Below are 144,179 nucleotides of genomic sequence, written 5' to 3'. Positions count from 1 at the left end.
ATTATATGCTATTCTGATGGTATTAATGATTTTTTTTTGAACCTCTCAACATAGTTACTGACTCTCAGTATGCTGAAAGAATGGTCTTACATATTGAGACAGCAAAATTTATCCCTGAGTCAGAATTAACTTTGTTATTTATTCAGTTACAAGATATAATAAGGAATAAAAATCATTGCTTTTTTATAACTAACATCTGGTTACATACAGGTCTGCCAGGACTTCTAGCACAAGGCAATGATGAGATTGAGAAACTATTGAACAGAAATGTGCTGGAGGCCTCAGAATTGCATTAAAAACATCATGTCAATAGTAAGGGTTTAAAAAGGTTTTTTCCATAACCTGGGAAGAAGCCAAGGAAATTATAAGGAAATTTCCTACTTGTTCTTTTTTACAATCAAACTCCACTACCAGCAGGATGTCACTCAAAGGGCACTCAGTAGAAGGAAATATGGCTGACAGATTGTTTAATTTTGTAGAATTTGGAAAACTGAAATATGTACACCACACCATTGAGATCTATTCAGGTTTCAATGGGCAACTGCTCTGAGTTATGAAAAAGCTGATTCTATAATCATACATTTGCTAGAAGTTATAGCCATCATGGGTATATCTGTACAAATTATAACTGACAATGCTCCAGCTTTTGTCTCTGGTAAAATGCAACACTATTTTGCTTATTACAATATAAAGCATATTACAGTCATCCTTGTTCCACCTCTAGTATCCTCCTATGAGTGAGTACATACCATATTTGTCTTTCTGAGTCTGGGTTACCTCACTCAGGATGATTTTTTCTTGATCCATCCATTTGCCTGCAAACCTCATGATGTCATTGTTTTTCTCTGCTGAGTAGTATTCCATTGTGTATATGTGCCACAATTTATTTATCCATTCTTCAGTTGAAGGGCATCTAGGTTGTTTCCAGGTTTTGGCTATTACAAACAATGCTGATATGAACATAGCTGAGCAAGTGCTCTTGTGGTATGATAGAGCATTTCTTGGGTATATGCCCAAGAGTGGTGTAGCTGGATCTTGGGGGAGATTGATTCCCAATTTTCTAAGAAAGCTCCATATTGATTTCCAAAGTGGTTGTACAAGCTTGCATTCCCACCAGCAGTGGAGGAGAGTTCCCCTAGTTCCACATTCTCTCCAGCATAAAGTGTCTTCAGTGTTTTTGATCTTAGCCATTCTGACAGGCGTAAGGTGGTATCTCAGAGTTGTTTTGATCCACTGCTAGGCCCCGGGTAGAGCTCCGGGAGTCTAATTAGCGAGAAAGAGGAGGGTTTATATGAGCGAAAATTGTTGAAACCAAGATTGGATAAAGCACAGGGACAAATAGCCAAACAAATGAAAACACATGAACTATGAACCAAAGGCTGAGGGGCCCCCAACTGGATCAGGCCCTCTGAATAGGTGAGACAGTTGATTGGATTGATCTGTTTGGGAGGCATCCAGGCAGTGGTACCGGGTCCTGTGCTCATTGCATGAGTTGGCTGTTTTAAACCTGGGGCCTATGCAGGGATGCTTGGCTCAGTCTGGAAGGAGAGGACTGGACCTGCCTGGACTGCATCTACCAGGTCGATCTCAGTCCTCGGGGGAGGCTTTGCCCTGGAGGAGGTAGGAATGGGGGGTGGGCTTGGGGGAAGGGGAGGGGGGCAGGAGGAGAGAGAACAAGGGAATCAGTGGCTGATATGTAGAACTGAATGGTACTGTAAAATAAAATAAAAGGGAAAAAATAAATAAAGCATATTACGGGCATACCACATAATCCTACAGGCCAAGCAGTCATAGAAAGATCAAATCAAACTCTAAAGGATATGCTAAATAAACAGAAAGAGGTAACAAAACCCCTGAGAAATAGATTACATAATGCTCTATTAACTTTGAATTTCCTCAGTGCTAAAGCTCTGGAGAGACATTGGATAATAGAACAAACTACAGAATTAAATCACCCTATATACTTTAAAGATTTCTTTACTTCATTCTTTCTAAAATATCTACATTTGAATCAGCTAGTAAAATATCATCCATGTAATGATAAATTATAGATTTAGCAAATTGTTTACATATTACTTCCAATGGCTGGCATACAAAATATTGGCACAGAGTTAGGCTATTTAACATTCCTTGTGGGAGAACCCTCCATTGATATCTCTTAACTAGTTGAGAATTACTATAAGTAGGCACCATGAAGGCAAATATACCTCAAAATGGAAATCAGAATATGTGTTATATTGGGGACAAGGTTTTGCTTTTGTTTCTACAGGAGACGAAAAGCTATAGATACCATCAAAATTGATAAAGATTCGACTTGAACAAGAGAGACCTCTTGGTTAGAAGAGGTGATAGTTCATTGACCAGAATGACCATTCGTTTTAAATTAACTTTTACCACTAACAAGTGCTTTCATTTAATCAGATATAACTTGCCAAAAGGGAACCTCACCAAAGTTAGGGTGGGGGAAGGTTTTTTGTTTTTGTGTTTCAGGAGCATGAAGGCTAAGGAATCTGAAGAACACTGGACAAGTGACACATCTGAAAAAAAAAAAAACAGGACAAATCATCCAGAAAAAAAATGTCCCAAGAAATAGAGTAAATTGGCCTATCGGTATATCACATATAAAATTTCATAAGTCTTCCTAAATGTTTGTTTCTGCTGTTCTCTACAGACACATAACACAAATTGTCTTTATGTAGTCTCAGTTCAATTAAAAATTAAAGCTTGCTTTGGAGTTGGAGCATGGCTCTCTCCTTCTCTAAACCCAAGTATGCTTGTTAAGGAGAAAATGCAAAATCTCTGTATCATGTCAGAAGATTTATCTGATACAGGACTGAAGAAAACCAATATTAAGGGATTATTCTATTTACACTAATCTCATAATTCTTTGGTCATATAGAGTACTAACTAATTCTAGAAAAAAAAAGCTTCATCTAGCTGCCTGTACATTATTTTGTGTTTGAGTCTCTATCAGTTTTCTGCAGGGAACCATGATTGTACCTAACAGCAAATTTGAAATCTCAAAAATGATGATGCCGTCAACTCTATCAGGACAATGATAATACCAGTAAGCTGACAAACAGCACCCAGAGATTGGCTTTGTACTACAAATTGCTCAGGACAATTTTGAGATGGTATCTGATGTTACGTAACCTCATAGATTACTGGTGCAAAGACTTGAAGCAAGCCCTGCATTTTTGCATTATACACAGACTAGACAACAAATGATACAGCTATCTCTCCCAGGACTTGACAATTAACCCAAAAAATTTCTTTTCAGGATCCCCTAAAGATGCCTTTGCCCCCAGAGAAGAGCAAATAATTTTAAGAACATGACACCCACATTCCCAAGAGGTGGGGTGGGTGGTTTTTGATCTTCCAATGGGTTACAGATATTGTCATGGTTTAGAATGGTTGGTTATAAGTTGTTAATTGTTAATGGTTAGGAAATAAGTTAAACAAAGGAAATTAGATACAGTATTTTTGTTTTTAAAAAGAGGATATAGATAAGAGGGAGATTATTGAATTTATTTTGGAAAAAAAGATACAGAAATGATAGAATAAAGGGCAGATTATTGAATCTACTCTGAAAAGATAAAAGAGAGAATATGGATATGATAAGACAAAAAAGGTAGATTATTGAATCTACTTATAAAAGGCAACTACTAGTTTTAAACATTTTATATTGGATTTAATTTTTACATATTGTATATGAATTATGTATATTGCTATAAATTTGAGATTGATTTATATAAATATAAGATAAAAAGTAGGTTATTGAATCTACTTTTAGAAGGCAACTACTAATTTTAAATATTTTACATTGGATTGGATTTTTGTATATTGTATGTAAATTAAATACATTGATACCAATTTGTGATTGATTTTGTTAGAAAATACTGTATATATATTTCTAATCTTGTTCAAGCTCTTGTACCTATACAATTCATTTAACAATGTAATGAAATTTGCTAATCTTTGAAAATTATCATTACCAACTATTTAGGATATAATGAAATGTAAGTTAGTAATTAGTCATTATAGTCAAATTTGTAGTCATATTAGGTATGTTTTCAAGGTCACACAAATATATTTTAGATAGACAGATCATCTTCAAACACTTCAGAGATCTGCAGAATATAGCATTTAAGATGTTTTAATAACAGATTTTCTTTCTATTTTTTTAATGACTATGAGACATGTCTGCTCCTGGCAGCACCAATCTACTTCAGAGAAGATGGTGGGCATTGAAGAAACTCTATATGGAGTTTTCTTTCACTGTGGCAAAAGTTAGCCACTGGGCAAGAAAATGCTCTTGCACCAACTGCTGACAGTATGCTGTCCAAAATGAACAAGCAGGACACAAAAGAAAGAACTGCCAATCCCTGACAAGACAAAGTAGGAAGGCTCTTTAGAAAATCCTGCTTCACAGATGAGTCTGTCAGATATGTCAAAGATGATGCCCCAACATTGCAGAGGAACCTTGAGTAACTGTCCAGGCAGCTAACTGTTTCTGTCATTTCTCGATTTTTTGAGAAGTCTCTTGTTGGCACTTCTTGTTTAACTATGTAAAATTATTTCCTTCTCGGGTCTCTGAGGGAGTTGAAGATTAAATAGTTTTCATTGTTAGCAATTTCAGAAAAGAAACCCACTAATGAGGTGTAAAGTGTATAAGTTTGAAAGACATTAAAAGATAATTTTGGTAACACAAATTAAGATAGAAGGTAAATTAGATACAATCCTTTGGATTCACCAAGATAGAATAAATAATGGGATATTTTCTCTGAATTTGTCAAATGCAAATGGACTAGACATCATTGATATATTTATTGCCTGTATATATTGTATATAGCTATTGTACTTATTCTATATAGTTTTTCTTATATTAGTTATAATTTTTTTATTTTAGACAAAAAAAAATGGGGGATGTAATATTTTATTTGTGCTCTAATAAATAAAGCCTGCATGGAGATCAGAGGAAAAAGCCAGCCACTATATTAAACATAGAAGTCAGGCAATGGTAGCACATGCCTTTAATCCTAGCATTTGGGAGGCAGAAATTCATCCAGATCTCTGTGAGTTCAAGGCCACACTGGAAACACAGCCAGGCATGGTGGCACATGCCTTTAATCCCAGCACTAGTTAACCATGGAGGTCTGGAGGTCTATACAGACAGACAGGAAGTGACAGAGCTGGGCAAAAAGAGGAAGTGATGTAGCTGGGCAGAGAGAGGAAGAGAGATGGCAGGGCACAGAAAGGATATAGGCGTGAGTACACAGGAAGTAGCTCTCCCGTGTGCTGAGGATTTCTGAGTGGTGAGAATGTGATTGACTTCTTCCTATTTCTCTGTGTTCACCCCAATATCTGGCTCCAGGTTTTTCATTAATAAGACCATTTAGCAATTCATCTTACAACAAGGTCTCACTGCTTCTTAATATGTACAGCATTAGTTAAATTTGAACAGTACATCTTGATGCTTGATCATATCTTTCCTCTCCATTTTTTCTTTAGTAATTTTACCAGAAGTATGCCAAAGCTGTTTCATAATTTATGAGAAACTATTTTGACTCCATTCATTTCTATATAATTTGGGTTATTGTCTACTTAATACATCTTTTATTTTTATTATTTAAAATCCCTTTTGTATTTATCTCAGATGACAAGTGTCTAGAAAGTTATTGAGAAAGAATAGGTACCTCTATGCTTTTATTTACATTATTAATGATATTTCATCATTTGAGTACAGACAACTGCTATAAGAGCAATTCAAACAAAAAAATCTGAAATACATTACCATGTCTTTATGACTGATGGAAATTAGCAAAGAAAGGATTTCTGCATGTTATCTATTTGCATATCTTAGTTGTGCAGAAACATATTCCGTGACATTAATTTCCAAAATAATGTAGGAAACTGAATTGAATTGCAGCTTGTATAATTCTAATGGAATTGGTTAGAAAATCACTTTGTGTTGGTTTGTGCTTCCTTTTACAGTCCAACTTATGGTACATCAATGCAGGCTATTAAAAAGGGCTGTTCTGGAGAGGTAGCCATAATATTGTGGCATCAAGCCTTTTTCACACAAATCTCATTTGGTATTGGTTAAAATATAAGGCAACTCCATGTAGTTAAAAGGGAGGTTTATTTTGTGGGGTAACTTACAAGTGAAGGGATAGGTTGCAGGGTCTGGGAAAGGTGTAGTGCAGTCCAGGGGTGTTCTCTGAAGAACTTTGCTCAGTCTACCTCCACTGTCCAGGGTCCAAGCACTAAGAGAGCCCCCCCTATCTGAATTTCGGGTCTTCAGGGTCCTCTCTCGGCCCTGCCTTGTAGGCATGACAGTTACCGAAGCCTCAATGGAGGTTGGAACTTCCAGCTCAAAGCTGGAATGGCTACCCACTACAATTTGGCGTTTTTAGTCAATGAAAGTAACGTTGAGATAAAAACATCATGAGCTGGATTCTCAGTCCATTAAAGAAAAAGTAAACGTGACAAATAATTTAAAAGCGTATGTGTTAAGGGAGAAAAGAAATTGTCAAGACCTTTGTTATGATTATGTGTAGAAATAATTGGCTAGAAGCCCACTAATTACTTTAGGAACTGTATTTCCAAGAACTATAAGCTACATATTTGCTTTAAGTTTTTAATTTCTCTTTGTTTAAAAGCAAACTCTTGTGGCTCCTAAATTTTTCCATCATGATGTGGCCTGAACAAACTACATTGTCTCTAAGAAGAATATAATTTCTCATGCTTTGATCATAAAAATTAGGACAAGGAAAACCTCCCAATAAAAAAGTTATCTTGTAAGTTAATTCAAAAACTTCAGTCAGTCACAAAACAAAGAGTTTTCATCACTTTTGTACAGTTTAATTTGATGATTGTCAGAAAGCAGCATCCTCTCTAACTTCTCATTTTTCTTTCCAAAGAAGTTATCTGTACATGTGAACCATTCTCATTCCAACACTTTGTGTTGGAGTAGGGGAGGACAATCCACTTCCTTTGGTGGTGAAGCATCTTCAATATGATGGGCTCCACTGTGAGAACTGCACATCAGCAAAGGACTATTTTCCATGAAAGTCACTCCTACAACAAAGAAAACACCCATCCTACATCAAGTCAGTGTTTACATCCATGTGTAGTGCTCTCTTGCGTTGTGGTTAGTGTATCAAAGAAGAAATGTGCACTTTCAGGGAAGAATTGGGGAGGAGACTGCAGCCTATACTGTTAGTTTCCAATTAGAGTCTACTATTCTACTAGAGAGGCACACAGCTGCCCCAGAGGCCATGTTTACCCTCCCCCCATACTTCACATCTAGATGTGATAATGCCAGCCTCTGGCATATCAGTCAAAATGATCATAACTTGTCAGTTGGGCTTTTGTGGTACCACACTATTTTGTCTATGACTGGCTCAATGTACACCCCTTAGCAAGAGCTGATGAAAAGTTAGAAAGATGGACAGGTATGTAATGAGCATTATTTCCAACAGGAAATAAACATCCTTGTCACTAATACAATACAGTCACCACATCAGCTCTGGACCATTTAATTAGACTTCCATATAAAAGAGATAGGAACTTGAATTTTGTTCTTCATTATGAGAAATGACCTAGAGATCCTCATCAGTAAACTGTCAATGACTGGTGGCAGTGTCTTTGTGTCTGAAGATGAAATGTTTCCATTGTCCTTTCACATGTCCAACATCTTATCATTTGAATTTTGAAGAACAATTGAAACTCTTCCTGAAGATCAGCCCTTCATCCTCTTGATTCAAACCAAATACAATATAAAATGCAAACATTTTATTATTATATGGCAATATAATATGCAAACATATTATTATATGATTGTTCCTTTTAGTAACTGATATGTCTGTCTACTGTATTTCTGTCTCTGCCATTTATAGCTCCCTTACGTTGTCAGAGTCTCTTCTCCCACCATTATTTTAGTTAGTATTTTCAGCCTTATCGCCTTCCATCTAGTGAAATCTCTACCCTCCTCAGAGTACTGAATATGATCAACCACACTTTACTCAGGCTGTCCGGAAACAAACCACTGGCATTTAAGATAATAAATTCCACAGCAAAGACCTTCTCTCATATACCACTAATCTTTCTGCCTTCCTCAGTCTATGACTAGTTGGAAATAACATCACTTTGCCGTGGAAATTGCAGAGGATACAGAAATTCATACTGTGTGATAGTTGATAAAAAATGAATTTTATCATGGAACTGAGAAAATGTCTTCCTATAATGATCTTTAGATAGCTGCATAAAGAGATTCTGGATATTTAGCTGTTAGATTATTACCAAGATTGCTAAACTCTTTCAGTAGAGCAAACTTTCTTCCAATCTGGATTTCATATTACATGTAGAGTTTCAAAACCATTGACCTCAAATAACCTCCTTCATGAATCTTAACATGCAATAATTTTATGTGGCTTGTTCGCTGCTTCAAGAACACTCCACTATTTAAGTAAATGAAAAAAGTAAACTGAGTTATGAGGCATATAAAGTTCATATTTTTAGTCACTAGTTGAACTTGGAATAAATTTTTTTTATCTCTTTCCTAAACTAGTTTAATTCAATGTTCTTTACTCTACATGTACCTGAAAAATTTCAATACTATGTTCAAAATATCTTTTATCACAACTATCTGACTTTTACAGTTTCCTTACCCTCTTTTTAGTGGGCTCACTTTGAGTCATTCTGGCCTTTCAGCTCCCTGTTTCTTTCTCCTAGGTTGTCTGTGTACCTTATTCATCTGATCATATCTGGGGCACATATTCATAGTGGGTCCAAACCCAGGTAATTAGTTGACAATGTCACTGTGACTTGCTACAAGAGAGAAAGGACATAAGAGACTCACAATGGTAATGACAAATCTAAATGTGTCTTTTACAGGTGTGTCCTTTGTGGAGGATACATAACAATTTAAAAGGATTGTTTTTGTGTGATAAATTAAATGTGTTAAATTAAAGTGAACTCTTCAGAGTCCATTTATCTAAGGTGAAATTAACTTTGAGCCAATCATCTTACTGTAGGTTGGATATTATTAATGTACCAGTTCTGTTTTCTAGCAAGGAATCTTCATTATCACACTTTTCCAGAATCAGGCTCTTCTGAAGAAGGGGCATGACAATGGGATGTCTTATTCTTTCCTCAATTTATACTCCTTTCTACTTCGAAAAAAGGCAGGGTGTACTTTCCTCCAGCTCTTTCCCTTCAATGTTAATGAAAGATATTAGTTCTTACAGTCAAACCAATAAGGGAAGAGTTTGCTAATGATCAATAGATCAATCTATCAGTCTATACCATTCCAACTTTATGATAAACTAATCACTTACAGTAATAGTAATTATTATTACAGAAATGTACAAAAAATAAATATGATGAATACCCATGTGAATGTATCTATACATTTCTTATCTCTCATCTTCATTTTCACTTAACAGTCCCACTTATTATGATTTTCTAAAATTCCTTTCCCTCCTTTAGTGAAGTACCCTATTTTTATAAGACTCCCTGTCATTGTCTGTCTGTCTCTCTTTCTCTCCTTCCCTCAGTCCCTGCCTCCTTCCACCTTCCCTCCATCCCTGTGTGTTTGTGTGTTGTTTCGTTTTATTGAAATTTTATTTGACTCCACAAAGTACGAATCTATGGAAGCAGCCCATAGATCTTAAAGGATTTGCCCCTCCCTTTTCTCATCTTCTGAAGATAACTAATAGATCCTAAAGGTGCTTACTTCTCTTTCTCATCAAAACTTCCCTTTCACCCTCCTGTTTCAGCAACTTTAGCTTGTATTCTCAATGCCAACTTGTTCTTTTTAACTCTTTCTCCACATTTTCTAAGAGATACCGACGCGATTTCCAAATGGCGATTTATCATCGCTACCCCCTTTCATTGAACATTACCATTCATCTCCTCCACCATTGGATCTCAGCCTGCCTTCTCAGCTCCACACTCACCACTCTCAGCTACTGGGGCTTCATTCTGCTGGTTTTTGTACATCTAACATGCTTTCTTCCCTTTGTGGAGGTCTGCCAGGGAGTCTATTAAATAGAGCAGGGAGCCAATTAGACTATGTTGATTTCAGAATTTTCCATCCATCAATGCTTACTGTGAAGAAAATAAAGGGGAAAATGCCCAACTTCTGAGTACTTCTGCTACCATAAACTTAAGCATTGCCTCATCGAGATCAATTGTAATGGACACTACGAACAATTCCCAAGTGGATAATCATCCTGTCTTATAATTTTGGCTCAGCATTTTTTTCAAATTAAGTTTTACAGCAAATGCTGACCATCACAGATAACCACAACTGGACACAATGCAGAGAGCAACAAATTGTGGGGAGTTATGGTGGTCTGAATGAGAACGGCTGTCACACGATCATATATTTGAGTGCCTGCTCTCCAGCTGGTGGAATTGTATGCGAAGGAACAGGAGGTCTGGTCTTTTTGAGGAGGTGTTTCACAGGAGGAGGGACTTTGAGGCTTCAAAAGCCATGTCATTCTTAATTAGATCCCCTGTCTCCTACTTGTAGATAAGGAGGGAAGTTCTCAGCTACTGCTCCAGAGCCAGGTCTAGGCCCATGCCTGCCTGTCTGCTGTCATGGGCTCCCCCTCTGAAACTGTAAGCTCCAAAGGAACTCTTACTTCTATAAATTGCCTTGGTCATGGTGTCTTATCACAGCCATAAAAAGTAACTACAACAGGAGACCAACCCCAACTCATATGTGTTTCTGGACACATTACAGAGGAGGGGGCGGGAAGATTGTAAGAACCAGAATTCCAGGAAGTCTGCTGTAAAGGTGTCCTTCTTAGGAGCGGCTGCTTAAACAGGACCAGAAAAAATGGCAACAGCAATGGACATGTTAATGTGGAAAGGAGACAATTTCACAGGGAACCAACCCCCAGACAACGAACTACAGGCAACTAATGATTGCTGGGAGAAGGAGAATTAGCCTCTCCTAGGGATGAACACTTTTATTTGCTGGTCAATGCAGAGTGATCATCTCTGAAGCCATATACACACAAATGACCCAGAAAATACTAATTTACATATAGTTGTGCATACATATATGTACACACACACACATATATATGTAAGTATGTATGTATGTATGTATGTATGTACAATTAAAATAAAAGAAAAAGAGACTATCAACTTGAGAATATGGGAACATGGGGGTGTTTGAGGATGGTAGCTGGGAAGGACTGGAAAGAGAAAAAGGAGGGAAAAGGTGATTTTAATTCTATTTCAATTAAAAACATACTTAAAAACATTAAATTTAAAATTCCAAGATAATAACCGATACTAGATAGGGTATCATTGGAGGCAAAACATGTACACACACACACACACACACACACACACACACACACACACACACACATCTCTTATCAATGATTTGTTTTCTCAATTATTTCTCAAATTATTCACCTGCAGCTACTTTAGATAACATAATTAACTTGAAGCGACCTCATTCAGCATAAGGGCTGTAAGTACAGTATTAAACAGTGTTTGTTTGTTTCCTGTATTTCTCTAGGATTTGCCCTTAGCTGTAGCATTAGAAAAACTGGGTTTGGTGGCCCAGAGAGATGATTCAGTGGTTAAGAGCATGTACTTCTCCAGCAAAGAATCTGAGTTCAGCTCCTAGCATGCACATCATGCAGCTCACAACTGCCTGTAACTTAATATCCAGGGAATCCACTATGACACCCTCTTCTGCTCTCTGCAAGCACCTGCACTCAGATGCATATACATCTATATAGGCACACACACACACACACACACACACACACACACACACACACACAAAACTTACAATAAATAATTTTTAAAGTCTTGGGCTTGGGGATTTTTTTAATAAATATATGATACTTTGTTAATATTAATGTATAAAATGTATTTTAATAATGTTCACTCCCCAATACCTTCTCTTACCCCGCTTGCCACTACTGACACCCTTTTCCATCCCAACTAGTCCCCCTTCCAAATGTTAATTTAAAAAACCTACATTTCATATTAACCTTTGCTACTGTGGCTCCTAGCACAATGCCACAGAGAAAGAGGTACCAACTTGTCATTTCTAAAAGAGAATTGCTTTAAATATGAAATATAGATAGAGTCAAACAAATGTACCAGCATCCCATTCATTGTGTATATGAAAATAGTAAGAAGGGAAGAACACAACATTGACAACTAGCCACCAAGATCTGTGTGGTTTAAGGAAGAATGAACTTATGTGTGCAGAAAAAAATAAATAGCAATTGTCCATGGAAATGATGCAGGTGTCTACACATGGGCAATATGACAATGACAGAAATGTAAAAGAGGATGATTAGTATTTACTGAGCATTTACTCTATGCAAAAAATATGAAATGGTGCTAAATTCTTTCAGGCAGTCTGTCTCTGACTATAGCATGATTGAGTCTGTAAGCGTCACTGTAGCCAAAGCTCATTGAGCTACCCTCCTCCAATGGGGGGAGACACAACTGGTTTTCAGAATTCATAATTTCATAATATTCTGAAACAGAATTGTTGCTACATTCCTAAGATGCTGGAGTCCAATGATGAATAGAATTCAATGTCTTCACTATAAAATAACAGTTTAAAATGTCTATTTTTTAAGTGGGGGCACAATTAAGACATGATTTCCTTGTGTCCTCATCTCAAAGGGGGAGGGAAAATTTTCTAGGAATTAGTGTTCACCCTTGGTCGGAACTAGTGTTAGCAAAATACTTCCATAACATTATTCAGTCTTGACTTAATATGCCATAAGCAGTATAAATACTAATGAATATAGTATGGTATTTGCTTGAGATTTCAAGTTTTGGGACCACATAGTAGTTAATTCAAGATGATAAATAAAACCTGATGCTCCTTAATAGCTCAAAAGTTACCATATTATATTCTGAAACAGCATATGCTTACACGATCATACACTGAATCCATAGCAAATATGGAAACAGGTGCTTACATAAAAATCGACTTTGATAATTGAAATCCATTTTGAATAAACAGCAGACAATATATCTTAAGTTGTCATTACTGTGGTATTCAGATGTAAGGAGATCCGTAAACGATTATGTAAATTTCAAGAAACACATTCAAAATTCAGTCTAAAAGCAGTACATAAAACATAAAAAGATGTCTATTTCTTGTTTTCTTAGCTAAGTTAATGTACTCGCATTTCAAAATCTAATATTTAAGAGAGAAGAAAGTGGTAATTTAGTTGTCATTGGCACAGATATAACTATGGAAAATTTCTATAAATATTTTTAGCCAATTACTCTTGGTCAGGAAATTCATGATACAAACAGAAGAATTCATAGGGAAAAGGATAAAAAGAATGAATATTTAAACCTTGAATGTATATATATAAATTAACATAACAAAAGTACTTAGGACATAATGTTTATGTTTTATTAGTGCTATCTATCCTCTGTGAAATATGTAACAATTGACATGGCTTTGGAAATGTATGGGAATATTAATACTAGTAGCCCAATTCATTGCCTAACTGTTACTGTGACCAGTGCTCAAAGAAGACATTAAAGTGAACTATGGGTGTTTTAAGAGAGCTTGGATTAAGAATAGGCAAGAGAAGAATGGACAGGTCAAAAACACCAAAGACCAATACATAAATGAAGAACATTTGAGCTGGGATCAGAACAAACTAGGTAAGATAACTGTGTGAAGGAGCCAATAACCAGATACTTTAATGGTATGAAATACAGAGTTTACAGGCTGTTGAGAATGTTACATGGAATGGAGTCACACCAACAATGATTTCTCACATTCATATAGCATTATCTATACATGGTGACAATAACCATGCAAAAGCTTCATCCCATTGCTTCTTATAGCAACACTCAGTAGGATTCATTATGTTCCCTTTTTAAGGATGAAAACATATAGGCAGAATAACTTTAGGAGTAACACAGATTATGTTGCTGATCTATGTCAAAACTAGTGAGGGCCTAAGCTAATCCAGAGATTTCATGAACTAGACATTTGGCAGCAACTATCTGAATCCTAGATCTAATTAATCTTATCAATAAAAGCCAGAAGTCAGATAACAGGGTAAAAACCTAAAAGATAAGAGAAACAGGGAAGCAGCCACCAGTGACTTCCTACCTCTTCTGTTCCTTTATTCAAAAGGGCCGAGATCCTGCCTCAGCCCCACCTTACCACTTCCTGTCCCTCTTTCTACAGTCCTCCAAATGTCTATGGTTAACTAGTGGCCCTTTGAGTTCAAGCAAGCATTATTTATCAGAACACAAACAAAATACCACACAGCATTCCCCCCTTTTTGTCTCAATAAAAAGTGAGGATTTTTAACTAACATAGAAAAACTATATACAATAAATACAATAACCATATGCAAATATATGGAGGCAATAATACATTAACAATATCTAGTCCATTAGCATTTGACAAATTCAGAGAAAATACTCCATCATCTCTCCTTTCTTGGTGGGTTCCAAGTGTTGTACCTAATTCACTTTCTATCCTAACTTGCATTACCAACCCAAAACTATCTCTTTGTATCTCTCAACCTTATACACTTTACACCTATTTTGTGAGTTTCTTTTATGAATTTGTTAACAAGGAAAACTATAACTATAACTATCTAGTCTTCAACTCCATCAGAAATGTGAGAAGGATATTATTACCTGAGTAAACAGGAAGTGCAGAGCAAGAAAATTTCAAAATTAAAAAATGACAGAAACAGTTGGCTGCCTGGGCAGTCACCCAAGGTTCCTCTGTAAACCTTGGGGATTCCATCTTTGACCTGCAGACCTAGCATATCTGACAAAATTTTCTGTGAAGAGGGATTTTTGAGGGACTATCCCACCTTGTTTTGGCAAAGTTTGGCAGTCACATTTTTTGTTTCCTACTTGTCCAATTTGTACAGCATACTGTCATCAGTCAAGGCAAGGTCAGTTTCTTGACCAGTGGCTAACTTTTGCCACAAAGAAAGTTTCTATGCCCATCTTCTTTTTTGAAGTAGATTGATGCTGTCAGGAGCAGACATATCTCGTTATAAAAAAAAGAAACTTATGTTGTTAAAATATAAGGTAGGTCTCTGAAGTGTTTGAAAAACACCTGTCTATCTAAAATATATGTTTGACCTTGGACACATACTTAACATGTCTACAAGTTTGTAATAGGTGACTAACTACTAACCTGCATTTCTTTATTATCCTAAATAGTTTGTAATAGTAACATTCAAGGACCAGAAATTTACATTACACTGTTAAATGAGCTGTGTAGGTAAAATACTTTGAACAAGAGTAGAAACACGTACAGTATGTTCTAACAAAAATAACCTTAAATTTGTATTAATATACAAAAATATCTTTAACAAGAGTAGAAACATATATAGTATTTTTAAAAACCCTCAAATCTGTATCAATATACAAAAATCTATACCAATGTAAAATGTTTAAGACTAGTAGTTGCCTTTTTGGTTTAAAAGTAGATTCAATAATCTACCCTCTTAGCCTATCATATCTATGTCCCCCCTTTTTCTTTTCAGAACAAGATCTTTGAATCAAATCTCCTTTATTCAGCTTTTTTTCTTGACCATTACCAATAATAACTTGCAGCCAACCTCTCCAAATGATGATAAATACCCATAACCTACTGAATGACCAAAAACTACCCATACTACCTCTTGAGAATGTGGGTGTAGTGTTCTTAAAATTACTTCCTGTTGTCTGGAGGATGACAGTATCTTTAGGGGATCCTGAAAAATGATTGGGAAAATTGTCAAGTCCTGGGTGAGTTAGTTGTATCATTTGTTGTCCATTTGTTGTCTCTGTGCAATGGAGAACTGTAGGGCTTATGTCAAGTCCTGGCTAGAGTTGTCTGTGAGGCTGGATCATCTCAGTTAGCCACCTCGAAATTGTCCTGAACAGTGTGTAGTCCAAAGCTGATCTTTATGTGGTGTTTGCCAGCTTAGTGGCATTAACCATAGTCCAGGTGGAATCATCATTGTGGGTCTCCTTTTGGAGACTTCAAAGGTCACTGTTAAGCATGGCCATGGTTCACTGCAGAAAACTTAAACATTTTAAGTGTCATTAGCAGCAGATCTCAAAGACATTAAAGGACCATAATTTGTTATGTACATCCAGAGGACAAAAACTTAATTCCTAGTTACCTGATAGAGACTCAAACCCAAAATCATATACAGATGAAGCCCTTTTTTAGAATTAGTTAGTACTTTATATGTCAGTGGGTTGGAATAAGGACCAGGAAAGGGAAGAGACAACTTATTCAGGAAAGGTAGCTTTAACACAATGAGGGCTTGTGGGCCATAGGTCTGGAACTAGGTTTGTGGGTTTGGACTTGTTTATTTTTACATAAAGAATTAAGTTGTTTGAACATCTGAGACTGTAAGATACAAAGCTTCTTCAACATTTTTCAGAGTAAATTTATAGTTTTATTTTACAGTTATTAACACAGAAAATACCATTTTGTATAAGCCTGTAAAACAAAGTGACAAACGTTTTTCTGAGGCCATTTAAGAAATTGTAGGAAATTCTGTCCCAATCTCAAGCCAAAATGACTTCTTTCTTGAACAAAATTAAGTGAGCAACTGAAACAATAATTTAAAAAATAAGACATTCTAGTACAATACTGGTAAAGATATACTACTTTGAAACATGTGACAGAATGATGGTAGAAAATATTGCCTTTATAGTCTGTAATTAAACCATTATTTTTCTATAAGAGAAGAACATTTTGTATAGATAGCAAAAATTGTTGCTCTGCAGCTTCAGGGGGTAGCTTTATACAAGCAAGCAGTTTAACAGAAGCTAAGATAAGCTGTTAGCTGGGAGGTTTGTACCAGCAGCCAGTTTAACAGAAGTTCAGATAAGTTTAGCTGAGGCATCTTGACCTTGGGTTCCTAGAACAGGGTTGGATAATTTCCATGGGGCTTTCCATCAAAGAGATCAAATTCCCATTAAACATAAAGAGACTCAACAAGAATAGAAGATGGGAAAACTCTGCACTCTTTGCCTTGTCATGTTATATTATCCTTAATTTACTTTATATCTAATTATACCTGATGGAAAAAATTTTGAGGTTTCTGAATATGTCTCCAGATATGACAGTATGTGTATCAGGGACCTATATATAGTGACCTATTTTGAATATTATAATAGTGAATGGTGTTTCTTGGCCTTTATAAAACCACTGCTTTTGGAGTGGGGTATAGCTCAGTGAAAGAGCTATGCAAAGTCCTGGGTTCAATTCTCACTACCATACAAACCTACACAAAATATTACTGGAAGAAAATATATTGGTTTATAAATTGCATATAAAAACTAGAATAGATGCAATAATTTAACTGCTTAAAAGAATAGTTTGTAGTAAGAATTTCTTCCTCCTTTCATCCTCTTTCTAAACTAGAAAACCTGGTATCTCTCTCTCTCTCATTTATATTTTAATAAATCAGTGTGGGCATCTCTATTTGAAGAAAAAGTACTCTTTGGTGAAACAACAGTCTGAACTGTAGTACAGTCGGGTTTTGTTGCATGTTAGACATAGTGTTGGGTCTATTTATACTTACAGAGAACTTGGTATTGAAAATGACATCTGCATTACAGAAAGCAGGGTCAAATGAAAGACCTTCACTATTCTGCCAATGTAGGTTTGATTTATAATAAACTAATGTGTTTTTTTTTTCTTTACCAACAACAAATGTGCTTGGAAACATTGGCAGGAGAATGTGACATATTGAAACATGCTTATTTAACAGACGAAGACCAAGGAAGAGGTGGAGTAGTTAAGTAAGGTAATATGTTTAGTTAGAGATTCCAAGTAGGCTCTGACATACTCATTCTAGTTAATAGTCCTGTATAAACTTCATAGTTTTCTTCCAATGGGCTCCAGGTTTCCTCCACTTGGAAATGTATAAAATATGATTTGGGATTGGGTTTTCATTCACAGGCAAGAGCAAAGGCAGGATTCTAGTCAAATTCCCAATGCACACTTCCAAAATACTAGAGGCTGCTATATGCCACCAAATAAAATAATTGTAATAAGAAGGAGATGATTGTGGGCCAAAAAAATGACCTTTGCACAGGTGGAAACAGAGCAATGCTGAGTGTACTGTAAGATGGAGGAGCAAATGAATTATATATAAAGATGGCTCACATTGCTTATGGCATCAAGAGACGAGCCAAGGACATTTGCTGGCGATCTTACTAAAATATTTCTCTATTCTTTCTGAAGAAAATATTCCAAATCTTTGCCCTGCAAAGCAAATGTATCCAGGTAATTGGAGAGCACCCACACCATCAGAGCGCTATGCCAATGTTACTGAAAAAGCCATCTGATTTTAAAGTGGGAAACCTGGTGAATACACTAAATGAGGCTGGTGTGACATTACCGTGAACTAGAGGCAAACACAGATGATGAGAGGTGGGATAGATTGCAGTTTGAAAACCTTCATAACGAATTATTCTTCAAGCTCCATGCCTATGAAAAGAGGAACAGGCAACGCCAAGCCCAGGAAAAATTTCTAGCAGAATGTGCAAGAGAAGCTGAGATTAACTTCTATGTTTTTAATTCAGAACTGCAGGGAATGGGATACCATTGTGAATAAAATGTCATGCTATTTTAGGAGGTGGTCTCAAGAGAGAAAACTAGTCATGAGGTGGAGGGTTGTATTCATAAGAATTGGGGAAAAAAGCAACTGTATTAAGCTATATTGATGGGGAAAGCCTTGAAATCAACTCCAAAGACCACCTGATACATATAGCTTTCATCTCTTCCCAAAGAAAAGAGACCAACCAACACCAGCGGTATGAAATAATGTGAGGGTGATCAAAAGTAGTGCAGCCAGCCCCTGACCTCCTGTGAAGCTGCTTGCTGAAGTAAAATTTCTCAGAGAAGTCCCTTAGAATCCTTGACCTGAAGTCATCTGTGACCTCCAAGCTCACTTGTTTTGTGTTTATGACATCGCCAGCCAAGTCATAATGTAACAACCGAGTGAGAGGAAGCAGGTGAAAAGTACATACCACCTGTGATGACAGATGAGCAAAGAAATCACCAAGGCAACTGAAAGGAGACACATTTGCAAGTCCTAAAAGAAGCCAAGAATGAAAGGGCTTTACTCTCCCCCCCAGGAAGTGCACAGACAGTTTCTTTCTACCACACCAAATGTTCAGTGTTTGGCAAATGGCAATAGCTACACTTTGGAAAAACCAAAAACCTCGTCCTTGGCTCCATAAGTAACCATGGCAGGAGGAGTCACATTAACAAAACCCTTGGTGGAGAGCGAGAGGTGAGGTTTACCAGATAGAGCTAGCTCAGTGAAACAGTCTGTTCTTTTCCACGAAGGCACACGAAGCTTTGGAGACTACACAGGGCATTCTGTGTCCAACAATATTTAGATCAGGATAGCTGTTATGTCAAAATAGATATAAAACTCTGACTCCAAGCTTAGAAAATGGGTTTGATGGCTGGAGTACGGTTTTTGGGTTGATTTTTACCTAGCACAGAGGCTTCCAAATATGAAGGCAAAGACAAACATTGATTGTTTTCTTCATTTATAAGGTACCCAACATATTTATTACATGTAAGTTTTTGCTTTATAATCATTCATTAATAATGGGCCAAGTTTTCGCTCAAAATAAAGTAGGTCTGTTGTTTCCTTTGATTGATAGGTGGTAAAAAATAATCCAAATATTTTAAGTAATTTTGTTAATTAACTGTTGGTCTGTTTGTTTGCTTTGAGGCACACTGGTTACATACTGTAATGTCTATGATATAATTCCCATGGATTTGGACATGAATGGACAATTTTGAAGTAAATCTTCTGATGAGCTTCTTCTCTTTTTATGAATGACCATGTCCCTCCAGAGGGGAAGGAAAGCTGGGTGACAGTTTGGTTCAGTGCCACTTGAACAAACCAAAGGACAGAAAGCAGAATCTGTCATTCTTTCATGACAGGAATTTATAGAGACAGCACTGAAACCAGTAAGTAGAAACCAAAAAAAAAAAAAAAAAAAAAAAAACCACTTGGTGTTGAGTACTATGGAAAAATCATCAGGGTTTGGAGGAAGGGTCAACAAATTAATACCTTTCATCCTTCTCTAAAATGGAAAGCTAATTGAAAGGTGAGATCCAGAAATATATACTTTTATTATGAGCTGTCAAAGATAAACATTTCAAGAGTCTGAGTGGGTGGGGCATAATAAATCAGGAAGCTAAGGAGTGCAGCATTTCCGGGCCTGGCAAAGGGTCTGCGGGATGCAGAGCCATTTACAAGGTCGAGAAGATTCAAAGCATAAGAAATATTTACCGTTGCCCTAACTGAATCATTCCTGTGGAAAGTCCCTGGTTAGAGGCTAGCTGGTGATGGTTAAATACAAATTCCCTCTTACGGTTTTCACTGAGTTGGGGTGTCTCCTGTTTCCAAAGGGTAACAGGGTACTAGAGCCACCTCCACCTAATGATTCCCCAGTTATTATTATTTAATAGGATTAAACATACAATGGAAGACAAGTGTTCTGGGGAAGCCCAAGGGCCTTACTATTTTAGTTCCTGAATTAGACAGACTTATCTCACTTTTGAGTCTGACCCAGGATGGTGTGTGACAGCCTACAGATAACTCCACAGAGCTGGACCTCCTGCTTTAGTTACCTCCCCAAACTCACTCATCACTTTCTTAATAGAGAGATGTGTTGGGGCTAGTTGATCATGCTATGCTTCATTTACAAAGAAACAAACGTATGAAATATAAGGTTTTCAACAACATGAAAGGCAGGAATAAAGAAAATTGATAGAGACTATTCTGGCAGAATTCATCCCTCTCAAAATATAGACAAATATTTAGTTATTTATTGTGCAAAGCAATGGTGATAGGGAAAAGGGCCGGTACAACACATCTCAATGAATAATCCTCATGCCCTCCTTCTGAAAATGGCTGGGGCATGGCTTCAATCAACAGTGACTATTTAAAATTCCAGGACATACTGTGGGATATAAGAAGTTACTCCAGTATCTACAAGGTCTAGAGCATGTGCTCTGTATTACTAACATGTAAACTTATGTTACAAGCAAATTTAATCTTGTACACAGGCAATTATATTGCAATTAATTTTATAATGTGCATGATACCATATTAACTACACCATCAATTATTGTGAATGCCTCCTCATTTCAATAATTTTGAATCAATGAGAGGTGTCAATTGAAAAAACTTTCTAAAGACCCATTTCGTCCTAGTTATTGTTTTGACAACAGAAACAATTTGTTATAAAAGTATATATACTTTTAGATTGTATCTTTCAATTGACTTTGAATATTGAACAGGAGGAAAAAGTATTAACTTGTAGACCCTCCCTCCAAACCTGGAGGATTACTCCATAGCACTCAGTGTGAAGTGGCTTTAGTTCCTATCAAATATAATATGTAGGTAAATAAGTGTGCTGCTGCGTAAGTATAATGAGACAGAAACCATACAAAAGGGCAAAGTGAGGACTTGGATTTGCTTGGCCATCATCAAGGACTTCATTGAGTTCTTGAAAAATGCATGAAAAATAACCAGGTAGATCTGGAATGAGAGAAGGCACTCTAGCGAGCAGAAGCAGCAATCATGAGAACTGGGAGCATTTGTTTGACAATTACAGACAATGTCATTGTGGGAACGTAGAATTCCATTAGAGAACTGACAGGAATTGAAACTCAAGTGAAGGTGGACCAAAGTGCTTAAGAAATTACCATGCTCCATTCCAGATGGGGAAGCAGACCAGTACCATGCTCAGCCATCATCACAGAAGATCTCTACTGCAGCACATAGGAACAAATACAGAGAGCCACAGCCAGACAGTATGCAAAGAGTGGGAGACCTTGGAACACTCAGCCAAATCCCCACCTCTCAGAGACTAGGGAATCCTGTGGAAGAGGGGGTAGAAAGAATGTAAAAGCCAGAGGGGATGGAAGACACCAAGAAAACAAGGCCCTCTAAATCAACATGATCAAAATGCCTATCAATCCACAGAGACTGAGGCATCACGCAACAGGGCCTGCACAGGTTTGCACCAGGCCCTTTACATATACGCTATGGCTCCCAGTTTAGTGTTTTTATGAGGTTCTGGAGTGTGCAAACAGGTAGGTCTCTGTTCTTTGTACCTTCTCCTGAGCTCTTTTCCTCCTGTTTGTTTGTTTTATCCAATTCTGATGTGTTAGTTTTTGTTTTATCTTATGATATTTTATTTAAAAATAATCATTGACAGAAAGTAAAAAAATAAATAAAAATTGCCATGCACCTGAAAACAATGGAAGACAGTAAGAGAAGAAAATAAAGAGGAACAGGGGGTGGGTGGAGGTGGGTGGGTAGAGTACTGTGTACTGTGTCTGTGTTACCAATACATTATTATGGCTTTTGTTTGCTTCGGATTTCCACTTAAGTGATATTTTGCTAAAGATGTATGGGGTCTAGGTTCTCACTCAACATCACCCATGTTTGCCATACTATAAATGGTGAATGAATGTGGAAAGATCAGTCACAGTGTTTCTCAGAGAAAGAAGTGCTCCACTTCTCAAAGGATTTACCACTGGACCTGGTGATTCTACCTCTGTGATATGGTTGGCTTTGGACTCAATATCACTAGCATTTGTCTAGATGACTTACTTCATGAGATCATGCTGTGAAAAACAAGATTTACACGTCTATGGTATGGATCTCCACTTCTACACTTCTAAGGAGGTGAAGACTGAGTCCATTGTTGGGAACTTACCGCACCCTCAGTTATTGTTTCAAAAAACCTGACTCCAGCACTGTTAATGAATGAAGAAGAAAAATAAATTGCCTACTTTAGTGAGTTTTGAACCAAAACTTTGATTCTGGGGATGCTGTAAATGTGTTGTTCTGGTTGAATGATAAATAAAACACTGATTGGTCGGTAGCCAGGCAGAAAGTATTGTGTAGGCAGGATAAGCAGAGAGGAGAATTCTGGGAAGTAGAAGGCTGAGTAAGGAGATGCTGCCAGCTGCCGCCATGAGTAGCAACATGTAAGATACCGGTAAGCCACAAGCCATGTGGCAAGGTGTAGATTTATAGAAATGCGTTAAATTAAGATGCAAGAAGTAGATAGCAAGAAGCCTGAGCCATTAGGCCAAACAGTTTAAATAATATAAGCATCTGTGTGTTTATTTGGGTCCGAGCAGCTGCGGGATTGGTCGGTGAGAGAGATTTGTCCTGACCATGGGCCATGCAGGACCAAGAGATAACTCCAGCTACACTTTGAGGCTACCTTTACTTGAGAATTACATTATTTTCACAGAGAACAAAATGCTCTGCAGAAGAACACATTGCTCTCTCTGTTGTGTTACAAAGATTCACCATTTCATAGCCAATTAGGGTCAAGAGTACTTGCCTAAAATAACTGTCACTGACATCTCATCAGTGTGAATCCAAAGAAATCAAAAGAACTTTAATGCAAAGTCCTCTACTGAGCTTGGTTGGAGTCATCTACTAAGCAAATCATTGGGGGATAGACATCCTTCCCAAGCATGTCTGCCCTTATAGATGCTGACCCTACTCTAGGACAAGACATGTTGGTCTGTTTTCTTAGCTTGGGGCTCAAGTGATCCAACTAGGTTCCTCAGAGCTTCTATACCTCAAAACACTCTATGCAGTGACACAGACTGAGCCTGATGTTTTCTTTACTCACTTAAAGGGCTTCAACTGGAAAAGCCCTGAAGAACAATGGGAAGAAAGTGGGGGATCTTTAGAAAGGTAAACAGGGCACAGGGATTCCAAAATTTTAGAGCAGACTGGGTCAGGCTTCTGTGTACTGATTTCTGTAGAATATAAGTCTGGTACCGTATAATTGCAAAAGCTAGCTGCCTCCTGCAAGCCAGAGGGAGATAGTCTATAATAGAATTAAGAGAATGAGGCATAATGTGCTTTGTACCAGTTCATGCTGGTGGAGGCACTAGGGAGGATCAGCAGGGATGCTGGGCCTGGGAATTAGGCAAGGAGGGAACTGCAAATACTCAGGCCTGGACTAAGCTAAGTGGTCCAGCTTGGGGGAGACAATAAATACTATCAAGATGCCCTCATTAAGCACATCCACACATTACTAACGTATGCTTTATCTTTCAAATTTTGTTTTTCCGGAAACACTTACTGCAGTCTAAGAACCAGAGTTTGACTTGTGGCTCAGTGAATCTCTCCACCGCCCCACCCCCACCCCCACACAGAGGCAATGAGTTAAGCCGCGTTATTCACTTGGCTCAGGGCCTCGTTCTCTAGAGAATATCAGCTACCCTGTTCCTGTCCATACTACCCTGTTCCTGCCCTTAATCCTGTCTGCAGAACCTGAATTTTTTATTTCAAACGAAGTAGAGAGTTCTAGTTCTGTGGAGCATAGGTTGCCACCAAGATAAAGCAGCTGCCTAGAAAAACTAATCAAAGGGTCACACAAAGTAACTCTCCCAACTGCATTCTTTTACAGAGTAACGTGGAGCTGGGGAATGTTAGGGCTGAGGGCACCGTCTGAAGAACTCCTCCAACTTCTTTCATGACCACATGTAGAAGAGCTGGTGGCATGGGCTTTTTTTTTTTTCTCTCTCTCTCTCTCTCTTTGTTTTGTAGCAAAGTATTTTTATTTTTCCCGAGGCAAAGAACGTACTTGTAAGGCATGGCTCATAAGCATTCATTTAAAAGTATAATACTGATTTTAAAAATGAAGCCCTTTACATCATCCATGGCAGTGAGGAGACTTGACAAATGGTTCAGGAATTGTAACTTGAAGTTATCCAGTAACCACATCATAGGTATTTTCATTGCTTCTAAAATTATCTCACATATTTCAAGAAGGAACACACTCTAACCCATTGCTGCCATAGAGATAAAACAACAACAACAACAATGTACCCCGCAGAAACTGTAAAATGCATCCCATGGAAATATATGGACGCGAAGAACAGAACTTCAACATCACAAAGACAAATTGAGTTTTTGTGTAGGTATTAGGCTGGCATTTCTTTAGTGAAGAATCCAATTAGAAGTATTCTGTGGATGAGGGGTGGGGAAGAATGAGTGGAGGAAATTTAGCTTCTCCAGTCCATGCTGTGAGAGCCACATTCTCACCTCCACTAGCTAGAAATCAAGGGTAGAGAGGAATGAAGCGTTTTTGTCTTCCAGCAGCGGGTGGCCCCAGCGCCTTACTCTAGCTGTCTTTTTCTATCAGAGGGGCTGAAGTGGTTGTCACTTGTATAATATCTCATTTGTTCTGTTACTCTAACCGATTTTTCTCAATTTCCTGTGGCGTCTCCCACTAAGAAGATGATCCGGTGCTCCACTTTCTCTGTTCAGACCATGATACAATTTCTTTCTTCAGAAGAAGAAAATGTGGACATAGGATTTTGTGAAGAAACCTAACTTGAAGGCATTATCTTTTCATGAGAGCAGTAAATTACGAGTGATTAGGTGGTTATATTTTATAGATTTATTCTGCAAACCTACAACACAATTCCTCCTTTTCAAAAAAAAATCTATCAGCACTCTCTCTTCATTGATCAATGAGTCATGTGATTATGGAGACACTCTCCAGAGTGATCAATCATTTGGCCATAAACTTCAGTGACATACGCTCTTTCACGGGTGGAGAATCTTTCTACATGGGTCATTTGCTTCATACTTAATGTTTGGCTGCAGCCACTAACTCCTCATCTGGTGGGAAAAGGCATAGAGGAAGTGGTGATGAGGAGAAAAATGGAAGCCCCATGCTTCAAGCTATGGGAAATAATTTTGAGAATTATTTTTAAAATAAGTAATAAATATAGATTGTCCTCTAGGCCCCCCAAGAATGTAATGAATGGGGCTGATGGGGAGTTATAAAAGAAATTTAACAACATATTTTCCCCTGGTGAAGCCTACTGCATTTGGAGGAATGAATTTATTTGACAATATTATAGAGCTCACTTCAATAAGCTAGGGGAAGGAAGGGAAATAATGGTCATTAGTGCTGAGAATTTGGCTCAATGGGAAAGAGCACCAGCTGCCCTTCCTGAGGACTGGAGGTCAATTGCCAGTATCCATGTGATAGCTCACAGTCATCTGTGATTATAGTCCTAGGGGATCTGACGCCCTCTTCTGACTTGCAAGGCACCTGCATGCACATGGTACACAGACATACATGCAGACAACACACTCAAACACAAAAAACAGCAAAATAATTGAAAAGCAAGAGCAGTCTTCCAAGAGCTCCCGCTCTCCTCTCTGTGCCACACATCGTATATTCTTGTCCCCACAGGGTCTACAGGTGTTAGGTTTCAGGCACAAGACTGGTCTAAGCAAAAAGGAAAATTGAGTCTAAAACTAGAGTTTGTGATTATGTGGAAGGAACATCCAGAGTTGGCTCTGGGGAAGAGGTGAGAAGAGCTAGAAAATATGTCTCCTTCTTCTTCTGCCTCTATCTCTGTCTCCTTGTGCTCAGTCCTGACTCCCTATTCCCGGCCCCTCAGCCTCCCACCCCACTTTCAGTGATGCTCAGAAGTGAATGACCCATGTCTGCTTTGTCCCAGTGCTCAGGTTCTGGAGGAGGGAACGAACTGTCTCCACTTGCTTAGCAAGTTAGGGTGACCCTTTAAAGTGTGTTCAGGAAAGGCAACCACATTGTCTGCATTTGTCTGTGCTTGCTGGGACAGGGGCAAACGTTGGTCAGAGCTCAGTGACTGGAGAGCACAGGTGGATCCTGAGTAGTAAGGAAACCTCAAAGAGTGTTTACTATGCCTATTTGAATAATACATCAGAAGAACAAGCTGTAAAATGCCACTTTTTTATCAGAGTCCTACATATATCTCATTTCTCTCCAACATTTTTTAAAAGGAATAACTATGCTATTCTGCAACCACAGAGCATAATGTATGTGTATTTAAGACCAAATTACGCTCACTGCCATGTACAACAGAATATAAAATGCAGTCAACACAAAGTCAGTTTCTTGTCCTTCACTTGACTCCTGTGTTTGGAATATTCTCTGTGTGTGTGTGTGTGTTCACTTCAGTGTTCTGGCAGAGCTGTATTATTGGAGACCATGTGTTGATTTTGTGATATCATATTTCCTATATTTTGAAACTGAACACACTCTATTGTGGACCCAGGCAGTGGGAGCTTCAGTATCCTTCATTTGAATGCCAATGTGGCATTAAATGTGTGTGCAAATGATGTGACTAGATGTTTGATTGTTTGACATAATGAGCACAGATCCCTGCCAGGTCGTTGCTGCCATGGTTAGAGTCTCATGGAGACAGGGTAGATGCTGCATACAAAAGAGAAGCATGTTATGCTTTGGTGTCTTTACTGTAGTATTTTGAGCTCTGTTATGGATTCCATTTTATCTATAGTTTATAACTTGACGACATTTCGGCACTGATTTTCAAGATGACATTCTCCAGTACTTTTTTTTTGGGGGGGGGGACAGCAAAGAATGACTAGGGACAGTATCTGCTTTCGTTGGGCCTCTAAACTGAGCTCTCTCCTTCACCCTAACGGATGTGTGTGCTAAAGTAATGCAGAACACTGAACTCCGTATTTAAAGCAAAAGAAGGTAATTCGCAGAAATGTTTTTTAAAAGGTCTTTTTAAGAGTTTTTATAGAACTTGTTAAAAAAAAAAAAAAAAAACACCCACAACCATATTTCAAGTTACATTCTCTCTTCTGTCTCGTCTCCCCACAAAATGTTCGGACTGCCAATTTAGAGGAAAAGCACAGCCAAGCCAGCTGAAAAGATTCAAAATGAGGAGCAGTTCACAGTGGCTGGCAGAAGAAATGTCCTGGCCACGGCTTTGGTTCCTGCAGAATGAGAGCCTTAAGTCTGTGAGCTGAGTCTTCCAACAGCCTGTCCTCAGACTTCAGGTCACCACCATGTTGACCCACAGTCGTGCCTCTCCCCATTGCCAACCTTCTTTTGGCGTCAGAAGCTTGAGGGTGAAAGAACAGAAGAGGCTGTGGACTCAGAGAGAAAATTAGCAGGATGCCAACAGGAAGGGGTACACCTAATGTCTGGCCTTAGAGATGCTAAGCTGCAATCCAGGTCTTCTCTCTCTCCATGTTGTCCAAACAAAACCACAAAAAGAGGCAAGAGGCAATGTTTTAAGAACGTGGTCACCAAAGGTATTTTCAGCTTCTTTCTTTAGCTCATGGCATGACAGTCCATTGAGCTGTCATAACAAACACAAATGATAGTAAAATTTGTAAAAAATTTTCATTTCAATTCTCTATTTGTCCTTTATGGTACTGAAAATTAGGCTTCCTTTCAGGATCAAGACCATTTCGCACCCATGCTTTTATACTGGTTCCAGTTAAAATTTTTACATCACATCAATGGCTGGTTTCCCCACCTATGAAGTTAGACAATGCTGGTATCTTCTTCACAGGTATTGTTGCAAATACTGAATGAGACTGTGGTTGTATCAGGGTGAGCTGATAACCTGGATTATAGTAAGAGATCAGATGATAGTACTATTTTCATGCTTATAATTGTTGTGAGAGATATGAATCATAAATTCCTTAGAATTCTATTCTTGGGTATTAGATGGACCTTATCACATAAAACACTTCAAAGTCCTTAAGTCCTCCACTTAGCACCCCAGCCTCACTTGACCTAATATGCTAGGTGAACGTTAAGGTCATGTCTGTGTCTAAGATTACTTTATATTTCGATTCCATATCAAGTGTTATCTGCAGCAAAATAGGATGAGATGAAGATCTACCGTCTGTAAATATAGTTCTCTTTTTAGAAATGTGTAGGTCCGAAGTAAGCTTTTCTACTAGGAATTAATTTGATGGTTAGCCTGAATAGTCTTTTTGTGAAATTTCTGGGTTTACATCCGGAAGAACTTAAGTTTCTTACCCTTATGTACTTTTAGGAAAGAATTGGTTGTTGGGCTATGGGGCTGAAAATATGGTTCAGTGGTAGAGTGCTTGCCTAGCATGCATAAGGTCACAAGTTCAATTTTCCTCCCATAAAAAGGATACTGAGTGTGCAGTGCTGTGAGTTCGTGTGTCCTATTCCAGACTTCTTGAAAAGCACGTAGGCTGAGGAAAAGGGAGTTTGGTGTGGAAACAGACATTGATGATACAACAAAGGTAAATTCAGATGTGATTTGGCAATTTAAAAGATCAGGACCCCAGGAGGATACTGATAAAATGTAATAACAAGGGGTGAGTTGGAGGAAAATGTTGTCTGGATATCGAGATAGTGGCTTTTATTTGGGAGCTTCTTGTACAGGGAGCTGATAATCCGATATGAGTGCGTTTTCAGAGTCAGCATAGAAAAAAAGAAAAGTAAAATCTGAGGTTTGGAAATGGAGTATGAGAAGATACTACAGGGGTGAAAACCTGGACCACTCTTAGGACCACATGGCAACAGAATCTGAAAGAACTACAAGGAAAGGCAACTTGAAGAGAACCCCGGCTTCTTAGCCAGTGTTCCATCGCTGTCAAGAGACACCATGACAGCATTATATAATGCTTTCCTTTTCTTATAAAGGAAAGCATTTAACTAGGGCTGGCTTACAGTTTCAGAGGTTTAGTCCATTATCCTCATGGCCGGGGGCATGGCTGCATGCAGGCAGACATGGTAGCTGAGAGTTCTACATCCAGATTCGAAGGTGGCAGGAAGAACCAGACACTGGGGCCTGGCTTGAGCTTCTGAAACCCCAAAGCCCAACACCAGTGACACAGTTCCACCAACTAGGCCTCAGGTTCTCCAAAGCCACACATCCTAATCTCTGTCAAGTATTGCCACTCCCTAATGACCAAGCATTCAAATATATAAGCTTATGATGGCCACTCCTAATTACACCACCACACCTAGCTTCAAAGGGAGGCACTTCAAAGAAGTCTTGTGGAGCACTCTAAACATCATATCTCTTGAGTCATCCAAGCAGGAGGTCTTGGAGAAGCAGATGAACAGGAAGACAGGATGAAGTCTTGCTATGAGTTGGTCAAAATGACAAAATTTGATAATGCCTTTAAAAATTTATCAATATCTGACCTGAATCACAAACCTGTCCTTTTGTTCTGATGTAATCATAAAGCAAACGGACTCGGGTCAAATGGGTTCTCTGTGTTCAATCAACACATCAGACAACCTCAGATGTAACCCAGTCATGGTGGTCATTTCCTCATCACTCGAATGCATTTAGTATCTGAACTACTTAGATAAATTCTGGAGAAGGCTAAACCCCAGTATGAATGAAGACTGATAGAAAAGAAAGAACATGTGGAATTGGAGAAGTAGCTCCAATGTGGTTGTTCACAACCAACCATAACTCCAGTTACAGGGATGGAATACCATTTTTGACTTTTCATAGACACTGGACATTCACATGGAATACAAACATGTATAAAGACAAACCACTTATAAGTATATAATTAAATCTTTTTTTAAGGTAAAGGAAAAAAATCAGCTTGACTTGAGCCAATATGAGAGACAGATGTGATGAGGTATAAGTAAGAACAAAGGACTGACTTGGAAATTGTCTAGATGGTCTGTTTCCAAGTTAGCTTTTTCTTTCATCATTATGGAGGACAACAGACCAGGAATGGTGAATATGCAATTAACCATAGTGTTAAGAATTGGATTTATCAAAAATGCATTACAAATTCTAATTATTATCCAAAGGAAAAATTAAACCTAACCGTATCTAAATAATCAAGGGTAGGCTGCCATACTGTATTGTAATAGATACAAGAGAAAGACATTAACAATAAACAAATATTTGCTTATAGACAGACAAAATATGTGTTCTCTTATTGACTATAAAATATGTTAGAATAAGAGCTAATTATTTCATTTTTGTTAAAAAGGAAGGGAAGAAAGATTAGATAGATGAGATAGATAGATAGATAGATAGATAGATAGATAGATAGATAGATAGATAGATAGATAGATCATAAACTCAGTCCTATAAGAAAGCTATCTACTTACTATGAGCTTCAGGAAAAGAAAAATGTGGGTATAGATGGTAAGAAATTATTGAAGTGATATAGGTACCATTGGTGCCCATCCACTGACCTCAACCTCCAGCATCTGAAAATGGTGCAGAGCCATGCAAAAGTCCCACCACCTGAGGACCATGTGGGGCCACATCTGCCATAGGCCTCCTGATTACACACTCAGCTTCCTGAGACCACTGTGTTCAACTTTAGGATGTTGAGAGCTTGCATGAAACAGGTTAACTAGACTTGGAGAGCCACACAGGATGGCAGAAAAGGAGAGGACCAGCAAGTGGTGTTCTGACCCTGGACAGTGTCTGTTTCTGCAGACATAGCAGACTGGCGAAAGACTGGGGATACAACCCATAGTCCTCAACGCAAATCCCGCAAAACAGAAAAACCAACTCAGCCCTCTTACGACTTAATCTTCTCCTAGACATTCCATGCACCGAAACTGAAAGGGAAATGGTGATTTGAGCAATAAAAAGTTATCATCTTGACCTATTCACAAAGCTTTCACCTTTCGCATCACTCTATTAGATACTCAATTAAACTATTTTATATGAACATACATATAAGTTTACACACACACACACACATATGTATGTATATGAAGCTTATAAAATGGTGGCTTTTCTTGTGGCTTTTTCAAACTTCCTTGGTTAGTTATTGCTCCCACCACCCCCTCCTCTGTTCCAACCTCCCATTCTCCTCCCCATCAAGTCCCCCTTCCAACTGTTCCTCCTTTGCCCTTCGTATCACCTGTCTTCTATTTTCCTTTCTCTTAAGGTATTTCTTCTCCCTCTCTAATGATAGCTCCTTTCTAGCTTCTTGGGTCCTACAAATACTCCAAATTAAACATGCAAATATAAAGATTTGACATTTTCTTTCTGGTCTAGGTTCCCTCACTCTGTATGATTTCTAGATCTATCCACTTCCCCACTTCCCTCATTTCATTTCTATTTGCAGTTCAATAAACTTGTTTTTGCAGCTCAATAAAATCATTTTTGTTCATGGTTCAGTTAGAAATTGTGGCTGGGTAGCACATTTTCATTATCCCCCAAGTGATGGACATCAAGGTTGTTTCCATGTCCTACTTATTGTGACCAGGTCAGCAGTAAAAGCAGGTGAGACTGTATCTCTTGAATTAGGATGTAGAATCCTTTGGTTATATGCACAGAAATACAGTGCTAATTTCCATTGTGGCTATATCAGCTTGCACCTCCACCAACAGTTTGTGAGGGTCTCATTTCCTACATCCTCACCAGCATGTGTTCATTTTCTTAATCTTAGCCTTCCGTGGATATTCTAGTAGATAAGGTGAAATCCCAATAGCTTTAATTTACATTTCCCTGGTTGCTAAGGATGATGAAAACTTTTAAAAATAGTTTTTAGACACTTCTATTTCCTCTTCTGAGAACTCTCAGATATTCCTTTAATAAGAATAATCCACACAGAGTAGTGTGATTCACTTTACATAGACTGTTTATTACTTTCAAAATTCATGGGCTCCAATATCAAAGGCAAGCTCCATGTCAGTTCTAGATTAATTGAAACATTAAATTCAAACACTACATTTTATAGTTTTTATTATTTTACTGTATGTGTCTGGGTGATTTGCCTGCATGCATGTGTGTTCATCATGTATGTGCATCATGTGTGTGCATCATGCCCAGTGCCTGAACCATCCAGAAGATCCCCTGGAACTGGAGTTACAGATGGTTGAGTCACCATGTGTGATGGCCACTCTTGGTTGTGAACTTGATTACATCTGGAATTAACTAAAACCCAAGTTGATCAGTACACCTGTGAGGGACTGTTTTGTTTTGCTTTGCTTTGTTTTTCTCGTATTAAATCAGTTGAAGTGGGAAGACCAACTTTTAATTCAGAACTTTTGAGCTGAGAAGATCCTCCTTTAATCTGGGGCACACCTTCTTCTGGTAATCTATATAAAAATTATAGAAGAAAGGAGATTTCACTCTTTTTTTTCTTACTCTTGATCTTGCTGGCAAGTCCATTGCTTCACTGGCATTAGAGCCTACTTCTTCAGGATTCTGGCATATACTGAAGATCAGCTGAGACATCCAGACTCATGGACTGAACATTCACCTACGTTGGTAGACAGCTGTTTTTGGACTAGCTAGACAACAGCCTGTAAGCTATTCTAACAAATATAAATGTATATAAAATCTATATAAAATGTATATGTTCTATAGGTATATTATATGTATATGAGTATATTATATCTATATGTGTATGTTGTAGAATATTATTTTGAGATGTGTTACATTTATTTATGCTGTGGAATATTTTTTAATAATGCAAAGATGTAATTGCAGTTTTTTATGTTTGTTACATTTGTTTAACTCTGTGAAGCTGTGTTGCTTTGCCTGTCTAGAACACCTGATTGGTCTCATAAAGAACTGAATGGCCAATGGCTTGGCAGAGAAAGGATAGGTGGGGCTGACAGGCAGAGAGAATAAATAGGAAGAGAAATCTGGGAGAAGATAGGGGAGGGAAAGGAGAAGGAGAGGAGGACTCCAGGGGCCACCCAGCTATACAGCCAGCCACAAAGTAAGAAATAAAGAGGGTATATAGAATAGGGAAAGGCAAAAGCCTAGAGGCAAAAGATAGATGGGATAATTTAAGTTAAGAAAAGCTGGCTAGAAACAAGCCAAGCTAAGGTTGGACATTCATAAGAAAGAATAAGCCTCTGTGTGTGTATTTATTTGGGAGCTTGGAGGTGGGCCCCCTGAAAGAGTCAAAAGAGTAAGAGTAAAAAAGCAACCAAATACATGCATGTCCAAATATACATGTATATGTATGTATACTCACATGCACGCACGCACGCACACACGCATGCACACATTTCTCTAGAGAACTCTGACTAACACAATGTAGGTGGTGAGAAACAAATTCAGGTCCTCTGGAATTGTGGCCATTGATCCTTTAGGGACTTGCCACTTTATAATGGGGACTTAATAATGAGTTTTATCCCTGGAACATATGTCAAGGTGAAACTATGCGTGTGGATTTACATGAGGATGGCAAGAGACACAACCAGAACATTCTGTTTAGTGTTGTCAGCACATTGGAATTCCCTGTGAAAATTTTCTACAAAACTCCTAGAAAGGCATAGGTCTCTCCCACTTTAAAGATTTCAAAGGATAAAAGCAAACATCTAAGGTTCGACTTGTGTAATATTTATATCACTCTGAATCATCTCAATGTCATATCACTGTGTGATGCTTCTGCATGAACCCCTTAGTCTCAATATTTTTCATCTACTTTCTTTCTCAGTAATGAGGCAAGTGGAGAACTAATATGGCTAAAGAAGAATCAGCCGAGAGTAGTTGTTTGTAGCCATCAGTTCAGAGCAAAGTTAATACTGCCAGCATTTCAGAATATATATAAAATATTGTCAGCAGCAATGACTTTTAGATGTGTGATAAAGAACTGCACTGGATTCTGGAAATGGATAATTATCACACACCCCACAGCCAGGAGACACAGTAAGATACTGCATTTAAAAGAACCATGCGTTAAGAGAGAATTTTAATTTTTAAAAGTTAATTTCAAATTTAAGAGATTTTTATGACATTTAGTTTGCATCATATTTATGCAATGACAACTCATGTTATTTGGGTCAATAACTCAGTTACTCTCATTCAGAAATTATGTTGTTATACCATCAGAGTCAGAGCCCTTTCAAAATGTTGCATGCAATGATAAATACAGGGATAATTCTTATGTTTGTCTCTCAGTATTCAAAAAAAAGTGTGATCAGAATGTTTTTATACTTAATTTATAATGATTTATATTTGCATTCCAATAAATAATAGGTGGTGACTTACAAGAAAGAACTGAGACCTCTAAACCATGTTATTCCTATTCCACAGTTTAAAAAAAAGTAGCAAATCCTTGAGTAGACCTTCCAGAGGATAAACATAAATTCCCCTGGGAGGGTTACCACACATAATCCCTACAGAGCCCTGATGCAGAAGACATTGATCTGGAAACCTGTAGGAAATGTGCTTAATGTTAAGTGTGCAGAATTAGGCACAGGGGGGACAACACACATTATCAAGGAGCTAGGAGGTCCTGGGAGCAATAGATCGGAGAAGAGAAGGGTGTTCTCAAAAAGAAATATGTGGGTGTCTGACAATTTTTCCTGCATTTTATATTTACTATGCATGCTAAATAGACTTTAGGAAGCAAATAAATATACTTGGAAATTTACATTCAGGAGCATTGATTCTGATTTCATGCATGTAAGACTATCTCAAAAGCACCTTTGTAATTGAGATAACTGCAAGTCAGTGTTTGAGACAGCCTTTGGTGATATGTGGTCATTTTTTCTTCAGATGAAAATCACAATGCACATTTTTATCTTCTTGGTATTTTGACCTATTCACAAAGCCTTCACGTTTACTTTTCCATCAATTGCTGTTATAGTACCAGGTTCTAAATCAAAAGATATGTATCACACCCCATTGTGAAGCCCAATCAATGCCAATAAATTTTAAGAGGCAGTTGCTATGTTACATTATTATTAATTTTTAAACAGAAAAATAATACAGTACAAAACTACAGCCCCTTGGGTCAGTGTTTACAGTATTCACATCATGGTGCTTTAAGAAGAAATCATTATGTTTCCTTAAACGTGAGTTTGTTTTTGCTAGAAATAAATAACACTAACTGTATTTTCTATCAGTCAACAAATGCTTATGCAGGATCCAGTCAACAAATGCTTACTGAACATCATTTCTTTTCCAAACAAAGAAATAGACAGACTACAAGTTCTGGAAGGCATACACAGAGAACATGAAAGAATGAATCCCTTTATAAAGAAAAAACATAAAAAAGTAATTGTGAAAAAGAGATGGTTCCATTCCTAACTGATATGTCTAGACCACAAGCACTTTGCCTACAAAGAGGAAATAAAGATAATAGGTCAGTGTAGCCATGCCTTTGTTCCTATAGGATGGTCAAATTTGGGTTAAAAAAAATGTGGGTAACGTCACTAATGAAGTTGATAGCCCCAATAAGAAATTTTATTCCGTGAATAAAGGCAGGAGTTTATACAGGGAACAAACAAAAGGGAGTTGGGGAACTGGTCTGATTCGATGCAAGGAACATGAACACAAGAAACTAGAAGTAACCTAATAAATACAATTTTAGTAAAGACCTTGGGAGGCCTCCAAGTTCAGACTACCGAGCATGCAATCCTGTTTGGGATTTGCGTTCGGTTGCATGAGAAATCATGGTCATGAATATTGTAACCTCTGTGTGCCTTTTTGCTTCTGCCATCTGTCTCTCCTCTTTAGTCAATTGCTGTAACAGCTATCCCAGCATACACACATACCAAATTTAAGTCAATAAATTAGTAGTTCTATGTAAACTATCCACCATATGGTCTAAGTACCTTGGATTAGGGAATATGTATTTGATTAAGTGTTTAAGAATGGCATCTGGATGAAGTATCAAAAACCCACAGCACAGTGGCAGGGGAGGCTGGGCATGGTTAAGTCTGGTCCAACAGTTTTAAACACTTGAAGAGTAGGTTATTAATTACGGTCTGCCAACAACCAACTTACTTCTTTAAACTTTTATCTCTGATGATTCCAAATTTAGACTGTTATGCATAGTCTCCAGAGTCCAGCCCATATTGCCTTTGTAAAACTCAGAGACTATTCAGGATTTGCCGTAAAAAAACAGTTTTTCTTGCTTCTCTAAAATGGAATCTTATGAACATGACACAATCTTAAACTGACAGAGCTGTGGTTAACTGAACTGGAGTCTACACAAGACTGACCCTGTCACCCATGGTCATGGAGGATGTGGGAGGGCCTCATGGGGCCCTACTCCTTCCTGTTAAACTATTGACTCCTGAAAGATTCTGGGGCTGGAAATCATTGTGTTCAGTTTTTTATCCACTGGAGAGCTCACTAAGGTTCAGTGGGGTATTCTAAACCCAACATCACACAGTCAGTCTTGCGTCACAAAGCAAAAGAATTTATATATGGGAAATGGTCTTGTAGAGTAGTAGAGGATGCAGTTGACAGGTGGGACAGGAGAATAATTAGAACGCATTTTGTACATGTATGAAAATGACAATTAATAAACTTTAAAAATCTGCCTTTGTCTTTTTTAACTTTCTTTTTATTTATTCTTTGTGTCTTTCACATCATTCATCTCGATTCCACTCATTTCCTGTCCCTGTGTATCTGCCCTCTGTCCTTGTAGCCCCTACACCCTAAATTTTGAAGAGAAAAAAGGGGAGGGGGGAAACTTGTCATGGAAGCTGTAGTGTAACATAGTGAGTCATGCAATACACCTTTTTGTTCATATATCTTTACCTGCAAGTGTTCATTGCAGAGAGTCATTGGTGTGGTTCAAGGACTCTGGTTTCTGTTACACTATGGATGCTGGGCCCTCACTGGACTCCTCTTGGTTATCCTGCTGTTGCTTTGTGTTGTGAAAATCCTGCAGCTTTGGGTCTGCAGGACCTGTCCCTTCGTATGCTCCAGCAGATCACAGATGGGGTGATGTTGGGGTGGGCTAACCTCTAACTCTGGATCTGGTCTTGGGTGGTTGCAGGGTTGGTCAGCCCACCAGCTCTCCATTGCCTTAACCACCAGGGTGAGCTCTCCTGTGTTGCTTTGGTGAGTTCACCCTTTGTGGGGATGAGCAAGGGGCAGGGCCAGTTCTCCTGCTTTCCTGTCCTCAGGGTCAGATTCTGCCTTCGTCTTAATTAGAGCACGAACTTACATCAGGAACCGTAATCCTCAAATATCTAGATTCTTTTCCTAACACTCTTTAGAGAACAAAAGGTCAACTAAATGAAAATAGACATATGCTATTTATTTGCTGAAGTATAGCACATTTTTTAGGCTCAGTGCATACTTCATCTTCCTTTGCCTGTCTTATCTATAGAATTAATAATTGGAGTTGAAGTTGAAAATGACTCCAATAGCCTTTACTACTGAGCAGGAAATCCTCAATTCCTCCTTTTTATCATAGAACAGAGGGAGAGTCAGAGTGTCGGAATGGCTTTCAACAACATGGAATTGTTTTGCCTCACATGTCCAATCTCATCACTGTCTCCTGTGCAGATGTTTTCCCCAACATCTTAGATCTGGCTGAATTCCCGAAACCTGTGTCACAAGTCTACCTGATTTCAGTTGCCTCACATGTCCCTCTAATCCTAGAGAATGAAATAAGCCCGTGTACAGTATAGAGAGTATTTAAACTTTACATATTTTCTCAGATAATTTATACCATACCTGCCTTATTTATAATGTACTTATATTCCAATAGTAACACAATGGAAAGGTACCCTAGGTAAAATTCTAAATAGTTACACAAGTAGTTAGTTACGCTACTATTTATTACAGACACAATTTTTCTTTCCATTGTGCATGTCGAGTCTGAAGCTGGTTGACCTGTGAATACAGTGTATGAATTCAAAAGGCTGACTCTATACACATTTTCTAGCTTCATATCTTGATCTCCTTGAATATAAAACTTTTATTTTACTCATACAAAAGAAAAGAAGATTGGAAAACTAAATATTATTATTTATTTTTCCAAGATACTGAATACATATGATTATTATAATAATATGTTAAGAACTTCCTGTTTTCTTTTAAATACAATTGTGATTCATCCCAACTCCATGTCTTCTTAGTAGTCTACTCTTGATTCTGAAAAAAAAATTCAAACTGAAGAAATTTAAGAATATTAAAATTTCTTCAATAAACAATCTAGAAAGTGACATATTGTTATATATCTATATATACACATATATTGGTTATTTTCTCATTGCTGTGACCAAGTACTTAAGGGAGGAATAGCTTATGGTAGGTCATAGTTTAAAGAGACAGACAATCATGATCCAAGCACATTTCAATGGTAGGCATATAAGGCTGTTTGTTTCTGTCTCCATGGATCAGGAAGCAAAGACTGGGCAAGAAATGAGCTAGTCCCTGAACCTCAAGACCTGCTTGCAGTGACCTGCTTCCTCAAGTGATGCTCTAGTTCCTAATGGTTCCAAAGCTTCTCCCAAAACCACCAGGAAGTGGGGACCAAGTGTTAAAACACAGGAGCTTATGGGAGCCTTTCCACATACACTAGCATATATATGTTATGTGAATTACTTTTAATTATGTATTTTACATGTGATTTAAACTCCACCTAGAACTTCATATAAATGTAATGTATATTTTCATATGTCTTGGGATAACAGAATATATAACATTGTTAGCTTTCAAAGCACATTCTCATGCATGATCCTTCATGAGTCTCAAAGCACTCTGTAGATTATCAGGCTGGTTGCTGTCTGTCATAAGTTGAGATAAGTGACTCAGTCAGGTCTCTATAAAGTGACAAGATACCTGTGATTCTTAAGACCTCACTTTTTACCATAAGCCCGAAATAATCTTATGTGTCATTGTTATTTGCTGTGGGATGTTCTCTATGCTGTGAATGTGTTGCTCTGATTGGTTAATAAATAAAGTACTCATTGACCAGTAGCCAGGCAGGAAGTATAGGCGGGACAAAGAGGAGAATTCTGGTAACAGAGTGATTATTTTATAAGTGGGCTGTGGGACTTCAGGGGCTTGGCAGGACCTGGAGAGAAACTCTCCAGCTACAGTTATTATTATTATTATTATTATTATTATTATTATTATTATTATTATATATTAGTTCATCAGAGAGAGTAGGCAAATCTTTAATAGTTAAAAATTACAAACAGTTGTCTGTGGTGTGCAAATGGGTAATTCTTAAAAATTAAACTGAGAATGCGAAGTCTGGCTGGTGGAACACATAGGCTCCTTAGCAAAATGCTTGCTGAGGAATTAACATAATAAAAGAGTTACCATATTTTTACAAGACATGTGTGTTCTTTGATATACCACCTTTTTGAAATGGAAGGCTTTATTCATCCTTTTTCTCATCCCTTTGCTTTCTTTTTAAAAGACCATTAAATCCAATAAAGTATTATGAAAAGTCTTAGAAAATATGCTTTTGATTTTGGACTTATTGCATCATGCCAAACATTGTGGGTACAGTCTAGAAACCAGCAGTGTCAGTGTGGAATTTTCCATGCACTTCTTGGCAGTAAGATGCAGCCCAAGCCAAATTAAAGAAGCTAAAGATGATGGTTGATGATAAGAAGAGACTCAGGGCAAGCTGTTGATGCACTGTTCTCAGACTGCCTAAGAACACCCTCACAGTGTCATATATTATGCACCATTTGCAGTCACTAATGTTTGATAATTACGTGGACATTTAAAGCACTTGCTTTGGTAAGAACTCTCAGCCTTAGGGGTGATGTTCCCTGTTGTATCCTTTAAGAGACTTTGCGATGGAACCATTCACTACAGACTGACAGTGTGTTGATGTCCTAAACCAGTGTTCATGTTCCTCTTATCTAGCAATATGTAGCTTCCCTTTCGATAAATATCATACATATTGCTGTAACTATGGGTTATTTTTGTTGTTTGTTTCATTTTGTTTTTGTTTTTTATAGATATCTGGAAAACAGATTGCAAAAACTCAAAGACTTCCTTATTTGCTGTTTGATCATTGAATCTCAGCAAAATTGTTAGTCTGAGACAACCACACCCACTCCATTCTTTCACATGGCTTTTTACACTTTCACTTAAATCATCTGACGGCAGGACAACAGCCTGCCTGATGATACACAGGGTGCTTTGAGACTCCTGAGGGATTATGCATGGGAATGTGCTTTGAAAGCTACCAAGTGCTTAATTCATGTTATATATTGTTATCTCAAGACAAATAAAAATGTACATTGCATTTATATGAAGTTGTTCTGTGAATTATGGATAAAGTATATTAATGTTGGGATTTATCAAGGCAACTCCACGTAGTTAAAAAGGAGGGGATAAAGGAGGTTTATCCAAAAAAAAAAAAAGGAGGTTTATCCCCTTACAGCCAGTAAAGGGGATAGTTACAGGATCTGGGAGAGGAGAGGTGCAGTCCAGTGGGGTTCTCTGGAGAACCCTGACTCAGTCTGTCTTCCAACATTGAGGATCACAAGGAACCAAGAGCCGCAGTAGGTCCAAATCTCGGGTCTTAAGGGCTCCTTTCCTTGCCATGCCCCAGGGGCAGGTCCTAGGCAGGCATGGCAGTTACCAGCTGTCTCACTGGGGAGGTACTTCAAGGTCAAAGCTGGAACAGCTACCCAGTACAGTATATAATTAAAATTAATTTACATAGCACATACATGCTAGTGTATGTGAAATGGCTCTTGCTCCTGTATTTAAATGAGTTGGGTAGCCAACTCATTACCCTGACCCTAGCTCAAAAATAGGTAATTACTTTCTTTTTTTATTTTACTCTTTCAGGTGTCTAAAAGCATATGTTGGCTTTCAGGTTTGGCACTATTGGATGCTAATAGCCTGTCTTAAAAATGCCTGAGGTTGTTCCTCAAGGTGTTGTTCAATTCAAGAAGTCACTAGATATAGGTAAGACATTTTCATTGGCCATCATGACCTCTATTAGGAATGCATGGCTTTGACAAACACCCCATCAAACACTTGAGTTTGTATCTTGGTCAATAATTTGTGATAAATTTATGTTTGATGCTACAACATCCAGAAATTAACAACAAGAGTTCTTAGTAGAATGTGTTATCAAATAACTATTATCTATCTATCTATCATCTATTGACTTTCTTCCATCTACCTAATGTCTCTAGATCCTTCACAACCATCATTCTTACAATTTAACCTTATATAGAATTCAGAGATAACATGGATTTAAAATTCTTCATCTGAAATTGCTCTTGCTGCCATAATAAAATACTAGCAACAGGATGAGCTACACAACAGAAAGTTGTCTTCTCACAATTCTGGGGGCTGGAAGCATGAGATCACAGTGCCCCTGCATTCTTGTGAGACATCTATTGTTAGCATAGCCCCCTTTGGGATCTCTGACAGTAAGTAGAGGGGCTGTGAGGAGATTCTCTAAGCATCTTTTCTAGGAATAGATTCTGTCATACCAGTTCCTGACCTTATGCCCTTAATTACAGGTCCTTGATTACAATCCTGCCTTCAAACATATTCACAAGCAAGGTTAAATTTTCAATACAGAAATCTAGAGAATACTCTCTTCAGTACATAGCAACCCTGTACCTTTAGATACATGGTTTATATATATTTGGGAAGTACCAATACCCCAAATAGTATAGTAACGGAAATTAAATTTCTTTTCAAAGCTGTGGTCAAAGTTCATCTCACCTTTATACACATGACAATCACATTTATGTTGCATCATCTAAAATGTAATGATTTTATTACAATAAATATGCTTTAAATATAATTTATTACTTGCTCTATCAATATCACCTTATATAAGTCTAAATACATATTATAGATTTCCAAGAGTCATTGAAGACACTAAGATGATACCTATAAAGTCATATTAAAGTCATGCATATGAGAAGGGGCAAGTATGGTATCTTCATTTGATCTGCTGAACTATCTCATGACTTATCTACATTCAAATAAAATGGTTTTACGTGATATATTCCAAAAATTTCCCTAAAACTCTTCAATTTTTCTGGCCACCATAGTGCAGAATTTGGTATAAATATATTACAGCTTAGTGAAATGATTTTGCTGAATGCAACATGATATTTCAAACTGTGTTCACTCCAGTTTCTTAAAAATGCCAATTGGAGAATAAGAGAGATAAAGTTTATTGATTTATAAATTGAAGATGCATGGCCATGATATGATTGTGGGTGACTAACCCTCTCTCCTGGCAGCTATAAGCTGCCATGTCAGTAAGAGTGCCCTAAGGTCCAGTCAAGTAGATTTGAGTATGGCTTCTAGATCTACTCCTTGATTTGACAGGAGACCATGGTTCATCACTTGACTTCTTTTGGCCTCACATCTTCATACATGAGATAGTCAATAATTTTTAAGTTAATTTAAGTGATTGATAGATTAAGCTTTTGAAAATGTATTTAAAGTAACTAATATTATGCCATATATATATATGTATATATATATGTATATATATATATATACACACACACACACAATCTGGTATAAAGGATTTTCAATCATTATAGTGTTCACATGTACAAGCTGAGACTTCTTAATCCTGATCCCGAGTTTGTGACCAAAGATAGGCACAGTTATCCAGAAAATACAGTGTGGTTTGCATTCTGCCAGTGACAGCTTCTCACTCCTTCCCAGATTGTAACAGTATCTAAATATGAGCTTCTGTACTCTGTAACTATTATTACAGGAGAGAAGGTAATGGATAACATAAGAGGAAGAAGTGAAGTAAAAACACTCCTGAGCTTAAGTGCTTGTATCCTGGACTAGAAAATATTGATCTTCTGTCATTTTCATAAATGTAGCTGGGGAGATGTACAATGTGTCTCTGAAGCATTTGTAGAGGATTCAGTCACAGCAGGGCTTAGTCTGGGAGATGTGGATGAGTTTGTAATTCTTTCAGGCCAAATGAAACCTTCCCAGCACCTTACCACGTCTAATCCACACCTTAAGACATAGAGAGAGAAAGGTTATCTAATAAGCTGGATCTTGCACTGCAGTTGAGGATGTGTTAGGTTGAACATTTGAAAATGTACATTTTTGCCTTTGTTGAGCATTTGTGATACAGTAAGCATTGCTCCAAGTACTAGAAATGAAATGCTAAATAAAACAAGTCTGGCCTGCTTTTCTTACAGCTCACCTATTTTGAAGTATTTTCTGAAAATAATCCGAAGTTTTCCTCTCTGTTTGCAATGTCTTCTACTTTCAATCCAAACGTCAGACTCTGACCCCTCAGACCCTTCCAGACAGGTCCTATCCAGCTCACCTCAAACATGTGATTTCCTTCCCACAGAACTCCATCTGAGGAGAGACAGTGCAAAGTCATTCTCTTTTATTTGGCCTCAAACCAAAGCTAACCTCACACATGCTAACAGAAAATTCTTGAAATGATTGTGTACACAAGTTATCCATTAGCCAATTTAAAATCACCTTTAGAAAAAGGATATCACAGAAGATGTTTTCTGAGAACTGGTGTTTTAATTGTATCAAGACAAACATAAAGTCCTCTATGGATACATTTTGTTCTAACTGAACAATATCTTGTTCTAACTGAACTATCATTTCAGAGATCCTCAAGTTAAATGAAATATACCATCAGGATTGAACTATGAGAAAAAAAATGATGAGAAAATCAAATTGTCCTGGTGGGAGGCAACTACAAAACGTGTTACCTCATCCAAATACTCATACTCCAAATACTCTGGTCTTCAGAAGCAGCAGCTCTTAGCGTTAGCCAACCAGAAATTTCTACTTAAGTCACACAATTATTTTGAAGTAATCTCCTAGAGCATAAGCTCCTCTTCCTGTAGCCTTTGAAAGTCATTCTCCTTGGGACACACGGTGCCTGTGAACCTGACCACAGTACTGAAATCCATCACAGAAAGCATGAGAAGGCAGGATTGGGTGAATAATAATGAGTTTATCAAACATTGCCAAAACTATATTAAACATTCACTGCATGTCTCTTGTACATAAAGTCCTTTAACCCATCATGGCACCTCAAGGCAACTACCAGAAGCAACACAGTTTATAAAAGAGGTAAAGAGAATTTAGGAAACTTACAAAAATTCAAACAGTAAGAAGATGCTGAGCATCAAGTGTGACTTTGGACAAACTGACTCCAGTGTCCCAGTCTTAATAAATAAACTACAAAAACGTCTATTAATAACACAAAAATAAGACAAACTCATCGAATACTAATAGGTTTCAAATACTTAGCCCTGGTCACTTGCCTTTAATAAAATACTGTGTTTATTCAAGTATGTGTTGAGTGTCCACATCTATCCACATTTCACACAGAAATATCTAACATTTCAAAGATACAATTGGCAAAGGACTTGAATGCAGATATAAAGAAATTTCAAAAATAACAAGAAACTAACAACTCAATTTTAAAATGGGAAATTTGTTTAAAAAGATTGATCACCAAAGAAGATGTCCATATGCCTAATAAGCACATAATAATATCAGGGATATTCAGGTTAAAGCTACAATGAGATATAACTACCCTGTTGAATGGTTAAAAATAGAAAGATTGGTCGTACCAAATGTTGGTGAGGATGTGGAAGAATTGGAGACACTTATAGATGCTGGTATTTATGTAATACAATGTAACTACTTTGGGAAATAGTTTGTGCTTCTTTAAAAGTTAAGCATTGGGCTATGGAGATTGCTCAGTGGGCTGGTAAAGTGCTTGCATGAATACCTAAATTTAGTGTCTACCATGTAAAGACCCAGGCATGGTAGTGTCCATCTGTAATGTAGACCTAAGGAGGTAGGGATGGCAGGATCTCCAGGTATGCTGGTTAGACAATGTAGCCCAACCAGAGAGCTCCAGATTCAATGCAAAGTGCTGTTTCAAAAAGTAAGATTAACAATGATTGCCTCCCCGAGGGACTAGGAAGAGTTGGGGACTGAATATGATCAAAACCCAATGTGTGAAACTGTCAAAAAAATTAATAATTTTTTTTAGTTTTGAAATTTAAATATATCATATCCCTCCATCCTTTTTCCCCCTTCGAAACACTCCTGTGTACCCCTTGCTATTTCCCAAATTCATGGCCTCCTTTTCTTCAATTAATGCTATAGTTATTTTTTTTTTCTGGAGCTGAGGACCAAATCCAGGGCCTTGTGCTTGCTAGGCAAGTGCTCTACCACTGAATTTTTAAAAGGTGAGCTCTGACCTCTGCACATGCATGTTTGGGTGCACATGCACACATAATTGTATATAATGCACGTGTGCGCACGCCCACACACACACACACATACACACACACATGCACAAACATTAAGTATGAACTTAATATAAAAAGTAGCCATCTCAAATAATTCTTGAGGAGAGAGTAGTGTATATGTCCACATAAATGCAGTTATACAAATGTTCACACCCAATTATTTATAAAAGCCAAACCCAGAAAACCACTGAGTCAGTCAGTAGTATTTGAATGACTCAATGACTTATGGTATACCTGAGCCATGTGCTATAGAGTAATCAGATGTCATGGAATATTGATGTATGTAATAACCCAAACACAAGGAATCTCTCAAAACAAAAACAATACATTAAATAAGCCAGGCACAAATGGTTAGTTAGTTTGTGATTCTAGTTACACAAAGCTTTAGAGCCTGGTAACTAACCTTTAATGGTAGAAAATAAACCAATGGATATTAGAAGGGGTGATAGGGAAGGAGATGAAAAATTACAAGAAGGCTTGAAAGCCTTTGGAGGTAGGAGATCTCACTACCTTAATTGTAGTTATTACTTTCCACGCCTTATCAATAGTGCACTTTATTATATACTGTTTCTCATATGCTATGTATGATACAATAAAGCTGGTAAAATGGAGCTGTGACAACAGAGCCCCCATCGAAAAGCACTGACTTCTTCCTCAAGTTTTTACCATGGTGGATTGTGGAATTAGTGTTTCTTAGATTGTTTTAGTGTGATAGTCTAAGACTATAGAGTACCTCTAGAATTCTAGGACTGGTGTATGACTCTGATTGTGTTGAAGGGTCTAGAGGAAATGCAACTGTTTACCGGGAAGTTACTCCTTGTCTTTCACAGGTACTGAATGGCTCCGTAGCTGATTCTGGTCACAGATTTCAGTAGCCCCCACCACAACTCTGGGAAGTGATGCGAGTTCATGAACATGGTGACACTTGACCAAACTTCTCCAGGAGATGTATAGCTGGATCGGTTCAGGATAGTTATTTAAAACGGCCAATCATTTCACGATACCAGGACATCTATTTTTATGACTGTGATTTTAGTGAAACTCCTCTGCACACCTGTGAGACATCTTGCTGGGCTGAACTTGAGGTGGAATCTGTAGAAATTCTGTTCTTGGTAGTACCTATGGTCAATGTGTAGGCGTGAGTTGACTCTGATGTTAACTTGTAAGAATTCCATGAAAATGTACATTCTGAGGGACTGAAGGGGCAGTTCAGCATTTAAGAAAACTCTCTGCTCTCCCAGAGGACCTGAGTTCACTTCCCAGCACCCAGCTCCAGTTCCAGGGAATCCAATGCCCTCTTCTGACCTCTACAAGTACCCACACGTACCGTATGTTCACACACTACTACTACTACTACTACTACTACTACTACTACATTTAAAAAACATATTTTGAAATCTTGATGAATATTCAATGAAGAAATGATGTATACTGAAGATAGATATCTGGAATCAGTCAATAAGTCAGGACAGTGGGGCAGGAAGACCAGAATTTCAAAGTTCTCTTCAGCTACACAGCAAGTCTAGGGCCATCCCAGTTATAAGAGATCTTGTCTCAAAAAGAAGAGAAAAGAAAAGAAAGGAAGAAAGAAAGAAAGAAAAAACAAAGAAAGAAACAAAGAGAAAGAAAACCACACCAAAAAAAGTTCCAACTACATTATTAAAGATTTTTTTTTTCACATTTAGATCTCAACTATAGCACTTCAATATTTTATTTCTCCGGGAGAATTATATGCAGCAAGAATGAACCTAAGTTTTCACAACCATTTCTATACGCATCATGGTACTATAAAGTGAAGAGTTTTTTTAATAGATTTCACACATTCTTTGATGTACATCAGAGGCTTGTAATATTCAGTGGGAGAAAGAAAATGTTACAAAATAAAATCAATCAAATTGTGTGCTTGTATTGTAGATATATTTGTCTTGAAGCATAACTTTTCACGATCCCCTTTGGGAACTATTTCAATGATGCAAAAATACAGACGTTTTTTCTTGCCATTTTTATGTATTTCTTACAATAAGATACACTTACTATGAAATATTTTAAAAATAAACACACACATTTATTTTTCTATGTACCTACAAACAGGGTTAATGAACATTAAATATTGTGTTTATATTTTTGTCACACCCCAAACTTGTTACAATATAGCATTCTCACTTTTTAGAAGTATAGTAATAATCTAATGGAATTTTGTTTATTATATTTCTTAGGTACAAATCTGTTTCATATTGTACTATATTTCACTTTACAGATTCAGCTTCAGGACATTAATAGATATCTATACTTAACTCGGAGGTTTTGTGAGCTAACAAATCCTGCTCCTCAATACAAAAGTATAAACAGACCTAACGGTCACAGGACATTATTCCTTTGTTGAAAATAAAAATCCCTGCTTGATCTGTAGCTATACATGTGTCTATATTCATTCGCACACAGATCTACCTACGACATCATGTGGATAGACACATGCTCAAGTGTAAAAGGCTAGTAGCTGTAGTGTGCATGTACAGAGTAGGGAGTCATTCAATCTGGAAAAGTTTTGAAATAAAATTACTGATATTTTCAGCAGTGAAGTATGATTTATTTCTTTGAATTTCATGTATTTAAGTGCAACACTTTTTAGAGCACTGCAGAAAATATTTGATAGTATTCAAAGTGTTTGTGGGATTTTAAGTGCTCAACTTTGGATAACTTAGTAATATTGAAGAGTTCATGTACACAGCACATATTTCCTTTGGGCTTCTTTGTTGGATTACCAGTCATCATTAAACAGATCTCCCTTGTTTTATCATCTAGCAAATCATGATTTATGGCTCTCCCCTACTACTCAGTTTCCAAAATGTCATAGAAGACAGTCTCACGCCACTAAGGATACTTGATAAAATTTCATTTACATAGAAAAAAATAGCTGCCTGAACATTTAGAAATAGGTTGACTTTGTATCATTATTGAATATTCAGTAAATAACTATGCAGTTGAGGATGGATGGGGTGGGCCAAACAATTATAAGGACAAAGATAAATATTCTCAGAATGTTTTCATCTTATTTGGTCTTGTCTTTTTATTGTTATTGTTTCTTTGCTTTTGTTTTTGAGACAAAGTCTCACACTGTAAGCCAGGCTTCCCTGACACTCACTATGGCTGGCTTCAAGATTATGGGCAATTCTGCCTCTGTCCCCTGATGCTTGAGTTCCAAGCATGAGCCCCTACAATCCGCCTCTCAGAAGGTAACATGGCCACACCACGTTGGAGCCCCTTCTGCTACACAGCTTTCTTATCAAATAGGCAACATGTGGATGGAAAGCACAGTTTTGTGTACTGTGCAAGATTTTCTGATATTTTCCTTATAAATGAATAATTAATGGTGCTTTATCTATACATTCCAGAGTTCTCGCCCTTTTAAAATATGGATTTGTGATGGTTACCAGTTCAGATTTTTATCACAGTTTACCTTGGAATTCTTTCAGTCTTTTGCATCTGTTTAGCTAGTTATTAATGGCAGTTCAAGAATTTATATCAGAGACTGGGGGGATAGCTCCCTCAGTTAAGCACTTGCCACACAAGCATGTGATGAGGACATGAGCTTGATCTTCAATACAGAAGGCCAAGTGCATTAGCATTGTCGTTCCAGCACCAGGCCAGCAGAGCAGGAAGATTGCTGGAACTCACTGTTCAGATAGTCTTGTCAATTGGTGTGCTCAAGTTTCAGTGAGGGACCCTTCTTAAAAAACAAGACAGAAAAGCATTGAGGAAGACACTCGGTATCAACCTCTGGCCTCCACACGCACACACTCTATCTCACATATTCATATGCACACGCATACATAAAGAATTCAAGGGGGCTGGAGAGATGGCTCAGAGGTTAAGAGCACTGGCTGCACCCAGCAACCACATGGTGGCTCACAAACATCTGGTGCCCTCTTCTGGTCATACATGCTGTATACATAATAAATAATTCTTAAAAAAAAAAGAATTCAATGGAGAGGTAATCCATGTTACAGACTGACAGAGTGATTTTGCTATTCATTATTATCATTTGAAATGAATCGTATATGATATAATTAGGGGTGTTTATAAACTGGAAAAAATCTAAAGATAGTTTGCAGTGCAGATAAATATGTGGTTTCTCTTTAAGGTAATAAAACCATTTTAGAATTAAATAATTCTACAATCTTCCAGCTGCATTGAAGAACAATGAAAGTTGCGAATTTGATAGTATGTGATATACATTAAAATTTTTAGAGTGAAGCTACTGTGAAGATCTAATGTCTGAAGAACATAGTGCTTGCACTGGGTCTCTAGTTCTTCATCATGTTACTTTCATGCTGTGTTGACTGTATTTATTTCAAGTGTGTTCATGATTGGTCATTTGAGACTTTGCAAAGTGGTTGATTTGAAGTCTTTATCAGATAATACCAGCATCTGCATTGCCGCCAGGTGCTGGCATGTGTTCATTTTCTTCTTTGATGTAGCTGAGAATTTCATAATTCTTTCCAGGCCTGAGCACTGAATGTTGCGGTAAGGTCTTGTTTGAGTCCTGTGGAGGAAAGTTGGATTTAGTTCTTACCTCCTAGACTCAATAGTTTCAATATGTTACACCTGTACTGTGTATGCTGTATTTGGATCTGTCCCATATGAATATTATTTAATGATCAGCCTGTGGTGCCTAGTTGCTTAGTTATCACAGTTTGGGGACATTAAATTGGATAGGATCTATGTATGCTTGTATGCGCAGCTCTGAGATAGTCAGAGATCTATGAACAACTTTATGTCTCTTTCCCACTCTCTCCATGGTAGCCAACTTGTTTTTCCAGGTTTCTTTTTGTGGTTGTTCAACCAGTGTCCAGACATTTTATTGTACTGTATCAGAGGTCACTTTCCTTGAGGAGAACTAGGAGGACAACCAGGTTTGAGCATGACTTCTTGGCATGCAGCCTCAGTAAAAGGAAACCTGTTTCCCAGTCTTAAGGTGTCTTTTAAGACTTAATTTCATTAATTTTTAGTTTATATGTGTGTGCATGTGTCTGGGTGGGTGTATGCCCTATGGGGTGTGTGTGTGTGTGTGTGTGTGTGTGTGTGTGTGTGTGTGTGTGTTCATAGGTCACAAAATAGAAGGCGGATCATGAAGGAGAAAAGAAAAGTTAGTGTGATGTGAAGTTGAAGAAATGAAATGCATGAATAGAAGAGCAGGAGTCGGGGTATATTGGGACAAAGAACTGAAAACAAGTGGAAGCAGGGTGGCGTGAAAGGGAGAGGAGTAGGGGACGTGACTGAGGAGAAAGTTTAATGACACATGTATGAAGAGACTCTGATGAAACCCATTCCTTCATGTGTTGGCGTAAAGAATTAATAGAAACAAAGAAATTGACAAACTACACAAACAGGATGTTCTTATCACACACAGAAAAGGCGAACTTTTATGGGGCAGCTGAGATGTGAGATGTGTCTTGCAGAACTATTAGAATACACACTGATGCTCATCGACATAGTACCACACACCTTTAATCCCAGCACACAAGAAGTAGAGGCAATGCAGAGGTACCTCGGCATTTTCTGCCACCCATGACTACCTGGTGAGACCCTGTCTCAGAAAAAGCAGCAGTAAGTAGGAAAATGAAGACATATTGGTAGGAGAAGAAGTGTGAAATAACCCCAAGCGGACAGTACAGAACCAACAAAGTGAAAGGTAGGAAAAGAGGAAAGCAAGTGAGCCAGTTTGCTTGAAATCAACAGTTCGCATGAGGAAGTGGTAATTACAGTTAGAAAAAGAAAGCAATTATGCACTCAAAGCTCAAAAGTATAAAGTCAAGCCTACTGTTCTTTATTAGTCACATTTACCTTGCATTATTTAATTTGTTCAATGAATATAAGCTGTATACTTTCAATTACTCAACTCTCCAGCCATTCTGCCTTTAGTGGGGCAAGAAGGGCCGTTGTTCAGAGCTTCCCTATTCATATAATAAACAGCATTGCCACTCCAGGGACCGTGCCTGCCTGTGCATAACTCTGGCAACAGAGCTAAGGCAGCAGCAGGCCTATTTGTCAGCACAAGAACAGCGAGCTTTATGTAGTAGGCTAGTTTGTGAATAACAACAAGCTAATGCTAGGGCCTGCCAAAGGAATCTTAGACAATCTCCTAGTGAGGATGCAACTACTTAAAGAGAAAAATCATGCCCTCTGATGCATGCATCCTGCCAGTTCTCAGTAGAGGCGTTTTAGTTGTGGAAATAGGGTGTATAGCCAAAGGTTCTTTTGGTTTTGAGTGATCTGGTCCTGGGGTCCCCAAGATCTGAGGTGTCAAGGGTGTATATAAAGCCGCATCCCTGCATGCATGTCTTGAGGTGTATTGTTGACAGATCCCACAGGCTTCTGTCATCATGAACAGGACTTAATCGCTAACATCAAACTCCTGTCCTTCAGTTCTATGCCACAGTTCACCAGTTTGCTTTGTTGTTTGTTTTGTTTTGTTTTGTTTTGTTTGCTTCCTTCCTGCCTCTCTTCCTCTCCCTCATTTTTTCCCCAAGAGCATTAAGACTCTCTGTAATAGCTTCTGACAGAGCAGCCTTTGAGATCTTGTAATAATTTGTACAACCCACTGGAATGTCAGACCAGCAGCGTCTTTAGACATCTCTAGCACCAATACACACATCATGACCTTCAATGATCATACAAGCCATCCATCACACACCTCATCCACACACCTCAAGCTATGTGACTTGTTCTGTAATGATGCTCTGAGATGAGAATAAAATAAATAGAATGAAAGAAATTAGGTGGTTAAAATCTAGGGCAAAGTGCAAAGAAAGGGAACTCACATTGGGACACATGGCAGAAACGAGATCTCTAAACCTCTCTTCTAGGTCAGTGTCTTCCCTATAAAAGCAAGAAGCCAGGTGTTTGCACATTTCCAACTCCCCTGTTAATTAAGTGACAAAACTAGCAAGTTTATCCCCATATGACTCTGTCAGCCTCTACTTGGCGTGTTGCTTCAAAAAAATTCTATAGAGCTTTAAACAATAAGTAACTCACCATGTCTGATAACTTTTAAAGACATGCATTCAGTTTGGATACAACAACATTAGATTAAAACATGGCCTTCCCTTGGCCTCATGAATAGAACCATCTTGATCATCACAATCTTTATTCTGCATCTTCCTCTACTTACTCTCTTCTCTCTTTTGGAGATTATCTAATTTCTAACAAGCCATTAGTTCAATGTGTCTTTTTAGTCAATTAGAACTAACATTGTTTAAATTAAAATTTAGTCATTGCTATTATTATGGACATATGTGTGTTACATTTCTCATTGGCCACCCACCTCTTCAACTTAGTGTGATATCAACATTTCTCACGTATTTTTGTTCTAAATATCCTCATAGCAACTAGAACTTTACTTTATTGATGTTTTTTAACTTGCATTTCCCAGTGGGAACTCCAATCTGGTATTGTAGTCAGTCACAAAGAAAGCACTAATTAGCAGATGAATGCAATTAGTAGTTACCTCCAATGTTTTCAGGTAACTTCTGTTGCTGACACGTACTTACGGTAGATACCAGTATTTTTTTCATTGCATGTGATATAAACTCAACAAAATACAAAAACATTTTAAAGGTTATAGACTTAAACAAACTAGCATTAATTAATATTAGGAGAATATGAACATCAGGCCTTTTCTGTAGCTAACCATGTTAGTTAGAGAATATCTCTGCTCAACCCACATAGTTATTGGCCCCTCTCTGTTCCAGTGGAGGTGGAAGGTCTTTTCTTCCATACAGTTCTATAAACCCATAGCTGCTATTCCATTATACTCTCTCTGACATCCAGTTCCTTCTCATCAGACACCGAAGTGCCCATGAATCCTTCTATCTTTAACAATGTTCTGTTGCACGACTGTTGCTTTTCATGCACTAGGAACTGAGCCTTCTTTAGTGGACTGTAAGCAATTGAAAAGAACAACTGTCGTTTACTCTTGTCTGTTCATCCCTGTGTCTCAAACAGTGCCTTATCGTCTATAGGCTTGTAAGACTGGTTGAGTGAGGATCCTAGTGCTTTAAGCCTCTAACAGTGATAATGATATGAATTGGTGGATGGGAAATAGAATGATGGATGGATAGATGGATAGATGGATGGGTAGGTAGGAAGATGGATCATATACCAAAGAGTCACAGGAAACCCAACATGGATCTGATTAAGAGACCTCATTTTCTGGGCGAGGAAACCAAGATTCCAAAAGGAAAAAAATGGATCATTTCAAGAGGAACATGATCAGTATTCTCACTTTTATTTTGTTTTCCTCATTCAACTAGATATAACGGTTCTTGGATGTTGTGTTTTCATTTTCACTTAGTTTTGCCTCCACTTTCTCTAGGTACCCCATTTTATTTTAATTTCCTCAAGACATGCAGCGAGTGATCGGTAGTTGTAAAAATTGCAGTGCTAGTACATCTTGTCATCCCCTTTATGCCACTAATCTGGGACGACAAAGGGGATTGTCCTTGTGCATTGTCTTTTTCTCCCTGCTGCCTTTGTGGTCACAATGAGGAATGTCATCAGACAGTCCCCTCATTCTGGGACTGTGACTCCCATCACAGATTCCACATATGGCTCAGAGGGCAGAGCTAGGAAAATATAGGCCCAGGAAGAGGTTACAACACTGCCTTCTGGGTGCATATTAAGAGTTAAATCTGGTGTTAGAGACATGGCTCTACAGTTAAGAGCACTTGTTGCTCCTACAGAGGACCAGAGGACCGTAGTCCTTGTTCCCATAGCACACACAACAGTAAGCTCTCACCCTTCCTGACTCAAGGCTGTGCCTTTGTCACTTTAGCGAGCTACTCCTTTGCCTGTTGTCATTGTCGTGGTTATTCACTCACTCCCTTATTTGTCCCCACAAGCTTGTCACATGTCCATTCTCATTTCTGGTTCCATGCCTGCAAAGGCCCAAAATCATAGACACATATGCACTTTTCTTCCCCATTCTATTTGTGAGGGTCTTGCTATCCAGTGGATAAGGCTAAGAGGTGCTTTGACATAAGAAGTAAATTTCTTAATTAAAAAAAAAGATAGAAATTGAAACAAATGTGCCATGTCACTATTAACCAGTACAAGTTAGTAGTGTTTCTTTCATGATTTGCATTTGTACATAGGATAGAGCCAGAGAATACAGCAAAGAAAGCTCTTTCAAATGATAATAACTCAAGCCACTGCAGAGTCTAAAGCATGGGTCTGTACAGGTTGGGGATTTCTAGCCATGCCCACACTCAATAAGGATGCAAGGATGCTAAATCTACTGGGTGAGTTACACATCACCAGGATAAATTAGATGTGCTTGGGGGAGACAGTCATTCTTTTAAGTTGTCAGGACAAAATAACGCTTTGGAACAATTATTTACCAAATGCTAGAGGCCACGAGGAAGTAGCAGCATTCCTAAAGCGCCTGCATTTCATTGACGCTGTACTAGGTGGAAAGTCACCGATCAAGGGTCTTTTGGTCGACTTTATGTACCATACTCACACTGTGAACACAGACTGGAATGCCAGTGGCTTCCACCCTCCATCACTTTGCAGATAAAACATAAAGCAGTGCCTGCTCCTCACAAGGACCAGATCTCTGGGCATATTTGCAGCAGCTCAATCGGCATAGAGGTAAAATATAGATTTCCACACAGAGAGGAAATGAGAACCTCACTTAGGAAATAAGTAAAACACCCAAGCTTTTAAAGCAGAGGTGTAAAAGGAGAGAAGAGGAATTTGATACATATGGATCATATCTGGTTTGGAGTCCAGAGTGGACTGACTCATCAGGGATCAGGTCACAAGAACATAGATGTGAAGGCAGGCTACCAAGCCTGTGGCTCTAAACGAACAACAACACAAGACTGATCTTAAGGAGTTTTCCATTCCTTGGGAGCCACCGCAATAAGGTAGTCTACTGTGTGATTGGAATACGGTTTATCAGTGTTTCTGGATACAGACGCCTTTGGAGTTGTTTATAACATGTAGGTTCAGATTCAACAGGTTAGCAGTGGCTGCAAGTCTCTGCATGTCTAACCACACCAGTGGACACTGATGCTGTTGGCCTGAGGCCACATGTTGAGCAGCCACAGAGGAAATTGTGGAAAGTTGAAGTTGGTGAGAGATGGAGAGTGAATAGGAAAGATCCTGAGAGTTTGAAAAATGAAACTGGACTCTCACAAATTCAAACCAAGAAGATCTGAGTTTTGCAGTTGAGGCAGAACAAGTTGCTGAGCAGAAACTGGATTTCATTCAGTCAATAAATAATTTACAATGGCAGGAGACACCTAACAAAATGCTTGTGATTTGAAAGCTTCCAGATCAGCTTTAGCATAAGGAAAAGCAAAAAAAAACTACAGCATTATCATCTGAATATTTAGTGTCCCCCAAAGGTTCACGAGTTAAAAATTTGGTCTTTAGTCTCTGGCACTACTGGACAGTGGCAGAACCTTTAGAGGTGGGGCCTGCTGTAAGGAATGGGGGCTGTTCTGGGAGAGCCCTCGAATTGGGCATTACCACCCTGGTCCTTTCTGACTTTTATCACTTCCTCATCACAAGGTGAGCAGCCTCCTCTACCACATGTTCTTGATGGTATGTAGTGCTTCACCACAGACATCATCTTACTCAGAGCACAGATTTTTAGGTGCTCTCTGTGGCATCATCTCATTCAGAACAGACTTGAAGGTGTTCTCCATGACCTCATCCCATTCAGAACACAGACTTGAAGATGGATGCTTTCCATGACCTCATCTCATTCAGAACACAGATTTTCAGATGCTCTCTGTGACATCATCTCATTCAGAGCAGACTTTAAGGTGTTCTCCATGACGTCATCTCATTCAGAACACAGACTTTCAGATGCTCTCCATGGCACAATCTTGAAGTTGTTTTGTAAAATATGAGAGAGTGGAATGATAACTCCAGATGGTTATGCCTCATTTCATCATTTCAGAGCATGCAGCAAGCCAATGGTGCTCATTTGGGGCCTGTATTTTACTTGCCTGTTATGGAAGATAAATTCAGGCCAAAGACCTTGTTTCCATTGTTTCCAATACCAAATGACCTGTTTCAGGATGAGAGGAAACAGCGGTCATGTAGACAGTCTTTAACTGTGCAGCAGGTGCTGGCACCTGTAGCCACTTAAATCCAGCCAAGATAATCACTCCTCTCTCACTGCAGCTGGCTCACATCAAGTATTATCCTCCATCACTGGATCTATTTGGAGATATTAAACCACAGCTTTCCCCCAGGTAATGCAGCAAGAGAGGGGATATTTGGATTCCAAGAGGCGATTCTGGTCAAAAATGTGAGAGGATAAAGCCACACCCCCTGGCTCTCCGGCAGCCAAGCATAGTATAGAGCACCTGGGCAGGAAGGTCCAGAGCTGGACAACGCCAGCCTGCCTAGGGCATCACATAACAAGGGCTGCACCTAGAGTTGTCTGGAAGAGTGTTATGGGAATGAAAGAGCCAGTAAAGAATCTTGGGTAGGAAGTCAGTGGCATCACTAGTAATGTCTACTAAATTTAGCTATGCTCAGTTTGGCTCTGTGGTTGGTTCATTCATTATTATTTAATGTTTAAAGTGTATGTGCATGCATGCTCACTTATGCATGCAAGGCTATGTCTTCAAGGTACATGCATGGAAATAAACCCCCACCATTCCAATTCACAGAAGTTCTAAGTTCCTCCAGGTTGTCATCACTGCAAACAGGTCTTGATTGCACTAGAGATTAACGGAAGTTTGCTACGTTTGACTTATCAAACCTGGTACTAAGAGTGCAAAGTGTTAGCTTCACTTGATGACACCACTGTCACCTTGTGCGTCAGAAATGCAGCCCTGATTTTTATTGTAGAATACTTCATTTTGGCCTCCACTATGCAGAAATCTTTATATAGGAGACCAATGCAAGCTTTAAATGGGATACCAAATAGTATGCAAACTTAAGCTTCAAATGGTGTAATTAATTCTTAGAGGTCAGAGAGCTCTACTAGTTTCAGAAAAGAGGGTATCTAAGTAACTTGGGATAGATGGTCAATTTTTCTAAATTATATTGATTGAGAGTAATTTGTTGGGAAGAAGTATTTTAATGGGGGGGGACAAGGTAATGGGGAGTAAAAATGACAGAAATTCAATATATATGTGTGTGTGATTGGCACCCATAAACTCATAGGGAGTGGCACTATTAAGAGGTGTGACTTTGTTGAAATAGGTATGGCCTTGTTAGAGGAAGTGTGTCACTGTGCAGGTGGACTTTAGGTCTCATATATGCTCAAGCCATGCCCAGTGTCTCAGATCACTTCCTGTTGCCTGCTGATCAAGATGTAGGGTTCTCAGAACTAGTACCTTGTCTGCCTGCACATTGCCATGCTTCCCACTATGATGAAAATGGACTAAATCTCTGGAACTGTAAGCCACTCCATTAACTGTTTCCCTTTATAAGGATAGTTGCTGTGGTCATGTGTCTCTCTTCACAGCAATAGAAACCCTAAGACAATATGATTGTCAAAAAGTTAAAAAAAAAAAAAACTTACCAAGTGAAAGAAACTCTGTATTTTTACTTGGTGATCTTTTTCTAATGTTTTAAAACTTTTTTTTAGATGTAAGTATTATTTACCATTGTATTTAACTCATCCATACTGTAGCATATGTCCCCTACATCCAATTTAAATATTCAACTTTGAATCTCCAATTTTGTGATTATGGCATTGTCTAAAAGTATCAAATTTTAAAATATATTAAATGTATCATGTCCTCTATGTTATATATAATTTGATTGTCAGTAAATAGTTAAGGGTAGTTCATGCACGAACAGCTAAATTCTCCATGTCCTTTTTTGAGTATTTTTTTTGTTTGCTCTACTAAAGCATTCATTTTGAAAAATGTCAAAACATTATTTAAAGTCCTCTTTCCTACAACAGCCTTTGCAGGGTTTTGTTTTGTAAATCTCCTGTCCCTCCACACTGTCAGCAGTGTGTCCTGGGAAAGAAGGTGTACTTGGAGACGGCCTCTGGGGACTGGACGGTGAGAAGGGAAGAAACTGCAGCCTGCTAGACGGAGGTGTGCAAATTTCCCTCACTCCCCAGGAAGGGAGCTTCAGAATGCCTCTGAAACATTCAAGGTCTCCTTAAATAACAGGCTATGAATGAAAAATACAGGACTGCAGCAGTCCAGCTTCATCGTGAGTGTTTGAAGGTATCCAGAAAGCCCAATTTGGTCATTGTTTTCCCCAAAGACATAAAAATAGGAAACTAGGAGACAAGGCAAAATAACACATCTACTGTGAAAAGCCTAGGAGGAGCAACGGCCACAGAGCACCCACAGATGTTGCCCACAGATCAATATTTCCAAGGTCCAAGCCCAGCTGACCAGAGCTGACAGTCTCTGGGCTGTTATAATTTGCTAGCGAACTATGGTTTCTTCCTCTGTCCTACCCACACTGGGACACATTTAGTGGAAGTGGCTTTTAAATATCTATCCAGATACCTAAGATCCCAAAGCGACAAATCAATCATAAACATCATTTAGAGCAGGTCCTCATTTTATAGCTGGGCAAGTAAGAGGCACAGAGATATATAAAATGTCGGAATACATCTTGAACTCAGCATCTCTAAGTCCCAAGGGAGGCTAGATTGAGCATCTCAAGCAAAATCAAGTAGTGAGCAATAAGAAGCTGATTTCCAGGAGATTTGAAAGTGAGAAAAGACAAAAAATCATTGTTAAGATTTATTTTTAATTGTGTGTATGTGTGTTTGAGTGTATATGTGTGTATGTTCATGTGAGTATGTGTATTTGTGTGAGTGTGTATATGTGTGAACATACGTTTGTGTGTTCCTGAGTGCAGGTGCATAAGGATGTCAGACAAGGGCATTAGGTATCCTGCAGCCAGAGTAAGAAGCACTTTACGGTCCCCTATTGTAGGTACTGGTAACCAGCTGGAGTGCACTACAAAAGCAGTATATGCTCTTCAGCAGTGAGCTATTTCTTTGTCTCCAGCAAAATCTTATCTTAACCCCCCCCCTTCAAATATTGCAGATGCATATTGTAACTGGAGGAAAGGAGGCTTCAGAACCGAAGTGCTGGATTCAAGGCTGAGAGCTGCCACCCAGTAAGGCAATCGAGCAAGCTTTCCTCGTCTTGCAAAAGAAGGTTTAGATGAGACGGTATAGACAGGCATTTTAGCTGTGTGGAAGCTGTTCTTGACCTTGCTTTCTCGTTTTTGCTTCTCTATGACTGTGGCATGGCAGCATATCCTCTGTAGTCCTTTCTAGATTTGTCAGTGGCTTCCCCTTGTCTTCTGGTTCTCTTCAGCACTGGGCCTCTCCCAAGGTCAGTGTGTGGTCTTTGATTTTCTCAGTTTATGTCAAGGTTTAAGCCGTGCCATCAACTCTCAGGATGGAAACACAGCCCTTACACATCTGGTTCCGTGCTTCCATAGTGATTGGTGACTGCACATTCTCTTAGTTTTCCACTCTGGTTTCTTTATCCTCAAGCCTAAACAATCCCCATTCCAATTTTCTACTCTTTCCCAGTCTTGCTTTCTTCTCACCCACATCTCTATGGCTAGGAAGGTCTTGTTTTAATATGTAACTCAACCATTTCCTGTTTTATAGACCCTAAGTTACAGTACAGACTGGTTTTCCTAATGTCCTTCCATTGACAGGAAAGAGATAATACTTTTTCCAGTTTGGTTTTCTATATTTCCTGCATGCTTTATGTCCACGCCACTCTCAGGGGTTATCTTGTTAAATTTACTGGTGTTTCCTGGAAGTCCTGTCCATAATAAGTGATACTCAATGACCTTTCCAAAGACTGAGATCTCTGACAGGGCATCACTGGTGACATCTGCCCTGTTTACATGTTCAGATCTTCGCATAGCATGTGCCATGTAGTAAGATTGCAAATGTTTGTGGAAGGAGGGAATTTCATAATGGATCAGTGAGATGAGAGACATGTGATGGTGTCATATTGAAGTCTGTGTCCAACACCAAGAATGCAAAAATGCAAATTATCTTTAAAATGTTTGATATTATTTTCATCCAACCTATAAAAATAGTTCTCTGACTTGCTTATCTATGCATTTTCCCATCCTAAAATAAAAGGTTGAAGGCTCTTTAGAAGGACATCAATAGAGCTAAACTGAGTTCTTCCTGTAGACCAGCATTTACAGCTCTCCACATCAGCTATCCCTGATTGTAAATTTGCCTTGGCTCTTAATTATTCAAACACCAAGGGATCCATTTTCCCATTCTCCATTATGGCATGTCCATCCAAGGCTGCTCTCACCCTGCTTGTGCTGATTTTGCAGGTCTTCCTTTTCTGTTTTTTAATTTTTTTATTTTTCCCTTTTCTTAAAAAGTTCTAAACATTTAAAAATAGGTGCAATGCTGTATATTTTCATAGAATTTTCTCTGATTTTAAGGAAATTTTACTTTTCTGAATCATTACTTAACATAGTCTTTTGTCAGCCCTTAATATAGTTCAGTGGACATGAGAGCTGAATATTTGAAGTAAGAAAGCTTACGCCATCTGGTTTGGGTACATAAGGTATCTTAGTAATGAGTTATACTTAACAGTGACTGAGACCAAAAACAGCTGAGTATGATAGACCTGGTGATTCTTCTCAAACTCAGGTCGCATACTTCAGGGAACCATCTAATAGTGACTGATTTCAATTAAACAATTTGTATATGCGTGATAACCCCAAAATATGTAAATCCCCACTCTACCAATGTCTTTGTGAATATTAACACAGAGTTAGAAAATTACCCACACAATTTCTCAGGACATGCTCATACTCTGAAGCAGTTGTTCTGGAAAGTAACTGAGTAGATGGATTCATGCCTAATTAGTTTCTGTAAGTGTTGAGTATCAATAGAGTCATTGACTGAACTTAGATTTATAAGTTTTCACTATCCTGCCCTGAGTCTTGTCTCATATGAGCTGTAAAATTCCTGAGGGGTGAGGCTCTGTTCTCTTCACTGAAGAAAGATTCTTCCTAGGTGGATGTTGTTTAGATGCTACCATGGCAATTTTTCTCATCTTTATTCAGTTTATAGCTTTGAAAACTTTTCTTAAATTTGACAATTTTTTTAATTACTAAGGGTAATAAAGTAATACACCCTCCTCAATCTGTGCCATATGCCTATGATGAAGTTTATGAGTCTTTTATCTTTCTTATTTCTCTTCTTCTTCTAGGCAGTTTCCCTCGCCTTGATGGAAGGAAACCAAATCAACATAATGTCTTGACAATGCCTAGTCAAAGATGCAGAGAAAGGAAAGTCACAAAACAACAAACAGAATTCACCAAGTGTTTGATGAGCAATCGTATGCCTGGCGTATTCACTCACTGCTCCACGCCTGTTGAGCAGGTGCTCCATTCAGTCTCCATTCCACAATTAAGGAGACAGATCAATGTAAGTGAAACATTTTCAGCCTTATTTGAGCCTATTTATCTAATATATAACTGAAGAGAAGTAGCCTGCAAGGCCTTTAATCACTGCCAAGCCCCAGTCCTCCGAAGGGGACTTCAGCCTCTTGGCCAGTGTGACAGTGTTAATAACCTTCAAGTCAACCAGAAGGAAAGGAGAAGAAGTAAGCGCCATCTCCCCTGTGCTCCCTGGCCTTTGCACTGAAATGTCAGTGGACTGTTAACATAGCCTCATTTAGTGATTAGAAAGCCTGATTACCTGTAATTCAGAGGTTAGCAAATCCAGAACTGGGAAGTTTTCCTCTCATAAGGAAAGACCCCTCCCCCTCATTCTGAGGTTTATGAATTCCGCTTTTCTGTCATTGGAGGTTCCAGCCCTTGGAGCCAACAAGGCATGTCCCTTTTAAGATATTCACCATCACACACTGGGGCTGGTTCTGCCTTATGTTTATTATATCCGCATGCCCTGAGGACCAGTAAGAAGACTTGGGGTTTAATAACAAACAATGAAAAGCAGTGTCGTCGAGGCCCCTGAGGTTCCCTACAGCAAGACAATATTGCTCTCGTGGATCATGCAATCTCTTTATGCCATGCTCCTATTAAGGGGGTGACAGTGGCCTTCTAATAAGTGACACTTATTAGATTGTGCCCAAACAGGTCCAGTGCACACTTGTGGCCTTTGTAAAACCCCAGCACAAGCTTGTTCCCTGAACTGGGCCATGGCTTTCCACACCTTAAAGTCACACCCTTGGGGTTTTCAGTCGATGCACGACTAAAACTTGTTCCTCTGCTTCTTCTTCTCTTGTGCACATACAGTTGGAATTTCTGTGAAATTCTATAGTTTCACCTACTTGAGTAATAAATGATACACTGTATTTTATGCTCTAGGAATACTTTGGGCTAGCTGAGAACAGCACAAAATCGGAGCTAGCAGTATACTCTGGCAAGACAAGTGTCGTTTCATTTATATTTTAAGGTTGGTGTTCGTTTTCATTCAAGTATATGCGGGTGCTTGCATTGGGGTGAGTAGATGCCACATGTGTGAGGGTGCCTATGGAGGCTAGAAGAGGCCATTGGGTCCCCTGAAGCTGATGTGACAGGACACTATGCCTGACACGGGTGGAGGGATCTGAACTCGGTCCTCTGGAGGTGCAGGGAGAGCTCTTACCTGCTGAGCCTTCTCTGTAGCCTCTCCCCATTACATCATATTTATATGGCCATGTAATTCAGAGCTAGGTTTTCACTGGTAAACACATCCCTCTAGCATAATGAGTGTGCGTGTGCACAGCTGTCAGGCTAGATCAGTCCCATGAGGATTTGGGACAAGGCTTCTGTTCCTTTTTATTCTTCAAAACAAATAACTGTTGAATAAATAATTATTAATTTCCCTAAGCCTTCATGTAAATGTTTGTAATAATATATGCATTTGGGTCTGTTCCAGTATCCCTTTGGAGAATTAACCTCACTGAATTTTGTTTAATCCAGGTAGTTTAGATAGGTTTCCCCTCCCATTCCTCATCCATTCACCCTCATCCCTCTGTGCACTCAGGACCCACATATTTACTTTCTTCCCCTTTTCTTCTCTTCCTGTCTCTCTCCCAGGAGCTGCTGAATGGTATATCTGAGACCTCAGAGAGAACCCTCTAGAGAGAGAATGATGAGGTAATCCTTTAGGACCTAATACCCAAGTGATGTAACTCATGCTGTGGTGTCATGCTTTTAACCCTGAAATCCTGCCTTGACCAGAACAAGCTGGTGGAGCAATCTGTCACTTAAGCATGCTTGGCTTGGCTCACCTGGGGTGAGGGTTGGTCCTAACTTCCCCACAGTAGGGGGTGAATGAATAGATTTTTGAGGATCAACGGCATGGAACATAATGTTGACATTACATTTTTTTACTCAGAATTTTTAGCAACATAGAACTCTTAGAATAGTAAATTAAGGAAGCAGGAAACAAGTGTGGGTACTATTACTGAAACCACCTGTTCGGTGTTTTTATATAGAAGAGAACTGATAGGAACAACACAAAACCGCAAGCTATTTGAAGGCTTGTTTTCCTGTCTCAGCGATACAATCTTGCAACTTACAACACTGGTCTGTCATCTGGTAGTTACTTAATATTTACGAAATGAATGGGTAAGGACACTTTCTGAGTGGTTGGGTTGTGTTTAGCTCATTTGTATTGCTATATTGTTTGTTTTTCCATTATAATCACTGTAGGAAAATGGAGTGGGACCAAAGCAAGGGGCATTTGTAAGTAAGACAGATTTTTGACTCTTGCATGAACACTGCTGGGCTAACCCCAGAGGCAGGAAAGTGAGGAGAAGTGCATGGCCGTTAGTGTGGCCATTGCCACCACCGTCATCATACAATTTAAGGGGACTGGGCTCAGAGAATGAATGGCTTCAGTAATTCCTAAATTTTATCTCTAAGTTACACCACTTCCTATCTTGGTAGTACACGTGTACCCAAATAAGTTTTTGAATATAACCACTACAAAAAGACTCAGACTCGAATGTGCCATGGCCAGAGATTCTGTAAAATCTAATGAAATAAAACTTCAATCAGTGAGAGAGTGAGCAGCCGCATTCCAGATTCTTTCAGAATTCTTCCAGGCTTGCAGAAGTACAAGGCTTAAATTACTTTTTAAGTTAAGACTATTTTTAAAGGCTGTGTAAAAGCAGCAGGGTCCCTTGAGTAGCATTAGGTTGATATACCATCTCTCCTCTAGTACTTGAGATTATGCCTGTCATAATTGGTAGGAAATGCAATGTGAAGGCCGAGATGTGTCGTCCCAATGTATGAAACTACAGTCTTCCGTGTATCTGAATGCTGATGGATTGTGCTAAGTGATTGGATTTAAAGTGAGCGGATAGAGGTAATCAGCATTTCAATTCCATGTGAGGATGGCCTTTTCATACTTATGTATGTGGAAGTAAATGACAGTAATGGGATCTCTTCATCATTAATTCGTCTAAGTGCTCTTCTCTATCAGCTTCAGATCAAAAAAAGACAAAAGTTTAGTCTCTGTGGATGGGTGCTCTGTGGAATACTTTACCAGCTACAACAAAGGGCAACAGTTACTATGAAGGAGCCCCGTGTTGGCTGTCTACGAGGGTGTGATGTGTGTGTGTGTGTGTGTGTGTGTGTGTGTGTGTGTGTGTGTGTGTGTGTACAACAGGCAGTAGACACACCCAGCCTTTAACATTTTTGTACCCTTATCTACTCTCTAAAATTCTTTGTGCCTACAGTATGGAAACACTGATGATGTCATATGTCTTGGATTAGTCTCTGAGAACTAAGGAAAATTCTTTCTTTCTGGTCTCAAGCTTTCTTTAAAAAAAAAAAAAATTAGTGAGTATTTGCAGAGAGAAAGAAAAAACTGAACTTTAGAGTATAATTTGTGATTTCTCAATAAGAATAGGAACAAACACCACTGGCTGTTTATTTCATCTCTGAAAGGATTCTCAAGGCTCCTTAAGGTTTTTATATTAGTATGTCGGTGTACAACAAAATGAGCCTCTTCAATCTTTCTTCCCTTCTCTCCCCCCACCCTTCCTGCCTTCCTTCTCTTCCCTCCTCTCTGTCTTCCCCATCACCTGAGTTTTCATCCTTCCTTCTTGATTCTGCCCCCCCCCGCCCCTCTTCTCCTACTCCCCTGCCCCCTGCCAGTGCCTCCTTCCCCCTGCTTCCCTGCCTCCGTGCCCCCTGTTCCCCTGTCCTCCCATCCCCTGCTCCCTTGCTCATCCCCCTTCCTCCCTGCCCCTGCTCCCTGTCTTCTTGTCTTCCTGCCCCTGCTCATCAGCACCCAACACTATTCACCTCTTCCAATCCTCCACTCTCTGGCACTAGACTCTTTCTGCTCCTGAGAGATTCCTTTCGATACTTTTCTTTCTTTTCTTCCTTCCTTCCTTCCTTCCTTCCTTCCTTCCTTCCTTCCTTCCTTTCTTTCTTTCTTTCTTTCTTTCTTTCTTTCTTTCTTTCTTTCTTTCTTTCTTTCTTTCTCCCTTTCTTTTCTTAAGATATTTTTCATCTGAAAATATGATGCTGTTTACCTGGAATTATTATCAGGATTAAAATGCATGATGTATTATTTTACATAATAATTCTAAAATGTGAAGTATCACATGAGTGTAATTTTTATTACAGCACAGCCACAGACTCAGAGTTCCAGACCGAGTATATTCTCATCAGCAATCCTTAAAGAACTGAAAGATGACATGCAACAGTAGGAACTGCTTGATGATGTACCAATGTGGACGGGGAAATCTCACAGGGCCTCATCCCTAGGTGAAGAGCTATAGGCAATTAATGACTACTAAGATTGGGAGAATTAGTCTGTCTCAGGGATAAGGTTCATAACTCATAATATCCAATCCTGTGTAATCTGTCCTTAAAACATACATATAAACAACACTAAACAGAGTCAACAGGTTTCATTTATATCTTTATTCATATATACTCACATATATGCATATATGTAATAATGATAAATAAAAAGAGGTCATGAATTTGAGAGGAAGCAGAGGCATGGGTGGATTGAAGAGAGGAGAGAAAACAGTAAATTATCTAATTACATTTTAATTAAAAATAAAATGTATTAATAAAAAAGTGGCACTGTATGGATAGATATACAGATGTGAACAAATATTATTTTAAAATGTTGTCCCAACTTCCACTTCCTTTTTGTTTGGTTTTATTGATAAATTTTGTTCTTTTACAATTTAAAAAAAAAGTCAAATGGTGGATAAATCAAGCTACATGTAGGCTGAATACTCACTGGATTCACCTAAAAGAAATCATTGATGATCTTCAGAGAACTCTATTAAGGATCCAATAAGCACAAAATCCTGTCTAGAATTATTCTTTTAAAAAGGATTGGGGGGAAATAGTTCAGCAGTGATGGGAAGGACCCTTGCGCCCCACCTCTACCCTTTCTCTGGGTCTGGCAATCCCAAAGCCCAGTCTTATGCAATCCCAATGCTGATATCTCCAGTTGCTATACGTGTTTGATCAAGATGACTGTGTCTTTCAGGAAAGATGCCATTATCTTCTGGCTTTTATATACTTTCTACCTATTCTAGAAAATGTTCTCTGAGTCTTAGAAGATAAATGTTTTGGTTAGGGCTAATCACTCAGCTGTCACTTATTTTTGGCACTGGGTACAGCCACGAGCCTGATTTTACCATCATTCACTGGAAAGAGAGGAGTCTCTGAGTAAGGCTGAGAGACACAAGAATAAATACTTAGAATGCAGTTTGATGGTACTGATAGATTCAATGAGTGGGGGAATCATTGTCTTCAGTCATGTACCCACTCCTGACATCACCGGGCTTCAATGATAGATTTAGTTCAATGGTCACACAGATGATCCTTCTTAAACTGAATGACTCAAACAAATAAACAAACAACAAAACCCACCAAACAAAACAAAGCCATGATTCATAAATCTGGGAAAGGTACTGGTGAAGAGGATGCTGGGGGAGGTTAATAGTAATGAGAAGGATGTAAGTGTGTCCACGCTAGACTGCGGAAAAGCAAAAGAACTGGAATAGTGTGACCTGCATTCTAGACAGTGCTGAGAGCTCAGTGGAGGCTGATGGTTTCTGATTGAAAGCAGTTGGCTGCCAGCATGAATAGAGACTGTCTGGGCTCCTTAGGGCTGAGCTTTTACCAGGTAAATGCAAAGAACCTAAAGAAAGCCAGCATCCAACTGCAGGGTATATATGTTAGGGGTGGTAGTGGTGGCATGATTGACAGTTGACCATGGACTTTAAAGAGAAGGGAGAATCTGATGAGACACCAAAGGAGGAAACCTCACATTTCAGGTTCTAGGACCATGGGAGTCAGAGTGTACCGAGAGATGAGTGGGATCTAAGAAATGAGCACTTGTCCAATGCGTGGAGTGACTAAACGTAAGGCTATTGAGGCATTACAGTTAACAACATTGTAGAGATACAGAGTATGGACACAGAACCTTTTCGGAAGACCTCCTCACTAGCCAATTTAAAACTGCGATTTCTCTCATCCTCACACTGTTTCCTCACTCACACTTCCTTGAGGAAGGCCTGGCCACAGTGTGTATCTACTCTTTCCTTTTTATTTCTGTTGGATATCCTCCTCTGGAATTAAAGCTCTGGAAAGAGCAGGATTTGGACGTTTCTAGAACCCAAAGCACCTCTAATGACTAAAAAACCACGTGGCACAGAGTGCTCTTAGTATTTTTTCATGTTCCTGCAATAAGGCAATTTTATAGTTTGAGATGGCAATCGTAAAAAAACTAGTAAGTTCTCTCACTATTACGCCATCTCATGGATAATTGGACAGCTGAGCATGAATTCACAAAGTTATTAATTTAATTGTTTCATGAAAGAAAGTCAAATGAATGAAAAATGTAAATCTGCTCTTCACTCTAATTTGTAATAAATGGAATACTATTTCTTTAACAATTATAAAATGAACAGTAAACTCTTCTGAGGTGAGTAGGGTCGATTTTTGTCTCTGCAACCATTTCCAGGTACATCCGTTTTGTCTCTTTTTCCCTGTCCTCTCTCCTGGTACTAGAACCGATCCTTCTACCTCAGTATCCATTCCAAGCCCACAGTTTGCTGCTTTGATATATTTTTGACTCAATCAAAAATGATTCGTGTGGAGGAAGAGGACTGTAGACAAGAAACAAAGATAGTAGGGCCACCTCTGTAGGCGAGGTGACACTAGTTTTGTGATTGCCACTCTCTACTTCTGGATTTAGCTGGCTGGTAGACAGGTGGAATGGCAGGTTGTGGAGTCCCTGTAATCCTGGTTATGTGCTCTTCTGCTCTCATGTTACCCTTTCTGTTTATGTGGCCAATTGAAGGCAGAGAAAGTTAAACACAACACTACCAATGACATGCATAAGGAGAAGTATTTGAGTTAAAGGCATCAGATCAAAAAAGCACTTAAGACAATGTTCCATTTGAAGACAGGTTCATGAGGCAGAAGATGATGAAGCATTTCCAAAAAAAAAAAAAAAAAAAAAAAAAAAAAAAAAAAAAAAAAAAGTGTATTTGAGGTTTTAAGGATAATGCAAAGGTCTGTGATAAATTGTGAATAACTCACCTGACCTAGATTTAAGTAGCACAAGTGATTCATGCTGACATAGCCATTTGGTTACTTAACAGATGTTCCTGTAGCCTAGAGTATGGCATTTATAGTTTTTGGTTTTTGCTACTGCATTGTATAAGAATCTCATTTCTACACTATACTTTTCAGAAGAAAAAAAAAACATAGCCACTTCAGATTAAGGAAATAAGAGTTATTTTAGTGGTCGATGACATGAACTGCCAGGAGTCACAACCCTATGCTTTCTGCGTCTAGTTTATTCTGCTGTAAAACACTTTCTTCAAGTCTAAATCCCACAGCACATTGCAGCTCCATCAAACACTGAAGAGAAGGTCCACTTTCACCAGTAGAGGGCAGCGTTACCTAGTCAAGCGTTAAGCAGGCGCCCAGACCAGATGGGCAGATGGAGGAGAATTTAGAATGTAGAATGGGTGGCTACCTACTGCTCCTCAGTCTTGAGTCACCAGACCACAAATGCTTCTCCACAAAATAGCAATCTTAAGTAAGCATAGAAACGCTCTCCCCCACCATTACCACTGTTCCCAAAATGGTCACATTACTCATTTCTATTGGAATGGGAACAGGAATTTAAACTTCTACAATCTGTGTTGTTTTCTGAAATTTAAAGTTTGTTCTATGAATACATTCATTTATATAAAATACAGCAGCTTGTCTATACATATTTGAACATTTCAAAATTGCAGTTGAAAGTAGCAGATTTTTTTCTCCTGCAAAAATATTTAAGAAGTATTTATAAAGTTTGATTATGTTTAATATCATGCTGAGAGATGAAAACTTAATTGTACATTTTAATATATAAATAGCCAAAGTCATTGGCTGTCACAGATGATTTTTGAAATTCTAGCTGTATGATGCTTAGTCACAATAATGGATAAAGTCTATAACGTGTTCTGCCTGCCATGTTGGAATACCTCTCACTACAGTGGTCCCCATGTGGGTCACAGAAGCTACCGTAGAAGTAGATTCTCAAACAGAAAGATACATCTCATGGCATAAGATTGATTCACATTAAGAGACAGGAGGATTAAATACTTTAACATGCTGTCTGGAGACTATAAATTATTCATCAGGAGATATGAAAACAGATGTTGAAAAATTGACAAAATACATGATTTAAGAAGCCAGTGTGAAATAGTAATGGAGAAGTTTATGAAGTCTTTCATTTAACAATGGAAAAAGGGAAGGAAAATTAAGCAACACACATGAAAACACATGCAAAGGTCAAAGGCACTGTGCTCAGGAATGGACTTACAATGATCAGCATCCAAACCCTGGTGCTCATGATCACCTTGCATTTGTGCCCTTGGTGACCTTAGCAAGGCAGTGTGGTAGGACTTTTCAACTTCTCTTCTGTCTTTGACCTTTATTAGTAAAGACAGAAGTCTTCCTTGTCTTTTATTCCTATTAATATAATTCTGAAGGCTAAAGTTAATGCAGGGATTATGTAATCACAGGAATGCTAACACAGGAATGACGTAATCCCGCTGGAGTCCAGAGGAGCACCTTGTGTTTGTGCTCTGTAAGCTCAACCAAGACCACAGCCTAGACAGCAGCGACCTGCCTTTGTGTGCTGTGCACCATGGATGCTATTCTTGACTCTGAGAAACTGTTTCCTTGTAGGGGGAGTTAAAAGTTTCTCAGATCAGGAGAAAGCCTGGCTACTGAAGAGAAAATAAAATCATGCTTCTTCCCACCCTCCCCTTCTTTTTCGCCTGTAGCAACTGTAAGTGCAATAATGTGAGAGTGGGAACGAATTGCTATGGCAACAAAGTGTACTCTAATAATGAAGATGGTATCTAACAAGCAGGAGCAGGCAGAACTTTAAGGGAGAGAGAGAGAAAGTGAACCTTGAAGAAGCAGGGAGAAAAAAAATTGCAAAAAGCTTAATGTTTTTCATTGTCTAGCCTACACATATTGGCCCATTTAGAAGAGTTGATTTTGTGTATTAGCTAAATTTCTCCTAGATCCATCTCCACATCACAAGATTGTATAATGCTTCGAGGAGGAGGATAACCTCTACCCGAGTTATCAATGCCTTTAGTCTAAAAACATGGGACATTAATCTAGAAACATAGAACAATGTGCAGTCATTTCAAGACCTATAAAGGTCAGAGTTCCCAGACCTTCTGCTTCCAGGCACATTCGCAGAGCTTCGTTTAGCTTTTCTTGACAAGGTAATTCTGTTCTTCAAGAACGATTTTAGGGCAGATGGCTGCCGTTTGGAAAGAGGCCTGGAAACAGCACATATTCTGTCATGAGTAGAGAAACCATGGAAGCTGAGAGCCCAAAGGGAAACAGCGGGGGATGATAAGAAACAGATGAGGGAGGGAATGTGATAATCTATTAAATGACAACTCTTTGTCTGAGGTGTCATTCGGAATTGACAGGGTTATCATCCAAAGTAACCAGTTACGATATTCCATTGGCTCAAAAAACAAATGCTTATTTCTTATTCATACTGTTAATCACACCTAGGAAGAACACTTACCTGCATGCAGTCTTTTAATTTTACGAGTGATGCTGAATGTTAGCAGTGTTGGGGCACAGTGAAAAAGCATGTCCAAAAGTCTGTGTCAGTTATTGAACATGTTGGTCTGAAAGTGACAACCATCTATATAACACCATGAATAGAGTTGATTCTATCCACTGTCAAGTAGGGGTGATAAATGTTGATTTGGAAGAAGAAAGTGGGCACAGGTACACATGATCATTCTGTTACAGTAGAATATATTAGGACTTTTTGTATGACAAGCATACCAGAGCTTTTACTTAAGACACATTTACAATCTGGCACAGTGGTAGGCCACTGTGTTAACATACAAAGTGTCTTCCTACTCCCTAATAATGTGTATGTATGATGACAAGGATGTGGCTTGAGCATCCTGTGAAGGATAAGTACAGAGGAACAATGGCCATTTGGATGAAGATTTGGGGTAAAGAGTTCAAACTCCAGCTGCTGGCAGGAGCTGTGGGAGGGTGTGGGTGGAGGCCTGGTCATGCATCCAAGAGTAGGAAGATGGATCTGCAGAGGAGAGATTCCTGAGAACACAGAGGTCACCAGAACATCACAACATTTGTTAGTACTCATTTATTCTTCCAGAGCTTTGTTAAAGCTGTCCCCTAAATAAAATCAAAACCAAACTAAAACAAACCTGTTTTCTTATTTTTCCCCTCACAACAATTCTACGACTCTGTGGAAACAAAGATTCTGGTTGGGAGTGATAACTGTGGTCCAGGGGTCTGGCCCCAATGCCATACTTTCTATGTGTTGAAGTCCTATTGTGCTTACAACCACCATGTGTTTCTTAAAAAATTGGAAAATAAAATAAGGTCTATTATTGTAGGTAGATGTCATCCTATGGACTCACAGCTGGTCATGGTGAAGAAGAAGAAGAGAGGGTGGCGTGCTCAGTTCTAGATGGTACATCTTTGTCATGCCCTTCAAGGTTCAGGGAATGTCACAGAAGAGGGGACAAGGGCGTAAGAGCGGAAGGATAGTGAGGTGTGCCGTAAAAAGGTGTTTTCTGGACACGACACGGCCTTTGTGCTTGTGAAGTCGCTGCAGCTGTGGTTTCCGGTGTAGAACCAGCCCAAGATCGGGCTTGTTAACAAGGGAAGCAGCTCATCAAACCCCGCCTCTTCCTGAAAGACTCAGGATTGCTAGGGTTTGCATTTCCCTTAGTGGTATAACCATTGAGAAGTTTCCCGTGGTCCATTTAGTAACTTCCTACACATGCAAATGCAAACAACCCTCATGAGCCTAAATGTGTCCTCTGTCCCTCACTAGCACAATATAAACACTTTAAAAAATGTCTTCCCAAAGTTCCACGGATCACAGTTTCTCCCCCTTCAGTGTATGCCCCATGAGCTTCTTTATGCTCCTTCCAGTGAGGCAGAGGTAAAAAGGACAGGGCGAGCAGCAAGTGCTGGGAACTGTGTAACAGAGAGACGTCAGAACCAGAACCTGGAGCTTCAATTATGCTCTCGGCCCTGCTACTCATTTACCATTAAAGATGGGACTAAATGTCTTCATCTCTGCAAAGGAGGTCTTCAGATCGTCTTTCCTACCTCAGGGACATTGTGGAAATGGAATAAAACCATGAAAGTGAAATGAATTGGAAACTTGTAAAATACTTTGCAGGCATAGTTGTTAAGTAGGGTTATTGAGAAGCACCTGACTTGTATGAGTCTTTTGTTACAGGAAGGATTTCAGGAAGGGCAGAGGATGAGAGAGAAACTCCAGAGAACACATGTTCTGAACTCTTTGAAAGCATTGTGTCTAATCAGCACAAGGTCCTGTTGTTAATTGCAGGGGGTTTCTCCCTGGGCATTCAGTTCAGTTTGTAAAGTGTTATATTTATAACTTTCTGAGGACCTCATCCCTCTCAGAATCCCAGGAGACAAGAGTGTGATCTGATTGTGACTGCAGATTGCAGTTGATACTGTGAGGCTGCTGGTGATTTCTAACAAAAGCAAAACAGCAGGATCACAGAGAGAAGGGCACTAAAGCTTTCTGGGCCTCTAAGAGGCTCCCCCTCCTCCTTTCCCCTCCTCCCTCCCTCTCAGCCAAATGGGAAAGGCCATGACTGGAGCTAGAAGCAACCTGTTCATCTGCAAAAGTGAAACTGCCATTCTGGTAGGAGCATCGGCAGGGAAGGGAGTGACCGAGGGCAGGAAAACATCAAGTAGACTGAGAAATCATAAGAGGCCTTCCTTCATGAACTGTAGAGACTCCATGTAGGAGAAAGTCAGTAGATGAACCGGCAGCACCTGGCAGAGTAGACCTGTCCTGGCATGGGGCATGGCAGACAGAACAAGTGTGTGTGTGTGTGTGTGTGTGTGTGTGTACGCAGCAGACCTGGGTTTGCATTTCATAAACAGCTTTTAGTTCTAATGGTTGTTTCTATAATAACAATAATAAAACAGCAAACTAGAAGCTATAACTGAGGATACTTCAAGTCTCATATAAGAATTAAATAATGATGTTACAAACACAGCTTTCTTTTAATAGGGGTAGAGAGCAGATGCTCCATGATGATGAAAAGGCATTGTTATATCACCATTCTGTGCCTGTTTGTATACCCAAGAAATGCAGATTATGCATGTTTATATTACAAAAACCCACTTGGAAAAAAAAAAAAAAAGAAGGAACACTAGCCGTGTGAATTAGCGCAGCTTGAGAGCTCAACAGGGAAAGTAGGTTCATAGTCCTGGGGCTGGAGAGATGGCTCCAAGGTTAGGAGTCTGCACTGTTCTTCCATTGGACCCAAGTTCAGTTCCCCATACCAACATCCACCTGCTTGTAACTCACAGTAGATATGATATCTGTGGTCTCTGTGAGTACCTGCACTCACATGTATAGACACACACATACACACACACACACACACACACACACACACACACATACATACATGTGATAAAAGGTAACTTTTTTTAAGTTATGGGGTTTTGTTCTAGAAATTCCGAGTTGCCAATTATGTGTCAAAGATGATTTGTGTTCTTATTAAAAAGATGTCCAGATGTTAGTCCCAGAAACTTACTTTGTTGACAAAGAGGATTCCGTGTTACAGATGTTAATTAATTACTAATCAATTATTTTAGAGCAAAATGATTATTCCGTACTATTCAGTGACCCCAATGCAATCACACAGGTAAGTAAAAGTAGACCAGAGAGAAACAAATGCAGTGACAGATACAAATGCAGACCCGTGAGATGTGAGACACAGTTAGACATTGCTGAGGATGGAGAACAATGACCAAAGGATGCAGGCAGCCTTGGACAGTTGGCTTTCCCCTGTGGACTCAAGACTAGAAGGCGGATAGCCCATCCTATACCTTGATTTCAGTCCAATGAGACTCAGGTGGGACTTCTAATCTATTGAACTATTAGACAGTAAGTGTGTATTGCTTAAAACAAGGGTGTAGTTCAGCAACAGAAAACAAATACAGCTTGGAAAATAAAATTATAGCACTAAGACAAATCATATGGATATTAATTTTAGGAGCTTTTCACATCAAGTTGGTGAAGTAGTTAAATTAAGTCAAAGGTTAAATATTAACTCCAAAGTGGACATGAGGTTGCTACTTGTAAGTATTTTCCCCAGAGCTTCTGGAAACATTGAGTTTCTGGGGACCACTGTAATTCCTCCTCCCCTTTTGACTGAGGCCAGAGCAGTCTTTCTGTATCATAAATCTAACCCTGCAAGCCTTTGCTTAAAATTCTTTGTTGATTTCACATCACCAAAATAGCACATCTACACTTTTTATTTCGGAGTCCTCGTTTCTTCTTCTACATCCTGGTGTGCTTTAACTGTGCCATAGGCAGACTACAATATAACCACAGCTAGTGCATTTCTTCTTGTCCTCCTGCTGCTGTCCTTAGGCCTCCGAACAGGGGTATGTTTTCTATGTACCACTCTTCTCTACCAGCTTATAAATTCTGACTCAGCTCAGCTCACGTGCGACACTTTCAGGAACATACTCCTTTTAAGTCTCCTCTCTGACACAGACAATATCTTAGAGCACATAAACAGGCATCAGTCATTTTTTCGACTGCTCAGCTGTGGAACTACCATTTACTGTTAGTGTCTTGTTCTCCCTTTGGCGTGGGGGTGGCGGGGAATGGTTCATTATGGTATGTAGTCTTTTGGAACCGGGATTCCCAATGCTCACTTCTCACAGTTGGCTCCCCAGGCTCAAAACTTGAGGTTAGTGAGCCAAATTCCCATCGTCCAGACCCCTACACCCCAAACAGAAGTGTGTGGTTGAAAATTAATAAGGCTTTCAGCTCTGAAGTTCCCAGCACTTGGAATTTCCAGTGAGTGGTGCAAAAAAGTTTGACAGGTCAGTTAGATTGTGAGGCATGAAAATGCCAGAGGGCTAGAACCAGTTACCGGCATGGCCATGGCTTGCTTACTTCCTGTGTATTTTCAAGCCTTCTTCCCCAACTCTTCATCTTTTCTTACAATTTGCTATAATCTGATGGTGTATACTCCCCTCATAAGATTCATAGGTTGAGGCTTCATCACTAACATGAGTGTTCTAAAAGATGGGGAGTGGGCCTCTGGGACTTGGTTAGTTTAGGATGCCAAAGCCCTTACCAAAATGGTCCCAGAGAACCACTTTACTCTATTCACTGTATGAAAGTCCAGCAAGAAGGAGCCACCTGTGGGTGAGGAGGGGGGACCTCACCAGCATGACCTGTGCATCCCTTGATCTCGAATCTTCCTTCACCTCCAGAGCTGAGGGAAATCAATTGCCGTCGCTTGTCAGATCCCTGATGTGGGTTCCTGTCTTCTGGCATGACAGGATGAAGGTGGTTCCCACCGGCCGCTCCTTCCAGAACACTTTCCCTCTCCTCAGCCTCTCCAGAGAGATTTCCTCTGCTGGCTCTCTGTGCTCCCCACTGGTTAAAGGCTCCTTCTCTGTACTTATATTGCCAACCATCCATGCATGGTCTGTAATAAATGCCATTTAAACCAGCTACAATTTACTCATTTATCCATAAATAAAATGTTTGAAATAATTAAGACTGTTTCATATTCAAACTGGCTACATAAAACTTAGATTCTATCTGATAAATTTAGATTTTTGAATAAAGCATTTTTTTTAGATTATTTAAAGTGATGTCAAAGTGATATTTTGCCGTGAAAACCCTCATTTACTAAAAAAGCATGTGGTGTGAGGAAGCTTTGGAAGGAAGTGAGACATGCCTAGTGAGACAATCAGGACACCAAACATAACAAATAAAGAGAGGAGAAGGTAGATCCTGCCCTTGGAACTGACAGTCATGCAATTGCAAAAGGAGCTAGAATGTTGCATGATGCCTAGGCTGAGCAAGAAAATCATAGTTTAGCTATAAGCTTGAGACGATTAAATGATGGCATCTTCTATATTCAAATTTTAACAACTAAGCTGTAAGGTGAAGACAAGAAAAGTAAACACAAGTTTAACATTTTTCTCCTTCCTTTCTTTTTGTTTTTCCTTTTCCAGACAGGATTTTTCTGTGTAGCCTTGACTGTCCTGGACCTGGCTCTGCAGACCAGGCTGGATTCACCCTTACAGAAATCCGCCTGCTTCTGCCTAACAAGAGTTGGGATTAAAGGGGTACACCACCACCTCACTGCCCAGCTTAAACTTTCTTATTGGGAATAAGCCTGTATTTCTTTGAAGCTGAAAATATTTGTGTTTTGATTTTTTTGATATTTTGGCAACTTTGAACTTTACTCTTTAATCACCAGTTTAGTCTGCCTATTGGTAATCCAGTATTACCTGTGTTTGGATGTTCAGTGATAATGAGACCTTTGGATCTGATGATCTTCCATTGATACAAAGTACATACTATGTACAGTATAGAGAGATGCTGTGGTTATTTGGAGGATGAAGGCTTAGAGATAATGAATGGAATTCTCTAGAGCCTAAGCATAAACCGTTTATTGTTATACCTCACAAACTAGTTTAAGCATGAAGAAAAGGACAGTGGATAAAGTCAATCCCCCATGCAACAATTTCATAATGAGGATTTTGTATTTGAGTGTTATAAGTAGCCATACTCCTTCCAAAAGGAAATATAGACAAGATTTCTTTTTATTTTAGATTTGTGATGAGAATGTCTAGACCATAGAAACACTTATAGAAAACCACAACCAATCAAAACATGAGGTTGTAGAGCCCAGTCCTGATGGCTACATCTACAAAATAATTCCCACACCAAAGAGCAAGGGAACATTGTGGAAGAGGAGACAAAAATATTCTAAGACCCAGAGGATTGGGAAATTCGCTGTAAGATTGTGTCTCTTAGTCATTTCAGAAGCTACACCCATAAAATACTTACAAATATGACTGCCTAGACATGAGCCGAACAAAGACAACACCAATAGACACACTAAACTGGACAAGAAGAAGCCCACATGGCCTCAGTCCTTCACAAAGACCTACAGGCAACTAAGGAACACTGAGAGTGAGAGAAATAGTCTTTCCAGGGGAGAGCACAATTGGTCAAATGATATGCCCTGAAAATATACACACAAGGAACATTATACAGACTGAGCAGCTTATATTTAGGAATATATTTCTATATGTGTGTGTAATGTATATATATATATATGTGTGTGTGTGTGTGTGTGTGTTAATATACATACTTGAATATATACACACACACACATACAGATATATGCATGCAATAATAATAAAAAAAGAAGCCGTGAATTTGAAACAGAGCAAGGAGAGGTATATATGAGTGTTTTGATGGGAAAGGAAAGGGGGGGATGATGTAATTGTATTATAATTTCAAAAAGAGAAAAATATAAATAAAAAAAGGAAAAAAGAAAACATTTTGGCTAAAAGGCCAGGTTGATTTATGCATCTGAGTAGCGGCTACCCAGAAAGGTAGCAAGACAGTGTCAAGTGCTTTGCAGGCTTCTCTTAAACATTTGCAGTTACTGATTCATTTATGCAAAGGGGTGTTTTATTTGTCATTTGTTTTTTCCCACAGTTTTCCACATAAGAGATTACTAATGGTAGAAGTAGAATTTAGAAGGAAGAAAGACTTTAGCTTTTACATCATCATTAACCCTCATAAGCTGCCCACTGTTGCCATGTCTTGGTATTTTACCAAGACTAAGAGTCAGGTAGCATACAAATCGGCCATAAATAAAGTACCCACGTCTTCTTTCTTCCCTACTTCTTAAAATATCATTAAGATACAAAATACTTACAGGGGGTGTGTTTGTGCAGGTGGTGTTTGTAGGATCAAGGCTTAAGCTTAAGAGCCATTCAGTGCATAAATTCAAGTTGGGCAGTCATGGGCACACTCTATGAATCTCTCCTTAAATCTAACCAAGTTGTTAAAGACAAAACTAAACCGAGGATACTGCTCTTGATCTCACTGACAATACACCTATTTCTGAGTTTTGCGGATTCCCACTGGACAACATTTATTTCAAATTATCAGTTTAAATGCCCTAGATGTTCCCATATCACTTCCAGGTTTTTTTTTTTTTTTAACTGTTGTTGCTGGTTTTGTTTTTTCAGGTTCACTGGATTTTTCTACAGCTACATTGAAATAACCCTTCCATCATACAATGATTAGGCTCCCATTGCTTGCTTAGTCTGAGTTTAATTCCCTAATAAGCTATGCCTGCAGTCATTTCTGCGCCATGAATACCAGGAACATTTGTTATTGAATGAAGCCCTTAGCAGTCATTAGCTGCTGTTAAGCCACAATTAGATCAGCTTTCTCCACACTGTAAAGCCATTGGAGCACAACCGATGTTCAGGGAAATTATTCTAACATCTCTTACATTTTTATTGTTTCAAAACAAAATCTGATCTTGTGTGTGCAAGATCAATTTCCTTCAGCCTTATGTATTATAGTGATATGTTACATACTGTTTCTATGGCTTAAACAACTTTACAAATGACTCCAGGCTTACTTAATTTGAAGAGTTCCCAACGCACACTCAGATTTCGAATTCCCTAGCTGGCTATGAATGTATACATAAAATGTGTGTATATGTAGTGTAACAATGAGGAATATGAAATTGAAATGGCTTACAGAAAACAAATGGGCTCTTATCAAATGCTTGATATCTTAGAAATCCAGAGGGTACTGTAGATTTTCTTTTGTTCTTTAAACCCTAACAATTATTTGAACAACATGTCTGCATCAGGTTTTAGTAAAGGTTAAGTGATCAAGATTTGAGACCTTCCACCAATGGCTAAATATCCTATGTTCCCTTGTCTGCCAAGAGAAAAGGGAGAGTCTATGCTATCGAGAAGAAATGATGAGAGTTGTTGAAACATTTCCTCTCTATTTCATGCTGTGTAATATGTTCAGTTTCTGAAAACTCCTCTAAAAGTTAACTAGATGATGAAAATACAGTAATGTTACATCAGAACTAGGTCAAATTAGTCCTGGTTAATCTTTCACTTCTGTGAAGAGGGACCTATTTTAGAAGTATTGTGGTCTGGGTAATAAACTAAGTTAACCCTCAAAGATGCTGTGGCAATTACTGAAACATATTATAAAATTGATGCCCATAATTATTCCATGATAGTAATATTTAATTCCTCATCTCAATTATCGGTTGAGCTATGAAGATGTTGTGCTGATGGTGATCTGTTATGGCACATCTACTCTAGGAACACACCTAAAACCACAAAATTACACAGCAAATTGTGTTCTGTGAGGAGTTGCCATGATGCTGTAGCTTTGTGTACTTCGACAATTCACTTAATATTGCTAAGTCTATTTCTAAGTCTATATAAATGAAGACAGATGGAAGATCCTGCTTAATAGAATTGAGGTGATGGTTAAATGAATTAAAATTTGCAAAGGTCTTAGCCTGTGACCTGTCATGTGGTAAAGTTCAGAAAATATTGGTCAAAAATATATAGACTAAAGAAGAGATATATGGAAGAATTAATAATTACACCAACTAAATTAGTATGACTTTGGATGAATGAAAATGGAGAGAGGAAGGACTAGAGATTTTATACTTGCTTTCTCCCAAAGTCTCTGCTATTTACTAGCCATGTGACTTTGTGCCAGTTACTTAATTATCTTGAATACCTCAGTTTCCCTACTTTATAGCAAGTAAAATGATAGTGTAATTGCTTTGGTGACGACACATATAAAACACTCAGTCACAGTGACTGATTGGAAAATTTATGTTATCGTTCTTAATTTAGCAATTATCCTTACATGAAAGCCACCACATGACAAGAGATGGGAGGTGGACAGCTCTCCTTTGAGGGGAAGAGGGAGGTTAGAGAGATGGTCTCCATTGTGACAGGCATTTGAAAGGAACAGTTTGCAACTGTACAAAGCCCAGGTCCCCCTTCAGAGTTCAGGGCTGTCCTTGCTCTCTCAGCAAGCATGTCTCACCACCCGGTTATCTGCCCCCCGCAACACAGTAGTGAGGGGACGGCCCCCTGGAGGACGGTGCGGTTAAGTCAGATTCAGCTCCTGAACCATGGAGATACCTTGAGGTCCGCTCCACAGCCTTGCAATTGAAAACTACTCATGCAAGCATTGCTGCGGGAACCAAGTCGTCTTCTTAACAAGCAGCTGCGCCCCAAACTGTTACTCCAGTTCCAAAGGTGACAAGAAGAAGGCCCTGAGTTTTCTGGACTACGGTCACATATTAAGTCAACAGCAGACACAGATTCAAAATGAAAAGAAAAAGTAAACAGTTTCTTCCCCTAACAATAGTGGGCCTTCAATTCTGGAGCCATTGCCCTTCATGGCCTCAGCATAAAGGTTAGGTACATAGAGCTGTTTTTAAATACAGCAAGCTTTACCGAGTTCTACCTACTTTGTCTATTGATATTTAAAAATCACATTTTTCCTCATTTAGGTTAAACCTTAGTGACCCCTCAGGGTATTTATTCAAGGGTCACCTTGTCACTCTAGTCAATCTGCTTCCTCTAAAGTGAGAAGGGGATTAAATCTGAACATGTACATACTATCTCAGCAGCATGCCTCGCTCTGATAGCTGTATGGTGACATATTGTATGCCTTAATAAAATTTGCCTGAAGATCAGAGAACAGAACAAGCCACTAGATTAAACATAGAGGCCAGTCAGTGGTGGCATGCATCTTTAATCTTAGCACTCAGGAGGTAGAGATCTGTCTAGATCTCTGTGAGTTCAAAGCCACCCTGAACTACATGAGATTGACTCAGTCTAGGAGAGAAACAGAGCCAGGCAGTGGTGGCACACAACTTTAATCCCAGTACTGGGAAGCACACACACCTTTAACCCCAGAAAGTGATAGCTGGGCGGAGAAAGGTATATAAGGCATGAGGAGACAGGAACTAAATAAAGGCTTTTCAGCAGAAGCATCCCTTTTAGCTAGAGGCTTTTTTCGGCTTGGAGCCTTTTCAGGCTGAGGAGTCCTAGAAGGTAAGAGGTAGTTGTGGCTTGTTCCTTTGTCTCTCTGATCTTCAGGTACATTTTATTAGGGTACACAATATATCACCACACAGTTGTTTCCCTAATTGACCAATAAGGACAGGGTTCTAAATTCTAGGTCTTTCATATACCCCTTTTTAGAAAACACCTTATTCAGGCAAATTTATTAGTTTTTATGTATACAAACAATGAAAGGGCATCATGGCTTTGTATACAAACATCTCAAGTCACTGTAGAACTTGGGAATTAGGCAAAGAAATAATCTGCCTCAGCATTTGGCAGCTGGTGATCACATAAAGGAGTCAAAGATAAAGGGCAGAGACCAGACCGGGACAGACTTAGGAAGATTCCTCTGACCTGACTTAGGAAGTTTTGTTTTGTTTCAGTTTGTTTTCTACTTGGTTTTCATCATGGTGATGAACACTGGTGGACAGGTCACCTCTTCTCATCTAGTATACACAAGAAGCAGTCCCCTTCATCTCCCACACCTAGGCTCCAGGGAAGACCAGAAGGGCAGAGATGCAAAGCAGATTGAGGCCCTTGGAGCTTCTAAAATGAGATGCAGATATTCTGCTTTAGTTTGCTGTGTGGCCTTAGGAGCTCTAACAGCCAAGGCTCATGCAGAACTCAGGCTGAAGCAAAGCAACCTGGCCCTCCCGGAGATGACAGAAGACTCCCAAGAACGTGCATGAAGACCAGCGTTGCCCTGCTCCGACCGAGGTACTCTATGGCTGTTATTACAATGCATTTCTCTATTTCCCTCCGCATCCACCGTGTCTTGTGTGACCTGAACTCTCTGTGTTTTCCTGTAGACTGCCAAAGCATTCCTACCCCAATGAAATGACACAACATGTTTCTTCCATTCAAACTCCTCATGTTTCATTTTTGCAAGGGGTGCTTATCTCAGTAAATGGGGACCCTGCTTTACAACATCGGAAATTTATCAAGCTAGAAATTAGTGACCATCTATGAATCCTTTTATGCATCCACCTATTGAACCAACCAACAAAACCCATGTGTCGATGCACTGACATTGGCTCCTGTTATTACAACCCATTACTTCCTCTGCTTCCTGGATTGTTGCAGTGGCTTGCCCAGTCTCAGTGTCCTTCCTGTCTATTCCTCCTTCGACAATGATCTATTAACATATAAACCACACAAAGTCATAACTCACTTCAAAATGTTCATCACTCTCCATGTCAGTCATTCTAAGTCTGCCATCCCAACAGTGACCCAAAGGAAGCTGTCTGACATAGGCCTATCCTCCCCCTCTCTGGTTCTCATTTTGCTCTTTCCATTTCCGGTCATTCCTACCTCTTCCTTCTACAAACCAGTCACATTCCCTCCTCAGGCCTGGACGCTCCCTCTGTAGGCACATTCTTCTCTCCCGGTTTCATAAAGAGTATTCTCTTAACTCTCTTCTGGTGAAATCTACTCTATACTTTTTTCTCTACAGTGGGGTAATATTACATATTTCATATTATATATTTCATTTTAATAATCTACCATTTTCCTTTCACATATATTTTTGTACAAATACAATTAAGGAATTTCTCTTTTGTTTATTGTTTAGTGCAAAGTTCCTAGAAAAGCAGCAATATATAATAATACATATAAAAGTATCATAAGACACTTTTAGATTAGATAAGTGGGAAAAAATCACCTTTTTACATTGCTATAAGGCTTAATGAGCATCTCAAAAAATAATTGAGTTCTTTATCTCCTCGAAGGACCACAGTTTTGGAAGGTCTGGAAGTACATGTCTCCTGGGCTCCAGACAGCCGGATGAAATCTTTCAAAGAAATGTCACTATTACTATTAGGTCCTGGTTATAATTTCACAAACTCCCTGTGGGTATAGCTAATCTGAGGCCCCTTTGAAAAAAAAATGTCAATTACCTCTTGGCTTTAACTTTCTCTAGCACCAGGATTAATTCTCACTTCACTTTCCTTCACCTTAACTTCAGAGGCACACTCCCTCTCTTCAAACCAATTACAAAAGCCAATGTGATCGCCTGGCAGAATTGTCTCTCTTCAGTTGTCTTGCCCCCTTTGAAGTAAAATCCCCTCTGCTCTCCTCAGATTATCTGAGTATATTGGGCGTGATGTTTTATTGGTTTTGTTGTTCTATTTCAGTATGAGCATTTTAGTATATTCTAATGAGAGGTGAAATAAATTTGCTAATGACATGAATAATTATAAGTGTAAACAGTAGCTGAGTATGCCACTCCTGGGAGAATGCCTCAATAAAGAAACAAACCCTGAGGAAGGCAACAGAGAAGGAAAGTGACAGCTGTAATCAAAGTCTTGATTCCCTCCTGGCAATTTAAACTGCAGGCTGGCTCCTAATGCCGAATCCTGGTGCAAATGGCAAGGAAGAAGGGAAATGGATTATGTTTTCAGTTTACAAAGTCAGTAGATTGATGGTGACGGTGTATGGAAAAGTGTTGGATTCTGAGTGACCATTGACAGCTCCATAATCAAGCTTTAATTGTGCAGTCTATACAACTGTCCTTTGTTGTAGACATTTGCAAAGAAACCAATGAGGAATCGTGGTTTTTATTTCAAAGTCCTTGAGAGATGATAAAGTTACAAATAACTACTACAGAGGTATGGTCAGGATGGGACAAGGAGGTAGAGACACAAATTATGATGAAGTTGAGTTGATGAAGAGGTCATGATTCCTTTACTCATGGTTGTTTGGGACATGGGAGAGAAAAAAGAAATGAATGTAGATTGTGTACATTCTGGGGGAAAGGCTTTGTATTCTGATGGGGAGGTATTCAGGGTAAGATTTAAATATGAGTGCGATTTTCAGTCAAAGAAGGTCAAGAAGGACATGCCCAGGGTCAGATGCAGTATTGAAAATTTCAGCAAATAATTATCAGAGGAAACACAGGGAAAGGGTATGTTGGCCTGAAAGTTGGGTAAAATCAGTACTTTAAAACCCTCTATGCTTGTTTCTGAGAAATATGGAATAAGTCAAGACTTGGAAGCATAAATGGGGACATCATAAGAGCTCTGAAATGCTAAGGTTCTGTCCATTTTCAGGGGACATGGGAAAGAGCTACACTCTCTTTCTTCCATAATATCTCTTGGCCTCTCTGGACCACTGCTTTCCAGAAAACTCTTACAAGTAACTAGGCCTTTGTAAGTGATTTCAGATTGAAATAGAGAGTCTGATAGTAATTACATTATTCCCTGTCTCTCATTTAGCTAAGGAAACTGAGGCCAAGAGAAATGGAACTATCCTGCTCGAAGTCACACAGCCATAGAGATGGGAAACAGACAGATGGGAGATAGACAGGAATACAGAGAGACAGAGAGAGATGGAGACAGGAAAACAGAGAGAGAACATTGTTAGGCTGTTGCAGAAGTACATACACCAGTAGACATTTGCTTAATGTGCTATGGCCTCGAGTCAATTAATTTAAAGCATTAAAACTTTAATAAGGATTAATGAGTTGAATTAATATCACTGTTAAATATATTGCCAAATATTTTGGTAGTTTTACTTAAATATTTCTCAATTGCTTTGTTATAATAAATGAACAGAAATCAAGAAAGATTAAGCAGAAATAGTTCGTGAATTCCGTGCTTCTTGCCCAAGCGAGATCCTTAAAACATGAAGAGAGAGAAAATTCTCATTTTGGTTGTAGACAGATCTTTTTCCTTAGTACTAAGTGAGACTGGGTAGACCACTTTAAAAAGCAAGTGCAGGAGAGATGGTCAGCCTCAAGGAAGCGTTCTCCCTGATGGAGCTGAGGTGGTCCTGTTCTCTCCATTTAACAGCTTCATTCCCACACAGTGTGTGTGAGGAAGTCAGCCACAAAAGGGCTGTAAGCACTCTTATTTAGATTAGTAATATATATATATATATATATACATATATATATATATATATATTGATTAATATCACCCCCCATCATCTCACTTGCCTGTATAGCGATAATTGCAGTTACAAAAGTCCTCGGAGAATTTAAAATGCGACATCATTCTGCAAAAAGCAACACTAGTCCTCTTTTCCTTTCCACTCTGCAAAAGTAGCAAGTTGTGATTGCCCTAATATTTCTTCCACTTTTCTTTTTGGCCAGTTATTTAGTCTAAGAATGAATATCTTTTCCATATTCTCTATATTTATCCTTTAGCTAGTTTCATTTACAGGTACCTAGAACAAGAACCCAGTCCACAATAGCATTACTGTAGTCACTAATCGGGGCTAGAGAGCATCATTAGGAACATGCTATTACTATTTGCCTGCCTCACATGAGCATATTTTACTTCCACATATAAGCCATAAAGTTCTCTTAAGTCGAGAAACAAGAGGGAATAGGGAATTGTTGTGTTATTATAGCTCATATCCTATTTTTAATGTAAAATTAGCAAAGCCTACATAGAAAAAACTTTGAATTAAAATATCAGAAAATATTTCCTTTCTGAGAGAGTGAAAAACACTAGTAATCTGTACTGTTTTAACTAGTACATCCGTACTCATTCAACCAAATATAGACACCATACATTTCATTTTGTCTCCCTTCCTCCTGGCTGAACCTTCATTAGAAATTTGACCAAGAACTTTCAAAGTGTGAGCTCTGCTTTCTTTAAGAATTCATCTCCTAGGAATGAAATTTAGGTAGACTACCTTATCTCAGTCTTCAGAATCAGTTCTGATGCAAAAAAATTTGAGAAAGTGCCCTATAGAATAAAGTGGATTGCGTAGAATAAAGATTTGAAGAGAGAAAGAATCCAAGCATGAGGGTAAAGTTCTGCAAAGCTTCACTGTGTTTCTATACACAGCAGGGCTGCAGTGGAAAGGAGGCCTCAGAATCTGCACTAACAGGGGGCACAGAGTGGTGTTTTCATAGTCCCACACTTACATACTCAGATCAGTGTCAGCTAATGCCCCTTCTAGCTGTTGTAACCAAACTGTTTTAGGAGGCTGGGAGAGACCCTAGAAGAACCAAATAGAAGCAGAAGCCTGATGAAGTTAGGTAAAAATCAACAAAAACTCATTTAACCAGAGAACTATACATCCATTATATAGACCAAAGCAAATATGCACATGTTTACATCTGAGAGGGTTTGTTACAATTACCTTTGGATTCAGGTCAGGGGTGCACTTCTTTATTCACAGCATGGAATACTATACAGACATTTTCAAATTTTATTAGTTAATCAAGAACTATTCTTTTGAGGATGATGTATTCTGGGCTCTGAGAAATAGAACAGAGAACACTGGTGAGACAGTCTGTAAATCTAGATGGGAAGTTGTTACAAACCACAAAGAAAAGAGGTTTAGTATACAGAAAACAAAACAGAGCAAGGCAGAGCTCAGAGGCTCTGAGGAGAAATGTTGTATTTTTGTAAGGGAAGGAAAGAGGTCTGCTAATGGTAACAGGCAATTGTAAATGGTCAACCAAGCAAAGAGTTGGAAGAGACAAAGAATAACAGTCACAGACTAGGCTGGGGAACATTCTTTTCTAGAGGAAATTGTGTGAAGAGCCCATGTGGAGAGAAGACGCCTGCTTTGTGTGAATAATACAGTGTGAGGTGGCTAGCAATGTGGGATAAGGTAAGTAAGAGGTCAGAGAAATGATAGAGGGACTTCCGGCTTAGCAGTGATCCATAATAAGGTGTTTGGCTTGAGGTGATGAGAAGCCATGGCAGGATTCAGAGCAGAAGTGTAATGTGATCTGGTGTGGAATGACTCATCCCTCATGGGCTTGAGGGCCAGACGGCCCAAACAAGTAAAAAAGATACTTTCTGAGAGCCAGCCTGGGTCTGCCTAAGGATCTTAGCAACAACAGCTGAAACATGATGTGGCGATGACCTGGACCAATGAGAGACAGCCATGTCACACCAGCTGATGCATACTCTTCAGATCTCCCCCACCCCAGGGTGGGGTGGAGGGTATATAAGGCTTGCCTCTTCCTGAATAAACTGAGCTTGTTGTTTCGACATTCTCCCAGAGTCTGTGTGGTTTGACTCTGCACCTACTTGGCCCCCACCCCCAAAGGGAACAACAGCAAGGACCCTGCTACAATCTGGCTTACATTTCTTAAAGGAATCTTTCTTCTTGTTGTGTACTGAGATTATATCACAGAGTAGGCAAGAGAGAAGCACAATCTGTTGGAATCTACTGCAATGAGTCAGGCAAATGCCAGCCATGAAACGGACCAGGATTGTTACTGAAGATAAGTGAGGAGCACTGGATTATGTTGAAAGACCCCCGAAGGTAGTCTTCCCTCTGGAGAGACCCTCGCCCAGAGATCACACCGAGACCATAAGTCAGATGCAAACAGCAAGAGGCTTTATTCAGGAACACGGGTACCCGGGGCGACACAGTCACTCAAGAGGCTCAAGAGACTGGCGCGCCGATGGGCTGGAGTGGAGGGTTTTTATAGGGTCGGGCAGCAGAAGGGCGGGTACAGAAGCGAGAAGCATGGTTTACAGGGTTCTGATTGGACGATTCATATGAGGCCAGGTTCAAACTCAGGACAGTTCGTGGTTTTTCCCCCGAGCTCAACACGCCTGCTGACTTGGCTCTTATCTAGGGTACAAGTTGTTTTTCTGACCTTTTAGTTCCCTGTTCTGAGGCCAGGTGGCCGACCACAGATACCCTGTTTGTTCCCATGTCCTCTAACTGAACTTTCCCCGTACTTTTCAGGCCTTGCTCAAAATGGCGTTAGGCTAAGCAAGTATGCTGGGGTCTTTCAATGTCAGATATGAACAGAAATCAAGAGAATTTCCAGGCAAATTGATGCAAGGTGGTGGTAGGGTGCCAAGAGAGACTTGAACATTTGGCCTGAGAACTTTGGCAATTAACTGAGGTGACTTTTGTTTCAACCTGGAGAAAACAGACTAAGAAACTATGCAATTAGCACAAAGAAGAAACTATTGAGAATCAGAGCAGGTATTAATGAAAACAAAGTAACAAGATGAACAGCAGAAATAATGAATAGCTCTGATTCTGATTTTTGGGGAAAGGCAATTTGATTAATAAATCAAGTAAAGGAGAGAAATATATAGGTATATTAGGGTTAATAAAGGGTAATTTTATTAATAGTTTTATGCATAATAATTGAATTTATATTTTAGATTAAGTCTATATTCAGATAATTTCATGGACATAGTCTATAAATATGTAAGGAAAAGATTTTACTAACTCGATACAAATTTTTCTGAAAACCAAAGAGCAAAGAATATGTACGAATACATGGATAAAATATTTTCATATTTAAACCAAACACAGAAAATATAAGACCACAAAAAATCAATATCCCTCAAGGACATTTATGTATTTAACGAGTCAGATCCAACTACATGAACGTATGGTGACAGGACTGAAGAGCACCCCATGGATGTAGTGCAGTTCGGAGAGTTCTCACCTAGTATGCAGCAAGTTTTAAACTGGACCCCCAATACCATGTAAACCAGCATGGAGATGCACTAACAGGTGGACATAGGGTGATTAAAAGTTCAGAATACCTTCATCTACCTTATGAGTTTAAGGTCAGCCTAAGATATATGAGACTCTGTCTGAAAAGCAAAATATAGCAAAATCTCATGAAGTATAAACACACAAGCTTCTCTATTGGTCACATAGACCTTGAGTCTACTAAAGCATTCCTTTGCCCTTTCTCATTTGCAGATATTGAACTTAAATTGCAGTCCAAATTCCATGATGGATGAATGGGTAACTGTCACTGGAGCATTAATCTAGTCTGGAACCATAAAACAAAAGGAATCCTCAACACATCAGTGAATTTCACCTCTAGCTCTTGGTGAAGTTCCATTCCCAAACATGACTACATTTGGAAACAAAGTCAACATTCTCAAGCTGTTGTATAAAAGCATGGGTCAACTCTTGGCTTAGTTATTTTCCTCTTTGGATAAGCAATCCATGACTTACAGGCTTTAAGAATCATATCCTTTATGACATCTTTGGATTTTGTTGATATTAATTTTATTTTTGTTCATTTCCCCTCATGGGATATGGACGTGCATATTATCCTTTAAGTCCAGAAACAAAGACCAGGCCAGTTTGTACAAGAATAGAGAGAGCATCTAAAGCCTGTGACTAGAACCAGCCTTCTAAAGTGGTAGCACCAAGCTGATGTTCAAAAGCGGGGCTCACTGTGAACCTAATCACGCAAGCTTGCATGTGGGTTTATTCCTCTTTGCGATTATTCTCTCAGCATTACGGTTTTACCTTTTCCAAAAGCTAGTGTTTCAGGTAAAGAACATGTATCTAGAAGGAATAATAAAAGAGAGAGCCTCACAAGTAAATTTCTAAATCTAGTTAAACCCATTATCAACCTAATTTCTGCCTGCAGCCTCAACTCAAGGTGTTAAAATTGTTAATAGGCCTGACTTTATGTTCATGCTCACTAACTGTAAATTGCTCTTCATGTCTGCAAAAATAAACCTGCGATGTTCATTTCTTAAGATCATTATTTCAGATCTCTTCTTAAGCCCTTAATTCGTCTTACCTTTCCTGTACGTTATTGCAAAAGAGGAAAGAGATGACTACCATGTGTGTCGGCTCACCTCCATGTCTGTTTGCTCTGACCTTCCTTCAGTCACAGCAATTGTCTTATCTTCTTCCATCAAGGTCAGTTCCTTTACGTTTCTTCTGAAGTCCGCACACCTTACTTCACAAATTCTTTTTATCCAGTGACCATAACCAGACTGAGGCATTATTAATGTCTGTCTAGTGGTCCATTCCCTTCAATAGACAAAGCTGTTCTTGCAATTTCCATGATGGAATAAAAACTCTCAAGCTTTTGTTTCTCTTGCTCTATCATCCGGCTGCCTTGCTCAACACAATTTCATTTTTTGAAATGTAGTTTTGAATCAGCATACCAATGAACGGTTCTATCTTTGATCTTTACACACTGTCCTTGCGGTTACTGATTCTCTTCCCCTGCACCTCTTGCCCCTCTCCCCACCGTCACATCCCATCCCCAATACTTCCCTGTCCATCTTCACATTGCATTTAATCTAGTACTCTTCGCAGCCCTGCAAAATCCCTTTTCCCCTCTCATGGTCCTTCTTCTAGTTTCATGACCCACATCATACTCCCACATAAATACTAAATGCTAGTGCCCATTCTGGTAAAGTTCATAGATCAATTGTGTTATTGATACTGCTTTTACACAGGCCATCAGCAGCTCACCTTTTACCAAACTTCTGTCCTTTGGTAATCTTTCAGCACAAGTCAATGTTTAACATACCTTTCTTGAAACATTTTCATGTCTTGGATGATACAAGTCATGTGGTTTTTACTCTTTACAGAATGTTTTCAGCTTGTTTCTCCTCCGTGAGCTAATTTCAAATGTGAGAACAACCCCAGACCTGTCTGTCACCTTTCCCTTTGGGACACTCCACTCCTGTACTTAGTTTTCTATGAGGCGATTTTGTGTGCAGATAGTCAGAATGAATATGGGAAATCTTTCCATTATCTACAGCTAATTATTTTACTCATCATATTTTATTACACAGATTTTTATCACATAGCATTTTATTCTTTATTCCTGGGTATTTGTACAGCATAAAATATACATGGCTGCACAGTATAATTATAAAATAGAAGACAAGGTAGTGAAAAAGTCACTTCAGATAATAGGATACCAGAATATAGCTAGAGTAGTCATAGTAATATACCTGAGAGTAGAAACATGGATTTTTTTTTTTAAAGGAAGGAAGAAAGAAAAGAGGCAGGCAAGAATAGATAGTTTACAAGACTCCATGTGGCTTGGGCCATGCACCTTTTCATCCTCATAATACACTCAGCAGTAAACACTTAGATGCTTACTACCTGCATATACACCCCACTCTTAAAAGTGTACCTAGAGACTCATTAGCAACCTTGGACCCCATCAAGGTGCATGCATACCCCATTCTGAACATTATCTTCCCCTAAATGACCATACTTAACAGATTCTCTCAGTCATATTTTGGTTGTGTCTGGATACAAGAACAGGAGGGATCAAATCAGCCTATACTGGTTTGGGGTGTAGGCACTGTGAGGCGAAACTATATCTCCAAATGAGCTTTTAGAGAAAATAATTTATTTACCATCTTATGCTTACACACAATCGGGCATGCAGTTGACTCAGATGTGATATAGAAATATAGGATATAGATATGATAGGATGAAAGGGTAGATTAGTTACACACATACTTGTTTGTCTTTTTACCCTACAGTTCCTTAGCATATATGTTATGACTTCCAGTTTAATATTTTTATGGGAGTCACGAGTGTGTAAATAAATAAGTGGTTCTCTATATCTCATGACTTTTCTTGGGCTATTTTCCTCCTGTTTGTTTACTATTTCCAATTCGGTTGTATTAGTTTTTATTTTCTTTATTATCCCATAGAAGCCTGTTTGTTTTCTTTTTAAGTTTTTTTATATTTTTATTTTATAATTAATTTAATTTTACATATCAGCCACAGATTCCCCTCTCCTCTCTCCTCCTACCACGCAACCTTCCCCCCACCCCACCCTCCATTCCCACCTTCTTCAAGGCAATGTCTCTCCTGGGGATTCAGTTCAGCCTCATAGATTCAGTTGAGGCAGGTCCAGTCCTTTCCTCCCTACACCAAGGCTAAGCAAAATGTCTCAGCATAGGCCAAAGCAGAGCCGAACAGGGTATAGAGCTTGGAACAAGTACCACTCCAGTTGATAATAATTGGGTCCTGCATCAGAAAACTAAAAATATACGAGGCAATCATTGAAATCATGCTGATCTTCCCATAAGATTGTGCACCAAGTGTGTCTTGGACACCTCTACTGCAGGAGAGGTAACTGTAGCACTGCTCAGAAACAAGCTCTTTTCCCAGATGATCTCCAGGAGACAGATGGACACTGAGAACAGTCTTAAATTGTGGTGATAATGAGGACCAAATTTTCCAGGGGCACGATGGCCCTGAAGGACAGGGATAGCCAGCCTCATTTCTTACTGGAGACAATGGAAAGAAGTTCTCCATTATATATATACACATGACGTGATCTGTGAACATTTCTGATGAATAACCCTATCAACACACTCCATTATAAATCAAGACACCTGCAGGAGATATAGAGTACATATATATAATATCCACGAGAAGATGGAAAAATCCATTAGCATGACAAAGAGCTAGATCACAGATCCATAGGCTGAAGAAGGAATTTTCTCAGTTCATGTAGATTGAAACTGTAATGGGACATTTCCAAACTTTAACAGTTGACTCTGGGTTACATAGTAACCTGATGACAGCTAAGCATAATGCATAGCAGTATGCAACTTTAAAGATGAACTTCAAATGATGATGGGTAATCAGTTGGTACCAAAGGTATTTTAATGATTTATCTGTAATCATAAACTTAAACTACTCCTTTCCTATTATTAGTAGTTAGATTTAAATTCCTGTCTATTTTCCACAAGTCAAATAAAGATTATTTTCCCATTTAAAAAAAAAGGGTAGATAAGTAAATCTACTTTTAAAGAGCAACAACTTATTTAAACATGTTTTACAATCCTATGGATTTTAGTTTATTGATTTGAATTTAAAGTTAATTTTGTTATACTGTACGTATATTTCTACTCTTGTTTAAAGTATTTTGTTTGTGCAACTTATTTGAAATTGTAGTATATAGTTGAGAAATACAGATTAATAATTAATCATCTATGATAATCAAACTTGTTAGTCATATTAGTTAAGTTTTCTAGATATACATAGATATATGTCAATTAGGTAAGTAATCTTCAAACACTTCAAAGACCTACAGAATATGGCATTTAAAGAGTTTTATGAACTTTGACTTTCTGGACATTGAGACATGTCTGCTCCTGGCAGCAACAATCTACTTCAGAGAAGGTAATGGGCATTGAAGAAATTCATTATGGAGTTTGCTTTCTTTGTGGCAAAAGTCAGCCACTGGACAAAAAAAGTGCTCTTATGCCAACTGTTTGACAGTATGTTGCATAAAATGGACATGCGGTACCCATTGGAAGGTGGCCACTGAACTTTGCAAGACAAGATGGTCCTTCATGTTCCTGCTTCACAGAAGAGACTGCCAGATATTCTACAGGACACAAAGAGAAATGACTGAAAGATTCTAGGCTTATAGGCTGAAGATGGATGCCCCAAAGTTGCAGAGGAACTTTGGATAATTGTCCAGGCAGGCAGCTGTCTCTCCAGAATTTTGGAAGTTGCTTACAATGCATTTCATGTTTACTTAGGTAATATATCCTTCTGGAGTCTTTGATGTAGTTGAAGACTAGGTAATTATAATTATGGATTTCCTTGGTTATGATAAGAGGTAAGGTTTTTTATGAAACTTTGGACTCACAAATATAGGATAAATAAAATATTTTCTTTGAATTTGCCAAATATAAATGGACTGGATATTGTAACTATGATTCTTGCTTAATAACTGTTTTGTTATACATAATTTTACTATGTTGTAGTTAAAGCCTTCCTTTTTCGTTAGACAGAAAAGGTGAAATACTGTGGAATGTCTTTCTGTATTCTTTGAATATGTTTTTGCTCCGATTGGTTGATAAATAAAGCAACATTGGACCATGGCAAGGTAGGATAAAGCCAGGCAGGAAAATCCAAGAGAGATAGGAGAGAAGAAAGGAGAGTGGAACAGACATTGCTAGCCGCCATCTGGAGAAGCAAGATGTAAAGGTACCGATTAGCCACAAGCCATGTGGCAAAGTATAGATTTATATAAATGAGTTAATTTAAGATATAAGAGCTAGATATCAAGAATCCTGAGACATTAGGCCATATAGTTTGAAATTAATATTTAATATGAGCTTCTGAGTGATTATTTTATAATGGGGCCATGGGACTATGGGGGCGTGGCAGGAACAGAGAAACCTTCCGACTATACAGATGCGTTATGAGCGGGACATATGTAGTAGAGAAATGATTATAGAATTTAATCTGTCAATCAAAATAGAGGACCATCTAAATCAAACATGTCTTTACTTAGACTCCATAAGAATGAGCCCCACAATAACCTGGAGCTCTTCAATATGTCCACTCATATGGCCCACTGTCAATCTTGAGTGTATTTCTGAGTGTGTCCTGTTGCTTTGCTTTGTATATGTTATTTCCCCTCCTGATATTTGCACACATGTATTCCTATAATGTCTTGTTAACAAAGAGGATATCACCCACTTTTAGCCCAAGTACTGTAATTTGGGGATCCCTATTCTAACAGAAGTCCCAGACCTAGTTAAGCTCTTTAAAAAGGAGCTGGTCCTGAGGCTGGAAAGTACTTAAATTGCGTGAACAAAACTAATTTCATCTAAAGGAGACTACAGATGAAAACCAACGGCACAAAATCTGTCCTTTGTGTATCACAGAGGTAAGAACAAAGGCACCAACAATGGAACAAATGTACAAAGGAAACAGTTGATGATATAGGAGTGGATGAGGCAGAAGAAAACACTTAAGCTCATGTTCAGTAATAACAAGAGAGGAGCCCAACTTTCTCAACAAGGACCAAAGACAGCTTCCATTTCCTGGTATTCGACTATAAAACCATTTTCAATTTTTCTTCTGTCAAAAGAAGCCAGGAGTGAAAGGGTGTTAGAGCAAATATAAGGCCTGCAGTTTCAAAGAAACGTGATGGTTCAATGTTTTAATTCGTCTTTTGCCTAAGTTCCACTTAGAGGTGTTTGTGATACAGTTCCTAGTCACGTAACACTTGATGTGCTAGTCAGAGCTGGCTTGCTTGGCTCCTCAAGTATTCTCCTACGCTCAGCTCTATTGTCTTGGTGGGAAACAACTTGTTATGGTTGGAATATGAAATTCTCCCATAGGTAAGGCTCATGTGTTGAACAGTTGGTGCTACTGAGGAGAGTTCTGGAGTCCTAGGCCCTGGGGCATAGATAGAAGCAGGCCAACTGGGGGATGGTCTTTAAAGGTTGTACCTGGTCCCTAATTCCTTCACTTCTCTCTTCTTCCTGTCTACCATGAAGTGAACATCTTCTTTCAACCTATGTTTCTACTGCCATGATGCTCTGCCTAGGTGAGTGAAGACAAGCAGCCACTGAATAGATACCCTGAAACTGTGAGCCCAATAAATCTTTTCTTCTGCAAATTGTTTCTCTCAGATATTTGGTCACAAGGATGCAAAGGTAACTAATGCATGCCTCTTCTCAAAGCAGAATGCCTGGATGTCCACATCACAGGGTGTGTGTTCACCTGTTTTGATGGTTCAACCAGGTAGAGGAGATTTTATTATTACTTGATTTTTCCAGTTTTATATTACTAGTGTTCCTGGGAAGGTTTTCTTTCTTTTCCCCTGAGACATTTTCAAGACATTTAAGCAAAATGCTTTTAGCTACATGTGAATGATATACGGAATGTATTTTCTCCCCACAAAATACTTAAGAACTGCATCTTCAACTTTCAAGGAGCATTTATTTTCATTTTGCTTCTATACCTTCAGTCTGTATTGCATTTTAAAATTTGAATCTTGATTCATGGCACTGAAAATTGGCTTCTGTCAGTGAAATATATTTGAAATTTTTAAGTTCTAACAAGAACTTTTGGAGAAAAAATACTGGAGGTCAACAAGGTTGAGTAACTTGGACCTTGTAAGAGAACTTCCAAACCTGCTTCAGCATAAGATCTCATCTGTCTTTTGAATAAAACAGTTGAAGAGGACATATGTGAGATGTCTGTTATCTTACCAAGTTCACACATTATTATCATTTAATGAGGAGGTAGTCTGTCCCAGGTGAGTTACTCTTGAATATGTATTTGAAATGCCACAATTGGCATTTACTTGGGGAATAGTGTTTCTGTACAAACGTTGTTTATCAAATTGTTTTTCCTTAGTGACCATCTTCTGGCATTCGAGACATTCATAACAAGTATTCTCTGCTTGATCTCATTTTAATGGAGAGTGGTGATAAGAGAAATCACTTGAAATTGAAAAGAATAATATTTGAACACCCTCATGTCTCTGGTTCTACCCCTGCCTCATGCACATAATCTCTTACTAAATTAAATGAGTTTTTCTTTCCATATAAAAATAGCAAGCAGCTTTTGAATTGTGAACTAGTGAAGTTCTGCAAACTCCTTGAAATGCAAGCTAGAAAACAACAAATCTTATTTAATTAACAAAAGAATGAGATAGGGATAAAAAACATGATGTTAAGACACAGTAAGAATTGATTGGAGCTGTGTTTTTAGCTGTAAATTTGGTGAGTATTCTTTGCCTGTGAGACAGGCAACATTAATTACTCCATTCCCTTTGCAGATTCTGTGTTTTCTAAAAAAAAAAAAAAAAAATTAAGCTGCAAAGAAGTAGGAAAGCATCTGTGGGTGCATTCTTTTGCATCAATAAAATAATTTTATTGAGCTCTATTCATGTGCATACTTAGAATTTAAATCTAAAAGATCTTATAGGCCTGTTTTCATTAAATATTATGTACCATTTTATATGGGAATACTCATAAAAGAGGAATATGAAACACAATTAAGAGGAATAAATTCAGCATGCCTTGGACTCTATAAAATCTCCTTTTCTCCATATGTCTTTCCTGACTCCTTTCACACAGGCACAGCCAATAAAGCAGTTTCTTGCTTTTCTTTGTCAAGATTCATTATATTTCAAAATCATAAAGACAGTCTAGTTCCTATATAAGCATAAAGACCAAATTGGCAGGATAAGTATTCTATAATCTCGAGTTGTATTATGTGTTCCCATCAGACTGGAAAACTTCTGATTCCTGAGCCCTTGTCTTCCCGCTGCGTTGGCACGCTCCCCACTCGGACTTCCGTTACCTAAGTTCTCCTCAGCTGAAGTCCGGCTCCCTGTACCACTTGTTCATTCCTCTTCCTATCCCACCATCCCCCATCCTGGCAGCCAGTTGCCCTTATCAGCAATTTTCTGTTACCAATATTGTGTAAATTTGATGGTTTCTTTTCTTCCTGATCTTGGTTCCAGACTTAAAAAGAGAATTCAGAACAACCCCAAATGACGACAAACTTTTATGGTACTTTACTTTTGGTCAGAATTTCGTTCTTAGTTGACTTTTTCCCTTGATGTACGTGTAACACACTGTTTGGCTTCCTCCCAGACACGACTGATCACTGTTCTCGGTCACCACTCTAGTTGCCTTTTCTCATTCCACACAACGAATGCAGGACTTCCTCCGAGGTTGCCGCGTCAGTTCTTTGTCGTTTCCTTCTTACCTGCTCCTCCTTAAAAGCTCCAGCTATCCCCATGGTTACAAACATCCTCAACAGGCGCTGACAGACCAGCATCCACCAGGAAGTGGAGTTCTTTATTGGAGGCATCCTGTCTATCATGTCCTTATGATGTCCTTATCATGTCCCCAGATGAATTTGTCACCCTTGGCTCTAGAAGATTTTTTTGTTTTGTTTTGTTTTGTTTTTCGAGACAAGGTTTCTTTGTGTAGCTTTGGTGACTGTCCTGGATCACGCTCCGTAGACAAGGCTGGCCTTGAACTCATAGAGATCTGCCTGGCCCTTCCTCCCGAGTCCTGGGATTAAAGGCGTGTGCCACCACTGCCCAGCAAATATCTCATTTTTCTTAACTGTACCACCATTTTCTCAGGCACACAGAATCAAAATTTGGCATCATCTTATAGTTTCTAGGCATACTAAATCACCAAAGCGTCCTTTTACCTATAAATGTTTATTAATCTTTATTAATGTTTAACACGTGTTTACCTTAAATTTCTGTTTTTCTACCGCTAATCATCCTGTATGCCACTATGCTGTTCTTCTTGCTAAAACTCTTTAGTTAAAACATTAATAGAACTCATTAATTATAGCTGTATTTACAAGAATGTTCTCATAACATTTTAAAGTTAAAAAAATTCTAGTAGTTATATTTCTAGTGATAAGAGACATAAGAGATCTATCACCTTAATCAATGCTTTTATGGGTAGTGTTTCTTAGTATGGATATAAGATTTTGTTTGTTTAATATATAAAAAGTATGAAGAAGCCTGAAGTAAAATATAATTCTGATTGTGAAGAATCATGGCTCAAAATTGGGTGGTGTCCACACTGAATTAGATCTATGTGATTTATCCTCCTCTGGTATTCTCCCTTTACTATTCAATCATATGTCTCATGACCATACCATTTTCCCAACAAATAAGCTAGCTTAGCATTCCTTGAGCATGATGGTGCTGGTCTATAATGTTGCTGAGGAAACCACCTAACATTAGAGCAGGAGAAAGAAAGATAATTACAAGGAGGAAGTTTTACAACATAGAAGAGGAGGATGGGACTAAATAAGGCATCCTACCAATGATATAGGACAAAAATGGTATTGTGGTTTGAAAAAAATGGACCCCCAAAAGAGCAGCACCATTAGGAGGTGTGGCCTTGTTGGAGTAGATGTGGCCTTGTTGGAGGAAGTGTGCTACTGTGGAGGTAGGCTTTGAGGTCTCATATATGTTTCTATTTTTCCATCTGTAAGTATTTACTTTCTAAATCCTATTTGTGTTAAATTGTCACAAGTCCTGCTTTCTTCTCAGGATTCTTGGATAACTAGAGTTGATATGTCCCCCACTTGAAATGTCTTAACACATGTTGTCACCTCCACAGATATTTGATACTCATATTAGCACAATCAGCTTTATTGCAGAGCGATTTGCGTAAATGCTTTATCTGTGCTTTATTGTGAGTACTTTACAAAGAATAATAATTATTTCTATATACAAATCCAATAGCATCCCATAAAATGTTTAAGATCAAATACTTGGCATGAAGACTTCATTGGTTATAATTGTCAGGTAATCATTGTGTTTACACAAGCTTGATGCTATTCAGTAAACTAACAGAAGCTGAAAGCATGTCTAACATTGTTTTTGAGGCCAAAATATTTACGGGAAGCTGAAAAATAACTGATGCGGTGTGTGCAGAGATTTATCCTGGGGTTATTCATGCTACTTATAGGGAAGAAAAAGCAGTAGTATCAAAGTCTCCTTATTTTCCAAGGGAAGCAAGATAAATGTATATGTATTTGCAAATGAGTAAGTTATTTTTAGGACCATTACTTTGTACTTAAATAGGTTTACCATGTTTCATACAAGGTGGTTCAATACATTTTTTTTTTCTCATGGACACAAAATACCTAAGTTATTTTATATTTCTGGATTGCCCAATAGGAGGAAGGTAGAAGTCAATCTTTTTTAAAGGTACATGAATTTGCAACAGTGGGGTTTTGTAGGAATCTACCTGCACAATACAACGTTGTATTTACTGAACATCTAAATGCTAAGGAATGTGATCTCAACACTGGGAATCCTCTTGCAGAAATTCCAATAGTCTTATTCTGTGCCCCACATTGTTTGCTGTGTATGCGGCCTCCATAAGGCTTTACTCTTGATGAGAACTGAAAGTGGAGATATGGTTCTTTATGTTTTCTTCATGAATTATCTCTAAATAAGAAAGAATAAAGATTTCCATTGAAATAAAATTAAAGCTTAAAAATTCAACATTCATAATGCTTAGGACAATTTCAAAGGAAAATATTCAATATAGTTTGTTGCTGCTAAATATCCTACATTAGAAGATTCTTGTATTTTGATATTTACTTTTTCTTTCAATAAATTTGTCTACTATGGCTCATCATGTATTATAGGTGTGATGAGAAAATAAAAGTATAAAGATTTTGCTTTTCTATCTTGGATAGAACAAACAATTTAATTTTACAAATAAGATAAGATATTGTAATAAAATTAAATCAAAGTTATAATATTTATCTGAAACATGATATCAAATATATGCTAAATTTGGTAGAAAAAGAATAAAATAAACAACCATTCCATATCAGAAATCTTTATTCAAAACAGCAATATGGGGACCACATAAAAGTTATTTATTGGACCCACGGGCCTGCCTTGCACTGCTAGGCCAGGGTGGGTAGAGGACACTTGAGATGCTCCAACCTCCAGCCGGCAACTACATGGCACAAGCTGGCCATGAGGGGCAGTGCAGAGGCTCCTGCCCCCAGCTACATGGAACAGGCAGGGCAGACAACACCCACCTGCAGTCACACATCACTGGCCTGGTGTGAGAAACACAGGGGAGGCCCTCACTGGCACTCACACTGCATGGACAGGCAGGCATCATTACAATGAGCAGTCTATGTGGGGGGCCCCCACAAAAAGCCATAGGGGCAACCCTTGTCTGGGCTACCACCCATAGCCATGTTGATGTCCACCAGCTATGCAGAGCTGGTCCTGCCCCTCACTGGCTGGGGCACTCAGGAGAGCTGGCCCTGAGGGCATGACAGCTGGAGAATTGGATTCACAGCTCACGGGCAGGACTTGGGAGAATGGGCCCACACCTGACCAGAGCTACTCATTAAAGCTGGCCCTGGTGACCTGAGCATGGGAGAGCCGGCCCTGAGTGTGTGAGGTGGGAGAGCTGGTCCCACCCCTCACCAGGGCAGGATGGGGGAGCAGGCCCTGGACTAGCCTCACCCCTTGCTGGGATGGTGCAGGAGAGCTGCTACTGCCCCCTCACATGGGCAAAGCGGAAGAGCTGACCCTAGTGGCACAGGTGTAAGAGAGTTGGTGGCCTGACCAACTCAGCTACCACCCAGGCCCAGATCTAGGGCTTTGGGTTGGCCCATGTCAACATCTTCCCCATCGAAGAATTGCTGGAGTATGTGAAGGGGCCTGCCCTGAAGAACTGAAACTGCAGGGTCTCCATGACACAGGGTAACTGAGGATATCCAAGAGGAGCCCTGGCAAGGATGGAACCAGACCAATGACTCATTGCAACAAACATTTGCAAGCAAAACTGTTTGGGCAAAAGGGTGGACTGGGTGACACACCATGGCATACCACAGCTTCCTGATCAGGTGGGTTTTTTTTTATCATTTTTATTTTTTTTTTCTTTTCGGGGGAGGTTACGTAGGAGGGGAGGATATGGAGAGACACAGAGATGAACGGGATTGGGGTGCATGGTAGGAAATTCACAAAGAATCAATAAAAAGTTTTAAAAAGTCATTTATTATCTTCTCTTGATGAGCAATTGATATCCATTTGTAAAATATGACTTATTAAGAGAATATTTTGTATTATTTCCAAAAACTACATGGAATGCTTTCATTCCATGTCTTTTGAGGACTTTTTAAGCTTTTCAAACAAGTAAGTCATCCTTGTGAATTTTAACTAGAATGTATTCTTTCATTCTGTTTCTCATTTAACGGATAAAATATGTACTACCTCTGACCTGGCCTTGATTTCTAGGGATCCTCGCTGACTGTAACCTCTCCCTTCTACCGTCTGTTAGTGCCAAATGTGTGCTTTTAAAGTCACATCCTTATACTATTGAAAACTTACACACATGCTCAGATTTGTGCAAATATATAATGTTTTTTTCTCTGCTTATATAATAAGATAAAACTTCTTTAGTATAATCAGAAGCCATTTTGCTAGGTTTATTTCTCATTCTACCGCCCTCTAATCCTTGAACATGTCCTGTGTTTTTGAACTTTCTATTTATGATGCTTCCACCTCAAAAATCTTTTTTCCTCTTTACTTTCACACTGTCATTTCAAAATGTATAAACCTTGATCTTATTCTCAAAGATGTATTTTAAATGTTTTTCTTTCATAAATTCTTCACTGACCCAATGAATCTCAAATCATCTTTCTTTTGAAATGAGGCTCTCTCTCTCTCTCTCTCTCTCTCTCTCTCTCTCTATATATATATATATATATATATATATATATATATATATATATATATATATATTTCTTTGAAATATATGCATATATGTATCTATACAGATATTCTAAGAAGCGTGTTTCTACAGAGAGGGGACAATTGTTGGAAACCAAAGAGGGCAAAGTTCTTTCCTCTCATTTCAGAACCTATGCAGTAAAGACACTGCATTCACTGTAGTGTACTGTCATGCATCTTAGGCATTCCTTCTCTGAGATTTATGTATTACGTCAGCATAGATTATAACTTTCTCCCTCATTTCTGCAACAAGTTTGCTTGTATTTAGATTATCTCCTCATGAAGCTTTAGCAATTTCAACCATTTATGTTAATAGATGATGAGAATAAACGTTACTACTTTCCACTCTTTATTAGCAATATTTATAGAGCAGACATCAAACGTAGCACTTGGATATTTTCCACTACAAAATATAAACATGTAGTGAACTGATACACAACTGAAGAATGGATTAAGAAAATGTGGTGCATATACGCAATGGAATACTACTCCACAGTAAGAAACAATGACATCATGACATTTGCCGGCAAATGGATGGAACTGGGAAATATCATCCTGAGTGAGGTAACCCAGACTCAGAAAGACAAATATGGTATGTACTCACTCAGAAGTGGATACAACCCACAGCTCCAGAGAAGCTAGGTAACAAGGAGGATCCTAAGAGAGATATGTGGTGATACATTGTGTCCCCCAATATATTGTGTACCCTAATAAAACTTATCTAGGGTCAAAGAACAGAACAGCTACTAGATTAGACATAGAGGACATACAGTGGTGGCACATACCCTTAATCCTAGTATTCCAGAGGCAGAGACCCATCCAGATGTCTGTGAGTTCAAGGCCACATTGGAAACAGAGCCAAGTATGGTGGCACACACCTTTAATCTCAATACTTGAGGTCTCATGTCTTACTTGGGAAAGACACATGTCTTGAATCCCAGGAAGTGATAGCAGGAAGCAGAAAGGTATATAAGGTGTGAGGACCAGAAACTAGAGGATTTTGAGCTTTTAGCTTTTTAATAGCAGTTCAGCTGAGATGCATTTGGGTAAGGACTCAGAGGCTTTCAGTCTGATGAAACAAGATCAGCTGAGGAGTTGGAGAAGTGAGGTCGGCTGTGGCTTGTTCTGTCTCTCTGATCTTTCAGTTTTCACCCCCAATATCTGGCTGTGGGTTTTTTTTTTTTTTATCAAAAAGACTGTTTAGCAATTCATGCTACAGGTATGCATAGATCACACTGGGAAAGGGAAATAGATGAGATGGGGCAATAAAGGGGAGGGGATGAGGAATGAGAACATGAGGAAACAGGAAGGTTGAGTTGGGGGAGGGATGGAGTGGGAGAGCAATGAAAGAGATATCTTGATAGAGGGAGACATTATGGGGTTAGGGAGAAACCTGGTGCTAGGGAAATTCCCAGGAATCTGTAAGGATGACCCCAGTTTAGACTACTACCAATAGTAGAGAGGGTGCCTGAACTGGCCTACCCTGGTAATCAGATTGGTGAATACCCTAAAAGTCATCATAGAAACTTCATTCAGTAACTGATGGAAGCAGATGCAGAGATCCATGACCAATCACCAGGTTAAGCTCTGGAAGTCCACTAGAAGAGAGGGAGGAGGGATTATATGAGCAAGGGGGTCAAGATCATGATAGGGAAATCTACAGAGAACTGAACCAAGCTCCTAGGAACTCAAGAACTTTAGACCAACAGCTGTGGAGCCTTCATGGGACTGGACTAGGCCACCTGCATACGGGAGACAGTTGAGTAGCTTGGTCTGTTTGAGGGGCCCCTGGAAATGGGATCAGGATCCATCCCTGGTGCATGAGCTGACTTTTCGCGGCCCATTACCAATGGTGGGATGCCTTGCTCAGCCTTGATGCAAGGGGGAGGGGCTTGGTCCTCCCTCAACTGAGTGTACCAGGATTTGCTGACTCCCCATGGGAGGCCTTACCCTTTTGGAGGAGGGGATGGGGAATGACTCAGGGGAAGAGAGACTGGGGGGAGCAGGAGGAGGGATGAGAGGGGCTTCTGTGGTGGGTGCGTAAAATAAATTTTAAAAATTCTTTAAAAAAAGAATCAAACATATTTGAAGCTATAAATGTGATTATAAAAATATATGTTATATGTATATGTGTACATAATATATACAGTTGTATCAGAAAACATGATGAATAACATAAATTATGGTACATCCTCAATATATTCAAATGAATCACAAGTGTCTAAAGTAGTTACAGTTAGGACAATTACAATTCCATCATTTGAAAGAAACAGATGAACTGCTAGGTGAAATGTGGTTACATAAATTTTGGAGAAAAGGACTCCAAAAAATCAGCAGCCCAGTTTTCCTTATTGTTGCAATAAAGTACTAAGTACTAGGTAAAAATCCCAACCCACAGATCATCTCTGTCTCTTACAAAAAGACCTCAAGATAATCTCAATCAGAATCTGTCAAAATTTCAGTTCTGTTGAGAACAGGAAGTACATGGAAATTTCCCCTAAAAATACTTAACATTTTTTTCTTGATTTTATTTGCTTTTATGCCCTATAGAGTAGATCCTCACAAAATATCCTGCTTACAGAACAATGTTCATAATATTGTTTTTTTTTTTTTTTAGCAAATCTCTATTTACTCTCTTGCAGTTGCTCATGTAGTCTGCTTTGAATTCTTCTCTGAGATTCCAGTGGCCCAACTCTATGAGATATGTACTAGGTAGAGGAGAACAAAAACAAAAATTCAAGATAAACTTTTTAATTCCTGAAGCTTGACTCACAGACAGTACTTTCAGCCGCTCACTTCCCCACTGTTTCTTGGTTTCCAAAGAAGAAATAAGGCAAGTAGTAAGAGTTTTATCTCTCCAGTCTTCGAGAAACATAAGAGGTAAATTATTTCAAAATTAGCTTGGCAAAGAAGCTGACTTGAAATAGCTCCTCATGGCCAGTGCTGAGGGGTTTGAGTCAAAAATGAGTAGTAATAACGATAGACTTTATCCCACAGAGTAAAGTCAGTATTCATGAGTCCATAGTGTAATAAATAAGTAACCAAACAAATAAATAAATTGTGGGTCTTGCCTTCAGCAATCATTGCTCTCTTTTAGAGGAGTCTCAATGCATGCAGAAAACAAAAGAATGCTAAAATTTGTGAGCAAAAATATATAAGTAAAATATTTACAGGGCTGGAGAGATGACTCAGATATTAAAGTGTTCGTTAGGCAAGCTGGAGGACCTGTGCTTCATTCCCAGAACACATGCAAAAAAAAAAAAAAAAAGCTGGTTGTGGTGGTCCCCAGTTGTAATCCCAGCGTGGGGAGGCAGTGACAGGCAGGTCACTGTCACCCATCAACTCTCCAATAAAGTCAAATCATGGAACTCCAGGTTCTGTGAGAGACCTGGTTTCAAAAACCAAGGTGGATAGCACCCGAGGGAAATATACCCAAGTTTCACAACATATGACCCCCCCACATGCACTTACATACACATGAGCATGCATATCCACACCCACAGAGAAAAAAGAAATGTCACATGGATAAATACCTAGTAATACTGATTTTCAAGAAGAAATGTTAACTTCATCCCTGGGAAGCCCAGCAGTTCCTGCTTTAAGCAAAGGCTTGGTGACAGTTTTGCTTTTCTCGTTACTGTGGTAGAATATCTGACAGAAGCAACTAAGGGAGGAAAGCTGTTTTTGACCTGTGATGCAGGAGATAATTGTCCGTCATGGTAGGGAAGGCATGGTACAGGAGCAGTTTATGGCTGTGACAGCAGGAGCATGCGATACCTGGTTACATTGCATCCTCTTGGCACTCAGGAAGAGGCTGAAGTGGAAACCTCAAGGCCCACCTCAGCTAAGCCTTCGCATAGCTAATCCCCAAATTCTAAAGGTTTCACAATCTCAAACAGTGCTGCCAGCTGAGGATCAAGTATTCACATATGAGGGCCATTTTCACCGTAACAGGATCATTATTAGCATCGCTAAGAACGGGGCAACTTGACATCATGTACTTCCTCACATGACGTCCTAAGGAAGACAAATCACTAATGTATTCTTGCTAAAAATACAAGTCCTCAAGCTAATAAGGAGAAGACATCAGCAATCATGAGTTGAGGGATGTTCTACAAAATAGTTAGCTGCACAATACTTTTCAAAAACAATGTCCAAGCTCATGAAAGATAAGAGACTAGAGAAATATTAGGGGGTGATAGAGACTAATCACACATCTCATTTGAATGACTACACCATCCTGAATCAGAAGCTGGAGTCCAAAATAAATAAATAAAAGAACGTGTGTGGGGAAAATGGTGAAAAATAAATAACTGAAGCCTGTTTTAATCAAGAGCATTGACCAAAATAAACCCGCCTCTTGCATTATACAAACTTCACATCCTATCAAACAGGGTGAAACGAATTCTAGGATGTCAGGTAAGGGAAAAAAGCTGGAATGTTGATTAACATGATCGACTTAGTAGTAAGAACAAGTGCCACTTGGTATGGACAGCTATGGAATTTTCAAGCTGTAAATGGGCTTTAAACACTAAAGCTCACTTATGCCAGAGCTGTTACTCCAGAGGTCCTCTTAATAAGGGGACCAAGAAACACCATTTAGTGATGTCATGGACAGTGTGACAAGACAGCCGGCTCTATTAGTCTGGATGCTTCTTTAGTATGTGGAGCAACAATATGAAAAAGGGGGAAAGAAATGGAATTGACAAGTGCTAGCAGGATTCTGAGGAGCTCTGCCCATTCTAATGGTAGAGCTCTCTTCCAAATGAAGTGCCAAGCAGTAAGGACCACTCCGTTCATTGTAAGGGAAAGGAAAGTTGTGGTTTCCTGAGCGTGTAGAATTTCCACACTCGGCTGAGTCATCAGAATACTGTTTAGAATAATGAGTTCTAGACTGTTTTCAGACATGGAGTTTCAGTTGAGATTTTTGATATAACCCGTGAAAATGTGGGGAATCTGAGACCCAAATATTCAGGTAAATACACCAAAGCAAAGGATATACAAACCTGAGTGACAAGGACCCTTTTGCTCACAGTAGACACCCCTTTCTGTTAGTTTAATTAGTAATCAATAAAACACTCCACTTCTGTCTTGGACATCACTCACTTAAGTGTTTTTAAATTATATGGTAAAAATATCATAAAATAATAATTGAAACATACATATATAGTGTTTATGGGTTGTTCTGTAACAACTCTTTCAAGGGTTTACTTATTCTCTTAAAGTGATCTAATTTTTCTCTTCCAATATCTATCAGTATTTGAATATCAAAGATGAGGCAGAAGAATAGGAATATTTGAAATTAAAGGAAAAGGTTGATTTATTATTTAAATAATAAAACTAATTAAGGGAAAGTGGAGATTGTTTATAGCATATTATTAACAGTGACATATTTTGGTTTACATGTTGTGATTTGTTGTTTACTGTAGATATACTATAAACTTCTTAGAGATGAGTGTAAAGTCTCAATGTCTATATGGGCATCAAAATATTTAACACAACAGCTACTGACCCTGAAAGGGAAGATCTGGAGATAAAAAATTGGGACTACTAAAAGAGGCCAAATTCCACACCCTAATGCTGTCAACTCATAATATTTCTTGCATGTCAAATATATGTGCCAGAAATTTGAATTCTTCTCTTATCAGTTGCCTGATTTATACTAAAAGACAAAACCATAAAGGCACATGGATTTGCTCTGGACAAATGCACAGCTTGAAGCATCCAGCACAGAACCCACAGGAGCCTCCTGCGTGCATTTTCCCCTCCAACTCTTCCTTCAAACTGAGATTTTTACATGTCACATTTCAGCCCTGAGAGACTATTTTCCTGTAGTCAAGTAATAGATTCTGACAGGAACCGGTTACCATAAAACTGCTGACAGATATTTCTAGTACTGCTGGTATATGTCATTAACAAAACTGAATCCGTCATGAAGAAAAAAAAGTACCACATACAATCTCTTCACCAAGCTCCAGCAGAAGTCAAATGTGTGGTGCTGTTTTTCAGTAAGCACAGGCCATCATCAAGAAAGTCCATGGAAGGTAAATGGAGACAGTGTTCTTCGTGTTCACAACAGAAGCAGGAGCTGCCTGAGGTCCTACTGAATAATTCAGTGTCTGGTCTTCTGGGTGTGACTAGCTTCCACTAGAAATACACAGGAGAAAGCACTTGGAGCACTAGAAATACACAGGAGAAATCATGTTATTGATTTCCTTAATGCCCTAGTCAAGCATCACACAGGATGGATATAATAATACTTAAATAGTCTCCTCCATCTGAAACTTTGTCTTTAGATAGAGTATCCTCTTAGCTTTATTATTTGCTGTTTTCCAAATAAACACATCTCAGAACACAAAACCGCCTATGATTTTTAGCTACATTCAGTAGGTTGAAAATAACAATAGCAAGTGTTGCTAAATTTTTTCAAAGAAACATTTGAAGAGAAATTGTTCTATGTATTGATATAATGAAGATGTTTTGTTATACGTGTTCTTATGTACTGCAGCTTGATTCAACTTAATAGTTTGACAATTATTCCAGCAATACAAAATTGCATCATACAACGAGTCAACTTTGATTTGTAGCCACTGACTTTGAACAAATAATTCTTTGAAATTGTAGAACAGCTAAAAAATCAGAAAAATTTCTTATACATATTCAGAAATTAAAATATTGCAGCTAAACTGTATAACTTTCTACTCTCAGTTTTACAAGCTGTGTACTGGAGTTCAATACAAGTAATTGTTATAGTATTTGTAAGTGTCCCATTACTTCATCCTTTAAAGATTTTGACTTGGATAACCAATGCTAAGAAAAGACCCTTTTAATCATAAACATGTTAATTAGGTATCATTTGGGTATTGAGTAATTTTTAATACTGCAATATGAGTTGTTTTCACAGCCCACAGTAGCACTCTGTAGAGTCTGAATGAGAGTGGAGCCCACAGGCTCATGTTTGACAAAGTGGTCTCCAATGGGTGATTTGGGGAAGGATGAAGAGGTGTGATCATGTTGGAGGAGGTATGTATTGGGAACGGGCTTTGAGATTTCAAAAGTTCATACATCCTGTTAGCCCTTTCTTTGCCGTGAGCTTATGGATCCAGTTAAAGCTCTCGGCTACTGTTACAGTCTCATCCCTGCCTGCCTGTAGCCAGGCCTCCCCTGGCTTATGTTCATGAACTCACTTTCTGAACTCTTGGTTGTGGTGTGTCTTCACAGCAATGGAAAAGCGACTACAGTAGGTACTATGCTATATGTCCTTCTTCAGTTTTTACAAGTCTACTATTAGATTTTTAAAGCTGGGTGGCCATTAAATATCAAAATCCTTCTATATCCAAATAAAAATGCTAGTATTTATAGTAAAGACACAGAATGTCAATGAAGAATCCCTTTCAATTGTTTTTTGGAGCAAAATTAGATAAATGCTAATAGGGTTTCTTTGTCACTGTGTGACAGCGTGGTGACTGGTTAAAGGGGGGTGCATCTGGATGCTGGGTGCTGAAGAGACACACCTTGAATTCCATGTTACCCTGTGCGTCTCTCATCATGGCACAGTGCATGCTTTAAACAAGAATTCCAACCAGTACTGGGGCAGAGCAGAATATCTCCCACATTTCAGATGAGACCCAAGGCACTATCACATATGAGCAGTGTAAGGAAAATGGACTAACAAATTCCAGGGCATCATGGAGACATAGGGAAAACATGGACATTAGAGACAGAAAAACAAAAACCGAGAACTAGAATGTGGGTTTGATTCTAGGTTCTGTCTTGGCCAAGGCTTTTGTCTTCAAGTGAAATCCTCCGTGTCCTCAGACCCTCAGTTTCCTTCTCTATAAATCACAGCAGTCTGTCGATGTGGGAAAACTGTGAGTCTGAAATGAGATGAGAATTCAAAAGTCTCTGAGAATATACCCCAAACTCAGAAAGCCATATTTGCAGATATGATTAAGTATCTCCAACCACATAGGTTCTGTTTATAGTCTTTAATGCTATGCACAGCTATTTTGTTTTTCTCTCTTTGACTTGATTTTGGTTCATAAATCTCTTCTCCACTACCCCAACAGATGTGCTGTTTAATCAAACTAAACCTGTCTAATTCCACCTTATGTTATAAATCATATCTAACTTGTCTAAAATCCTTTAACACATAATGGCTTCCCATAAGCTTTTTAAATGAGTAGATCCAAGACACTAATTGAAAATGAACGTGTACAGCAGAGCCTGTCTATGCCGCTTCTGAAAAGGGAGGCTGCAGGTCTCCTCCAAGGGACAGCTCTTTATTTAGGAATGCAATGAAAACAGCGGTGACGAAGTGTATGAGGAGAGAGTAGAACTGTGCAGGCCCGTTCTTCTCACAGCCTGGGCTCCAGACAACGCACCTATATCATGACTCAGAGTTCAAATGCCTGCAAATGAGCCAGGTCATTGTATTAATTAGGATTGCTCATGCATGAGCTAATACATCGTGACAAATAACAAGGGTGTGGAGAGTTCATCATCTCATCCACATATTCTCAGGGCAAAAGCTACTTTCAAATAAGTAAGGTGCCAAACAGATTGACACAGTCTTGAGAGGTTTTCTCTGTTGGAAAAGAATTAGCTTTCCTTCCCTTCAATGTATTCCAAAAGCAATTGAAAAACATCCATATTTATTTATTTAGTGAAAGTTTCATCATAGTTAAGAATGTTGCTTAATATTTCTTAGGCTGGTAACAAATACCATGAGTCAGCATGTATACATGTAGCCATAAATATAAAATTATGAATAATTTTTTTAGAAAATAATGTTCTTATTGAACATTAAAACCATAGAGTTTAATATTTAAAGAATATATTCTTATTTCCAAAAGGCAAAATTGAGCCAACAATTCTAAGCAATAGTTAGAATATTTGGGGTTCTTAAGTCTGTAGAAGAAATATTCTCATCAGTCTGAATCATATTTACTGATGTACATATCAAACATGGCATCTCAAATACTGATAAAGAGAATTCAAAATAATGTGACTTTATATGTGTATGCCTATGAAATTTTGTTAAAATTCAGTCCTTTTGCCCTGGACACAAATCCTTTTCAGCAAATGAATTCATTTGAGTAATTCCTAATCTCATTATAGCCTCCGTCAAGGGAATGAGTTATCAGAATTACAATGCACTCTGCTCTATAGCTTGTGAAATATAACCATCTAGACCAAGACAGTACCGTCAGTGGACTCTCTCGATATATGATATTTTCATTAGCGGCAGGATATTCATTCCTTCCCTGCTACTCAGCAGGGCTATAAATAGAGGGGCCAGCCAACCAAATCACACAATATTGAAAAGGTCAAAAGAAGTACAGAATATTACCATAATTTATAGAATATGGTTCATGAAGTATTAAAACTATTGGCATCTTATTTATGGGCAGAGAAAATAATGAAAACACCAAGCAGAGGGGGAATGCTCAGGTTAACAGTGCTGCGATTGCAGAGACAGGACCAGGGGAGGCTTTCCTCTGCCCTTAAGCAGGCCTGAGCAGGCTGGCCAGTCCATTTAGATAGTCAATACGGAAATCAAGGCAGTGCTTCCCTCTATAGATTATATGGCATTCTTAAATGAAGACAGGGCAGGGGGCGGCACACATGGACATAGTGTACCAAGTTCCAGGAAACAAACAAACAAACAAATCCACGAGTGGGAAGAGGGGGAAGACACTAGGTGTCTGTACCATATCAGTTGTAGATGGCTTAATTTCACCTGGTTACATCTATAACTCAGGATAAACAAAAAAGGAAACTGCAGCTGACTCCATGTGTACCAGCTTAGGCTGGGTTTCTGGTCTTGTGTCCTGCACGATCTGTTCAGTCACTTTGATGTAAGGGTCAGTCAGACTGGAGAAGAAAACAGTTCATCACCACCATGTAAGCAAGTAGTGTTTATTGAGAAACATAGCACAAACTGGCCTGGAACTCACAGCCTGTCTCAGACACCTGAGTGCTGGGGTTACAGGTGTGACCACATTACCCGGCCCTTTATAGTGTTTCCTGATCTGAGTCTTGGTGGTCTCTGCACTCTGTTTCCGTCACACTCTACCTCCTGGTAGCACTAATCAGTTGATAGTTCCCTAAAATCACTGTGACTGAGATCATGCAAAAAATCCTCCAGGAAACCTCTTCAAGTCTTTCTTTTCTCTCTCTCTCTCCTTCCTTCCTTCTTTTTTTCATTTCAAAACCACTATTTTATTTACAATCTTACACAAATGATCTGAAAATCATGTTCATTGTTATTTGACAGTTTAACAAAAGGACATGTGTATAATGCAATCATATCAGTTTATTCACGACACTTTCTTGTAGTGATATTTTATTTGTGCTCTAACAAATATAGTTTGCCTGAGGATTAAAGGAAAAAACCAGCCACTATATTAAACATAGAGGTCAGGCAGTGGTAGCATACACCTTTAATCCTAGCATTCGGGAAGCAGGGATTCATCCAGATCTCTGTGAGTTCAAGGCCACACTGGGAACAGAGCCAGCACTAGTTAACCATAGAGATGTGGAGGTCTGTACAGACAGACAGGAAGTGATAGTGCTGTGATCTATTACAACATTGGAAAACCGAGATTAACATTCCTCCAACTTCAGAAACAAACCATAAACTAACACATATTTCTGAGAAAAATATTAGAAGGTATTATAAAGAACAGTCACTAGCCATCCAGATTGTACAAGAACAGGGCACAACAACTGCTGATCTTTCAAAGACACCAACAGCTCTGCCTTTAAAATGGTTAGCAGACAAGCCTGTATGAGCTCAGCAATGGCCTTTAACAACAGAGAAACTACAGGCCTTAGAATAGCTGGTACAAGAGCAGTTAAATGCTCAGCATATTAAAGAATCAACCAGGCATTGGAATTCTCCTGTATTTGTTATTAAAAAGAAATCTGGTAAATGAAGAATGGTAACAGACCTAAGAACAATTAACAAAGTAATTCAGCCAATGGGCTCTCTACAATCTGGAATTCCTTTGCCTACTCTGATACCTAAAAGATGCCCTCTTATAGTTATTGATTATAGAACAAAAACACAGAATTTAATAAGCCTATATACTTTAAGATGTGCTGACCTCAGAATGGAAAATAGGATCTGTATTACATTGGGGACAAGGTTTTGCTTTTGGTACAGGAGAGGAAAAGCTATGGATACCATAAAAATGGATAAAGGTTCAACTTGGCAAGAGCGACCTCTTAATTAGAAGAGGTGATGGTTCATCAACCAGCATGACCATTCAATCTAAACAAACTTATAGGACTAAAAAATGCTTTTCATTTCATCAGATATAACTTGCCAAAAGGGAACCTCCCCAAAGTTATGGTTGGGGAAGGGTTTTTGTTTTAAATTTCAGGAGAATGAAGGCTAAGGAATCTGAAGAACACTGGACAAATGAGACAGCTGAAGAAAAAGGACAAATCATCCAGAAAAAAAATGTCCCAAGAAAAAGAGTAAATTGGCCTACTGTTATATCAGATATCTAACAGGATGAAATTTCATAAGTCTTCCTAAATGATTATTTCTGCTGTTCTCACAGACACTTGACACAAATGGTCTTTATGTAGTCCCAGTTCAATTAAAAATTAAAGCTCACTTTGGAGTTGGAGCATGGCTCTCTCCTTCTCTAGACCCAAGCATGCCTATTAAAGGAAAATGCAAAATATCTGTATCATGTCAGAAGAGCTACCTGATATGGGACAGAAGAAAAACCAAAATTAAGGGACTATTCTATTGCCACTAATCTCATAATTCTTTGGTTCTATTTTGATTATTTAAAACTTTCCTCAAGGTATGAATGTGTCAAAATTTATAAGATTTATATATATTTTAAACTTTTGTCATGATATTAATGGTCATAGAGTACTAACTAATCCTAGGAAAAAGGCTTCATCTAGCTTCCTGTACATGATTTCAGGTTTGAGTCTTTATCAGTTTTCTGCAGGGAACCATGACCATGCCTAACAGCTACTTTGAAGTCTCCAAAAAAGTGATGGGGCCCCACAATGATGATTCTGTCAGGACAATGTTAATACCACCGAGCTGGCAAACACCACCCAAATATTGGCTTTGGACTACATACTGCTCAGAACAATTTTGAGATGGTTAGCTGAGATGATCCAGCCTCACAGACTACTCCAGCAAGAACTTGAGACAAGCCCTGCATTTTCTCATTATGCAGAGACTGGACAACAAATGATACAGCTAACTCACCAAAAACTTGCTAAATTGTGGTGGAGGGTAATGAAGGGCAAGGTTCGGGAGGGAAGAGAGCTTAGGGGAGCGGGAGGTCCAAGCTGTATCAGGAACAGAGTGGGAGAACAAGAAAGGAGATACCATGATAAATGAATACCCCATAGGAATAGGAAGAAGCAGAGTGCTAGAGAGGTTCCCCAGAAATCCACAAAAATACCTCCCCTATAGATTACTGGCAATGGTCAAGAGAGTGCCTGAGCTGACCTACTCTGGTGATTGGATGGCCAAACATCCTAACTGTTAGGATAGATCTCTCATCCAGTGACTGATGGAAGCAGATGCAGAGATCCACGGCCAAGCCCCTGGTGGAACTCCAGGAGTCCAATTGGCAAGAGAGAGGAGGGATTATATGAGCAAGAGATATTGAGTTCATGATTAGTGCTTTCCAATGAAAAAGCACAGGGACAAATAGCCAAACCTGCAGAAACACATGAAATGTGAACCAATAGCTGAGGAGCTCCCATGGAATTGGACCAGGCCTTCTGGATAAGTGAGACAGTTGATTAGCTTGAACTGTTTAGGAGGCCCCCAAGCAGTGGGACCGGGACTTGTCCTTGGTGCATGCGTTGGCTTTTTGGAACCTAGGGCCTATGCTGAGATACTTTGCTCAGCCTTGGTACAGGGAGGAGGGGACTGGACCTGCCTCAACTGAATCTCCCAGGCTCTGCTGACTCCCCAGGGGAGACCTTGCCTTGGAGGAGGTGGGAATGGGGGGTAGATTGGGGGGGGGGAGAGACTGGGGGGGAGGGAGGATAGGGAAATCTGTGGCTGATATGTAAAATTAAATTAATTATGAAAAAAATTAGCTACTGGGCAAGAAAGTCCACTTGCCTAGACTGCTGACAGTATGCTGTCCAAAATGGACAAGCAGAACACAAAAGAAAGGACTGCCTATCCTTGCCAAGACAAGGTAGGAAGGCTCTTTAGAAAATCCTGCTTCATAAATGAGTCTCTCCGATATGCTAGACCTGTAGGCTGAAGATGGATGCTCCAGTGTTGCAGAGAAACCTTAGGTGACTGTCCGGGCAGCCAGCTGTTTTTGTCATTCCTCATATTGTTTTTGGAAGTCACTTGTTTGCACTTCCTGTTTAACTATGTAATATTATTTCCTTCTTGGGTCTCTGAGAGAGTTGAAGATTAGATAGTTATAGTTTTCATTGTTAACAAATTAAGAAAAGAAACGCACTAAAGAGGTGTGAAGTATATAAATTTGAAAGACATCAAAAGACAGTTTTCACTTGGTAATACAAATTAGGATAGAAAGTAAGTTAGGTACATTTTGGACTCAGCAACATAGGATGGATAATGGAGTATTTTCACTGAATTTGTCAAATGCAAATGGACTAGACATTGTTGATGTATTTATTGCCTGTATATATTGTATATAGTTATTGTACTTATTGTATATAGTTTTTCTTATATTAGTTATAACTTTTTTCCTATTTTAGACAAAAAAGATAAATGTGGTGATATTTTATTTGTGTTCTAACAAATAAAGCTTTCCTAGCAATCAAAAAAAAAAAAAAAAAAAAAAGCCAGTCACTATATTAAACATAGAGGTCAGGCAGTGGTAGCACATGCTTTTAATCCTGGCATTCAGGAGGCAGGGATTCATTCAGATCTCTGTGAGGTCAAGGCCACATGGGAAACAGAGTCTGGTGTGGTGACACACGCCATTAATCTATCACCACAGAGATCTGGAGTTCTGTACAGACAGACAGGAAGTGATAGAGCTGGGCAGAAAGAGGAAGTGATGTAGCTGGGCAGAGAGAGGAAGTGAGATGGCAGGGCACAGAAAGGTATACAGGCATGGGTATACAGGAAGTAGCTCTCTTGGGCCGAGGATCTCCTAGTGGTAAGAACTTGTGGCTGGCTTGTTCTATTCCTCTGAGCTTTCAGCTTTCACTCAAATATCTGGCTCCAGGGTTTTTTATTAATAAAAGTGTTTAGCAATTTGTGTTACACTTTCTCCTATCTCCCTTTCAACCCTAATATCCCTAATATGCATACACACAGACACACATGCACGCGTGCGCGCACACACACACACGCGCGCACACACACACACACACACACATCCTTAAAGCCATCACTGTCAGTGAAAGATAGGAAGTATCCAGGCCGTATTTTAGAACCGTATTTTAGAACCGTATTTATTCTAGAACCGACGTATGTGTGTGCAAATCTGAGAACTGTTATTTATTAACTTTGATACATGACTGCATCTTTATTTACTGGATTCCTTTTTTTAATTTTCTTTTTCTTTATTCTTTATGTCTTTCACATCATGCATCTCTATCCCATTCATTTCTCCATCCCTTCATATCTACCCTCTGCCCTTGCAATCCATCCCACCAAATAAAATAAAATAAAATTTAAGCTAAAAAAGGAAATAAAGAAAAATCTCATCATGGAAGATGTAACGTGACACAATTAGTCACACACTTTACCCTTTTATCAATATGTCTTTACTTACAAGTGTTCATTGCAAAGACTCATTGGTCTGTTTCCATGCCTCTGGTTTCTGCTACACTATTGATGCTAGGCCCTCACTCAGACTCCTCTTGGATATCCTGCTATTGCTCTGTGTCTGCAGGACCGGCCCCTTCACATGCTCCAACAGATCATAGATAGGGTGGATATTGCGGTGGGCCAACTCATAACCCTGGTTCTGAGCCTGGGCAATTGCAGGGTTGGTAGCCTGCCAGCTCTCCACCAGGGGGAGCTCTCCAGCATTGTCCTGGCTAGCTCACCCCTCACAGCAGATGAGCAAGGAGCAGGGCCAATTTGATGGCTTTCTCGCACTCAGGTTCTACCCTCCCACATCTACTACATCAGGACCAGCTCTTCTGTGTTGCCCAGATGAGGTATAGGGTCAACTCTCCCGAGTGCTGCTGCTAGTGAGGGGCAGTGACAGCTCTCCCACTCTTAGGAACTCGGGGTCAGCTCCCCCATCTGCCACAAACTACAAGGGACGCAGGAAGCTGCATGCTTTCTTATAGACCCCAAGACCACCAAGCTCGGGACTTCCCTATCCACAATGGTCTGGGACTTCCACATCAATAATTAATTAAGAAAATGCCCTACAGCTAGATATTATGGAGGCATTTTCTTAATTGAGGTTCCCTCCTCTCAGATGACTTTAGCTTATATCAAGTCGACAGAAAACTATCCAGCACAAATAATCAAGGGAATTCTGGGAGTTTTCTATTATCTGCTTTAAAAATTTTTTTTGAAAATGATATTATCTGCTACCCACACTTGTAAGGAATATGAATGCTATTAATTGAAGGACTGGAATTATTCACTTTTCAGGCAGAACATAGAAAGTATAATTGCACTCAGTATGGGAAAAAGTGACAGTTGACATAATTCAATTTATTCTGTCTCTTTATAGCATAAAATTTACCAGTCATTGTGATCAAAAGATCAAAAACATGGAAACAGTATGTATGGGATGTAGCCTAGACATAGGCAGGTTCTTCAACATCCCAACTAACATACTATCCCTGGTCCTTGCATACTTTATGCACATTTTCTTTCATTTTTAAGACATCATATGTGTGCACTAAAATTACACAATCAATAATACTAAATATCATTTCTTCTGATGGAAAAGAGCTGGATTATACATACTATATAGGGATAATATTCATTCTAATTTTACCAAGCATTTATGGTAATTATTAATAAGATATATTTTAAAGATAGCGATAAAATAGTCATTTTCATTATTGTTCAGTTATTAATAAGTATAAACATTTTTTTCAGAATTGCCCATCTTGTCATAGTAGGATGTAGGAACCTACATAGTATTAATAATAATGGATCTCTAATTCTTTGGTCATTCTCTTTCATGTGATGAGCATTTAAATAATATTTCTTCATAAAATAATGGAAAACATGCCACATGGCGATGGCACATGCCTTTAATCCCAGCACTCAGGAGGCAGAGGCAGGCGGATCTCTGTGAGTTCGAGGCCAGCCTGGTCTACAGAACGAGAACCAGGACAGTCACCAAAACTACACGGAAAAACCCTGTCTTGAAAAACTGAAAAAAAAACAAAAAAATGAAAAGCACAACTCACTACAACAGTTTCTCCCTCCATATTGTGTATAGTATGTGTTCTCTATGAAAGCCTTTCCTTGTCTTTATTCATGACTGAAGTCTAAGTCACCGATAAATGCAACCCCAAGTATTCTTACTTCTACACATCCTTTCACTGGCTTCGTGCCCTACCTTAGCTCTCTTCATGCACATAGAGGGCATATAATTGTGCTCATAGAGCTCAGTATGGCTATCTCCTTTTTTTTTAAATTTCTAAATACTTTATTCTTCTGAGTCGCAACTAGTTATATCACAAGATTTATTCTTAATACTTAGATAATGTAAATTATCACTGTCCCCTCATTAAAGCCAGTGTTCAGACATCACTAAGGTAAAAATATAAGATTAAGTGAGCAGTTCTTATCCACTAATTACATATGCAGCCATCAAGAACCATTAGCCCTCTAACTGCTGGCTCTCCATGCAGACCCCGTTATCTGCATCAGGGACACGGCAGAAGCAGCTCTTGCTCTGGAAAACTCTGGGTCCAGCCCTCATTCATGTGTTTATTTCTTCATAATTTCTTTTGAGAATTCTTCCACGTGACCCTTTCCCTAAGCTCCAGTCCCATTTCTGTTATAGAAAGTTACGTATTTTTCCTTAAACATTTCTGGAAGTAAGCTTTTCTTCTTATTTCTCAATTTCTCTTATTTCTCAAGAATTGTGCAATTTTCTCTTGAGACACCGTCCTAGTATTTCCTTAGCACCCACAAAAGAAATCTGGCCCATTCTTCTATTAACCTGGCATGTTGAGTCACTAAATACATTTGTTTTTCTAGTTAAAAAACGAGTTTCTTATACCTCTTTTCTTCTGTGTTTTCTTTTATTGAAAATGTTTTTTTTTTCATATAATATGTCCTGGTTAGAGTGTCTCATCCCTCTACTCCTCCCAGCTCCACCCCAGTTCCACTCCCATCGGGATCCACTCCCTTCCTGTCCCTCGCTAGAAAGCAAATAGGCTTCTAAGGGGTAATAATAAAATAAGATAAAACAAAAACATACACATCTGAATAAGACAAACTAAAGGAACAGAAGGAAAAGAGTCCAAGAAAAAACACAAATAGACAGAGAGATCCACTCTTTCAGATACTCAGGAATCCTATAAAAATAGTAAACTGGAAGCCATAACATATATGCAAAGAACCTGTCGGGGAAAACATGTAACTAAAATAAAATAAAAAAATAGAATAGAATTTTTTAAAGCCCCGACTTGACATTATGAGCCAAGCAGCCTTCCCAGATGCCGCTGAGTTCTTCTCTGTTGGCCATCTACTGCTGCATATGCAGGCTCCCTTGTGAATAGTTTGTTATCCCACTGAAACTAAAATTTCACTTGCAGGTGGTGCTGTGTGGTCCTTTCTAAAACAGCTCCCAGGAAGGTGGAGATAGGTACCTCCCTGAAGATTGCTGATTAGCCAGCTTAGACTAATCAACAAACCCCAAGTCTCAATGGGAATCCTTGTTTCAAAAAAAAAATTTTTTTTGGTGACTCCATGTGTGCATGCACACCTGTGCACAAACACATACATACATGCGTGTAAAGATATGACTACAAAACAAAAATTAAAACCTAGGATGTCCCTATTGTCTACAGTGATCACCATTCCCCGGTGGGCTCAAAGCATCCCCAACGCCTGTTATTCTTACCTTTTTTCCACTCTAAAGGATTTCCTTGTTTGGAGAATCACCATAACTTGGCTCTTACGCCTATTGCCATTTGATGGAGTTCTAAGCAGTGCTACAATGACCCTTCAGCTTTGGGTGATCATGTTTTGGATTTTTGATCTCTGTGCCATTTCTGGTCTCAGAGGGTCCCACCTCAGCTTTGGTTCTTGTCTTCATGGGCATTGGAACGCATACTTTCTTCCTTATTTTACCCAGTATTCTTGATTGGACAACCCCTGTGTCAGACCTAGTTCCATAGTTTTCAATACTCTTGCTCACTGACAGATTCTAGCTCTCTGGCATGGTCTTGACCTCATTTTCAGAGGGAAAGAGTTTTCAAAGACTATATCCTTATCTCCAACCAGAAATCAAATTGTCATTTTTTCCCCTGTCTCCTACATGCCAAACATATTCCCTAGCATGTAGTAAAGGCTCAAAGGGTTTATTTAATTTAATCCAGAATATCACAGTGTGACATTTTTTTAGGAGTGAGAGGGAAGCCATTAGAGAGAATGCTAATTCAACATACCTACTGTCCTTAGGAAAGTGAGAAACTCGAGCATGCACTCGAAGGAAGAAGGCTTCACATATGCAGTGGGAAGGGACCCAGGTCAGATCCTTCCCATCCTGCCGTCACTGCGATTTCTGATTCTGAGCTTCCAATCTGTGAAGCAAAAAGCCAGTTCATTGAATCATCTAGCCTGTGATACTTTCTTATGAAAGCTGTATCAAAGTAGTAAAAACATGTATTTTCTCACCTGTGTAACAGAAGCAGCCATATATCCTCACAGAGTTAGAGCAGAAAGATGAGAGAGTGCGTGTAAAATTCTCAGTGAGATTCTGATCAATCTCAATCATTTTGGAGATCACTGCCATTGTCCTCATCTGGGGTTTCCTTGAGTCAGGAATGTATTCCTTGCTAACCTTGGCTGGGCTCTTATTTCTTAACCTTCTTACTAAAGTGCTAAAAAAAAAAAAAAAAAAAAAAAAAAAAAAAAAAAAAAAAAACCCTAGTGTTTCATTGTTAAAATATTAGTTTCCCTCTTACATCTAAAAATATGCTGTTATATGATTAGGCTCTGAACTTTAATTTTTATGCCTGAGATTAAGTTCATAATCCTAAATATATATAGAACACACTCCAGGAAGCTTCAGGTAAGAGGCATGTTTAATAATTTAGGGACATCAGTCACCAAATGATATGCTCTTAATTGTTTTATACTCCAGTTTTATAAAAATCTCCCCAAATAAGTACCTTTGAAGAGTGGGCCCCATTTATTATTGAAAATCATTTTGTCTGATAAAAAAGAACTGGTTCAGGTACATTAGAGATGTGCTATCAAGAAATCCTCTAATAGTACTTAGAGTTATGATTATAGATGATGATTAAAGTGTATTTTAAAGGCATACAATAAAGAAACTGGCAATATCTTGCTTCAGATATTAATAAGATGACCTACTTTTCTAAAATTGAAATAAAAGTGTATTTCAGATATGAAGCCATGCAAATGTTTTAAGGAAAATTTCTCTATCTTTCCCATCATCTAGAAGGCCAAAAATACTCTTTTATCAAAATTGTAACTTTAGAGGAAAACTACAATAGTGACAATGAAGAATTTCCCCCCAAAGATTGCAGTTCTGATTGAAAACATTCAATTGGGAGTATATAGAAGGAATTCTTTTCATTTGGCAAAAGTTCTTGAAAGTTTTGCTTTTAGGCTAATATCATTTACCCATACTATGGAATCATAGAGCACGTTTTACAGGACAGTGTTTGTTAAGTCATGACCCAGCTATTGGACATGGAGCAGTGCACTCTGGGCATGGAGTGTAGTTACTGTGTTAGAGGCTTGTCTTATTGTCAAAGGCATAAGTCACTGCTGCCATTGTCATCTACACATTTCAGAAAAGCAGCACGAGCACCTGTGTGTTATTTTTCCTGCTGGGGACACGGAAATAACGCCTACCCTGTTCTGGAATGTTCCAATGAACAGGAGCAGGTATGTAACACACGTGGAACAGCCATGTCACACTAGGAAACACACATTAGCAGAGTACAGTCTAGCCTTGGTCCTCTTACATTCAATGCCAACCTAATTCCCCGGCTGCTATCGCTGTGAGAATGAGAAAATATTACAGCAAGAGCTTTTCTTGTTTTTGTTTTTGTTTTTAATTTTACATGAAGCCACATTAGAAGGTGATGTACCAGAAATCCTAACTTCATGAATTTACGTGATCTGATAAAAATAATTGTTCTTTTCTTAGATGATGAAGTGTTTTGTCGCTATCAGAACCATGGTGTGCAGTGTATAGTTTATTTATGTATTTTATACTGAAATAAAAATTGATCACTGTAGATACATATTAAAATCCCATGAAGGGCTTATTTTTACTGGTAGATTTTCCTTCTAAGCAATATGAACTTCATTTCTGTGTTTGGATGCTAGGGATTTGTAACAGTGGAAGTCTATATTTGTACTCCAGATGACAGGGAATGAGGGACAGAAAACCAAAATAAAAGTCTTAGTTTCAGCAGTGGGTTAAAATGAACATAAAATGACCTCCATTATGTCTCATTTCTTTTATTTGTTACAAAAGGGGGTATCAGTATTTACTTCTCTCACTGGGTGGCACAGAAATTAACTTGATAATGATTATAACATGCTGTGAAAATGTAAAGGCCTTTCATAGATTCCTCATGAATACAGCTCTGGAGTCATGCAGAGCTGGTCCATTTTAAGACCCGCCAACACTAGAGTCCATTTACAGTCCTCACGGAGATGTCCCCCAGGTATAAGAACCACCTTAACTGCTTTAAATTTTAAAAACATTTTTTAAAAGTTAGCCTCTTACAAGCTTTCAAAGACCAAGAATATTTACTAAAATACCCAGTATGTGTGTATATATGTGCGTATGTGTGCATGCATGCATGTGTATGTGCATATGTATGACTGTGTCCGTGCATGTGTGTCTATGTGTGTGTATGTGTGCTTGCATGTGAGTGCATTTGTGTGTATGTATGTGTGTATGTGTTCATACACATGTGTTTGTGTGTATGTGACTGCCCATGTGTACACATGTGTGAGCATGCATGTTTGTACAATTGTGTGCATGTTTATATGTATGTGTTTATCCATGGTGCATGAGTGTGTGTGTATGTGTGTATGTGTGTGTGTGTGTGTGTGTGTGTGTGTGTGTGTGTGTGTGTGTTTGGTGTTTGTGTGTGAGTGCCTATGTGTGTGCATATGCATGTGTGTGTGTTCATGTGTGTGTGCATGGGAGTGTGCATGAGAATGTCTGTATGTGTCTGTGTGCATGTGCACACGTGTTCAAGATAAGGCCCTATAAAGACTCAAACAACCAGAAGATAAAAAGGAAGGCGCATAGCAGAAGCTACTGAGACGTGAAAGCAACACAGTATCCTGGTGTTTCTCATACGGGATTCAAGATTTATGTATCTGCTTGAGTATGCATTAACATACAACGAGAAAGCTGAGGAGAAACCATCTTTGTGGGGTCCAGGAAATGAAGGATATTAGGGGAGAGATTAGCATTATGGGATGCATGTTTGAAAATGTCATGAAATTCAGCTTTTTTTTTTTTCTAATCAAAATAGAATAGTAAAATGAGATCTGGTGAGCTTCTCTGTGGATGAACATGTTGAGAGGCTGGGAGCACTGGCGATGCTTTGGGATGTTCTGTATGCTCTGAATGTGTTGCTCTGATTGGTTAATAAATAAAATGCTGGTTGGGCAGTAGCCAGGCAGGAAATATAGGCAGGACAAAGAGAGAGGAGAATTCTGGGAAGTGGAAGGCTGAGTCTGGAGACGCTGCCAGCCTCCACCGCCATGAGAAGCAGAGGTATAGATTTATAGAAATGGGTTAATTTAAGATATGAGAACTAGATAGCAAGAAGCCTGCCACAGCCATACAGTTTGTAAGTAATATAAGTCTTTGTGTGTTTATTTTATAAGTGGTTGCGGGTCTGAGGGGCTGGGCGGGACTGGAGAAAACTTCAGCTACAGTATCCCTAAAGAAGAGTGCTCTGCAGCCTTTCCCACACGCACACCTCACCCCGTGGGTGTCCCTCCACTAGCCTTCTCATTTACACATTTGGAATCAACTGGTCACACAGTGCTTCACCAAGTTACATTTACCAAACCTCAGGGGAGAGTGTTGTAACCCGTATGTCAGAAGCATGGAATAGAACCTTCTGCCAAAGTGATTCAGAATTCCAAGTGCTGTTACCCGGTGCTACGGTTTGCATGTTCGTCTCTCCAAAGTCACGCTGACTTTAAACCCTAAAGAAGCAGCATTGGAAGCTTAAGCCTAACTGGTGTTTAGGTCCTGAACATGCTCATTCCTTAGGAAAGAAGCTTCTCTGCCGCACGAGGAGCAGTGAGGTGGCCCTCACCAGACCCTGGATCTTGACCTAAGACCTCCTTGCTTCAAGGACTCAGTGAAAAGAAATTTCTGTCCTTCAGATGGTCTGTCACAGTCACACACGTGAATGAAGAAACCCAGAGAAAATTTGCTGTGCACAGCATCATTGTCTCCCCCAATTTCCATGTCCTCGCTGTTAGATGAGCCAGTTCTCACCAGACAGCAGGCACATCTGGAATTTGCTGAACACATGTGGTGGTCAAAGACATTTAAACACCACAGCCAGCCTGCTTTGAGAATGATGCACACACCCTGCAAGTGAGATGTGTATTATGTTTGGGACTCTAGCGAAAATATGATATTATCATTCAAAAATAGCACTGTCTTTGTTACAGCTTACAATGTTATTAAAATATTTCCCATTACCATCTTCCTACAGGGCAGAAATAAATAGACAAGGAAATAAGTTCTCTTAGGAATTCTCTTTTCTCATTTCCATGGAAAATTCACACTTCTTATGTGAAATGTGTTTGTTTTCTGTTCAAGCTGGCATGTTTCTTACCCCAATTCACTGACAGCCATGCTATTGACTTCATGCCTAGCTGCATATCCTAAGGCCATGATAATTTACATATCCACCACCTCCAACAGAGGTTGAAAGTCAAATTGTGCTTGTTGAAAGAAAATAATATAAGGGCATGCCACGACCATACTAATTCTATGATCATGATCTATATATACCTGGCCATTGTCCTCATATATCATATTTGTCCTTCTGGAAAGAGCAAAGCATTCCCCAGGGTGCCCTGTGAGAGTAGATGATAATGTGACCTCTATTGAGAAAATATAGGGCGAGACTGTCTGTATATCCTGCTTATGCCTTCCTACCCATTTCTAAATGTCTGACACATGTCTGTGTATAATAACTGCTTAAAACATCCAAGTGAATGACAACTTGAAAGAAATACAAATGGACTGATATTTGGGGGGCAAGATAATTCATTGAATTCATATTCTTCCTCTATTAATTTAAACTCATCTTCTGTCACAAAATTGCAGCAAATCCTCCCTTTATTTATGCATGCATGCATTTGTATGTTATTCTTGGTAGCCATATCTTTTCATTGATAGTCAAGGCCTTAGTATACAGGACAAGATGGCCTGGAACTCACTATGCAGCCAGGCTGGCCTTGAACCTGTGGCCCACCTTTCCTGCTGTCTCACCTTCTGGAATTACAAGCATGTGCCTTGCAGAACTTATGCCTTAAATTTCATTTTTAAAGTCGCATTTGATGCTGGCAACTGTGCTATCTGCACTGTAATAGGAATACTTTGAACCAAAGCCTTTGTCTTATTTATCTCTGCAACAACAATACTTAGGAGATTACCTGACATTTTAGGTTGACATTCGAGCTATTCAGTGGGGAAAAAAAAATTCAAAGAAAGAGAAAGTAAATGACTGAATCAGTGTCACGGGTGCATTGAGGATTATGTCACCATAGCAAGCTTGCCTTCAATTCAATGCCAGTAACCAAGAAAGCTGAGAAGCTTATGAAAGACAATAAATGAATAAAATACATCAAGTTCATTGATTTGAAAACTGAAACAAAAGAAAAAAGAGAAAAAAAAATTTCCAGGGAGAAAAACATAAATAAATTAAGTAAATCTATGGGGGAAAAAATCAAAGCAGAGACATACAAAGCTACCCAAAAGAAAGGTCAAATATAGTAGGAGTTTTTGTCCTGAAGAAATTGGAGTTAAGACAGTGAGTGGGAAGTGTGGTCACAGAAAAATGAATACACACACAAAAAAATGAATAAACACACACACACACACACACACACACACGCACGCACGCACGCACGCACGCACGCACTCACGCACGCACGCACGCACGCACGCACGCATGCATGCATGCACGCACGCGCGCTCGCAGTAGGTTCAAGGGGACATCTGAGGGGTATGGCTCCTACCTCTGTTTCTATTGCTGTGTAATTAGCTGTCAGTAGCTCCTCGGGGTATGTACCTAGGCACGGGACAGCTTGGTCTTCTGCTCCCGGGCTTACAGGCTACCGTCAAGGTGTGAGCCACACTGGGGTTACTCACAGTAGTGTCACGCTGCTCTACTATCCTTGGAGCACCATCGCCACCTTTGAGGCTTCCCGGGTGTCCTGTTTTAGCATATTTCAGAGCCTTCCAACTGTGCCTCTGAGGCCTCCGTGAGATCAACCTGACATTGGTTTTGTTTCCCTAGAGGGTTTAACTCTTGAGTTCGTGATCACACTGCTAATCTCCCTTTTGACTAGGCCACACTGAAGTTCACAAAATCCCTCGGGTCATATCATCATCGTATCCAAGAGTGATGACCATAGATAGCTCTAGATGTACCACACTAAAGGAGAGAAGACAGTGTGGAATATGCGCGACAGGAGGTGGAAACCTTGTCAGCCAGGTCTAAATTCTGTCTGTGTCACAAAATAAATAATTAATACTAAAGAAGAAAAGTAAGTGCACTCGGGAGGCAGAGGCAGGTAGGTCTCTGTGAGTTCGAGGCTAGCCTGGGCTAGAGAGTGAGTTCCAGGAAAGATACAAAGCTACACAGAGAAACCCTGTCTCAAAAAACAGCAAAAAGAAAAAAATGAGAAGAAAATGAGTAATGTTCAAAAATTGGAGAGAGGACTAGTGATTCTCAAAGTTTCAATAAGGGAAATATTAAACTGGGGTGGGCGGAGGTGAACAAAAGCCATCTCTGAGGGATGATCGTGGAGACGGAGACTTTATAATGATCCAAAGGATGATTGCGCCCTGTCAGGAAAGAAGTAAAAGAAAGAAGTCAAGCGTTTACCTGGTGATCACGTTGGGAGAACTAGGATTATAAAATTACTGGGGATATCTCTGAAAGGCATGTTGGCCGTCATGCAGCTTCCAAAGATTAAATAGAAGTTTCAGGGATGGGATAATGGAAGATGTCCTTAAAGAAATACAGTTCACCCGGAAGAAAAAAAAAAGGCTCCAAATTGATGGTTTTATTTTACAGAATTATAGTAGTAAAAAGTGATATGAACCCTATTCAGAAAGGAAAGGACTCCTAGGAAAGGCAAGGGTAAATGACTGAAGAGGTTCCAGCAAAGTCATAAATAGGGAGGGGGTGGTGAAAAGTAGGACTGAAAACATGTAGACAAAGTTCAAGTGTCACGCAATGCAAGACCTGCGCTGTTGGCTGCTGCGTTTCCCTGGCCACAGGTGAGACATCTGCTGGGTCTTCCCTCACTGGGGAGAGGTCCCATGCCGTAAGCTGGCCAGACACAGAGGCCATGGAGGGAAGCCAAATTCACAGGTGCCGAAGCAGTATCTCAAGCAGAATATGTGACAAGCAGAGAGAAGCACACTTAGTTAACCTGCTCAGCTACGTCGTCTATGAAGACTAAAAGGTAAAATAAATCATATAGTAGATAGGATCAAGGAGGGTAAAATATGTTTTCCCCAGAGGACATGGTTTGACTAGAAAGACTGGTTGCTGTATCACTTAAAGACTGGCGTTTAATCAGATCCCAGGGCAGGACACGGGTACTTACTAGTACATGGGCTGAGGCAAAAGCCAAGGGGTTCTCGCGCTGTGCACGTTATGGAATAGGTGTGCACCCCACTCCCAGGTGAAGTTTTGTAGACCAATATTACAGAAAACACAAACCACTCGGGAGCTCGAAGAAACGTGATACAGAAAGCAAAGGAGAGGGGCCATTGGAGAGGCAAGGCCCAAGCAGGTGTCGTGAATAACATGCCTTTCGGGAGGGAAACAGGTGTCCAAAATGGCGAGGATGCAAAAGGGCTGCAATTAACAGAATTTTTCAACAGGACAGGGGCATCTGAAACAGAAACGCCGATTCTCGGGAACAGAACATTCCAGCAAGGACCAGCTCTCACCCAGGGATGTCTTGTGTCCTGTCACTGAGACACCAGCCTCCGCCTCAGCTGCTTGAGCCGTGGAACCCAGTGACCTCCATAGACCTGACCCCCCTGAGCCCCTTGCAAACCTGCCTTTCTTGGCCTGTACTGAAAATAAACGGGCAGGCCTCGATCGGATCAGAATTCTTTATAAATTGTTTCTTTCCCCCCATGTTGTTCAAAGGACTAAGTATGCTAATTCACATAATGATGCTGTCAGATAAAGCTTAATGGGATTTCCCCTCAGGAAATTACACACTGTGCTGGAAGAGAAGGATTTCCTATGGTGGGATTTTCAGGAAACAGTAGCAAGTGGCTGGTTGGGGGAGCTCGGGCCTTTCCATGCTATTAAAAATCAAACCACCCACATAGCTGCCCAGTGTCCTGTCAGGGTACCTGCGAGGCCCTCTGACCAGAAAGCTCAGGTGTAACCCTGCCTTGGACCCCACATGTTATTAGATGTCTTCCTAGAGCAAAATCAAAGCTGGTGATCCAGTAGAATTGCCCATCCTCGGCTGAGAAGCCTGTTTTAACATTTCCTGAGGGTTCTGCTGTGTGTCCAGCGGCACTTTGCTTTTCACCGCACTCTGTGTTAGAGTCCTAAGACAACTCAGTCATGTTTCCTGGCTTACGTAGCTCCCAACTTTGCACTTCGGCAAGGAAGATAGTTCCGTATATCAGGATACATTCTGTTCTTTGTTTGGTGTTTGTAATTCAGGGGATTGAACCTTGTGTACGCTAGGCAAGCACTCTACCACTGAGCTATACCTCACCCTACATTTTATTAATTTCAAATATGTTTTCTTTATATTCAATTACCTTGAAAACCAAGATAGCTATGGTGATACATGCCCATAATCCCTACACTTGGCAATCTGATACAGGAGGATTGCCCCAAGTTTGAGGCAACTGTGTGCTAGAGTGAGACTATCTCAAAAGAAAATAAATGAGATAGTAGTAAGGAAACATAAATAATAGTGATTCAGTGGTTGAGAGCACTGACACTCTCACATAAGTCCTGGGTTCCATTCCTAACACCCACATGGTGGCTCACAACCCTCTCTATGGTTCCAGTGTATTTGACGCCCTCTTCTGGCCTCTAAGTGCACTGCACTTACGTGCACTCAGATACATCCTCAAGTGAATAAAATTTAAATATAAAAGAAAACATTTTAAATACACTTTTTGAAAAAGAAATAAATAACAAATACATAATACTTTAACATGATGTTTATGTTATACAAACATGGTGTTCATTGTCTACAAAATAAAGAGGCATATTATAATTGGCACAATCTTAAATTTGAGATAATAATTGATTAAAAGCCCATGAAGCCTCAACAGTACACAAAGATCTATAGTCAACTGAGGAAAATTGAGAACTGGAGACATGGCCTTCCTAAGGGAAGAGCATAACAATTCGTTATCCCATGCCAAATCGTCAGCCTTGAGATATATGCAAGAAAATCATATGGACTGAACAGGTTATATTTAGGAATATACATACATACATATACATGTACACACACATTATACACATATGCATATATATGCACATATGTATACATATGTATGTGATCTATATGTATATATGTATATGCTATAACAATTAGTAAAAAGCGAGGCCATGAATTTTAAGGAGAATGATGAGGGGTATATGGGAGGATTTAGAAGGAGAAAAGGGAAAGGAGAAATTTTTTGATTAAATTATAAATTCAAAATTAAAATTAAAATCATTAAAAAAGAAATATGCACTGCACAGATCTTGTTTAAAAATGAAGAGAGAAGTGGAAGAAAGCAGAACTGGGCTTCATGTAACAGCTGCTTGATCAAGGTTTCAAAGAATATCACCAAGGAAGAGGCACAGAGGGAGAGGGGGCCTCAAGTCATGAGGAACTGCACAGACGGGAAACTTAAAATGACTCTGCAATCCAACGTAGTCATTTATAGCAGACTTTGGGAAGTGGTATAAGATGAGCCTGGAAAGCTAAGGTGGATTGACTCGTTCAAAGGGCTTTTTCCTGCAGGTTTCTAAGCACCGTGGTGCTACCAATTGCCTGCTACCACGAGGTTTGTTACACTTCCTTCTGTCTCAGTGACAGCAGGCTGTGTTCATCTTCCTGACTACCTGCAGCTCTAACTAGCTTACGGGGCTTGCAGAGGCATTAGCAGTACTTAAGGTTAAGTTGTCTTGGAAGGCGGTTATTGATTTGCTTCTTAGATGGGTGACTTCTGACTCTCGCGAGTCAAAAAAAAAAAATACACAAAGGCAGAAAAATCACTGTGATTTTAACAAGTGATTCTAGTGGGATGGGGCTTAAAAGTCACCCTTCCTTTTGTGAATTATCTTCACATTAGCTGATTTTGATAATGTAGTATTTTAATTCTTTTCCTTAAGATTTATGAGTGTGCATCTCCTGCCCACCCCTCTAAAGGGATGGCTAATATGGTAGAGGGCGTAACCACTGGGTGGCCAGTGGCTACTCAGGCAAGCACTCTACATAGCATTGTTTAATGGCTCTGGAGAAAGTGGACAAATATTCATTCTAGAATTCATTTGGTTTTTGCCAACTATTCCCAAAGATTGTATGATAGCTATTAGACTATTATCTTTCATTCAGACAAAAACAAAAAGAAAAAATCTCTCCTACTGGTTTGGGACTCCTAAAAACATTTTGCTTTGTATCTGGCATTCTATTAAACATAGGTAACAGTGGGTTGTAGAGAAAGCCTTCAAGGATGAGGGAGAAAAAAAGGAGGGGTCCTTCCTGCCTACTTCCTGTCTGCCCGTCCTTCCGTCTCATCCCTGGGATGTCCGACTACTCCTTTATCCCAGCTGTTAGCAGTTCCTCCAATGCCACAAGTTCACACCAGGAGATCTAGACTCCAGTCTTGTGAGCCCCTTCTCTAATTTTCTAAGTTCTTTATCACTCTCTAACTTTCTCCCTAATCCTGAAGCCTTGTTGGTTGTTCACTAAGAACTAATGCAATTTTTATTTATTTTAGATTATTTCCCTCATGAGTTACCTATTGAATATTTTTGTACATAGTTAATTCTCTTTTGTAAGGAATAGCTATATGAAATTCTCTCTTGAGTGCGCTGTTGTGATTTCCGTTACCTGTTTAGACTCTGATGCCTGCTCTCTGACAGACATGTAGCGCTCATATGCAGGTTTGGTCATTTGCAGTCAAGGCTGGGGCCTTGATTGTTATCAGAAGTGGGAATCAGTAGGGTGGTGGAGCAGACCAGGGCAGTGGGTGACCTAACTGCAGAGCTTCACCTCCCTCTCCTCTCTTCCAAATCTGTTCCCAAGCCTCATCCTCAGCTTTGTAGCAGACCAGCAGCTACAGCCTCCTCTTCCTTCCCCTGCCCCAGCTCCACAGGATCATACAGACCTTTTTCTCCAGAATCCCTTTCCCCCACTCACATGGCTTTATTCCAGCCTCCGACTCTAGCAAGCATTCCCTAGGAACCTTCAGGCTCCTGTGGCCAGGCAAGTCTAACAATGGATCTTTAGCTTTCCCCAACTTCCTCTAAATCCAAACACCCAGTCTCCCACCACAGCTCTGTAGCAGACCACATGCTGAGGCTTCCACTTTTCCTTTCTGCCCTGCATCTCTAGTGGAGCATGCAGAGCTTCTCCTCCAATCTTCCTCCCGACTCATCCTGACATCCAAGCCCCTAACTCCAGCAGGCATTCCCGGAGAACCTGCCAGCCATGCCTAAAGGGAAGCAAGTAGGCCAGCTAAGGAGGTAAATTTTTGGGGGTTTTTGGTTTTTTTACTCCTTTTGGGGGGCCCACCACCCAGCTTCCAAATATATCACACACAGAGGCTTATTCTTAGTTATAAATGCCTGGCATTAGCTTGGCTTAGTTTCTAGCCAGCTTTCCTTAAATTAGCCCATATATCTTTTGCCTCTGGGCTTTTTCCATTCTCTAACTTCTGTAAATCTTACTCTTTCTCTGTGGCTTGCTGTGTAGCTGTGTGGCTGGCCCCTGGAGTCCTCCTCCTTCTCTGGCTCCTGGACCGTAGATCTCTCCTCCCAGTTTTCTCCTTCTATATATCCTCTCTGCTCATCAGCCCAGCCTATCCTTTCTCCTGCCTTGCTATTGGCCAGTTCTTTATTAAACCATCCGATGTTTTACACAGGCACAGTAACACAGCTTCACAGAGTTAAGCAAATGCAACATGAATACAAGTAACACACCTTAAAATAACATTCTGCTACAAGGAGGTGGGCCAACTTCAAGATCTTTATCCTTTCTTCTCCTCCAAATCCAAAGCCTCAGTCTCATCCCCAGCTCTGTAGCAGACCACCTGCTGTGGCCTCTGCACAGTCTCTGCCCCCATTCCCAGGAGACTAAGCAGATCCTAGGGAACACCCTCCTTTCCTCTGACCTGTGGACCCCCTCCTATCCCCCTCCTAGCCTATTCCAATTCTTAAATGTCATCTCTCCATACCTAGAAATATATATTGACCATAAAACTCCAGTGGCCACACCTAGCAGGATCCCAGAAGACTTCCCTACCAGTCAATACATAGCTACTACACCCTCATAAGAAACAGAGAGTGCAATAGAAACCAAGAAACAAAACATCCACCCAAAAAAGACAAGACATCAGCACCTACAATTGCAATCTTCCCAAACTCAGATGTCTAGATGCCAGGGTAAAAACAATCAGTAACAGCCATGGCACTATGTCTCCACTCTAGCCCAGCAACCCTACCACAGCAGGCCGAGTATTGCAACACAGCTGAAGCACAAGTCGAAGATCTTAACACACCCTTTATGAATATGATAGAGATCTCTAAAGAAGAAATAAACAAATTCCTTAAAGAAATCGGTGAAAACACAAACAGTGGAAGAAAACTGATAAAACAATTCAAGATCTCAAAATGGAAATAGAATCAATAAAGAAAACCTAAACTGAGGGAAATTTAGAAACAAAAAATTCAGAAACTAGAACAGGAAATTCAGAGGCAAGGCTCACCAACAGAATACAAGAGGTGGAAGACAGAGTCTCAGCCATTGCAGACAGGATAGAAGAAATGAATGCATCCATCAAAGAAAATGATAAATCTAAAAAAACTCCTGTCATAAGACATCCAGGAAATGTGGGAAACTATGAAAAGATAGAAAAAGAACCCCAGGTCAAAGGCACAGAAAATATTTTCAACAAAATCACAGAAGAAAATTCCCCTAACCTGAAGAAGGTACAAGAAACATATCGACCTCCAGCTAGACTGGACCAGAAAAGAAATTCCCCTCAGCACATACTAATCAATACACTAAATGTACAGAAAAACAACAATAACAACTGAAGAACCAAAGCACCCCCATTTCAAGCAAGCCCCTCACCCAAGCTTGAAACAGGCCTGAGTTTCAAAATTCTCAGAACTGCTGACATAGGTCCCAGGAACCCAAAATACAAAGTCAGGATGCTTGAAGAGTCATTTGGTAGCAACTGATTAACCACAGAATGCCCCAATGCTGGAGATGGTCAAATGTACAAAGTCAGGATGTTTGAGGGATTATCTGGTAGCAGTTGATTAACCACAGAATGCCCTAATGTTGGAGATAGTCTATAAAGTTTGACAAAAAACTGGTCAAAACTACAAAGTAAGATAACAGAAATTTTGGAAAGTCCCTAAAACCTGAGCCAATCAGAATTGTACCTGTACTAGCACCCCTAACTGATGTAACCTTGTGATTTTTGCCTTTAAAAACTGAGCTTGCAGAGGGGCAGGCACCTCCTCCAGCCTCCGCTGTGTCGGGGTGCTCAACCAAGGTCCCTTCTGCACAACTTGAACTGCTCCAATAAACCTTGCTTTTGCATTTCAGTGAGTTTGTGTCTCTGGTGGTCTCTTTGGGGTCTCACACCCAGCGCACAACAACAACTACAAAGGATTATTAAAAGCTGCAAGGAGAAAAGACCAAGTAGCACTTAAAGGCAGACCTGTTAAAATAATAATGCCAGACATCTCAATGGAGATTATAAAATCCAGAAGGGCCTGGGGCAGATGTTCTACAAACTCTAAGATGAAGTCCAAACTACTATACCTATCAAAACTTCTAATCACAACAAATGAAAGAGATAACATATTCCATAACAAAACAAAATTTAAACAATATTTATTTTCAACTCCAGCCCTACAGAGGACGCTAGAAAGAAAAGGCCGATATAAAGAGATAAGCCATAACCAAGGAAACACAAGTAATAAATAATATCAGACCAGCAAAGCAAAAGAAGGGAAATACATATACATGCAAATACACATACACAGAGACGGGGGGGGGGGGGGGACCACAACAGCAAAATAACAGGAATCAATAAACAGTGCTCATTGATATCTCTCAATCTCATTGGTTTCAATTCCCCAATAAAAAAGACACAGACTAACAAAATGGATGTGAGAACAGAACCCTTCTGCTGTACTCAATAAACACACCATAACCCCAAGGATAGACATCACCTCTGGGTAAAAGGATGGGAAAACATATTCTAAGCATGTTTAGGAATAAAGCTGGTGTAGCCATTTTAATATCTGACAAAACAGACTTCAAACCAAAACTAATCAGAAGAGATAAGGAAGAATACTGCATATTTATCAAAGGACAGATCACCAGGAAGATATTGCAATTCATAAAATCTATGCACCAAACAAAAGAGCACTCAAGATCATAAAAGAAACACTACAATAGTTTAAATCACCTATTGACCCTCACACACCGATAGCAGGAGACTTCAATATCTCATTTTTGCCAATAGACAGGTTATCCAAACAAAACAAAACAAATAAATGCTGGAGATAATAGACATTATAAACTAAATGAAACTAACATATTCACAGGACAACTCACTCAAAGATATAAGAAAATACTTTCTTTTCAACAACCTTTATATATTTTTCTAGAAATGAAAAATTTAGGAACTAGAACAGGAAATTCAGAGGCAAGAATATACTTTCTTCTCACAGACCTTTCTCCAAGACTCACCACATTCTTGGACACAAAACAAGTCTCAACAGATACAAGAAAATTGAAGTAATAGCATGCATCCTATCTGATCACCACAGCTAAAAGTTGGATATCAACAACTACAGAAACCTCAGAAAGCTTATAAACTCATGGAAACTGAACAACTCTATACTGAATGAAAAACAGGTCAAGACATAAGTTAAGAAATCAAAGACTTATAAACAGAATGAAAATGAATACACAAAATATCCACACTTATAGAACACAATAGATGTGGTTCTAAGAGGCTAGTTCATAGCATAAGTGCCTAAATTAAAAAAAAAAAAATTAGAGTTATCTTACACTAGCAACTTAACAGCATAAATGAAAGCTCTAGAAGAAAAAGAAGAAATCACATCCAATATGTACGTAGACAGCAAGAAATAATCAAACTCAGGGCTGAAATCAATAAAATAGAAACAAACAAAAATACCACAAATTAATGAAACAAAGAATTTGTTCTTTGAGAAGATCAATCACAAACTCTCATGCAAATTAAATAAAGATGTTGAGAGAGGATCCAAATGAACAGATATAGAAATGAAAAGGGGGACATAACAACAGACACCATGGAAACTTAGAGAACCATAAGGACATACTTTAAAAACATGTAATCCAACCAACTGGAAAATCTAAACAAATGGATAATTTTCTTGATACCCACCACTTATCAACATTAAATCAAGATCAAATGAACAATTTAACATATCTTTAAATATCAGTAATATAGAAATAGTAATTAAAAGTCTACCAACCAAAAAAAAGTCCATGGTTACATGTTTTAGCACAGAATTCTACCAAACTTTCAAGGAAGAGTTAACAGCGATAGTCTTCAAATTATTCAACAAAATAAAAACAGAGGGAACATTGTCCAATTTGTTTTACCTTGCCACAGTTATCCTGATAACCAAACCACACAAAGACTCAACAAAGAAAAGAAAATTACAGACCAATTTCCCTAAGAAACATAGACACAAAAATTATCTATCAATGAAATACTTGCAAACCAAATCCCAAAACACATAAAAACGTCCTCTACATGATCAAGCAGGCTTATTGCAGAGATAGAGGGATGGTTCAATATATGCAAGTCAATAAATTTAATCCACCATATAAGTAAGATGAAAGATAAAAACCACATAATTTTCTCATTAGATACAGAAAAGTTTTTTTTTTTTTTGACAAAACTCAACACCTTTTTCATGATAAAAGCCCTGGAGACATTAGGGACATATCTCAACATAATAAGTTCATTTTACAGTAAGCCCATAGGCAACCTCAACTTAAATGGAGAGAAACTCAAACCAATTCCTCTAAAATCAGGAACAAGAAAAAGTTGTATAACTGTATTTAATGAGGCAATTCCATGTAATTTATCTGATAATCAAGAGAGGATTATTTCTGAGATAACTTTCAACCAATAGGGATTGGTTACAGGATCCAGGAGAGAGATGAGGTACCATCCAGCTGAGAACTCTAGCTTGGTTTCCCATTCAGCTTCCAGGACCACGAGGTATCCCAGAAGGGGTCAAACAGGTACCTTACGCACCTCAAGTCTTAAGGGGCTCCCTCTCAGCCATGCCCCAGTAGCCGGTTATAGGCAGGTGTGGCAGTTACCTGCTGTCACTCTAAGGGCAGTGTTTCAAGGTCAAAGCTGGAGCAGCTACCCACCACAAGGTTGTTCACTCTTTCCATACCTATTCCATATAGTAGTACTGGAAACCTTAGCTAGAGCAATGTAACAACTGAAGGAGATCAAGGTGATACAAATTGGAAAGGAAGAGGTCAAAATATCCTTATTTATAGATGATATTATAATATATATAAGTGACCATAGAAATTCCACTGAGAAACTTCTACAGCTGAAAAACACTTTTATTAAAGTAGGTGGATACAAAATTAACTAACAAAAATCAGTAGCCTTCCTACATACACATGACAAATGGTCTGAGAAAGAAGTCAGGGAAACAACACCTTTCACAATAGCCTCGAATAATAAAAACATCTTGGGAAAATCCTAACCAAGCAAGTGAAAATTTGTGTGATAAAAACTTTAAGATACCAAAGAAAGAATTGGAAGAAAATATGAGAATATGGAAAGATCTCCCATGCTCGTTGATTTGTGGGATTAACATAGTAAAAATGGCCATCCAAGCAAAACCAATTTACAGATGCAATACCAGTTAAAATCCCAACACAATTTTTCACAGAACTTGAGAGGAAAATTTTCAGCTTCACATGGACATACAAAAATGAAGGATAGCTAAAACAATCCTGAACAGTAAAAGAACAATTGATTTGAGTTGAAGACCCAGGCATAAATCCACACACCTATGGAAATATGATTTCTGATAAATAAGTTAGAAATACACACTGGAAAAAAGGCAGCATCTTCAACAAATGCTGCTGGTTACACTGGATGGCTGCATGTAGAAGAATCCAAATAGATTCATACTTATCACCCTGCACAAACTCAACCCCAAATGGATCCAAGACATCAACATAAAATCAGATGAATTGAACCTGACAGAAGAAAAGAGTGGAGAATAGCCTTGAACTCATTAGAACAGGAAAAGACTTTCTGAATAGAGCATTGTTAACACAGGCACTAAGGTCAACAATTAGTAAATGGGACCTCATGAAACTGAAAAGCTTCTGTAAGGCATAGGACACTATCAATAGTACAGAATAACAGTCTGCAGAATGGGAAAGATTTTTTATAACTCCTTATCTGATAGAGGGCTAATATCCAAAATACAAAAAGGTCTCAAAGAACTAGGTGTCATGAAAAGAAACAACCCAATTTAAAAATGAAGTATAAATCTAAATGTAGAAGTCTCAAAAGAGGAAACTTAAGTGGATGAGAAACACTTAAAGAAATGATTAACATCTTTAGACACCAAGTAAAGGTAAATCAAAATTACTTTGAGTTTTCATCATACACTAGTCAGAATGACTAAGGTCAATAACAAACATCACAGCTCATGATAGTGGGAATGTGGAATAAGGGGAACACTCTTCTATTGCTGGTGGGAGTGAAAACTTGTATAGTTACTATAGAAATCAATATGGAAGTTGCTCAGAAAATTGGGAATTTATCTACCTCAGTATAGCTCCAGCTATATTACCTTTGGACATATACCCAAAGGATGTTTCATCCTACCACAAGGACACTTGCTCAACAATGTTCATTGCTGCTCTATTAATAATAGCCAGAAATTAGAAACAATCTAGATGTCCCTCAACAGAATAAAGCAAATGTGGTACATTTACACAATGGAATATTACTCAGCCATTAAAAATGAAAGCATAAAATTTACAGGTAATGGATAAAACTATAAAAAAATGAGTGTGATAGCCCAGACCCAGAAAGAAAAATATAGCATGTATTTGCTTATATGTTGATATTAGCTGTTAAGTCAATGAAAAACAAGTTACAATCTACAGAGGTTTTACAGAGAGAGTAAGGGACTGGTAGTGGCATATAAATATCATTAGTAAAGGGAAATAGAATAGATATCTATGGATGGATAGGACACTGGAACTTGAGAATCAAGTGGGGAGGCCAGGGAAGAGGAAGATGAGGGAGGAATATGGGAAGAGACAGCTAAACTTGAGGGCCATTTGAGGGGTTGTATGAAAACCTAATACAGTAGAAACTTCCTAAAATATATACGTATGTGAAGGCAATCTAAGCAAAATTGCCAAATAATGAAGGAGACAGGTCCCTAACTGGACAACTCTTGTCACCAAATGAAGCTTCCAATACTGGAATTGGGTTGCATCTAATTGAGTTGTTGGCCCAAGGTGTCTCATGGGAATCTCTGAACAATCCAGGGTGTTGTCAAGACCATAAATTGCTCTCCACAATCTGATGGAAATACCCCATTGCTGAAGACAAAACCTGCATAACTCATTGAATATGGAGAAATCAAGCTGGTGCCTACGTAGAGCCTCAATACCCCTATGTTCTAGTATATTGGATGCAGGAAGGTACTCTGCAAGATATCCAAAGAGAAACATAAGCACCATGCCATCCACAAACCCTTTGATCTACAATGGTGTAGTGTCTGCAAGATATGGGCATTGGTGGCATAAAGCTATGGGAGTAACCAACCAACATCTGATTTGACTTAAGGCCCACCCCATGGGATGGAACCCATACCCAACACGGCTTGAACTACTAAGAACCTGAGACTAGATAACTCAAGAGACCTAGGGTAAAATCAAATATTATTGCTCTAAAAATAAGTAAGTAAATAAATAAAAACAAGCAAGCAGATACATAAATGAGCAATAAAATAACTACCAATGATATTCTGCTATATTCATGGGTCAATGCCTTGCTCAGCCATTATCAGAGAAGCTTATTACTGCAGGAAATGGGAACAAATAGAGTCCTAGAGCCAGACATTATGCAGAGAATGAGAGACCTTGGGACACTCAGCCCTGAATAGGATATCTCAACCAAATCCCTCCCCTCAGGGCTCAAAGAACCCCAGGGAAGAGGAGGTAGATAGAGTGTTAGAAACCAAGGGGGTTCCGGACACCAAGAGTACAAAGTTCTGTAAATCAACAGGATCAAAGCAAATATTCACTCACAGAGACTGAGGCAGCATGCTCCGGGCCTGCACAGGTCTGCACCAGACGGGGTCCTAGAGCTGAAAGGAGACACGGAAATATGCCCCTATCCCTAACCCAAAAGCTACCTCCAATTGATAGCCACTCGAAAATGAAAAACATTTTTTCCAAGGGAGTCTCACTTGGGAAATAAACTACTCTTAAGGGTAGGTTGGATGCCCAGCCGTAGATGATCAGTGGAAAATAAACTCAAGGACATCTTTGGAGGTTCCTTGTCTCATAATGTTGTGTCAAGGCTTTTTATAAATTATTTTTTATTTTATTTTAATTTATTTTTGTTTTGGTTTGGTTTTTCAAGACAAGTTTTCTCTGTGTAGTTTTGGTGCCTGTCCTGGATCTCGCTCTGTAGACCAGGCTGGCCTTGAACTCACAGAGATCTGCCTGGCTCTGCCTCCTGAATGCTGGGACTTAAGGAATGTGCCACCACTGCGGGGCATTTATTATTTTTTATTTTAATTATTTATATATTTTTCTCGCTTTACCCTACAGGTCTTGTGGTTATGTACTATGACTTTCAGGTTAGTGTTTCTATGGAATTCCTGAGTGTACAAAAGAGTGAGTCTCTGCCCTACCCCTGCTTCACAGGCCTTTTCTTGGACTTTCTTTCCTGCTGTTTGTTTATTTTATTCTATTCTGATGTATTTGTATGGTTTTATATTACTGTATTCTATTCTATTTTATTTTGTTTTATTATTATCCCTTACAAGCCTTTCTGTTGTTTTCTAATGAGAGATCAGAATGGAGAGGAACTGGGAGGATTAGAGCGAGGGGAAGCCATCCTCAGGATGTATTATCTGGGAAAAAATACTATTTTCAATAAAAGAAAAAAAGGTAGGTTGGTGAAAAATTCCATGCAAGGCTCCTTCCTATTATATATTGTCAATGTAGGCATTAGCCTCAGCTGTTTCCTTCTGGGTAGCTTCCTGCTGACTGTTTGTTCCCGTTGGGGAAAATGTTTTAGCATTCTTACATTGCTTATGCTGATTTCTGAGATCTTCCTCGAATATAGATCAGAATAAGACTGCATTAATGTCTTAATATCTCAAATGTATTCTAGATTTATTATTATGTTTCTATTTGAGCTCATTAAGTTGAATATACTTCTTAGTAGTTAATAGATGGCATAAAATGTTAAACATGAAAATTATAGCTAAGCTGAAAAAAAAACTATTAACAAATACTATTAGGTATAACAAATGTACAGCTTCCTCCCAAATATTACATATGAAGAACTATTTTAAAACAAGTAAAAATAATATGGGATATTGGAGTGTATTCTGAATTTTCATTAGTCTGTGTGTTTCTGTCAAATACATGTACTAAGAGTCGGCAGTGTTCTAGGGATTGTCCTGAATTCTGCAAACTATTTTTCTTCAAATCTGCTCCTTCATTTATTCAATGATTTGTAGCCTTAAGATGGCATTGAAGGTGTTTTTTCTTTTTCTCCTGAACATAAATCACTCTATCCAAACCAAGTTAACTAAGGAAATGTGGCAGAGCAAGGGGAAATGGCACAACCAGCTGAGAGCAAAGGGCGAAGGGACAGGAGGGTCTGCCTGATGTTCCAGAAGCACAAAAGTGGTGATTCACCAGCATAGGCTTTGTAGCATGAATCTTAAAATGTCTTATTAATAATAAAAAACAAAAAACAAAACAAAACCTCAATGGTGTAAATTCTGAAAGATCGGAGAAACAGAACAAGCCACAGCTAACCTCACCTTGCCAACTTCTTAGTTGATCCTGTTTCCACGAATCCTCAGACTGGAAGCCTCTGAGTCCTCACCCCAATGGATCTCAGCTGAACTGCTGCTAGAAGCCTAAAAGCTTAACAGGCTCTAGTTCCTGGTGTTCACACCTTATATACCTTTCTGCTTCCTGCCATCATTTCCTGGGGTTAAAGGTGTGTGTCACCATGCCTGGCTGTTTCCAGTGTGGCTTTGAACTCACAGAGATCCAGACAGATCTCTGCCTCCTGAATGCTAGGATTAAAGGCGTTTGTGACCACTGCCTAAACCTATGTTTAATATAGTGGCTGTTCTGTTCTGTGACATCCAGATAACTTTATTAGTGTTCACAATATATTAGGGAACACAATATCACCACAAGGCTTTGTTGAGAGGATGCTTTCCTTGCAGAGATCTATGAACATTTACATTAAAACAGAAGAAAAGAAAATAAATGAATAAGAACCACACAACCCCATGAGGCACCCAGCTTCAACTACCTTTCTGAAACATTATTTTTAAGCTGCAAGATAGATGCCTAGTGAACACGTGAGATAAATCAAATATAGTTTATTGAACTGAGTGTGATAGGTGAGACCAAGATCAGAGGTACGGAGGAAGTCAAAAGGAGTTTGCAGAGATGAGGAGAAAGCACACTGGAAAGACACAGCATGTGAAAAGGTCTGTAGAAATGTGTATCTTTAAAGTAGACTGGAATTGACCAGTTGAAGAAGGTTTTAGTCTTAGTGGCAGAGCTAAGGCTAAACAAGATCCAAAGGAGCTTCATGTAATGCTGTGGAATAATCCTCTTGTACACTGTAAAGATTTGTCACTTGAATTGATTTAATATACACTGCTTAGACAATAGCCAGGCAGGAAATATAGGCAGGGTGACCAAACTAAAAATGATGGGAAGGAGAAGGGCAGGGTCAGAGAATTATCAGCAAACATGGAAACAAGATGAGAATGTTGTACTGAGAAAAGGTAGCAAGTTATGTGGCTAAACATTGATAATATTTATGGGTTAATTTAAATGTAAGAGCTAGTTAGTAATAAGTCTGAGCTATTGGCTGAGCATTTATAATTAACATAAGCCTCTGTGTGGTATTGGAGAAATGGCTACCAGGTATTTGGGAATGAGCAGTTGGAACATGAAATATCCAGTTATGTTCTGAAGACTGTATGAATAAGAAAGACTGAGTAGCTGGGCGTTGGTGGCGCACGCCTTTAATCCCAGCACTTGGGAGGCAGAGCCAGGTGGATCGCTGTGAGTTTGAGGCCAGCCTGGGCTACCAAGTGAGCTCCAGGAAAGGCGCAAAGCTACACAGAGAAACCCTGTCTCGAAAAA

General features: G+C 39.0%; 1 long non-coding RNA gene across 1 annotated transcript; it reads left to right on the top strand.

Moving 5' to 3' along the window:
• Positions 1-59,861: 59,861 nt before the first annotated feature.
• Positions 59,862-63,264, top strand: LOC119086509. Its single transcript, XR_005089808.1, has 3 exons — positions 59,862-59,940; positions 62,031-62,248; positions 63,151-63,264. It is a non-coding gene; the product is annotated as an uncharacterized LOC119086509 (long non-coding RNA).
• Positions 63,265-144,179: the final 80,915 nt, after the last annotated feature.

This window comes from Peromyscus leucopus, chromosome 22 (genome assembly GCF_004664715.2).
Source record: "Peromyscus leucopus breed LL Stock chromosome 22, UCI_PerLeu_2.1, whole genome shotgun sequence".
Lineage (NCBI taxonomy): Eukaryota > Metazoa > Chordata > Mammalia > Rodentia > Cricetidae > Peromyscus > Peromyscus leucopus.
The sequence above is the reverse complement of the archived record's forward strand: the minus strand, read 5'-3'. Positions and strand labels throughout refer to the sequence as shown.